Source organism: Acanthaster planci, linkage group LG01, assembly GCF_054643075.1.
Source record: "Acanthaster planci isolate LZ-2023a linkage group LG01, COTS_SCS, whole genome shotgun sequence".
Taxonomy (NCBI): domain Eukaryota; kingdom Metazoa; phylum Echinodermata; class Asteroidea; order Valvatida; family Acanthasteridae; genus Acanthaster; species Acanthaster planci.
Genome location: NC_141777.1, coordinates 9,351,216 through 9,474,250, shown reverse-complemented (window position 1 = coordinate 9,474,250; position 123,035 = coordinate 9,351,216). Strand labels below are relative to the sequence as shown.

General features: G+C 42.6%; 5 protein-coding genes and 1 long non-coding RNA gene across 7 annotated transcripts; 3 read left to right on the top strand and 3 right to left on the bottom strand.

Moving 5' to 3' along the window:
* Nucleotides 1-6,734: 6,734 nt before the first annotated feature.
* Nucleotides 6,735-29,905, bottom strand: LOC110983978 (uncharacterized). The gene is made up of 8 exons (XM_022243733.2): nt 29,334-29,905; nt 21,935-22,176; nt 21,728-21,776; nt 18,141-18,243; nt 16,447-16,622; nt 15,772-15,941; nt 13,532-13,683; nt 6,735-12,625 (listed from the first exon to the last, which is right to left on the bottom strand). The coding sequence occupies exons 1-8, from the start codon at nt 29,644-29,646 to the stop codon at nt 12,505-12,507; spliced, it is 1,326 nt and encodes a 441-aa protein (XP_022099425.2). The 5' UTR covers nt 29,647-29,905; the 3' UTR covers nt 6,735-12,504.
* On the top strand, nt 18,147-21,756 carry LOC110983979 (uncharacterized). Of its 2 annotated transcripts, none has more exons than XR_015424991.1 (3): nt 18,147-18,258; nt 20,156-20,257; nt 20,879-21,756. It is a non-coding gene; the product is annotated as an uncharacterized LOC110983979 (long non-coding RNA). The 2 variants fall into 2 exon arrangements; XR_015424990.1 differs by having other exon boundaries at nt 20,156-20,305; nt 20,879-21,755.
* A 573-nt stretch (nt 29,906-30,478) lies between the features above and the next one.
* Nucleotides 30,479-86,491, top strand: LOC110983966 (autophagy-related protein 2 homolog B-like). The gene is made up of 43 exons (XM_022243713.2): nt 30,479-30,771; nt 42,102-42,279; nt 43,844-44,041; nt 51,334-51,436; nt 52,782-53,214; nt 53,685-53,781; nt 54,912-55,124; nt 55,767-55,895; nt 56,910-57,026; nt 57,606-57,906; nt 58,567-58,759; nt 59,192-59,293; nt 59,747-59,938; nt 61,076-61,179; nt 61,630-61,793; nt 62,844-62,946; nt 63,340-63,502; nt 64,386-64,528; nt 65,398-65,561; nt 65,953-66,107; nt 67,145-67,277; nt 68,458-68,657; nt 69,160-69,240; nt 69,713-69,819; nt 70,248-70,340; nt 70,623-70,693; nt 70,990-71,057; nt 71,536-71,733; nt 72,335-72,470; nt 73,389-73,633; nt 74,115-74,337; nt 74,839-74,887; nt 75,730-75,859; nt 76,334-76,501; nt 77,168-77,269; nt 77,607-77,676; nt 78,026-78,338; nt 78,959-79,028; nt 79,168-79,250; nt 79,439-79,560; nt 79,970-80,124; nt 80,988-81,140; nt 82,131-86,491. The coding sequence occupies exons 1-43, from the start codon at nt 30,604-30,606 to the stop codon at nt 82,362-82,364; spliced, it is 6,624 nt and encodes a 2,207-aa protein (XP_022099405.2). The 5' UTR covers nt 30,479-30,603; the 3' UTR covers nt 82,365-86,491.
* A 699-nt stretch (nt 86,492-87,190) lies between these two features.
* LOC110983954 (uncharacterized) lies at nt 87,191-92,516 on the bottom strand. The gene is made up of 3 exons (XM_022243679.2): nt 91,948-92,516; nt 90,917-91,167; nt 87,191-89,957 (listed from the first exon to the last, which is right to left on the bottom strand). Exons 1-3 carry the CDS (start codon nt 92,393-92,395, stop codon nt 88,479-88,481), a joined length of 2,178 nt encoding a protein of 725 aa, XP_022099371.2. The 5' UTR covers nt 92,396-92,516; the 3' UTR covers nt 87,191-88,478.
* A 7,998-nt stretch (nt 92,517-100,514) lies between these two features.
* Nucleotides 100,515-102,156, bottom strand: LOC110983982 (uncharacterized). Its single transcript, XM_022243735.2, has 3 exons — nt 101,698-102,156; nt 100,880-101,289; nt 100,515-100,694 (listed from the first exon to the last, which is right to left on the bottom strand). Exons 1-3 carry the CDS (start codon nt 101,975-101,977, stop codon nt 100,557-100,559), a joined length of 828 nt encoding a protein of 275 aa, XP_022099427.2. The 5' UTR covers nt 101,978-102,156; the 3' UTR covers nt 100,515-100,556.
* A 3,795-nt stretch (nt 102,157-105,951) lies between these two features.
* On the top strand, nt 105,952-118,174 carry LOC110983989 (lysosome-associated membrane glycoprotein 5-like). Its single transcript, XM_022243746.2, has 7 exons — nt 105,952-106,246; nt 112,077-112,360; nt 113,314-113,487; nt 114,784-114,924; nt 115,398-115,500; nt 115,676-115,867; nt 116,822-118,174. Exons 1-7 carry the CDS (start codon nt 106,093-106,095, stop codon nt 116,986-116,988), a joined length of 1,215 nt encoding a protein of 404 aa, XP_022099438.2. The 5' UTR covers nt 105,952-106,092; the 3' UTR covers nt 116,989-118,174.
* Nucleotides 118,175-123,035: the final 4,861 nt, after the last annotated feature.

Genomic DNA, 123,035 nt, shown 5'->3' with positions numbered 1-123,035 from the left:
CTTAACCAAAATCAGCAAGGCAACCAACCACAAGAAATACATGCTGAAACGAGAGTTTTGTCGCTAGCCTGCTTCTGTCGAGCAGTTCTTTAGTTTCCTTAGCAAATTTCTGTTCTCACCACCAGCTCTATGACATTGTTGCCTGGGAAAAAAAATCATCTTTTCAGCTGTTCTCCAGGTGGTGATAAGAAAAATTTAAAAGCCAAGTGGGGGCATAACATGAGGTTGAGGACACGCTTTAGGACCCCCCCTTCCCCACCCTAATCAAGGTCTAGTGCATTTCTGGAAATATTACAGGTGGATTTGCCCTGTAAAAATACTGCACTAGTTTTTTTTTCTTAAGATATTTTGTACTTAAGATGAAATATTCTAAAATGTACATAAATGCAGCATCCTAAATTCCAAGCTACTCGGCCAGATTTTTGGAAGACTTGGTGGAAGGAAGACTTGGTGGTCTGCTAGGCTACTTGTGTAGGTGTAAGAATGCCATTTTGTGTGTAATTAACATAGGAGAGGCAAAGGTTAAGGGGTTGCAGGTGTGCTGTCATTAAATGATAAATATTCTGGCTGTCATGCACTGCTGGAGCGGTGTTGGCTCATTAGTTCTTGTGCCTGTGTTCATTACGCATGACGAAGGACTATTTAATTTATATTGAGCTTTGCAGATCGGGGGATGTACGCACATTTACATGTATGTACAGGCAAATACTCGTTTGAGAATGTTAGTGAGGATTTCTCAAGGAAATCTCAATTTCTTCCTTGAACACTCTGGGGAAAATAAACCTTGACCATGTAAGACCAAAATTTTGTCAACCTTCAGCAAAAAGATTCTATGTTCCTTATCAATTTATACTTGCAGTAATGCAAGTTCATAAAGCGCCCATACCCACAAGCACATGTAATTGATGGCCAAGGCCCTATACTGATATTACCCCTGCTCACCAAGCCCATAAACAGATGGCAGCGTGATTATTTGTTATTAATGCTGCATTCAGTGTGTTAGTTTAATGTCAGTCGTTTTACCTGCCAAATGGCATTAAAATAATGAATGTCATAAAGTTAGAAAATTTGTCCTATTACAATGAAAGAATTTTTTCTTTTGTTGTTAGGGATACTACACAACTCAGTCTGGAATGCAACTCGATACCTTACCAGTCTACAGCTACTGGTACCATATTAAAGTGCAATACCAAATTTCCTAAATTGGCTTCTGCTTATTTCTGTTTTGGCTCCCTTTTTTTGTACAAATGGACTGTTTAGCTGGAAGGAATTGAAACGACATGTGCTTATGAGATGAAGTTGGTGAACATGATGCTTTGCCCACAGACATCCTCTCTTCTGAGGGGGAAGTCCCGCTGGCCTTTCCGCAGTATGTCTAAAAATATCCACGTGGGCGAGTGCCCAGAAATTCTCTTGGAAATCAATTTGGGCCACGAGCATGCTTTTTCCCATCTTTCCTGTGACAGACGGGCAATGGTCGTGAAGGCCCATTATTTATCAACTCAAAATATTGAAGAAAACACATTTCTTGCACTAACAAATGAGTGTACAACTGAACGGCTTCATTCCAAAATAAGATATACACCAGTAAAGTATTGAGCAATTTTTTCTACAATTATTGAAGAACAAAGAGTTTACTAGGTCTCCCTGAATGTTCTTTTTCACTGTTCTGATTCATTGAGTTGTTTTTTTTTTGCTGAGTACTCTCCCGAAGCGCACAAATGGCAGGAGTACGCCCCACGGATCAGCGAGAGTATACTCCCCGTTATGCAGGAGTATACTCCTGACCCGAGAGTAATGCGCGCGCATCCTCACTCTGAAACTGGCTTGAGGCAACCAGGAAAAGGTGAAAATCAATAAAAGACCAAAATGGCACTTATCTCATTTTGGAAATAAACTCTTCAAATTTATCTTGACTCATGTACGATTCTAAATGCCACCTGAATTTTTTGTCTTTATTGTTCTTGCCTGACATTTTTATGTTATGTTGTGATGGGTTGTGAAAGCTTGTACATAGAGAAATCATCTTCTAAACAGTCAAGATTTTTTAGCCGTGTTTTTTTTTTTAACTGCAAGTATATCTCAACAAGTAGTTTCTTTTATATGTATAAGGGTAATTCCAGAAGTTAGGGGTCCAAAAGTGTGACATTTTTGTGTCCCTGTTACATCTGACCTTTGTTAGTTGACATGGAAATATCACCAGACTTGATTGCAAACTATTACTATTTGTTTGGCAGGTAATCTGCATTAATTTACCACTCTTGGAAATTACAAAATGTGTTCTGAACTTACAAAATCATATGTCAGATGTGGCACAGACACACAAAATTGGACCCCTAATTTTGGGAATTACCAATAAATTATTTTCCATTTGTTCAGTATTGTATTTGCACTGCATTGTATTAGTATTTTACCACTCGCTTTAAGGTAGACAGTTCTGTTATGGGGATCCTATAGAGACTATGTCTGACTTCTGCAATATCATAGGCACATGGTCTCTGTACCCTGTTCATGTGTTGTCCCACTTGTCCTTCCGAGTTCCTTGAGGGTCTCTACTAAACATCCCAAAGCAGACAACGTATGTTGCCAGACATATTTGACAATGAGCTGGCAAAACACTGACTTGGGTCAATTTTGTTCAAACTTTGACATCACATCTCATAAATGGCGCGGCTTCTAACATCAGTCCAAAGCGGTGTTCAAAACAGGCTTCTAGAGCTACAATTTACATGTACATGGTGTGTTTTTTGTCAGTGAGTCCCTGCACATTTCCAATGGGAAAAGACCTACAGTAGACTTAGGGTAGCTCTAGTCAACCAATTCACTTGCAGCACAAACGTGAAGCATCAAATTAACTTGATGGTTAATGAAGTACGAGCACTTTTTAAATGTGAATTTATTACTAATTTGCCCATTGAAAGTACATCTTTTATCAGGTAATCTTCCTGATATTCGTGTACTGATCTAAGGGCTCATCATTTTGTGCATATACATGTAGAATAGTTGATCCACAACCCTATGTTGGGGGCGGGGGAAAGTTTCGGAGGGGGGGCCACAGAATTTAAGAAAATGATCTTCTTGGCCTTTCTGAGGGGTGAGGCTAAGTTTGAGGGCATTTTTCTTTGGGAGGAAGAGCGACATGGAATGCAGTCCCCATAATTGCTCTCTTATCATCTTTCAGAAACAACAAGTTTTTTGTCCCGCTTGGAGGGGCCGTGGAACCTGCTAGTCTTTTTCCTCACCTCATCTGCTAATGAGCATGTACAAACTTGGATATACCAAGTTAAAATGAAGTCTGCAGTGCAATTCATAAACTCAGGGCTTTGTGGGGGGGGGGACACTGGGAAAGAGGTGACAAATTTGGGGGCATTCAGGTAAATCATAAATATATGTATATGGGGAATCACCACCACCTCTGGGGGCCTTGGTTCGAATCCGGCTCGGTCCACATGTGGATTTGGTTTTCAGTCCTTACCTGAGTTCATGGTTTTCTCCAAAACCTCTATCCTGGGTTTTCCTCCTACCTCTAAAACTGAACAATTCTTTTTTCCCACTTATCATCCTATAATTGGTGCTAAATGTGCTGTTGGATGATCAGAAATAAATAATTAAATTTGAATAAATAAAATATAATGTTTACCGTCTTTAAATTCACCCAACTATAAAGTTTCCAACTTAAGTGTATCTTAGCACAAAAGAAAATGTTTCAAATATATTTTTTTCAAATTTTGAAAATGAACTACTTCTACAATAGTATATCCTTGTTGTTACTGGCAGACCCACATTCTGTTCCTCATACAGAAAGGATATGTACATGCACATGTAACTACCTTTGCTTAAAATAGTATTTGGAATGATACTTGCTGGCTTTTTAATGTGGAATTGTGACTGAATGATTCAATTTTATAGAAGTACATGTATCTTAGTCCTTCAGTCTTTCCTAGGTCGGTCATCTTCTTTCACCATCAAGAGTGCAGCAGCTCTTTTCAAACAAAATTTGAGACTTATATTTTTGACTGGAGAAAAGAAATATTCCTGTTATGTAGGTAGTTCAATGGATTTGATCATATGATCGGGGGAAAACAATGAATGACAAATCATGGTGCAGAATGCCACAATATTGAAACTGAATTTGGAGTGGAAAATCTGCTTTTTGTGATCATAACTGTAAGGATTCATTCCCAAATGCAGGGGTCAGTTTTTGCAACCTGTAAACAAAAGGAACAGTATTTGCTGTAAATGTCAGTGATAATGCAGTTTCTGTAGAACTGTGGTGCCATAATTGTGTAAATATCATAAGTTGAATTGTGATTGCCAGCCAAACAAATGTGAATGCTACCTGTACATGAACATTCTATGGACAAAATAAACTGCACCATGCCTAGGCCTACTGCACAAATTAATGTTGTTGTGGTGTCATTGTACGTGTACATGAGTGGAGTTGTCTGCGAGTTGTTTGGTCAAACTTTTCCCGTGATACCGACGTGGTCCGGGCCCAATTTCACGGCACTGCTTATTGCAGAATTCTTTGTTTACGAGGCATTGTTAGCATAGAATCAGTTTCCAGGGCTCTATAAGCGAGGATTCTATGCTTAAAAGGCTAGCGCAGACATTCTGCATCTAAGGGCCGACTTGACGCTTACAAAGGAGAAAAATGGCGATTGGTCACCGTCACTGTTTTCAAGAAGGAAGACCATGCATACTCCGCCACCGGCAAAATCCTCTTGAAATATTTTCACCAAAACAAGTTTGGGCCAGATAGAGATTTCAACCGCAAAATGTAATCCCTCTTAATTTTGTTCGAAATTAAACGGGCCTCAATAGTTTGTTGCTCTTCGCTGCAAGAGGTTGAGAGAGCAATGTCCACTGCACTAGTAAACAACGAATACTTTCTCTTCGGTTTTGCACTTTCAGCCTCCATTATTCCGCGCAACAGATGGCAAACACTTTTTTCAGCAGACAATTGCAAAACACACATGCACATTGACAAATATTTCACGCTCACTGCTGCAAACATTTTTCTTGGCAGGGAAATAGGATGGCATAAGCAAAGAATGTCTTGCTAGTGTAAGCGGCACTGCGATACTGGGCCCTGGTCTTTTGAAGTCATAGTTTTAAAAGATTAATGTCAGTGTCAGGTCAGTTGTGGTAGTCTAGAGTTTTACCATGACAGAGGTTTGGGATCTGATATGACTTTTGAGAATGTTCCTGTGTATTTCTGAAACCACATATTGAAGAGTTAAGCCGTAATGTTAAAAACCATACCCCATTTTCCAAAGCCTGCCATAGGCTGTTTGAAATGGGCATACACATGTATGTACATGTATCTGTTGTCAACATGTCCCCATGTACATGTATTTGCAACCGGAAATAGACTTTCGACCAAACTTTTTAATGACAATAGGATGTAGGAAATAAGTTCCCAGGAAATGGGATTTAAAACATTTCACTGATAGAAGTCACCACTCACATTGAAAAGAGCACACTGAACTCCTCCTCTTGACAGATCACTGCATTTGACATCCTGACAACCATTGGTGAGAATGGGACATTACATGTACGTGACTGAAGAGCTTTCAAAGTGACAGGCTCCATTGTGCCAGATTTGTTTGGAAGCCTGCAGCTGATCTGGAAAGTTATTCTGGCAACTGGCAATTCACTCCATCAGGGTGAGGCACGTAGTCCTGGTTGCTGTCAAGTCCGTGAAGCAAAACTCGGTGTTGTTACATTCAAAAGAAATGACAAGAACGAGCTATAAATTGCAAGGTACTTCTGTGAACACCAAAGAAGTAAAACACGAAAAGAAAAAGCTCGACTTGAGGCCCATCATTTTGATTGGAGAAACTCGGGTCACAGTTGAGGGATGTTAAGACCTGAAGTGTCTGATGATCTCAGGCTCTGTTTCTCTTCTTGGCACCATACAAGTGTGTTCAATTTCTCCTGTGCTCCCAAGCTTTCAGAGAAACGTATCCGAGCCCAGTTTCATCTCTGACAGTTTTTGGTAGGCCTCCTCTGGATTTTCCTCTCAACATTGTCCCTCTAGATGAGAAGATGGTATGGGGGTTTTCCAACTGCGCTACTTCTAAGAAGCACCTGCATCACCTTTGTGAAGTGGCCCATCCGTGTTGACAAGATGATTGGGTCATGTCAAACTTACAGAGTCTCAGTAAATAAGACGGTGACAATGACTTTGTGTCCGAAAACGACCCTACCAGGATTAGACATCTCCCGCCACAACTATCACTGGCATTTACATAACAGGTTTTGCCCTTACCCAACGTATACATTGATGAACACTGTATGCTCAGTGCTTGTCCGAGAGCTTGCGAAAAAATTCACACGCTTACTCGGGTGGGACTCGAACCCACGACTTCCTGCTTCCTAGTGCAGACGTCTTAACTACTCGACCACCGAGCTTGCCGGGGTCGGCTGGCCAGTGCTTCACCTGACTCGGACTGGCCAGCCGACCCTGGCAAGCTCGGTGGTCGAGTAGTTAAGACGTCTGCACTAGTAAGCAGGAGGTCGTGGGTTCGAGTCCCACCCGAGTAAGCGTGTGAATTTTTTTGCAAGCTCTCGGACAAGCACTGAGCATACAGTGTTTATCAATATATATGTTGGGTAAGGGCAAAACCCGTTACATAAATTAACATCTCCCCAACGCAAAAATACATCTTGAAATATCACTGGCATGTCCGATCACAACATAAATTCCATCTACTCAACCAGACTCTGCATAAAATATAGCAAACTTTATTTCATCACCAGTGCAGTACACATCCACATCATGGCGAGTATTACCTGGTGCCTAGACAATACATTTGACATGTCATACAAAATATTAAAATTCTCAAGCCTCTGCAATGAAGTTACATTCAGGAATGCTTATCAAACCACTCTTAATTTTACTCGATAACTCTTGATGTTATTTCCTGTTCACAAATACAAAACTGAAAACTTATACTCCAGTCTTCAAAGGACTTTAATTCAAATCTCCCGTCAGTCAAATCATTTGTGTGCCTTCTAACTTGTCCCGACTTCAACCTTCTAGTTTTCTTTCTTTCATATTTGGGCTCATATGGCAGGCTGGGATATTCCCACTTACAACTATTTTCCCCTATTCCATCAAAAACAATTTTCTGTCAGTTTGTTACATTTTAGCCAAACCTCCTTACAAAGTGTGAAAGTGTCTGGCTAGAGATTTGCTTTGTTCAAATCACTCTTTTAAAGTTACATTTCTGTTTTAAAACATGTAAAGACGGGCACTCACCATATTTGATACATGTAAAACACCTGTTTGTGTAAGTATTTCACCACTTCATTATACAACTTGATACAATAGATCAGTAATCCTGAAAGATATTTATTGCAGCAACGTATATGTACATTGTACCTCTGTTGCTGTTCAGAAATCAAAAAGTTATAAGAAATATTTCATGTTTACAAAAATACATATTTGTCAACAACACAGTATTACATATTTCATACTCTATAATATAAATATGTGGTATAACTCCAATGAAACACAATGTGTTTTTGGACTCCTGGCATATTTTCTTTTTTTTCCAGAGTTCTATTAGAATGCATTCATATTGGTACCCATTCTTTTAGAGATGCAGTAATTATTGGAGGGATTACTACACAACTAAAATCAGAAGACCGTAATCAGTGAACCAGTTTGGTTTTCCAACAATTCATGTACCAAATTAATGTTGCTGTAATTCATATTTGATAATCAGTAGATAAGTGAGATTGAACCATAAGGGCAGTATGCCAACTTCCACATGTAATGAGGATAATCAAGCTTGTGAACTGTATTGTGACCCGCTCTTTGAAAATGAGTCATAAGTCGCCAGATCTGCTTTTGAGTTTTCATTTGTATTTGAAAGAGCAAATTGAGTTTTTTGTTTTGATGTATCACTCAGTTTGGCATCCTGATGAAAGTGGATACTCCATGGTGAGAAATGCTGTGGGTTCCTATTGATTTACACTGCAAAACTATTCTAAAGGACTTTTTACTCCAAAGTGGCTCTGGCAACTTGTGACTCATTTTCATAGAGTGGGTCACAATTGTGATTTTTTGTAATCCCAACTGGCTTAGCCTTGTTGAAATACCAACAGCTTACAGCTGTGGTCAAAATTGTACTTCCGCCAGGACTGACAGCATTTAAAAACAAATTCCTTGCCTTATTTTGGGTAACTTGTGGGTAACGTTTTGGGAACTGATCAATCTGCTCATTTTATTCAGTTATTAAAAGGTACTGATTAAAGTAGAAGTTCTTACCAAGTTGCAGAAAAAGAACATTTAAAAGAAGTGTAATGGGAAAGTCACCGAAGTGGAAATTTATTACATTTTCTGTCCAAGACAACCGGTGTACTAAAACATGAAAACAAAGCATTGTCTCCATTAGGAACCAAATTCCGGTGTCACGGTGGATGTGTGAAGTTTGAAGTATTGTATTGGTACTAAACTGGTACCTACATGTAGGTACATGTGTGGGTTATACACTGTCCTCACTTTGAGAACATGTGTTCATTGAGAAGTTCCGAGCACATTATTACTGAGTATGCAATATGCATTCAATTCAACCCTTATGCCACTCGGGGTATCTATGAACCATCTACTGGTGGTTCAAGAACTTGTGCGGCATGTACAGATTAAAAAAGTGTAAATGTTGCAAGTTACAGATGTAAAATCCGTTTACGAGTTACCACAAGCATTTCACTGCAACCCAAAATTTTGAAATTGCGACCCAGAATGGAAATTAACATTTGCCGTCCGGTTCTACTTTGAAAGCAGAACCGAAGTCTGTCACACAACTTAATCTGCACTTAACACCAGAAGCACCATGCTTTTGCTTAAATGTAAAATGTTTTGACAGTTCATGAGGATTTCATTCAACATTATCCAAATGGCATGTACCAGTAACTTCCCATCCATGGCACAGGACCAGGTGTCTTTGACTTCAAACATGCCCTGATTTCGGGGTGATGATCTGCCTTGGCCTTGTTTTTTTTTTCATGTGCCCCAGGTCGTGACCTTAGGGCAAAATGAGGCCAATCCAAGGTTTCCGCCATTTCCGTATTTCATTCCTGCAAACAGAGCTTCAAGGCTACTAAAACTATCAAACTTTGGCACCCCGGCAGTAAGATCGAGATCATAGTGATTTCCAAGTAGTTTGTTCCACCGTGACTACAAACTGCCCACAACAAAATTGCTGATATTGTTTGTTTACGAATACTTGGATCGAGCACGTTGTCATGTGACTTTCCAAGTGGGTGGACCTCTACAATTCCCTCGCACCTTTCAATGAAGAAGTCCCTTTCAAGATTACAAACTCTCATGATATTCTGAACATGAAACAACACACTTTTGAAATTTTCCAAGATTAAAAAAAATTGCGGCCTCAGGTTACTCCCATGGTTCTTGATCTTTGAACTGTTACTTGGTCTTGATCTTTCAATTTCTGGAAGGCATGTGGGTTACATCTTTGAAAGATATATCTTTTGATTAATGAAAGCAAAATGTTTCCGAAAGTTTTGGGGTTGTTTGGAAGGAGGCAGATGGCGCATCACTGTGCTGAGGTTTGTATCCAAAAGTGTTTGCCTGTGTGAGGGGGGGAACGTTTAATGGCCTTCGAGCATTCACAGATTTGTAATTCTGCCCAAGTTCCATGGGTATGACCATGGCCCTGGATAAGAGGAAAAACCCGTAGGTGTAATTAAAATCATTCAGTCTGCATTTTGTTGTCACTTTCAGGCATCTCCTACTGCAATCAAGGTCATTACCATTCCACACAAAGTCAATCGCTTATCAGTCATGAGTCATCCAACTTCCAACCAAAGAACAGACTTTACAAAGTAGTCTGCCACGAAGCCAAATCCTTTTCATCTTTCAGCCCCCTGTTCAGCCCCATGTTAAACCTGACTGGATTACTACTTAGTCTAGTCAGGACATCAAAGTGCTTGTTGCCAGAACTACCGCCCTGGCCCAGTAAAGAGGTAATGTCTACACAGCATTTACGACAAAGCCCTGCATAGTTTATCTCCGCACACCGGGAATGCTTTAAGGCCGTACAGATCATAAAGCTTTCCTGTTACAATTCTGGCATGGTAAATTACTTGGAGAAATGTACGCTCATTGTCACAAAGATGCTTGTATTTGGGTATCAGTCTTTAATACAGGATGAGACTTCTACTTGCTTGCCTTGTCTATAGCAAATATATGTACTACCAACTTGTTCACCCAACCGTAACAACACATCACGATAGCAGCATGCATGAATTCATCAAATGTCTGCCAGATATGATGCTCAGGGTTCATTAATTTTTCGTAATAATGGTTAGGTTGTGCTTAACTACCCCTCTGAAAGAAGGGACTTAAGTACATGTAATCCCAAATTCCAAGAACAGCATAACTAATGCAGGATATTATATGAACTAGCAATGCACTTTCCAATAACAAAATTACTCATTATTATGCCCGTGGTATATGGGCTACGACCGAACAAGAGAGAGTGTCGTCTTTCATGTAGCAACGTGTCTGTTGGCTATTAAACATACTGAGGCACATATGATGCCATGCAGAACATAGTTACATATACCACACATGATTGCAAGCCAGTCTGACATCTTGTGGCAGAGTTGGAACAAGTCACTTAATTTTGTAACTCGGTTCACTTCAAGGCAGTTGACTAATGTAGAGTCGCCGGTCAAACCAACTCTTCGAGAACTGCAACTCGAGTTGGACTCAAGTCGACTCAATGACTCGAGTTTTGGAGAATATTTGAGATTGTGGAAAATGTTGTAGTGCACCAAATTCAGGGACTTTGTTTATGAATCATTAATAAACTACGTGATGCTTACAGATATTAAGTAAAAGAAGGGTTCATTTTTTTAAAGTTCGTCCAGAGAGTATACTTGAACAATTGCATTAATAAAATTATTAATTTAAGTACTGATTATATCCAAATATACAGATTTGTGTTAAACTGCACACTGTGTAAGGTAGATGTTAGTACTTGAATTCTTAAGTTCTTCAAATATAAGAGTAAAAACATAATTGGATTTAATCAAACCAATAAATCATTACTGCTAAAGCTATATACATCAAGCCTGGAATTTCACCCTCAAAGCATAGCTGCTTTTCCTTTCCTCAAAGTAAACTTGCACTAGAGATATAGAGAATGGCTGATAAATGGTATCAAGGAGTCTCCAAGACTCAAATGCCAAAAATACTGACCCTCTCTTGGTCTCTCAGAAATGCCAGGCTCGATAAAAATTGTAAACAGTTATTACAAATTACCAAAATAGTACAGTTCCTCATTCAAACATTTCTATCTGCAGCATTAAAAAACCTATGAGATTATATTCTGTATAAATATAAAAAACAACCTTTTTTAAGAATCGCATTCTTAGAATTCAAATGTTTAGAAAACAATCACATGAATGAATCCGTTAGCACATTACATGATAACGGCTGCACACAAATGTGTCCATTACCAAGCATTGCAGTTACCAAACTACATAATATTATCCTCTTCAAAATCACGACACCAATCTCAAATATGTTTCAAAACCATCCTTTATGATAACCATTATGACCGAATGGTGAAGCTATGACTATATTTCATTACATGCACGTATGGTTTGTATTGTAATACAGATATGCAAAATTTCATACAACAGATTTTCCAAAACAAACAATTCAAAAATATAATACGCTTCATTTCCATTTCTTTTTTTTTTTTTTTTCGTTTCATTTATTTCTCCTTGCGTTTCTCCTCTTGAATATCCAGCCAGCTGGTTAGGTAAAAATGTTAACAAGCATTTAAGAAAAATATATGTATAAATTCATTCGAAAAATTGGTCCGCCTCGTATGTATATCACAGCAACAAACACTGGAGGAAAAAATCCAAGCAAGGGCAGTAACTGGTCATCACAGCAAAAGTGGAAATACTTTACAACAAACGTCAAATCTGCTACTCAAAAATCTGTCTCAAAGTGCCTGAGTTAAAAAGGTGAATTTTCTGAGAAAAAAGTAGCATTTGTAAAATGCTCCACAGTAATCCTGTTTTTATAGGATACACCGTACAATCTCTTCCAATGAGAATAGCAATATGAATGCGCACATAGATCGCAACAGCACCTGTCTACCTGTTTTTACAGGCATGTTTTGAAATATGTCAACATGTCATCACAAGGAATATTCAGCACTGATATCATGTCATGTCTGAGGTTTTTAATTTCTCTGAATGTCATATTTACTATGCAGTGTCACGCAATATAAATGTTCAAAACCACAACCCAATGAGAGCTTTGCCACATTTTGCCTGCTTTTTTTTTCACCAGTGTAGTCCATAATTTCTTTCAAATGTTAACTTTAATCCTACTTACAAATGTATTTCAAATTATATCACATCACCTCCTCTCTCTGTTGTCAACTTTTTAAAAACCCATATCAAACTAGCCTGATTAGAATTCTGCCTTGTGTCACTGGACTCTCTTCAGTTCACAAGTCCGTTCAGCTTCATGACAGCCAGCATCCCAATTCCTCCCACAAACATGGCGGGAACGGCCACAAAGGAGAAAAGACAGAGGGTTCCCATGCCTGACATGCCGTGACCACTGGAAGAAGAAGCAAACAGAAAAAATAGAGAGAACAAGTCAGTTAGAATTTGTCCGTTTCAAGAATCACTCTACTTTTCATTTTCGGGAAGTGACTGCTGATGGCTATAGATAGCTGGTATCCATGCCAGCATACCAGTCAAGAAGATACAGACCAGCCCGTCACCAGCTTCAGTCAGTAGAGAGGGCAACAGTACCAGCTACGAGGGCAAGAACAATAGATAATTTTGATGCTTACAGTTTTTGCTGGTGGGGGGGGGTAGCTGCTTGCTGGGGAGACCCTTCAAGCATCTTCTCCTCCCCCCCCCCAGCAATAGACCTGATACGGACGGAATGGATATTTGGTTGAGGCAACTGTCTGTCTCCTGGCTATCTTCAGACCAAAAATGGTTTCTTATTTTGGGACTAATTGAAAACCTCGGCGAATTTCAAAACTACCTCGCTGAAGTTTTTCTTTGGTCGGTTGCTTTGGTCAATTTAATCAGTTGCCGGAAATTTTCAAAAAGACCTTTTTTTCACACACATGGAGCATACTGCAACAACTGGCAATGGCAAAAACATGCTTCAGATAACTACACTTCTGCAGCTATCTGACCACACTGAAGACAATTATTCAACTCCAAGAAAACCTGTGAATGCACCCTACCCGTCCTGCCTGTGTAAAAAGGCAGTATTCCTAAAGTCTCTCAGGAATGCCAAACTTGACTTAAAAATTGAACAAGAAAGGTCTATTCATGCACACTCTGGCAATGGTATGCCTGTCAGTCACCCAAAAATCTTGATATTCCTACAGAACATGCAAAGTTTACAAACTAAATGGCCTAGCAAATTGGTCTCTCTGGCACAAAAGGATGGATTCAGGAAAGGATAACTCCAAGTTCTGAGTGGGTAACTGACGCATCTCACCTGGTGCATCCGCCGGCCAGGCGGGAGCCGTACACCATGATGATGCCTCCCAGGAAAGCATGCATTGCGGCCACTCCCTCTGTGCTGCCCAGAGTCCCCGACATGCTGGCCGAAAAGACGGCACCGGCTATGGCCGCGCATCCGTACACAATCTGCAGATGATGACAAGAACTCACCGGTTAAAGGCCAGTGTTGTGTGAAATTGGATGCAATGAAAAATAGATTCACACGGCACAGCACAGGGCAACAAACAACTGGCATTTGCAGGGAGCCCAAACATCAAGACACCGGTGTACATGATTGTCAAGGGGGTAAAGGGGCACTTACCCTACCCTAGAGAGGAATGAAAAATGAAATAGGAGGGAAAAAGAAAGAGAAAAGGCAAGAAAAATGACAACAAGGGTGAAACAGGGATGGAAATCTCCAATTTGTTTGAAAATACCTCAGAAGTGAGCCCTTTCCACTATTAATGGGTTAATGGCTTGTAAGTTTGCTGCTTATAAGTGCTGGGCCTTCTGCTGCAGAATTCTCCCCCCCCCCAAAAAAAAAAAATCCCAACAATGGCCATGCCACTGTTTACTCAATATAAAGTCAATGCAAGATCAAATATTGTGACACCAAGAGTAATATTTGTTGCAGCAAATTTGCAAAGATTTAATGCATTTAACACGAGCAAACTCTGGCAGCTCTGGGACTTCAAATATGTTTTGAATCCATTGGAAGTATGAATAGGCACTTTTCTCATATCTTTGTGTTTACAGGATCTGACAGTAGATAGTGGATGATACTTCCATGCTGATCCGAGCGGAGCACTCTCAAATGTGGCAACCTCTTTTTCATTTTTTTTCCCCTGATGCCTTTTCCAAGTTACCGTACTCAATATAGTACAGTTTGGAAGATCCCATTCAAAAAATCATACGTTCACTGACACAAAGAAGTTTGGAAATACTACAATGGAACACACGGGGAGAAGTCGGTTTACGTCAAATTCGGAAACGCTTTTTCATTGCACTTTCTCATGAACGCGGCCAACATCTAGGCGAGGTTCACTGAACCCCTGTCAATCCAGAGGATAAGCCACACCATTCTCTTCTGTGTTGTGAAGTAGGAACTGAATTGGAAGCTCACTGAGGGGTGAAACCTATTTTTTATGCGACTATGGCTCCAAGAGGAACTTTTTTTAGAAGCTATGGCCCACAATACTTGCTCTTCAATTGTGTTTGCAGGAAGGATTTGGCTGGGGAGAAATTCCAGGACCATTCATCATTCATGTTAGTCTAGTTTGGAAAAGATTTGTTCAGAATACAGTTTGACGTCAGACAAAAACTTATACTGTTATTTTTGAACTTCAAGGAAAGGGGAAGCAAGTCAGTTTGTTTTTAAATAACAGAACAGATTCTGGTGTAAATCACGGGAAACCTGTTATGGAATAGTAGGAAAACATTGCTGTTGACACTACAAGGAATGTTGTTTTACTGTAGTTGTTCTTGTTTTAAAAAATCACAGCCTGATAGGCATGTTAAGAGCTGGTAAAGAGCGTAATGGTTTGTGAGATACGTTGATACAGTGAGTTCTATCTCAGAACTTTACTGTGTTCTTTCCTCGGGTCATGTTGGACCAATATTATACATCCTGGATAATCTATGGTGAAACAACAAGCCTCTCTACAAGTCAGGGTTTCAGCTGAAACAGGCCAGTGTGAGTTGCTCTCCTGATATGATGATGAGCTTGGAGAGGAGGGCATCTCTGTGAAAGGAGGCAACAGTTTGTCAGAGCCAGAATGAGGAATCAAGCTCTCATTTTACATCACAGGTAGCACTTTCATGACTAGTTTCCTTGTGTGCTGTTCATTTCTTCTTTATTACATTTCCACACATTTGTCAGGTATTGTGTGCCGTTAGCTTCAGTTTTTGCCAATGGAACTACCACCAGACCAGTTAAGTTCAAAAAGGTTCAGATGAGTCAACTTTTTTGCCTCCAGTGGGGCTGATGCACCATGGGTAAACACTTGCTTGTTTGTGAGCGAGCTCAGCGAGCTGAACTTGCGTAACCTTGTCATGTTTTTGCTTTGATGTTGGGTTAGCCCAGTATCAGCCCGAGCCCATCCCTTTTCATCTGTGATGGGCTATATGCCCAGAGCCCTGGAAGCTAGCTGGGTTTATATGGAAGGTTTCTCTGGGTAAGTTTCAATATCCCACCATTACATTCTTCCTCAAGCTGGAGAGGTTAGATATCCTTACCGACCACCAGTTGTTAAGGCCAAACTTGGTCCTCAGGAGGTAAGGGGAGATGTTGCGCAGGGTCGCTGACGGAATCAGCTGAGCGGCCATTGTGCAGTAGCTCCCACTGCCCCCCATGGTCTGTCCCATGGCCAGAACTATCGGGATCTGGAGGCAGCCAATCAGAGCCCCTGCCATAGAGATGCAGAATATTTGCATATTTATTCCCGATCTGGTATTGATCAGTAATAGGTAAATCAATTTGTTCTCTGTAAGGTTGCCCTTTGTTGAACACAGCCCAGAAGGCCACGATTCAGAAATCTGACAGACTGCCAGATTTTTCCCCCAGTAATTGTTAGTAATTCATTGTTGGGGAAGTAATATTATGATCACGTGTACAAAGTGCAATTTTGTTTTCCAAAATCTCTAAACAAGACGAGTAAAAGTGAAAGAAAACAAAGGAGTTAATGTAACCATGACAAAAATGTTAAATATAATCTGGTTAAGCTTAGACAAGAACTTTTTTCCTTTTGAATCATGGTTGATCACGCTAGAATGACAGATTTTGTAATGCGTGAAATTGAATTCGAGCTGAATCCAATTTAAGAGTTGAAAACAAGGTTTGTAAAATTCCCAAAGTGATCATTCTTTGAGCAGACTCGTGTTTTTTTTTCCAACATCAGTTTTTGTATCCACCAGAGACTGAAGGCAGCCAGCTCCTCAGCTCCATCAGCGAGGCTTCACTCTCATTCAGTACGGTCAGGTCGGATGTCCAAGGCACCACCACCTCCAGGAGGTATACAGATGCAGCCATAGCAACGCCCAATGGGAGAGCCACTTTCCAGAAGGGTATGCCCACAATCTCGTCAATTCTACAAAAAGCGAAAGACATCTCTGCTGTAGGTTCCTCAGAAGTTTTGCAGGGAAGCCATCCAGAGAGGTTTCTGGTTACATACTTCTCTGAGCAAGGCTTAACATTTGCAGTGAACTCAAAAAGTGTGAAAAGACATTACTCAAGGATTTAATAGGTCTCAGCCCAACACAATGAAGGATTTTGGTGTATCAATATTAAGCAATATCAGAGGCAGGAAGCTGTAACATCAAGTTTTTTGTATTTGCAACTGTGTATAATATCTCATTGAGCTTTGGTTTTAGTTACAGGGTATATTTGCAACATTGGGTAAAAGATGTCACTTCTAAAATGCTAAGATTTTTGTCTCTGGAATATGGAATATGCCAAAGGAATGATAACATCTCATCTCACCTCAACTGAAAAGATCAGAAATCACTTTGTTTCAAGCTCAATGAAGCTGGAATATTTCAACAATATTCTAGAAAGATTTGAAAGGCACATTTGGAGCCCAGTCTTGTGAACAAGACGTTGATCAAGCAGGATCAATTGACTTGCTTTTTAAAAGGAGAGTTGAGGGTCACCATTTTTTTCCAATATTAAAGTAATTTAAGTAAACATTTGTTCCATTCACCAAATGCAAAGGTTCACCAAATGTAGCCAATGACCATCAACTGCAGTTTTTCTGGCTACTAAAATATTACATGTGAACCTCCTTGACATTTTCCGTCATCATCCTTGCTGTGTAATCTTGTGAAACTAATGACTTGCATTTCTTCAACACTCCCCCCCCCCTTCACTTCGCCGATGTAGAGTGTGTTATTAATGGTGTGAGTTGAAACATATGGAGTGGGACTACTTTGCCAGTGATGCACTTGGGAGTGTGAAAAAAAATGCTTATTTATGAACTGAGCGATGATTCTTTCCACCTCTCTCTGTCAAGTGTACTGGCTGTTGCAAATGACCTGTTTTCAGCACTGTTTTCATTGGATGATTGTTGGGAATGTGTAACTAAGGCCTGGGTTCATCGTGGTCAAGGTAAGCAGGGGGTAAAGATGAACAGTTTTGTAATGAGAGGATTCTAGGTCATTCTGCATAGCTTTAGATGTACTGTAGGGAAACTACTGTACATGATTAATTCACAATGATGTCTTAGAGTGAAAGAAAGTCTCATGAGAAAACATTTTTTTTTGTCAGTGGCCATCTGACGACAAATCTTTGTGCACATCCAGATGCAAATTTGTCAGGGGCATTTTACACCACAATGTGCAAACCAGTACATCACTGTAGTTTGTCTTTAACACTGGAGATCTTGTCACTGCTATGTATTATGTTCCTGCACATATCAAGTGCCATTTACTCTGTAATTTTGAAGAGCCTCAAGAACTTGATTTGGCAATGCATATTAATGGACCATATACCAAAGGTCACAGCACTTGTAATTGGAACTCATCATACTTGAACTAAAGTAAAATTCCCTGAAGTTTTGTGATCGTGAATACAGAAAGCAACTTCATAAACTACAATTGATTTACATTACCGGATTTTCTGCGCTGCGTTCTTAGGCCGTGTCCAATGAGCAACTGTTTGTTCAGTCAATCCATACAGTATGGCTCCCAGGATGCAACCCAAGAACGTGTAGCCTGGAAAAAGAGGCAGTGAGTATTAATGAGTCGGTTGTAAAAATTCACGTGAGTTTAATCGATGGAGCGAATTTGCTTCGATTTGTTTTGTCAGTTGTTTTTTCAGGTCGTCAGTGATAAACAGGTCAACTGACTTGTCAGACAGCCAATTACTTTTCTTGTGTTTTTATTTTTACTGCTCATTTCAATCCTTGCGTCAGGATTCATCACCGACAAAACATTCATTTTGTGGTTTATCTGTCTCAGGGAATTGCATCGTGCAAACTGATCAACCACTTTCACTTTGTCTTCTTTTGTCTTTCATATTGTGGTGTCATTTCATTTTTTCATACAATTTTATGGCTCTGTGTTCATTCTACACAAGGGCCATCGGCAAGTTTTGGCCAGTTGGAATGATCTCGGTAGAGCTTGACATGAATCACTGACTTGTCCATAGTGGCTTTATGAGTTGTTTATGATTTATGATCTTGTCAGCTCCTTTTTTCAGTCTTTGAAATGAATTTAGTTCATTGGCTGAATATTGCATGTACAGTCGGGACAAAAAGTTTACATACACCTGGTAGAACATAAACAGTTTTCCTCAAATTTCACAACTTCACTCATTCCTACCAACTTTCCTTTTCATGAAGATAGACAAGATGGGTCTCTGCTTAATGTACATGGTGTATGCATCAAATAGAAACACCCAGAGACATGTAAATGATTCACATTTATATTTACACAAAAAATCTGAATGGCACTTATTCCAACCCTAATATTTCGTGCCACTTGCTGTATTTTTGTCACATCTCATAGTCGCAATGGACCACTCTCTGAAGTATTTTTGAACAACAATAAGGGGACAGATGTAAATTTTCACAAACATGATTTTTCAGAAATATTAATATTTTGAACCATAATAAATGTCTCTGAGTATTTTCATTTGAAATACATACTGTGAACATTAAGTTGAGATAAAATTTGTCTCACCTCGTAAAGACACAGTGGGCAAAACTGTTTCAAACAGTGAAAAAAATAAGGAAAACTGTTTGTCCACAAAGTGTATGTCAACTTTTTGCCCCACCTGTATGTACATAATTAGACAGTTGCAGTCATCAAGCTACTTTTCACATGCATAATCTGTTCTTTCTTCGCACTTCAGTTGTTTGGCATGCATTCTGTAAGCAGTGGGCCCACATAATATTTGTCCAATCTCCCCACAGGCTAACAATCATCTGGACAAGCTTCATATCCCCATTATTGGTTGGATGGCCTTCGCCCTTGTGGTCTGCATACCCAAAAGAGGAGTGGGCAGAAGGAGTAAAAAAAGAAAAGCTCACTGAACTTGACAAAGGGTGTCCCCCCCACAGATGCAGAATGATAAATGACTATTTAGTTGTGGAGGGGGGGCTTTCAGGAGACTATGAGGTGTCTTGTTATGGTAGGGATTGTAATAAGGTATCAGTGATGCCGAGGTAGACATATCTGGGTTTATCTCAAGGGCAGAGTCTGAACTTTCTACTTTAAATTGTCTGGAAACTTGACTCTACTGTTTCTTTAGTTCTCTCTTGGTGTCTGGACTATATATGTGCCTGTTAAGAAGGACTAGTTGTGTTTTCAAATTGTAGAGTTTAAAGATGAACATAGTATTGGGATTTAGTGCATATTGGTATAATGGCATTTTGATCGTCACGTTTGTCTTCTGGGGGCAAGGATGAGATGGGTGCCCTGTTCTTGACATTAGTTTCAATTTACACATGTTAACACATTTGAGCAAAGATTGTCAAGATTTTTTTTCTCAGACCATGAATACTTCAGTTGACAGCAGATCCAAAACTGTCCTTTTCCCTGTTTTCCCACATGCTTCATTAATCCCACACACTGGCAAGACCTTGACGACAAATTTTATGATCTCATTTCATCCTCGTCAAAGGAGAATGCCTAGAAGAACTGTGACACGGGAGAAGTGGGCCTGTTGTCTGCTCAGTTCAACGACAAACCCTCAACCTGATGTGCACTTAGTGGTCATGCTCTGGTTAGTTTCCTGAAGAGTTGGGGACGACTGCGGCATTGTCCAGATTGGGTAATAACTCCCAACCGCAGACTTAATGTGAATGGTTTGTTCTTTGTGAGTGCACACTTGAAACCCGCCAAGCTGAACAGTCATTGTTGCTTGTTGTTCGTCCCAAACCCCCAACAGACAAAAACCGGGGTGAAAAGCATTGTGAGAAAAGTGATTTTTTGTCCTTGGCGACAGATTCTAGGAGCAAAACATTAGGCCTTTTAAGTTTGAAGTTTCACTTTGTCCATTGTCAGGGAGTCTGGTTCTTCCTTACTGCAAATATTACTAGTTTTTTGCAACCCTGAAGAGATCATGTTGTATACCTCCACAGATATAGATGCACTTTATACAGACAGTCAATATGCAGGGAGGGTGGGTGTATCACTGTATAGTGTGTGCTCATTAGAAACATTCATTGTTGCTGAAGTGTAGAGACAATACACCATGTGCTTTTTCTCATTCAAATCAAGTCACTAAATCAATTTTTGTTTGTTTAGATTTCGGGGGAGGGGGGAGGGAACATGTAGGTTGGTAATTAATGTGGACAACCTCTCTATCTCTTTCCTCTTTTTTCTCTCTCTTTCTTTTTTGAAGTTTGGGTTACATCAAGGAAAGGACTAACAATGTGAAATACCGAAGGCTGTTAACAGGTGTGGAAAGAGCTACTTTGAACCCCCAATCCACCCTTGCTGTATCCCAACAATATCATACATGCAAGTTTGTTCACTGACATCTCATCACCCCAGAACAGCTGTTGGTATTGGTTCCTGCAGTGCCCACAGTAAGCCAGGTATAGTTCAGGGCCAAGTGTATTATGGTTGCACTAAAGTGTGAATTTAGCCACCTTCCCCCAAAGGTACAGTTTTTGGGGTTTTTTTCTTGCACAAAAACCTGATTATACCGTGGACCCTTATAGCTCTGCATCTCAATGAGTTTTCCTACTGCACTACCTGGTGTACCATAAATATTACCTTGCAAGTTTGATGTGGTATCTGAAATTTCTGAATTTTATAGCAAGATTTTAAGAATTCATTTTGATTTTTTTTTCAGGCAGAATCCAATGCATAAGATTAAGCCAGTCATGAGAAAAGCATGACGTATAATTATCATGGTCAGTGGAGGATTACAGTGAACGGCAGATAATATTATTGTTTGGTTTGGAGCTGACGTATACTCAAATATGTTGGTTGACTGATTTGTTCATCTGTCAGTTCATATGCATTGCTGTTTTGTTGGTGTGTTTGGTTAGTTGATGAGTGGGGGGATTGGCACCCAATAGTTCATCAGGCAATCGGTTCATTAGTCAGCTCTGGGATCAGTTACACAGGGTGGTCATCTTGTTCTTTGCTCAGTCAGCCATGTAATCAGTCACGTGAGATGCTCAATCGGGCTGTTTGTCAGTTTCTCGGTTAACTAATTTTTTTGCCACTTGCAAGGGCCTACCTGCATTGGAGACTCCTGCGCCTATCTGGACAAGCACAGCTCCGGGACACTATGATGGAAAACAAAAATGATTACTAACAAACTTGATTAGGATTTTTAATTTGTAGTACATGTATATGAGCTATTAGCAAGAGAAACAGAATGTTCATATCAGCTGTGAAGAAAAAGTTACCCTTTTTTGATAAAAAGGTTAAGGATCTAACTTACTGCGCCTCCCAATGTCATCCCAATGCCGAGCAAGGTTCCCCCAACAATCGAAGCGGTCACGCCCTTGGCGCTGAGGCGGCAGATGAAGTTGTCCCGGGCCAGCGCGAACCGCTGGCTGGTGGCCGGCAAGACGGAGAGGGCCGACATTGAGACGAGGACCGCGGCCACAGAGGCCAGGAACATCTTGAGCATCACCATGGAGCTGAAGTCCATCTGGTTACGGATGTGGAGCGGTTCGAACACTGCCAATCAGAGAGGAAAGGAAGGAACCACACAGTAACAGTCAAGGAAGATTTCCGAATCACAGGGGACAAAAATGTATGACGTTAGTTCATTTGAGACGATTCACTAAATCATGGACATGCACCGTGGCAGAACGACTTCATGGACTTCTGAAATTTTGTCTGAAACCTGAAATACCTCAGCCGTGCAAAAATGTGTGGGTTCTATTATTATTGTTGTTCTTGTTTTGTTTAATTTGTCGATTGTCGGTGTCGATCGACTGGGGACAGGTATGCATGCCCCCAACTTTATTCCAGCACTTTAACTTCATTGTACGACACCTATAAAGGCCACTGGCCTTTGCCGACCCACGTATTCAATTTCTTTGATGTGACCGATTTCTATTATTCCTATGGTTAGGGATCCCTTTAAAACGGCCCAAATGCTGACCTGGCCCCACCTTGGAATGGTTTTAGAAATGATGCTCAGACCAGGACTACAAAAAAAAAGTTGATTCAAGTGACCCTTTTAAAAACGGTCATTTCAAAATAGGGCGGCCACTCTTTTCCTTTTTGTCAAAACCGATCTTGTAAAACCTCATGGTTTGATTACAAAAGATGCATCTCATTAGGAATTACAGGAGCTGTGCTGGTCCTGGGAAAGAATCAAATACATCTCCTCAACATTAATGTTGTTTTGTTTTTAAATCGTATCGTGTCAATAAGGTTTGTTGAGAAACGTGCTCAAAATTAGATTGCGTCTAAATTGGAAACAGCCCTTACAGCTCCTGCATTGATAAAAACTCCGGAGCATCCATGAACGCCGAAGTGCGCGATGTTATCAAGACCTAGTCCATGCCAAAACGAAGTAAAATGTCAAAATTTTTCACCATTCCGTAACCACAAAAACGTGACTTTATTGGAATGGTGTCGAACAAGACAATGGGTGACGTAACGTTCCCGCAAGCGCCGTGGTTTCTTTCCAACCCCGGTTAGTCTCCGGTTTCAAATGTTTATCGTTTGTGGCTAGTACTCGCACTACCCTCGTTGGAAACAATCAGAAACTTCCTGAAGACATTGTGGAATCCGTTCTGATTGCTAGTACTTGCCATTTTGGTTTCCAACATCTGGAAAAAGCGTTGTGTTTAGCCATTAACCGCGTTCCACCACCCCTAGGGTTACGTCGTGACTTATAGACTGGCTCTAGCATGCTGTGCTCTGTCACACCCCTTCCCCTCCACCAGCCAGCATGCGGCAATGCTGGGTCGCCATCAGACCAACCTTGTCCTCTCGAGTTGTGGTATGTAAAAAGGTTGGTTAACATCGCTCGCAAACGAACTTTGGCGGAGGTATAACCACGAATGAATATATCTTCGACATGGGCGTCGCCAGGATTTTTGACGGGGGGGCGGGTAAAGCACTCAACAGCAAACTGTCAAACCATTAACGGTTGTAGGGGACCTATTCCGAGGTATATTCAAGAAAATTTGTGATTTTCACCACTTCCTTTTGTTCGTTTCTTTGGCTTCATCCCTCAGCCCCTTATTTTCAAGTTTTGTTCTCCTCCAACGCCTAATTTTGGGATGTAAATGCTTTTTGTGGTTCAATACACAAACTCTAGTTAAAGTCTCTAAGACTCCTCAGTTGTAGGCTAAAGCAGAATGGCGATTGCATATCCACACTCCGAGCTAGCGCCTTCTGATATCTCCGACCAATCCCCCATGACCGCGTCAAATTTTACCTTGGACTTAACATTGGACTGTTGGATTACCGGGTGTTGCCGGCTCCCTCGAGACCACCTGGCGACAAAGCCAACGGGGTCACTTCTCTTTGTATTGAAAACCCCCACGTGTGACAATAGCAGCTGGTGAATTGTTATAGCGGTACCGGTATCGTGTACCGGCAACGGCGCGCTAAGGGCCATATCCTCGCTTACACCTGGCCTTCTATTTATGGCAGATGCCTAATCCCTTGTGGAGATTAATAATGTGCTGCAGGTTGCAGACGGAAAGGAGAAAAGTGCCCACGGTGCTGTGGAGATTGAGCGTCTGATTTCTGTAAGCAAGCGCTGGACTGCTATCTTGCAGGGTTGCTTATTTAAACTTTTTTTGTTCGGTCACTTACGGCACATCGTACATTGTACATTGTACTCGTACTATCCTTCTGTTTGAATACCAGGTAATATTATTGGTCTTGACGTGGTTATCACTGGGGGAAACACTACTATTTTTCAACTTGTTTACTTTCCTCCCAGTCAGTGCACAACAATGCAATTCGCAGTGGGTATTGCAGAAAATAGCTCACGTTGAAGTTTATCAAAGAGTATAATCAATCCATAATAGTTTAATCAAAAGGAGGGATCAACAAAGACGGAGTAAAAAATGCTGTTAAGTGACAGACGCCAAGGTCGAACCTTACTTCGGAGAGCTAAAACTAGCGCGCCGTGTATGCCCGCCGGATGAGGGCATCAAGAACTGTGACGAGGGGCGCGAACGTGACTTTTGGAAGCTTGTGCAAACTTCATTGGATCTTTTGATGTCCGACCAAATATAGCCATGGTGTAACTTGGTACAGTAAATATGGTTAATATATAATCATTATAGTAATAGGGTCCGGTGTTCAAGTTAGCTTAAGGGGGTCTGAAGTAATATGCATGTGTATTACGGGAAATTTTGGGCGGCATTTTGCAGTCGATCAAAGGTCACACGCTGCGGAATTTCCTGCGGATCCGGGCCAGCCTCTTTGTGATGGATTTATTTTGAATAAAATTTAAATAAATATTTTTTTTAAATAATTTTTTAACTAACAGCTTCAGCGAAACAGTGAAATCCGTGTTGTTTGGTGGCATAATCTTGTCAAGTCCATCCTTCAAATATATGGTTTAATTGCACCTTTTGAAGGTCATGATTACGATTATGGGGGGGGGGCCAAAAATGCGCAAAATCTTCATTTTGCAACCATGGAGCTATGGTACAACAGGATGCATACCAACCAAAAATGCATCCTTAAATGGCCTTCGTGCAGGATTTCGGTGGGACATCTTCCTGACTCAATTTGTCCAGTTACAATTATAGGCCATGTACGTCACAACATTTCCTGGAATCATGACGTTTCCGACAACTTCTCTTCTTCGAAAATAATCACTATTATGATTGTTGAATGAATCTGTGAGGGACCCAGTCGAAAAAGGGAAATGTGACATCTCCCAAAGTTTCGTTGAAAAGCTGACTCAGACTTCGAATGGTATTCAGGCCCGAGGTCATTCGAACGCGCGTGCGAGATCTACCCTATCAGTGCGGCCCTACGTGGACCTGCGCGCGTACCATGTTCCCGAATGACCTTGTGTTTTGAAAATAACGAGCAGGCACATTATATTAGGCTGCATCCGAATCTCTTGTCTAGAGCTATTTCTAGGTATTCGCTCCCATGGAAATGCGTGGAGACTGGTAGACAATATAGCCGTAGCTCTGGAAGCCCGTTTTGGACACGGCCTTAGCTTCAGCCGTACTACTTTCGAACGTAATGCCATCTGGCAGATGGCTGAACGCGGGGGAACAAGGCATAGGGCCTAGGTGGAAAAGCATAGGGCCTAGTGGGAGACTGGGAGAAATTTAATTAACAAAAGTGCACCGGAAGCAGCAGGACCTTGGATGGAGAGTTTAAAGCCCATGACAATGTAGATATTAATGGGGGTCAACCTTCGGTTGATCCAAACGTACCGAGCTATTACGCAATCGCTAGTGGCGATGACGACGGGGTCTGATTCTTGCGCAAGTGATACGGTTTGGTTGTTTGGTCTGATCTCTGGCTCTGGCTTCAAGGTATCCGTTTTCTAAGGGAGGACGTTCCCAAGGACAGCTTCTTACAAGGGGCCGACCCCGGATGATGGATCATCGACGCGTTAAGCCCCGCTAAGACTGGACGGGCGACATTGTATGCGGAATCATTTGTGGTCAGGAGTTATGCAGAGATGTTATTGTAATGCGCTTCAACCTCTCTCCAAAATGTTCATTTCAAACAGTTGTCTTATTATTCTCCTTTGTGGGTAGGCCTATCTAATGTATCTTCAAAGAGGAAATGTGTTGAAGATTGATGCAACGTCCGTACAAATTTCTATCATGAATGAACTTTCTCGGTAGCCAGTATACGAAGGCAAAATTCTTTGAGGCAAAATGTCGCGAATTGTCAGATCACTTATTATCAGCAACGTTATGTGTTTGTGGCGGAGGGTTAACATGCTGGGGTATTCACCAAGTAAATCACTACTGCTGCAGCGAACGGTGCTATGATTATCTGTTTCGTTTTGTGACGTCTCACTGCATACCTGCTGCTGTATCCTCGGTCGAATTATGGTCAGCATATGGCCTCCGTTATTCAACCAACAACCAGGGCACCATTTTGCAACTTCCCTCATCCCTGTGGTGTTTATCCCACAATAATGGATCAAGGCATTGGGATTGAAGATTTCGGGGTCATCCATATACAATCAACGTTCGCGGGAGTCTTGCAACAAACGATTTCCAGGTACCCTCACCAATTAAAGTTCCCTGCAATACATCCTTCCAAAAAAAGCAGTGGGCGTAGGTGTGCAACGGTGGAGGCTAATTTTTAGGGGGCTGTTGAGGGGGTCCTGTTTCTAGGATGAATTTCGCCCTCCTCCAAAAATTAATCGTCCAATATTGTGCCCATTTTCAGTGAAAGATTTGAATAGCATTTTTTTTCCTGATAATTCTTCACATTTTAGTAAACCGGTCCAAACTCTTCCCGAATCAAAGATTTACCAAACCAAAAAGTTGCTATTTCAACATCCCCAGAAAAAGCTCAATACTTTATTTTGCTCCTTGTGCCTACTTCTGCTAGTCCTCGTATCTCGTACCTTGAATACTAAAACGAAAGAAGAGCTGCCAGAAATGCGCTCTCCACAGAAATAAACAATGTAACTGTTTTAGTAATCCACAGAAAACAATGGACCAGTTCGGTGTTTCAAAAACCAAAGGCCTTTCGGCTTATGGCTAGGGCTGCGCCGATAGGACAGATTATCGCGCGCGCGCGTAGCTTTTTCCCGAATAGCCTCGGAGTGGGCGTGCGCTGTTTGAATACCGCATTGACTCATCAGGAAGTTATCACTTACGCACAAGAAGCGTTACTATCGACCATTCGTAAGTTTTGACATTGCGAGTTGTATACGCCTGTGAAGATTCCTGCACAGTACAGGAAGATGACGACGATGAGAGAAGAATTTACCAAATTTAAACAGATTCGACTAATTGCGAGAGTTTGCCGGTCACTGCTGCGCAACTGACAAGAGAAAATTAGTCTAGCGGTGTTGACAACATTGCGAAAGGCGATTTTCAGAACTAGTGCTCGGTAGTGGCTTGCTCAGCCTGAAGCTTTCAGGGAACCGGTTTTTCCGTTTCCTTTATTTTCAGGACTCAGCATTTTCACCCTTGTGGTATGTTCGGTTTCGGGCTTGTCAGTGTTGTTCCCAACTTCCGTGCGTTTTCCAACATGTTTTTGTCTTAGGCCAACTCTGCTGAAAACATCCGATGAGTTCTGTGGGGGACTTGAAAAAAAATCCATTGAAAAAAAAAAACTTCCGAAACATTTCAGAGGAAAGAGCGACAAGTAAATAAATAACTGTGACTATTTCTTTCGATGATTTGTTTCCCAGACTATTTGTCCATCCCTGCAAGAACGGTTTTAATGCAGTATTTCTTTTTGGGGGGAGGGACACGCCCACAGACCTACATAATGCTCCAATTAATAATCACTTTTTCTTGTACAAAGATTCTGACGCATCCTTGACGCATCTTAACTTGAGAATTTCGCGGGCAGCTCGCCATCCGAAGTGTCAAAACCGAGGGGCAAAGTGTCAGTTTGCAGCTTCATATATAGACTCAGTACACAACGCACGTCCTCGCACGTGTCGTCACGCACATATGACTATCGCCGAAGACGCAATGCGGTATCCTTGGCACTGCGTTAATTTATTGGTTTTTTTGTAACGAATACCATGGTGTCTATTTTTGGCATATTCGATTCGAAATATTCGATTGAATAATCCCCACTTTCAGTGTCATTAGCGGGATATCACATGGCTGTTAATCTTCAGAATTTAGGAATCGCATCTTCACTCGTTATCGATGATTTTTTTCCCGGAAACTCAACTTTTCAGGTTCAAAACCTCGGCTTCCTTTTTTCTCGGGTAAATCTCCCGCATCACGCAAAAGGACAATGACAAATGATCAATAAAAACGAAGGGAGCGGAAAAGAGCAGCAGAACTCTTTTGTAAGATGGCTCTTCTTCACAAATTTAAGTTTTAAAAAAGGTAAACTTAATTGTCCAAAGCAATTAGTGTGAGCAAAATGAACGATTTTCTTGATTACCCTCTCCAAAACGAGGACGACAGAGTTCATCCTGATCGATTGTCAGAAGAAGAAGGATTGAGGGGGGTCCTTTACGTTTTACCTCATTACAAAATTGAAGTCTGAATTGATAGTCTGTTAACTTAATAATAGAGCGCATATTCGTTGTGAATCGATTTAATTGAATCAGTCATAACGAGGCATCATTTTTTGGGACGAGGGTCTAATTTGGTAACAGTTGCTTTCACTACGTCAGAATGGATTCCATGGAATAAAAGTTGTCACTGTCTGTGATGTTATTCTATGGCAGAGAGACCGTCAAAACTGAGTATGGTAGCAAAATTGCATCCACTGCATTTTCTTGAGAGTACACTACAATTCAACTTTAACCCAACCGCTTCGAAAGCCACTGACGCACTACGAGCCATTGGGAGAAAATGTCACAATAAAGCAATGGAACTTGAAACTTAACATTACCATCGGTCTGCATGACTGTGAACTACGAAGTAGCACATATAAAAGACCTCCACGCAAAGCTTGATTTTAGTGAAGAAAAGCTCACAAAAGGTTTGGATTGAAAGCTCATACATTTTTGGCAGCTGTTTTTAAGGAAAGGAAAAAGAACAGCTGCTGCGTGTGGAACCTCAATATTGAAAACTAAAGGATAGATTTTTTAATGAGACCAGTTATTTAAAAAAAAAAAAACGCGCATTGGAAATTCAGAAGTAAAAAGCCAACTAAGACAAGCAAAATGATCACAGCAGGCAAAAGGCAAAGGAATGTGCAAGAAAAGGCGAAATTTAAGTGCTCACCCCGTCCCTTCTCCATTGACAGCCCGAAGATGACTCCGGCAATGATGCAGGTGGAGATTTGCAGCCAGGGGGTTCCCAATACCGCCCACGCACGGCCCCGCGATGCCGGAGCAGGAGCGTCGACACTGTTCTCGAGACTGGGGTTAGCATGGGGAGCCCCGGCGTGGGTGGCTGCGGGGGTCTCCAAGGAGCAGAACCGTGGTGGGCTGGCTCCGTTGGCAAGCTTGTGTCTTGCCTCGAAGACCGAGTTGGCGTTCTCGTCCGTCTTGGCAAACTTGCGGTTGTGCATCCCGTTGGCAAAAGGGATTGCCATAATGCAATTTGATTAAGAGGTTCAAATAACTGATGATGCACGAAAGAATTTAAGTTCAAAATGTGGCACCGGAGAATGATGAAGAATATTGCTGATGTTGTTGGTTCCTCCTCGGGTGATGCATTGCTGTGATGGGCGCAATCACAGCCGTTTTTATAGCATCCGCATACGGAACCATTACAACAGAGAATTTCCAGAGAAAAAGGCACAAAGCTTGGGTCGAAAAGGGGAAAAAATACCCCAACCTTGAACCGGAATTTTTTCCAGGCACCTCGTATGTATTTAAGGGAGTTTAATTAGACATGCAGAACCGGCACTTTTTTCACCTGGGGCGCCTGAGCCCGGGCATGCGCATTAGAGGTAGCCTGGGCACGTTCCATGACCACCAGAGTGGCAGGATTCAGCCCGTATTTAGTGGCCTTGCGCTCGTTTGAACTTACTTGCGTCCCGAAATGCATACCTTTTGTCAGAGCCCCCCTTTGTAACTTCACGTAACATGCTTTGCAAGAGCAAAGTCCCCCTTTGTTGAAGTGAGTCAGAAGATAGGATTTTCTGAACCCCCATCGTCAGCAGGGGACAAAACGGGCTTGGAGAAACTGAAACTGGGTGATTAAGTATCGTTTCCTGTGTGACGACTTAAATAAATACCCTTAAACCATCCTTATTTGTAAGCGCATCGGAAGTGCTGCATTTTTGGGCGTCTGACTTTGAAATGAGCGCTGCTAAGCGCTCCACAAGGGATGGACGTCCGTGCCTGGCGCCTAGCTTAGCCTTGCGCTGAGTACCAGCTAGCGCCCTCTATTGAATCAATTAAACAAAATTATGACGTCAAATGTTTTGGTTCTGCAATTTCCAAAATGGCTGCCTACGTCGTTTTGTTTCCTTGCCGAGCAAACATCGGGAGTCTTCCAGAAATTGTCGTTGAGTGACTTTGAAACAATTTAACAAGTCCCAAACATGCCTTGGTACTTTCCGTGGCCGGATTACATTAAGAAGAAGGCTTGCAGGTATCTTCTGCAGCACTATGTGGGGAGTTTTCTGGAGGAAAAACTGACACTCGATCAGCTGAGTGTCGACTTATACAGCGGGACAGGCACAGTCAAAGATGTCAAACTTGATGTTTGGGTATGAAGTGTTCCATGTAATACCACTTTTAATCATTACCTGATTCATACTTTACTTTGGTAGCCTACTTGATATTTTAAAAAGAGTCCCATAGGGACGCCAGTAATTATTCCCTACACAAGGCTACAGCATGTACAAGGCCTACAATCAAATAACAATGTCAGTGATGCCATCTAGAAAGCAAGATCATGTTTAGATAACTGACAGGTTCAATTTAGGAGGAAAATACCATTTCATTTACTTAGAAAATACGTAGAATTTTCAGACCAGTCTCAAAAGGATTATGCATGGGACGCCAAGTGACGTCCGCATATGGGGCTCTTTATGGATGCCACTCATTTTTCCCTGCAGTGACTCATGATCCATCTGAAAGCAATGAAGTGTCTTAAAAAGTTAAATTCAGCTGTGAAAATGTTGAGGTATTCATTTAGAGAACACAGTTTGTCAGGGGAAGAATTCCATATACGAAGTTCACTGTAATATCGCGTAATTACTACAAAAGTATCCTTACTTTGATCGCTGAATGAAGACGATTCCAATAGGCATTGAAGAGCTGAACATCATAGGACAGAAATGTGGAGTTTTGGGCACACTTTTGGAGCTACACATGGACCAGGTTTACATCGACAGGCGGCCATCTTTGCTTCTGAAGAACATGGCGAATGCGCACGACGTGTGCGCATGAACCGAATCATTTATTTATATTTAAATATTCTAATTTATACAAATATTCGTGAATAATTACATATTCAGTTTCATAAATATTTAATTTTTTAAATATTCATCTTGACCTCATTGTGACCTCTCCTTAATTCAACTGTAACTTTATATGGAACATATTGACTTCCTCCGGCAACAAGCGCTCGTGTGGCGTGGTCAGTTAGACTGCTGTATTTCTATACCTAACAGTTCTCTTCATTGCAGGTTCGATTCCCCTTTACGACACAATTATTAAAGGTGTATACTAACTGTAATAATCCTTGTACTAATGACAGGAAAACTGTGGAGAAATAAAAGGACGGGATAGTGAAGGAAAAAGGAAACGGTAGAGGATATAGTAGGGGAAAAAAAGGAACGGCAAAAGGACTCACTTTTTTGCCGTTTTATTCTTTTTAAACCTGTCCCCCTAAGTTACTGAACCCCCTTTCACATCTCTATCCCCCAAAAATAAATGTCGCCCCTTTTTAAATCTGTCCTGGAGCAAAAATTTCTCCTAAAAAGTGAACTTCGTATATGGAATTCTTTCCGTTTGTCAGACTAGTCTTGTAGCGTTTGTGTGGAATTTTTCCCTATATTTTGCTGATTGAAATGTTCCTACTTTTTTCAATAAAGCTGGCCATGAAACAGCATTAGTGTTCTCATCTGAACAATACACGCACGCTTTTAAGATTGCTCATCATTCCAGTGCAGTGGGCACGTGTTGTAAGTCTGACACCTCATAAGTGTGACGCCTCAAAATCTGAATTTTTAGACTTATGAGGCGTCTCACTAATGAGGCGTCGGATCTATAGGCTGAAATAAACTAATAAAGAATTGTTGGACTTTTAAGGTGTTGGACTTACGGACTTTTTAAATGCATTTTTCGGACTTATGAGTCGTCGGACCATTTAGTATGAGGCATCGGACTTATGAGCTGACCCCGATGCAGTGATTTTGATGTGAGATATTAATTTCAAAGTGCTGCAAAGTGACATTATAAAGTGGTTGTCATGGCTGTCAGATCAAATTGTAGGGGTTTGCTCCCCCGTAAATTTTTTTCTACCAAAAAAGTCACAATAATATCCTGGATTGTTTTAAATCCAATTCTTAACTTCTTTGTAGGATGTTACATTTTTTTTCTCTAGTCATAGCTCTGGAAGATATATTTTTGAAGGGGAACAGAGTCCAAAATCCTCAAGGTCCAAATCTCATCTTGTGGATGCAAAAATCACATAGTTGGGTTGGAGTCTGTGTCCAGTGTAATTGTTTTTCTGCTTCCCTCCACCGTTGTTCTCACAAGATTTTCAGTAGAAGCCAGTAAGTTTAATGTTGTCATGTCTGGCTGAATCCGCTTGATCATCATGGCTTGAGCTTAGGTTGAAGTTGATTGATGCTCATGCATGTCATAACAGCAGAGCACGTTTCAATGACGCTATCATAAATTTCTGCCTTTAGAAGCAGCTGACAACTTCTGACCAGTCAGCATCCTCTGTCACCATCTGAGCAGAAAATAACTTTATAATGGCTCTGATTGGCTCTGGTACTCTACTTTGCATAAAATTTGCATATATGCGCATGTAAGCATGTATCAGATGTCCATACGGAGCACATGGCAGGAATACTACCGGTGACACTGAGACTTCTCCCTATCAGTGGTAGGGAGATCAGTGCAACAGGCAAACTTGTCATTTTCGTCTGTCACTGTGTAAAAAAGCATCGCAAAAGTGAGTCTCTCATCCACCCTCAAAACTGGAACCCATATCCTACAGATTCTGCTCAGTGATTTTGGAGAGGAAGAGATTGATCTTTCCCCCTATGTGCGCAATGTCTTTTGGACGGTTCAAGTCTTCAGAATCTTTCAATCTTTTGTTACAAATGATCTTCCTTAGAGCAAGTTGAGATCACACTTATCCCAGTGAGTAGCCATTTTGGTTTGATGACACAACATATTGTTTTGTGGTGAGATTTTGTGAGGTCTTGGTCCAGATTGGCATGACTTTATAACTGGAAAAATTTCGTCTTGAAGTTGGTTTACCAACCAGACCTGTTTTTGTTCGTAATTTGTCCTCCAATTCTGAAAGTGCCTTTCAGAGAAATCATACCTTTTTTTGGTTAAAATTTCAAGAGATGAACAAGAAATATGTTGAGTTATTTTGTAAGTTTTGAATGTTTTTACATGTACATGTACACCCAAACTTTGTCATAAAACTGCCAAACTTTGTCCAGTGCCTACTCGGGGCATGCTAAACTGTATTGATGCAGTTGGGCATACCATTTTCCCAACTGTACATGTAGTATCCAGCAGAGTTGAATAGAAAGCGTGTCACTGAATAACATTGGGAGAATTGGGCTGTTGCCAGTTTTTATTTTTTTTTTAGTGTCATGGTTGGGTTGCAATATTATATCACTTCATTTGCACTGTCACTTCCCTTCTCTCTTCGTCATTTTTTCTTGCAGTCTACTGGTATCCTTCCTTTCCTTTACCGGTACTGTGGTTCCTTTTCTCTTATATCTCATTTTTTATATAATATCATGATACTTACTGCTTGCCCATGTTCTTGGTCTTGCCAAGTGTTTCTTTCCGAACACAGCTGGGGCATGCCCTCTTCACTGTGTTGGCCTACCTTAAGTACGTAGTCACTGGAGAAAGTTGGGGTGTTATGCCCACACCAAGGATCATTGGCCGTGGCCCGTGACCAGACTGATTATCTTGTTCCGTCTTCAGACTGTTCGTGGGAAATATCAAACAAGTTATGTAATAAACCAAGAGTCATGTTACTGGACTCACTGTAATCATTGCCGTATCCTGTGTTTAATAGCCATTTTTAATGTGCAAGAAAGTTGGTGATGTTTTAATTCTGCAGGAATGTAAAGAAACAAAAACCTATTGCTAATGGGCGATTCCGTGGAGGAAAGTGAACTACTGATGCATGGAGTTGTAAGGTTCAGTTTAACCAGAGAAGGTGGCATTTTGTACCCAAAATTTTGGGGGCAAATCTGGAAAGGCAGATAAAAGAATCAACACGCATTTCAGCTGAATTAAGAATTAAGAAAATTAATACACGAGAAAATATAGTGTAACAAACTGCCAGCTTCCCTTCCTCAAAAAAAAAAACTTCAACATGAACAGGTAAACATAAGAGAGTACATGGGAAAGATCAGTGTGGCTGCCTGAAAATTCTGTGGTCACTGCAGGGCTGGCAACATCTACAATGAGGACCAGCTCTTTTGACTGAGTGCAATAAACTGGCGTATCAGTCACGCCTCACTGGGGACTTATTGACAGCCATGCAAGGCCGTGAACTTGCCACCATTCATCAAGCCCTTGAAAATAAAAATTCCCCCCAAAAACAAAGGGGCAAGGTTTTCACCCCCACAAAGCATTACAGAGTGTGGGAACGTGACTCTGGCTCCTTGCTTGACAGCCCCTCCTGTTACCCCCCCACCTCCCCAGGGAGGGTAAGAAGAGAGACCTGTGTATTTTTTCCTCTTGTGTTTTTTTGTCATGCGTAGGAGCACCGCACGTTCATCTGCAGTCGTTGAGAACTTGGACTCCTGACCAAAGTTTGTTTCTTGCCATTGGAGAGTAACCGTGATGCGGTACATGTTCTAAGCCATGTGTGTGGCATACCACTCTGTGTAATAGTACATTGATGACATTTTAGTTTTGACCATATGGGCCATTCAACAGTCTAGCCCCTTCGCTACATGCACATAGGATATGGCTCAATCATATGTACACACACATGTACTGTATCAGTTAACATGTATCAAAGCCACTGTATTTTACAGCTACTGTTTTAGACTTGGCTCATCCCAGTTGTTGGGAGCATAAAACGAAAAAACAAATACATTTAGAATGTTAGAATTTTTAATTATTTCACATAGAAATAATAGCTTAAGCCTGTCATGGTCGAGTGGTAGGTGCGTCTATGTTAAAGGTAGTCTGCACTCAGTGTTTTTGATTACCAACCTGTAAAATGCACCTTTGTGCCTCAGTAAAGCATATTTTCAACTTTGCTTTTACTTTTTCAAGGATACTTTAATGCCTTTTTGGTTTTTATACTAATGAGTATTTCCATATTCATGAGCAAAACTGTGATGTCATCTCAGGAAGAATCCGCAATGTAACATTGGTTTGTACACAAAAAGTGCTGCATTTTGTAGATTTTCCTGGATGATGTTTTCTCTGCTTTGCAGATTCTATGTGCATAGCAATAGAAAGGCAATAATCCCTCTCTTAGAAATGTCTTCAGCAATTACCTGTACATTGTGTGGGTTCACAACTTGACCAGAAATACCTATGCACTGAACCATGTCTTCCCTAGGTGACTTCACAGTAACAGCGCCCTCAGTTGTCTGGGAAAACATGGATAATGTTGACTGTTTAAAAGTGTGCCGTCTTCAGTGCATTTAACCAAGTAAGAGTGTGTAAATGAAAGTACAAAGATGCAGAAAAATTGTGTCAAAGAAAAAATTAATTGCAGCTACCGGTACACTTTAAGTAAAAAAGTAGTTGGTGTGGCATGTCAATTTGTACACACCAAAGTTGTGACATTGTACGCCGTGTATAAGTTGTAACATGTACAAGGTTTAGGTTGCATCCGAATCTGTTGTCTAGAGCTAGGTCTAGGTCTTCGCTCCATTGGAAATGCGTGGAAATGTGTAGAAAATAGACCTAGCCATAGCTCTGGAAGCCTGTTTCGGACACGGCCAGAGTTAAAACGGAAAAGCCTGAGAACATAGAGGTACATGTAACTTGCACCTCAATGAACTTGGATGACACCTGCTTTTATACCCTGTACCTGCACCTACATGTACGGGTAGGGCCTAGTTTTATCTGGATGAAACTTTCAATGCAACCAGTATACTTACATGTACATGTACTTAGGGCCCAGTGCCATGATCTTTCAAGAGGGTCGCTTTGTTTGAAACTGTGACACAAGACAGACACCTGTGCATTATAAAAATGTCAGAGGTGAGCCATGAGTAGGATGACCGTAACCTTTCAGTGGGTTGTTGGGCCATCCTTGGCATGATACCTAACCCCCCCTCCCACTGTACATCCTTGGCCTGATATCCCAGTCTGGGGACTTTGCCAAGTGCCAGTGTCCAAGTAAAAGTGACCACAGCCCACCCAAATCCAGTAACTTGAATGAGTCTCAAATCGCCAGATGAGCCTAAATCACTAGGCATGCTAGGTACATGTACCTGCAGCATGAACATTTTCTTCGTCAGGACGCCAAACTAAACGCTGGTAAGTTTGATCTTTCTAATACATACTAAATCAAACATAGACCATTTTGTGTGTCTAATCTCAAGTAAACTTTTTAACTGGCCTCAGTTTTCTTTTAGAGAGAGATTATGTAGCAGATACATGTGCATGTGTGCACATGAAGGTTCCAATATGCGCAGCAGCACACCCTCGTTTGGAAAGATTTGACCTTAACGTCAAGGCAGACAGGATTGTTAAGCATTTAATACATAAGTAAAAAAGACTGTCAAGTCCATTTGAACAATGCTGTATTGGAATATTTTGAGCCTTGCAGTTGATGTCTCTGCCACTTCACTGTCCGCATGCAATTAGGTTTTCACTGTGTACATGTGTAACCACATTAAATCCACCGTTAAGGATCTATTTCCAGACTTGTGGTTGGCTAATTACGCAGGGTTTTCCCCACCGGCATTGCCATGGTGAGTCAGCAATACCCAGTCACATTCTTGCCGGTTTGGACCTAACGATTTCCCCACGCTCTTGTCCAAGTGCACGTAAGGCTAGAACAACCATATTTAAAGGTGTCAACTGTGATTCGTGTTCATAAATTAAACCTCAGACAGCTTACCATTCCCACTGGATGAGACTGAGAGCCCATCACGTGGGTGGTTTTTAAATGGATGGTAAAAACAAAACAAGCAACTGGTTTAAACGCTTTCTTCCTCTTGACCTTATTCCTCCGTGCGGTGTGATTATCATCATGTACATATGTACATCAGGTTTGTTGGCATGGGAATTGCACTGGTTGAAATTTTGCTCTACGCTAGCACGCACTGTGTTCTGAATCACATGATGAAGCAGAATGTGAGATGCACACCACTTTCCACTTTAGGAGATTTTAGTACTGTATGCATGAGGCTTATACCACACATGTACATGTACAGTAGATGAATGAACTGGTCCATACACTGTATGTATGGCCAAGAGGGGTGTTTATTCACAAGACATTAGGTTTAATTGAGAAACAGAATTGTTTGAAAAGTATCGGTGTTTGACTTTGTTTAGACTTTGTTACAAAAACATGTATGGATGGGAATACCAATATTAGTGAGGGGTGTGTATTCACAAGACATTAGGTTTAATTGAGAAACAGAATTGTTTGAAAAGTATCGGTGTTTGACTTTGTTTAGACTTTGTTACAAAAACATGTATGGATGGGAATACCAATATTAGTGAGATTGACTGGTTTTCAATTAGTGCACGTACATGTAGGTTTAAAGCCACTTTGGGGCCTGGTGACAAAAATGAACCTTGCCTCTGAGTCAATCCATTATTGTTGCCCCAAAAACTCCTATCTGGTTTAGTGCATCCCTGGTCCACGGAGCTAATAGTGCATCCCTAGTCCACGGAGCTAATGAGTATTCAGTTTATTTACTTCTTTGTGGCATCATCATCATGGACCTGTGTTATTACTTGCTGCTGTTGACCTTTCTCTGTCGTGGGTCGGTGCCTCCTTCTTACAATTTAATATGCCTGAAAGGCTTTGCCTTAAAACTTGCGTTTCTTCTCTCTAGTGCTGAAATTTGGCTGAAGTCCAGGAAAGCCATGAATATTCAATGACACCATTCCAGGGTTTAGCTCAGCCCAAGGTTGGCAGACCCCTGTGAAAAATTGATCCTGTTTAACCCTCACCCAAGGAGGAACGGTCTGGGCATCTTGAAAGGTTGCCGCTGGTCAATATTTGGATTGATCGATTCAACGAAGAGCTGTGAACTTGCAAAGACGTGGTGTTTCGTGACTCTAATTAATAAGAACCCAAGGCCTCGGGGGTTGTGGTTGGTTGTCAGAAAATGAGCATATCAGAAGAATTCTGCAAAATGTGTACACAAAGTAGTAGCTCACAGTATGTATCTGCACAGGATTGTGAAATGTCGACAACTATAACAAAAATCTTTTGAATCACGAGGGAAATTTCCTGGAGCTTTGAAGTACAGAAATGTGCCGACCGAGGAGGTTTGCTGAGCAGAAAATAAATATCAACTGTCCCAAACAGCCAAAATATTGAGCAGTTTGTACACGTATTTTCCCATGACTGGTCCTCAGCAAGGGCAGATGAGGGAGGGATAACAAGGCCATGTCCCCTCCCCCCATTTTGTTTTAATGAAAAGTAATGAAAAAAAGGCAATTTTTAAAGTTTAATTTCATGCCTAATCCTTCAAAAAAACATGTCAAAACATGTCTAATTGATGTTTGACCCCTCAAAGGCTACAAAAGGTTGCATGGAAAAAATTCCAAAGTTTTCAGCCCCACCCATAAAACAAGTTTACTCCCCCCCCCCAAAAAAATGGGTTCTGGATCCGTCCTTGGTCCTCAAGAGGTTTTGGGGAATTTTGGGGCTTGACTTTTCAAAAGTTGGTGCGCAGTTGTTCTGCTGCTGCATGAAATTTGAACCCTTTTTTAGTCAGTCTTTCTGCTTTTATAGTATATGGGGGGAGGGTACGTGTATACAGGTACATGTACTGTACATGTCTGCCTTAATCTGTGCAGGTAGTGCCATGATTAATTGTCGTCACGTGCCCCTCCAAAAGAGTTCTTGGAGAACAGGCTTGATTCAAAAACATGTTTATAAGTTGCAATGAAACAAAAAATGCCAGCCCCCCGTTGAATTTGTAATTTATTACACAACTGGGGAAAAATGCCTTTTGAAAGGGGGAGCCTTGAGGGGGACCTCAGTGCCTGGATGATTGGGGGGGAAAGAGAGATAAATCCCTCATCATTGCCGAGCTGCGACCTTGCCCTGCATCCACGTTGGTGTCCCTGCCCTGGCTGTGTTGTCACAAGCTAGCCGTTGCCTCCGCGATCTGGGCCAGGGACGATGCGGTTCATCGCTGGTCTGGAGAGGAAGCGAGTTTGTAGGGGAAGGGGGGGGGGACAGAGTGTATGGGTAGGGGAAATTGATGAAAGTTCAAGTTTGCAAATGAGAAGGGATCGATGGAAACAGTTGCCGGATTGTACAGAAGTCACTGACCTAATTGCACACCTGTGGAGGTAGCCCCAAAGTTCTCACCATTGTGCGTGTAGTTCACTAGTTGGCTCGTTTGCGTGTGTAGTGTTTCTTTTTTTAGCTGTTCAGTGGATCGTGAATATGTCAAAGCCTCCGTACGTGGAGAAAAAACTGGAACATGTGTTTATAAATTGGGTCTAGGTCTGGGAGAAAAGTACAAGTCACACGTAGCGTAAAACGTGTGAAAAATGCTGTCTGCAAGATTTGGTGTCATTCATATAGGGAGTCAAAAGTCTTTAACCGCAAAAAGGTTGGGACTCAGTATGGTGCCATTTGCCAGTACAAAAGAAAGTTACGGTGTGGACACTTTGAATACATGTAGTTTGGTTGCATTGGCTGGTTGATATACAGTAGTGCCATGAGCCTACTGGTGCACATGCAGAGTATAATAAATAATCATTATTGTTGATACTACATGTGTAGGTATTATTGGCCAAGTACCAGTCTTTGCTGGTGTTGACAAACAAAATGTTGGAATGATGGGTATTTAAAACGGGTTTTTAGTTGAAAAATTACAAGTACATATGATTTACAAACCAAATTTAATGACTGTGTGCCATTTCATTAATTAATAATTCTGTTTTAAGGAGACTTTTTACTCGGCCAATAGGTACAGGTAGTGTCAGTTTTAACTCGTGCTTCAGTCAAATGTGAACCTGATGTAATAGTTCACATCAGAAAATACTTTTATGGCACACACGAAGTTAGTTTTCTTCTGTTCAGAAGTGGACAGAACAAGGATATTTCTTCACTTGTTTAAAGTGACGTCTTGTGGGTGACAGTATCACTTGGGCACTCAGAGTTGATGCAAAAAGCACACTGAACATGATGACAGAAATATGTGAGGTGTTCTTTTTGCCAAGTGTGTACAAGTCCGCACATGCACACTGCGTGCCACTCAAAGGGTGCATCGTTGCTGTGTGCAAATGCATCATCTCCCATTCGTCTTTGGGACCCACTCCTCTGGCTGTTTATCATTCAAAGTGGCATCGTGTCATTGATCTCATTCACAGGGAGGCCATTTTTGATCGTGTTTCCAGAATCTTTCTTATACACTGTAATCTGTTAAATGGGGGTGGTGCCAGACTATTTTGGGTTCCATGCCTGGTTTAAAATATTTTGATATACCAGTAATTAATCACAAATCGTATATTATTCATTAGCATAAATGATATTAATCTGTTATGAAATTGTATAAATTCCTTTCATTTTTCTTCTCGGGTTCCCAAAATAAAAAAGTTATCTTGCTTTCAATTGTATGTGGTCAACTTGTGACTAAGGCTAATGTGCCCCTCATTAACAACTGGCCTAACTTGTGACATACCCAGTGAGCGGAGGCAAACCCAGTGCAAGAGCACACCTTGTACATGTTTTGCCCAGGGTATTCTGTCATCCACTTGTCCCACCAAGGACCGGGACTTCTTGGCCTTTGTGTCACCCAGAATGCAGCCGTGGATTTTTAAGGATGGCTTTGATTGGCCGTGGTTGTCAGACACAGGAATCAACAATCTCAAGTGGAGATGGCCATGGTGCCTTTTCATGACAGTGGGAGGAGGGGGATTGATGTGTTATTTAACCACTAGGGTCACACGGTTTAAACCCTAGGAAGGTCTTGAGTCAGGCCTCAAAATAGTGAAAGGGCTCTGCATGTAAACGTGTCATTGTGGCCCGAGGAAAAGCAATCTGAGCTTTTTTCCTTGAAATAGGTTCTGTTTTGTTGGCAACGCTTGCTTCATACTTAAAGCTTGTGGCTCAGTGTTGCACCTTGCATCTTGGTGACTTGTTTTTTTTTTTTCTGGGATTATATTGGTGATGTGTGTTATGCAATGGGACAAAGTGAGCCTTAATTTGTTGGCAAGATCTTTGCTATAAAGGAACGCGATGTATGTAATTTTAGTCCCCTCTCAGTCAGTTGCCGGCAGTGTATCTAACCCTCTCACCCCACCAATTCAGCTACTGTTTCAGGCATTTTGTGTTTACTGTTCAAGAGTGTCAATAGATAGGCCACTTTATCCATAAAAGTGTAAAAGAAAAGGGGTAATTATGTTTGAGTGGTCATGGAGACATTTTCAACACTTAAAATATAAAAAATAAAATCACTTGAGCTTTTCTTTTTCACTTGGATAATAATAGTTTAGAATTGCTTATTTCTCTAAGATCCCAGCTTGCATTTTCTATTTGGAGGGAAAAGGAGACTAAGGTTTCCCAGACAGCTGATATGGAAACGGAAGAAACCCAAAGAAGCAAAAGCTGCGACGTGGTTGCTGTGAGCCATCACCAGATATGTTTGGGAGTCAGAACTCTATCCTTGAATCTTCTCGGCTCTGATCTTTTTTTTTTTTTTTTTGTCAGGCCTTGAATGAGCTGCTGGAGAGCGTGGCCGCTCCTGTCGAGATGCGGGACGGCACGGTGGGCAGTATCTCGGTGGAGATTCCCTGGTCAGCTCTCCTGACAGCCAACAGCAAGGTGGAGATCAAGGGACTTAAGCTGACCTTCCAGCCCAAGTACCGGCTCAACACTGAGGCCAGCGGTAAATCCAAACCTCTGTACAGGCCAATATAATGTACTCTGTGTTCCCCCCAAATGGTACATGAGCAAATATTGTCCACCTTCAACATAAAGTGTCAACTGGCAGCATTTTTAAGGGGATAAATATGTGCTTGGCCGTTCTTCAACACACGTTTAAGACTGGCTCGGGAGAATGGATGCAATCACTGTTCTAGTCAGCATTTTAGTCAGAGTGCCAAAAGAAGTCAATATATGATGGATTTCCAGCAATTTTCTTCAAGGGTTTTACTTTAATTTTCCCAAATACTCCCGTCCATTTTCTGGAATATTCCTGGTGCAAATTGTCCAATTGGCGCGATTGGCGAGCCATGTGCACCCAGACTCTTGACCAATCAGAACCAAACTGTCCCGTATCCTGGTGCCAGTGCGTGATTTACACAGTGGGCATTATCCCTTCCCAGCGGGCATTATCAAATGTTTATACATGGTCATGTTGCGCGTTGTTAGGGAGACTGTCTGAAGAACATGTATTTATGAATTATTCATAACTCACATGGTTTTAAAGAGAACACCCACTCAGCTGGACGAGGCTTTGTACTTCATCTTGTTTGCTTTTGGCAATTCAAAGATAGTAAACGCAAGCAATTGCATTTGAGTGTACATGTATGTCACCTTTTGGTTGTATCTCTAGACATAAATGAAAAAGTGCAAAACTAACAGCACTACACACTGGAACGTGTTCAGGAACTGTTTTTAAAGTGGCACCAACTCACTTGTGAGTGGTCATGTTTACTGATAAAAGAAAACATCAAGTTTGTCCTCTTTAAAACCGTGTAAGTTTTAAAAAAATGCGACCAGCGGACATTTTACATTAAAAATAGACATTCACTTGTAGCATTCTTGTGAGGGGGGTACACTGTATCCCCAGATTTGATAAGTGCCCCACTCAACAAAATGAGTTGGAGGTTGCCCGAGCCACTTTTGAGTTCAGGGCCCTTGTGCAGTGTGAATCAGTAGGAACCCTCAACATTGTCATCAAAACAGTGATACATCAAAACAGAGAACCCAGTCTGCTTGCTCTAAGGTAACCATGTACATGTAATGTTCTGAAACCAGTGTTACAAAACCAGACACAAGACCGTGGACAAGACCGTGCACAAGACCATGCACAAGACCAGTCACAAGTAACAGTGTGGACAATGACAAAGGAATGCTTTTGTTGCAGTTCATTTGAATAGCTTGTGGCTTGAATTCAGACTGGTGGTCTTGTGTTGGTCTTGTGCTGGTCTTGTGTGGTCTCGTGGAGGTCTTAAGTGGTCTTGACTACAACACTGTCTGAAACTAAGATTACAAAATTACAAAAAAAAACAAGATTACCTCACAACTTAGAGACTCATTTTTATTGGATTCATTCACTGATGATGAATTTCACACTGCACATATTGGAGGCCTTTGCACTCGAGCATGATCAGCACCAATGGCTGCCTCCAAAACCCAGTCAAGATACCTTTTTTTAGTGGCCCAAGTTCATGGTTTTTGTTAAGGGTAATTTCTATTCAAGCTCTCTCGTGAATTGTACCCCAAAGGGAGTGCCACCAGCAGCATGATGGACTCCATGTGGACCAGCATGAGCATGACCAGCTCTATGCAGCTGGCCCAGGAATGCCTCAAGCGGGACAGCTCCGAGACCGACCCCGATCTGGCCTCTCCCTCCTCTTCCTCGTCTTCTTCCTCTTCCCAGCCATTTGAAGGACCCGAGCTCCTGGCCCAGATGATCGAATCAGGTAAAGATTGGGAGAGGGGATAACAGGTTAGGGGTGGGGTGGGAGGTCCGGGGAATTGGCAGCTGGGGATTGTGATGCATGTATGTGTTTGCCTGCCCGGTAAGAAACAGTTTGGCTCACCTTGTAGAATGGGGGGGGGGGAAGATTGTAATGTTGCGCTCTCCCATTAGCCTGCACCCAATATTTGTCTCTGTCAGGAACACCAGGTTTGTCACGAAGTTCATCACAGGCCCTTTACAAGTCCTAGTTGTAGGTCCTTTCACGAGACCAGTCATTCAACTGTACGTAATCCAGACTGGATGATTTGTGATGGACCTGTGATGGACTTGGCGGGGGCTTGTGGTGGACTTCACTGCAACACTGTAAAAAGCAAAGGCATAATCCTGTGGTTATGGAATATCACTGCATGTGGCAGGTGTGGTGATTTGATGGTGAATCATCCCTTGGCACACAGTGGCTGGTTCTAAGTGTCTGGACAGTGGCCATTTGATGGTAAATCATCCCTTGGCTCACAGTGGCTGGGTCTAATCTCGTTCACTTTCAGTGACCAAATTTTATCAAGATGAATCAAATTGTTGGGGAAGGAAATATTCAAAACGTGACAGGTGACGTTTGTCCTCTTGCCTTCTTCTGTAACATTTCTTCAAGACAATTTGCAATGGAAAATTACTGTGTTCCCTTTGCAGAATAAACTTAAACACGGGGTCCAGCAAACTGAGTCTTCAGGTTATATTTTGGTAGATTAGGGAGAGCAAACTGTGTGCTTTGCTTTTGACATATCACTCAGTGTGGCATCCCGAAGCTGGCCTCGATGGCACTAGCGTGCCAGGCAAACTTACTTATTTTTTTCTAGGCCGCAAGACTTGTCACTAGCCCACTGGAATATTTGAGCAATACTAATTTGGCTTTTATCAATTCCATTATTTTCACTTGTTACGTTGGAATGAATGCTATCAGTTTTAAAACTTAAAAGTGGAGGATTCAAAACTTACTCTCAATAATGAACAACATTTACAATCAAAATTCAAAACATTTTGTTACTCTTGTTTTATTCACCAATAAGACAAGTGACAGTTTCAAACAGGTAAGTGTCACTTTACCAGCCCACCGGGCAGGTTAAAGAATGCATTTCTCTAGCCCGCAACATATTTTTTTTCTAGAATTTGCAGGCCAGTCTAGTTCTGAGCTCAAGGCCAGCTTAGGAGGGTAGGTGTTTTGTGGGTGAAAAGGGTTGAGGGTCTTCGTTTATGTACATTGTACAAGATTCTGTTAAAGGCCCTAACCCAAAAGTGGCTTTGACGACTTCCGACCTATTTTGTTAGATTGGGTCACAAGGTAGCTTGTCATTCATGCACCAGTAGACTCAGGAGAGAAGCTTCATTTTGAAACAGTATTAGGACAAGTAGGCTGCACAGAGCTTGGAGTGGTTTAGTATGGAGCCAGTATCCATCTGCCCATTGGACAGGTGCCCGCATTTCGTTAACCCAACCACCTGTTTCCTTTCAGCCCTTCATTTCAATACCCCTTTTGATAAGAAAAATCTGACTAGATAGGCTGTTATCTCATGCACACAGTCCAATGCACTTTGCCTGGGTACAAGCTCTTGTCTCCAGATCTTTTATGGAGAATCCTTGTCCTAATTGTAATAAAATTCGGTGATAAAGCAGCAATACTTTTATGGACTCATCAATCATTTCTTCACGGGACTATAAAAAAATTGTCACGGGTGAAAAGGTTATCTTTGATGGAGCGTGCTGGCCAGCGAATTCATTTATTGAACTAACTGCGGCATTGTTGGGATTATGACAGAACGTGCCACGTTCAGGGTCTTCCTCTTACAGCCGAGCTGTCTCGTCTTTCTGTGATATCCAGCGAACTTCATGCATTCCGGACAATCAAAACCCTGCATTGTTTGGAGCCTTGAGATGATTAAAGCCCCAAAAGAGTGCAGTCGGTGGCAGTGTTCATGGCCCGTAGCTGTCAGACCGTGACGGGACCTGTTAGGTGCGGAAGGATCTAGAGATTTGGGGGAACACTCTTGACAATGAGGCCAGTGTGGGAAATTCATGAGAAACAAAACAGTCAAGGCTAGGGGGAGGCCCGGTCAGATATTTTGCTTGCGTAGGTCACAGATGGATTTTCGTATTCCTGGAGCTGGCATTTCCTTGTGTCGTGGCAAAAATTGTGGCAGTAGCAATCATGGTCAAGAGATTAGATGGAGGTTGGGTACTAGACCAAACATCATCATAGAGGTTAGCAAGAAAAAACTGAAGGTGTTTAATGGCTTGACTATTGAGTGAATGGATAAACAGTCGCCATAGGTTGCTATTTACTTGCACCTTTGTTGCAGGTAGGGCTGAGTCGATTTGAATAATTGACTATTTGAATATTCAACCTTCATTTCGATCGAAAATCCGAATATTCGGCTGCATTGACCGACAGATTGTTGATGAGCAAACCATATACAAAATCAGTTGCAATAACACACACAATTGTACATTATGATCAATGTAATAGCTTCTCACATCTAGGAGTCTCTCCAGCCATGATTTTGCAAAATTGAAGAGATGAACGAGACTTGTTGCCCTGTTGAAGATTTCTATTCCTTTCAAATTGTTTAATGAATAATTTACTTTTTAAATTGTTGCAAGATTTCTGACGCTTTTCGTTTGAATCTGCTTGAAGCCTCCATAGTTTAATTTTTCTCATTTAAAATAAAAGATAAATGTCCCCTTCCTTTTCATGAATTTTGCTTTCGAATATTCAAATTTGAAAAATAATATTCAAATATTATAATATTCGATAGAACATTTGGTTATTCCGACATTGGGCACAGCCCTAGTTGCAGGTAGCAGTTGATAAAATGTGTTGTTTTGGTGTAAAGTGTGACGTGGAGGAAGGGACAGAAGAAACGAAGATATAAATGAGACTGAAGGATGCCTGACAAATCAAATGAAATGATAACTGCAAGTAAACGGTAGCTGGATTAGAACAAAACAAGAAACAAGGAAGCAGCTCTCTAGTCACGTGGTTAGAGAGGAGGATAACTTGTCTACATATCTCTACTGGAGTGTGACCATGCACTTGTTTCATAATTGAAGTGTAGATGGTCTGTGATGGAGCAGGGATGTGGGGACAGATTTTTGTCTTCACAACTCCAGTCCCAACTTTTCTCACTGAGAAGTTGTCTCCCTGGGTGCAGTGAAGACCAACCCACCGGCATGTCGAATCCAAGTGATGGACTGGCTAGAGTAAAATGTGACAAATGATGGGGGTTAATGGCTGGGATTTTTTTAAAGGGGGGGAAGTTGACGGGTTCAAGAAGATTGCGGTTTGGATCCTTCCTGCTTGGGGATTGAAAGGGTGATTTGATGGGAAGTTTGTGGTTGGTGTTTGTGGTTTGTGGTTGACTGTTAACAAGACCCTGGCCTCGGTGATACCGCACACATATGGGGGGGTGGGGCAAGGGAAGAGGAGACCAAATTTGGATGGACGGAGGGCACAGACAAAGGGGAGTGTGCCCGGTCTGCGTTGTCTCACCATTCTCTGGCTAGTGCCGACCATAGTGGAAGCCATGCACCAACCCAACCCATCTCTGGGTATAAAGAATGAGGGGTCGCGACCTCCCATTAGACACAGAGGAACTCACTGCAGGCGGTCGTGATCTGTCAGAACGGTGCAGGGTGTTTTGTGGGATGGTGTCTGGGTATTGATGTGGGTTAAAGTGATGGACATGATGGCACATTTCACATCTGTGCTCTGCACATACGATTTGTGGTGTACTTAAGCCCATACAAGAATTGATGGCAATCTGAAGGCACCTTGTGGTCAGGGTGTGATAGTGATTGGGGTTCAGAGCAAGGCGTATGGTTGTTCTTCAAAATGTTAAGAGCAGACTAGCTCCTTTTGTGGCTCAAGAAAACTCTGTTCTGCTCCGTTCTTGATAATTTTCATGTCCGTTAAGCATGTGTTAGTCAAACTGTGTGGGAATTCAAATCCCCCAACTTTCCTCAGACAAAAACGAGGATTTGTAATACTGGGGTGTGTTTGTGTTTTCTATTATCAAAGCCTTTCAGAACCATGATTTCATATTTTTGGTAAGATTGAAATACCCTTGGCATTTAGTCCTGGGCTTTGGCAGGATTAAAAAGTTTCAACAGCTGCTCACGTTTTTGACATTAACCTTGTCTCATTCTTTCACTGATTTGAAATGCCTTTGTTGCATTAGATTTTTTTTTATTTTCTGTAGTGTTGGCATAGGATGAAACTTTTCTGACTGGCACAATGGATGAGTCAAAAACTATATTTTTTTTGTGATTAATTCCAAGGTTGTTCTAAAAGCTTACCCCCAGGGAAAACCCCTGGAGCTTTTTCTCTTTTTTGTCTCCTCTCTCTGCCTTTTCTCTTTCTTTCTCCCTTTTTTTCTTTTGGCCACACTCCAAAGAGAAGAATTTCAAGGTCCAGACACTTTCTGTTGGCTGTGTTTATCAACATAACCCCCCAGCACGGGACCAGAAAATGCAAGTGGCAGAATGCAGCCAGCCAACCATGAGATTCCAAGCTCAGTTCATGGCCTTTCAATCAAGTGCAGTGTCACAGTTCTGCCAAGGATTGCTTTGAGTTTTAAAAGGCATCCAGAGGGGAAATAAAAGATAGAAGAGAAAAAAGATTGCATTGATTTTTTTTCTCACCGTGTCACGTTCTCATAGAGAAACGTGACAATTACATGTTTAAATTTGACACGAGTGACTAGATTTTTAAAGCAGCCTAATTTAGCGCACCGCGGGTGGAGGTGGTTTTTTTTTTTCCTTCCTCTTTTGGCTGTTAGAGCTTCAACTAAACTTTGCTGTTCTCAGTGGTTTCCACATCACATCAATTAGATTTGCGTCAGTGACACTGACGGCGGGCTTGTGACGGTTCACAAGCCTCCAGCTATGCCCCAAATGGGGTGGGTGTTAGGGTTAGGGACGTGTCGTTAAGTTGCTGAAAATATTTTGATGTGTGATTGGCCTTGGAGTCAAGGCACTTGGCCCAGTTTCGAAAATCGCACCCTCACAGCCTCCATACATGTACATGCATATAAACTAGTACACAATGTGTGTGTTGAATACATATACACATATCTCAGGACTTACAGCACATGGGCAAATCTTAATGGATGTAAAGTGTCAAGTTCAAGGGATAAAAACTGTTTAGTGAGATGTCTAATTATATTGCTTAGCAAATTAAGCTCAACTTGTGCGGTTTGTTCTCAGGGTCCAATTGATTTGAATAGACTGTATTCACTGGGAAGCCATTTTTAAAATCTTGTTTCCTGAATCTATCGTGTTCAATGTAATCTGTTAAATGGGGTGGTGCCAGACTATTCTGGGTTCCAAACCTCACTTTCATATATTTTTAAATGTGGCTTAAACGATTGTGATTTATCTCAAATTTTTAATTATTCTAAAAAAGGGCATGAATTTGAATAACTATTTTATTTGAAAAATTGCTCATCATGAGGATTTTTGATTTTTGTTGATAAAAAAATCAGATTTGTTTGATTTAAATTGGATTTTTTAATTTTTATAAAAATGTGATACAAGTTGGCTCAAAGGTCTACTCAAAAGCAAGCAAATTAGCTGCATGTATAATAATTTTCTTTTACTTATTTGTTTTGTGACAAAATGAAACAAATTTGGGTTTAAATTAAGAAATTTAAATCAAGTAATTTGATTAAATTCAGAAACCACCATGTCTTAGCCTTGGTGAAATGCATGCGGTATAACACCTACATGTACCAGTACATGTCCCCGCAGAGAAGACTCTTCCTTCACAGACAAGTACATACATACATGCAAATATACTATGCATAAGTTTTAAACCAACCTCCAAGTTTTGACAAAAGTAGAGTTCACAAGAATGTGTTAATAGGGTATTTATACATGCATCAAATGACTCATGAGTGAGAAACATGCCGTGAACAACAGGTGTATACATTTATTTTGCATGCTACATGTACATGTGCACATGTAGGTACAGAATGCTGGTATTTTACCTTGCTCTATGTGCAAAAAGCAGTCTCATTTTGTTAGTGATCCTGCTCCACAGAGCAATGACTTAAGCTTGAATAAACATCACTTTATTAATGGCATGAATTTAGTGGTTTTAGTTGTAACACTATTTGACTAACGTTGTATACATACGTTGTACTTGAAGAGATGTAAATGGTTGATGTACACTGATTTTTTACCATGTTAAATTAACCATGGAGGAAAGACACAGAAGGAGTTTGAACTTCCCTGGCTATAACATCTGGCCAATTACCGCTTTCTGGAATGTCCGGTACGTCCATGGCTAGAGCGTAGTGAATGCTTGCTATGCACCACCTGTTTCACAACCATAAGCCCCCTTTGGTACCCCATGATCATCGCTGCAATTTTTCACTGGTAATCTGCATACTTAAAACGTTGTGCACTGCAGTATAGGAATTTGATTATTCATGCCATCGATGGTGCTTGGTATGATCTGGAAACAATATCAAATTTAACGCTTGTGCAGTTGCTTGTATTAGGCTCTGTGCCTTTAGGTTTCATGTGAAGTCAACACCCTTATCAAATGCTTTTTCTGGAGTTATTTTGGGAATGAATAGCCAAGTTGTTTAAAAGATATTGTGTTTTATTTGATTCATTTTTATTCCGGCATATGTACAAAAAAGGTATTTCATGAGATATCTTGAGCATTCCTTGTCATGAAATAGCGCATTTTGTTTGTTATGAACTTAACTGTCGAATAGTGGTCAACACGTTGCTGGCCAGTCTTAGCCAAATTCGTACAACGAATTTGAAAACTGATGTTTTGGAGAGACAAAATAAAGTTACAAACATTGCGTGGATAATGGAACAGTGTACCAAAGTAAAAAGTCTATCCATGATGGCAAAAGTAGATCTAATGTTGTTAGAGACTTTTCGTTCTCTGTTTCGTGGTCATGGCAATACGTTGTAGTTAATTGCAAACAAAACATGCAAAATATTGCTAGGGTATTACTGGCTAAGCTGCAGGCAGTAATCAGACATTTTTGGAATGTTTACTATTTTTTGTCTGACCAAGCAGCAATGCTCATTGAGCACTTTGAAATCGACACATTTTTGCCTTTTTACCCCCAAAATTAAATATGTTGATTTCAATCAGTGATTAAAAAAAATCATTTTATTTAAATCGCGATTTAAATTGGTGATTTAAATCAGACAACCCTGCTCATCATAAATTTGCTTTTTTTTCCTTCAATTATGGTTTTGTTTTTTTTGTTTCAGTGCTGACCCGTGTGGAGATGACTCTGATTGACACCATCATCAGGCTTGAGCATGTGCCCCAGGGATGCCAGTCGGGAATTGCACTGGAACTCCACATAGAGAGGTCGGAAATTCATACTTAGTTGCATCATTACGAAAAACTGTTATTGGGAAAGAGGGACATAACAGCCATGGTGTTAATGGTGTGTCTTGGCATTAGTTGTGATAAATTAGTGGTAAATTTTCCATGCGGTTTGTAATGGCTGCTGATAAGAACTTCCGGCTATGTCCCAATCAGTTGGTTGCGGCTGGAAATAACATGCATGCTTATGGAAGCCACTGGCCCAGTGGCTGCAGCCACTTCCCATAGATGCTGTGTTACTTGCAGCCGTAGCCAGTTGATTCAGACATACATCGTAGCCTCATCCCTTACTTCCATGGCTGTACTGTGCAGTTTGGGCACGCTCAGTAGCTGGCACTGCTTGGCCTACATATGAGAATCAACAGTGAAGTGTGTAATGCGTGCATGCACTGGCTCAGGCTTATTTGACCAGGGGTATGCATGACCAATTTTCGTTTCGATGCGCACAAGCTTGTGGGTTCTGGATGGATGGCAATCATGTGTTAGTCAAAGAGGTCTCTTTGCCGTTATTGAGGGGATGCTCTGGCAATCTGCCAAAGCATCATAACTGTGGTATATGTATTTGCCTTGGCAATGCTTCTTGTTTAATGTTTCCTTTTAAAATCCTTTGAACAACACTTATCCATACATTTACAGCTAATACATTCATATTACTGCCGAGATGTTGTGCTTTAAAAGAACAGGCCAAAAAATTGGAAACAAATTTGTGACAAAATCTCAGGAAGTTAGCAAAAGATTGTCGGGGTTTTTCTTGGGCCTGTAAAGCAGGGAATAGGGCATTTTGGGCATGGAGTGCACTTTTTGGCCTTTTGGTACAGCAAGCTGCTCACGATATGGTAACTGCCCCAAAGCTTCTTTGATTGTCCGATTCACCTGACAGAAATTTCACCGACTAAATATTGTGGAAAGCGGCTGAGGGCTTGCAGAGTTCAGGGGCAGTCGGTTACAGATTGAAACCCACCTTCCGCCTCTGGAAAAAAATGAGAAGTACATGTAGCTAAATGTATAAATTGCCACTTGCTGCTCAACTACTGTTTGTGTTGCCTTTTTGTACTCGGAGGTCAGAGGCAGGCAGGTACAGTTCGACGGCACCTGCTGCTGCAAATGACTGAAGAAAAGCTTGAAAAATCAGTACTATTTTTTACAGCTCCTTTGAAGTGACTGTACGGTAAGAGTAACTTCAGGATCAGTACTGGTAGCTTCAGAGTTTTGACAATTTAACATTTTTGTCCAGGGATTTTAATCGGTCAGCTGCTGGCCACATTGATAGGATGTATGGTCCTTTAGCACTAAGCATGCCATTGATTGTTTTGATTCATGTGGTTAGGTTACGATTCTTTGATGAGGGGGCACACTCTGGCCCTCAGGACCAGGGCAGTAGTGTGGACGCCTCCCGGGTGCCCCACTTCCAGCCAGCAGCCGTCGCCCACAAGAACTTCCAGATGATGGGAGTAACGGTACACTGTGAGGAGTTTCCCGAGGACCAGCGGCACGCGGTGGTCAGGGCGCCCTCTGTGGACGTGCATCGGCGCGACCCGCCAGATGCGTTCCCCTCGCTGGCCCACTCGCCAGAGATGCCGCCCCAGCACACCCAGATTGACCAGGGTGGGGATGGGGCCGGAGAGGACTTGAGGGTGGGGGGAGGCAGCGGGAGAGGAGGAGGCTTGGAGCTCCTGGGGAGTTGCATCGTGGGAGAATGCGCTGGCAAACAGGAGGTCAAGGTCAGGGTCAAACAACACGAGCACATCGCTGGACCCAAGGTGGGTAATCAAGAACTAGTCAATGTTCAGATGTCCCAGGCTGCATTTGTCACTCATGTTAACTATCGTGTCGAGTATACTATCGTGCACACAAACAGACCGCAGTTAAGTAAGAACGCACGCTCTCTCAAGTAGAATGGTAGTGTACTCTAGTATCACGTAATTATTTTACAATTAATAGATAATGTGTTTTCCCCTTGGGTGATGTGATCTGAGAGTAAAAAGCACACAAGTATTGAGAGTAACATGGGCAAATGCAGCCTAAGGGTCTACAGAATGTGACAGTCAGGTGTATTGTGTGCGCTTTGATGAGCAAGCCGTCTTGTAAGTCTTGAGAACAGTCTCAATTGCGGACCTCAAGATCTGGATCTTGGTTTCAGACTGTTACGTCTCAACTACAACATGAAGGCCCGGACTGCTGTGCTACAGTTAATGTTACCAAGGAGTCCAATCTTGTTCTTATCTTTCAGGCTGAGGTGGAGACTTACCTTGGCTCCATCAATCTCTTCCTGTCACCCAGGCAAGTCCATCTGCTGCTGGAGCTCTTCAGTGGCTTTCTGTCACCCGGTGAGTCATTGGCTAAGGCTGCTTCTCATATATGAGTGTGTTACTCTTAGCCCCAACCAGCTGATTTGAGCTCGGCCTTATCCTTCTTGGCTATCTTCAGCCCATCTTGTGTAGATTATGAGAGATGCCTTCGAACAGAGTTTGCTTTGACGTGGCTCATTGTGGCTTGGTTGAAATTTAAACCCAAAGATGAATGTTGATAAATAGATAAATAAATACCAGGCTTTGACATTAATGGCTGTCTGATTGTGCAGGACAAGTAATTTCGTCTTTCAGGCAAGTAAAAATGAAGGACAAATTGCCCCATGGACAGGTACTTTTTTCTTGAAATAAAAGTGTCTGTTTTTCGTGGCCAAGAATAGCAGTCACCAGATTCACCTTTGATTTGTTTTTTCCCCTACTGACGAAAGCTTGTAAAAAGTGGTAAAACATATACAGCTGTGTGGTGTTTTACAATGATATTTTGCATCGTTACGTACATGTACAAGCTGATGTGTATTAAGCATGCTGTACATTTAGCAGGGCACCTTTCCACACAAGGGAAAATGCATACACAAATAAACTCTAAAATACCCTTGTGTCTGGGTACCAAACCTCATTGATTATTGCACGAGCGGCGCAGTGCAGCTTTGATGGCCAGAAGCTCGAAGACTGTGTTGCATGGGGCTGTGACTTCAACATTAATGAATTTTGCCTGGTACTTGTGTGTGTACTTTTTGAATAAATGACACCAGGCAAAATTGTCAAGTGGTTAAGAAATAGCCGTTGCCCAAACTTGTATGAATAATGCATCGCAGTCCTGAGCACTCTCTGCATAGACGCAATAGTTGGGGGGTGATGTATATTCATGTTGTATTGTGGTAAAAAAGGAACTTGCTGTCCTGGGAAGCAGTGGGCAATTAAACCAAAGTTTGGGCAAGTAAAATCTTACCTTGGGCAAGGAAATTTTCAGTGCTACTCGCCCGATGGACAAATAGTTTAAAAATTTTAATGTTGAGGCCTGCTTTATATTTGTATTAAGGACATATAAGACGGAAGGTAGGTCTTTTGTTCTTTCAGTGGATGCTAATGAATCGTGTTATTATGTGCAGGCTTTAGAATTAAATATCAATACATTTCTCTATCGTCAGCAACGTCAGATGTCACCAGCACCCGCGGCAGTCAACCCAACAAGCCCATGCAGCCGGAAGACTTCCAGCGAATTGAGAGCGAGCTGCAGGAGCAGCTGAGCAGAGACCGGCTACAGCGGCAGGAGGAGAGGCTAAGGCGAGAATCCTGGGGGCTGAAGGAGGATGAGGAGGAGCAGGGATGCGGGGATATGTTTACCATGCAGTCGCTCATGGGTTAGTCTTTTCACCAGCCTCTTGCGATGATAATGTCACGTGATTTTTTTGTCTGACACATGTGACTGAGACATAGACTAAGCATTTCAGTGCTCATTTCTGTTTGAGAAAAGGCCATTTTTCATTTCTCAGCTCCTGCCTCCAGCTTCGTCTTGTGCACCAGACTAGTCTTGACATACTGTTGGGACCAAATCAGAGTGCTGCAAACTTTAGCCACACTTTGCACTACTTTGTGTCAATGTAGAAGAATGGTTGACAGTTTCAACTCTGGCACTAAATTCATGAAACAGAAGCCTGGAGCAGAGGCCACAGATGAGGCCGAGAACTGATCAACTAGAGATCCTTCAGTAATCCAACGCAAACTGTTCAGAAGCAAAGCTGTACAAACTTCAAGTGTACTCCCCAATATGATGCGTAACTGATGAGACTAGTTCCCTACCCGTCATGATTATTTCAACAATAAAATAGAAGGCATCAAAAAGCATCAGAGGGAGAGAAACAGTCCTGACATGCTCGTCAGTCTCTGACTCTGTAGCTGAAATAGTGAAGCCGTTTTCAGACAACGGGAGACCTTGCTGCTATGTTTTGATTCTTACAATCTCAACTGTGACTCTCTCTCTCATGTGCCACCTGTCCCTCTAGATGACGATGACCTGTTCTTCTCCATGACGGGCAGCCTGATGTCCATGTCCCACACTGGCACCTTGGATGACATGGAAACTTCTTTCACTAGCACTGTGAGCAGCAGCTCAACTGACACGTCCAGGACAGGTCAGCGGTCCAGAGCAGGGAAAAAATAGTTAGATCTCCAGAGAGGGACTTTTTTGGCTGGAAAATGTCCAGCAAAGATGCCCTGAAAATGCCAGCTAAGATTACAAAGTAGATCACATATCATAAATTAGCAAGATTTTTAACAAGAAATGAGAAGTAAGTACAGTAACGAACACGACGGGTGCACGCTAAATGTTCGGTACAGCGGTCGTTCGGTATAGCGAAATTAACTGCCGAACGTTTCGTTGCCATGTTGAATAGCGCCCTCTCTTGTCTAACTGAAGTGCACCCTCTTGTGATACTGTGATTTGCTGTTTTCGTGATGTTTTGCCGTTGCATTTACCTTTGAGGTTTATTTTTGTTCTTTCATGAAATCTTGAGTTACAAAATTGATATTTAATTTATCCTAAAAGTCGTGAAGCTACCGCTCAGGATCGATCTCTGCTGCATGCTGTGGTGAATCTCGGTTGATTTACAACTGCATAATGTTTGGTAGGTTTTGTGCACGAAATATTGGGAGCCAAGGACGATGTTTGGTACAGCCGAATGTTCGGTATAGCGGTGTTCGGTATAGCGACGTTCCACTGTAAACTTGAAGCTTGTAGGTATTAAGTCCAAACTCAAAACAGTAATTGAAGAGAGTAGAGTTCTTTGTTTCTGAAAAGTTTCAAGAGGGACAAAGGACAAACACTCCCCCATATGCTTCTACCATCTTTGCTAAGACATTGAATTGGCAATCTATATATGACTGCGCTAACTTCAGTTTGTGTTGGGTCTGTGACCTAGTTGGCATTTCAAGTAGTTGGGAAATGCAAAGCACCTTCATGATGTAAGAACAAATATTCAACAATTCTCTTCCATCTACCGGAAGTTCTCCACAATCGAGATGTTTCGTGATGTCATATTCACGTTGAAGAGGGCCAGGTGTGAACTGAGCAGTAAGCCTTACATTCTGAAGGTAGCTTGCCCTTCGTCAGTTTGACATGGCAACTGCATATTGTTCATCTGTTACAGGCAGTAGCCTCCCCAGAGTGGTTTACGGCAATACCATCTACAGAGGTCCCAGCCTGACATCATTTGGCACTCCAGTACCTAAAACCACCCAGCCAAAGAGATCAAGATCAAAGAAAGGTACGTCGGACCAAGAATGCCTGCTTTTATTCAAGCAGTACTTCTGACTTTTCTACCACTGTAATTCCTTGAACTTCTCGCCTGTAAATTTCATGGGGCAAGAAAGCAAATCACAAAGGTACGTACAAATCCAGTTACAATGTGGACAAGTCTCATAATCAGTGGCAAAGTTAGATTTCAAGTGTTTCATAGTCTTTGGTTCCAGTATTTTAACTCAGATAAAATGCTATGTCAGGATCAATCTCAAATTGAAATGATTGGCAAAAGTTTAGTTTGGAACTGGAGTGAATGCAAGAATAAAATTGGTTTAAGGCCTCTGCACTTTTCTCACGTTTTGTGTGTGAATGTTTTTTACGGTTCTAATTGTCAGTCACCACTGTCACCATATGGAAGATATTGATAGAACCTGACTTCTGTGTTCTAAAGTAGTTGGTTGAAGTTTCAATGACATTTCAAAGGTCTTGCAAGGGTAGAAGTTTTTTATCCTGAAGTAATGAAGTAATTAAAACGTTTAAGATTGGTTAGGCCCCAATCTGTTGGGTTTGATCAGTAACCACCCCGCTGACCCTCTTCCCCTAGGACTAAGAGAGCAACTAGACGACCCCACAGCTGAGCTGACCCGCTACAAGCTTCGCTTCAGCAGCCTGTCCCTCACCGTCCTCCACAACGACCCCGCCCGCACGCCCCTCAACAACACGAGCCCCGCGGGCGGCAGCCGGACCGCCCAGGGGGCGGACAGGGGTAGGGCGAGTGGCCAGGACGCTCTGCAGGAGAGGTCGGAGGACTTCTTCAGGGTCCTGGGCAAGCAGGGGTACGGCAAGAAGGACCAGGGAGAGTGGAAGGAGAGATTTGCCAGAGCCTGCCCGTATGACCATTTGAGGTAAGCTGGCTGTCATCATTTTCTTCGTTGAAGTTCTCATCTGGTGGCAAAAACTGAGGGTCCTGAGCTCACAAGCCCAAGAAAACTCTGGGGGAAAGAGAATGAGAAAGTTTCAGAAGTCAAGAGAACCACAGAAAATGCACGCTGTACATCGGTGAAGCAACATTGTCTACTGTGTACATGTACCTCCTTAAAGTGATGGGTACCAGATTGATCAAAATCAAGTAACACCAGGTATTTAATTTTAACCCTTTAAAGGGAAGGGTTACTTCGATCTTTTCACAGTTTTTTTTGGGGGGGAGGGGTTCCAAGGAGCTATCCATTGATCAATCCTTGTTAAACTCGGGATACATCTTACCAGAAGCAGTAGAAGTGTTTCTGTGAAGTTTTACTTTAATCCAACAGTTTTTGTTGCTGTCGTATATAGTTCACGCTTTCACTTTTGTCAGCTTTCGCATCGAGCACCTCAGTGGGAAAAGCTCTCAATCGTCAGTCCCTTATCGTGGTGTTCAGGACTGTTAAGGTTAAAAGATGCACTGGCATGATTTCAGGAAATCTACATTGGTATATTAATTCTCTTCCCCCCCCCAGCTCTTTCAGGGTTAGAGATTGCAGAGTTCCAAGGGTTAATGGTTTCGTTTGTGAATTCTGGCTGAACAGATTAACAGCAGCCCCTGTGACACTAGACTGTGACCGTAAGAGTGCCCCCAACGTGACTGCCGTGACAGCTGACCTGTCGTTCGGCTTGCTGGAGCTGTACGAATGTCTGTTTGACAGGCCCAGGAACAGCTCCTCAGGGAGTTTTGGCCACGGCCGCTTTGCCGATGACCTGCCGTCTTGCCAACACATTGAGGTAGAGGAGTTCGTTTCAGCGTCCGGGGGGGGGTTCAGCTGAAGCTCACAGGGTTCAGGAGAAGGGAGTTTGGAAAATGCATCTCAGCGCTGTGAATTTTTTTAAAAACTTCCTCAGAAAGATGATTCGGTTTTGACAGTTTGTTGTACTTGTGCAAATGCGGTTGTGCTTCAGGAGTGTCATTGCTTTGTGTCTGAAGATTGCTGTTAATTTAGCCCATCCTTTGTGTGCGACCGTACTTTTTAGGAGTCTCAAAATTTACGTCGGATGCAAACACGGGATTTGCATTTCAGTGTAATTACCAGGTTTATTGGATTATTTTTCCCCGTTGTTTGTGAAGCAGAAAGCAATATGAAAAACATGACAAAAACACTACAGAGTGCTGAGATTAATTTTGATCAGCAAGTGTTCTTTATACACATTGCCCTGCAGGTATTGTCATTCAAAGAAGAAGACAGTGTGGCAAATGAATACGTCGCTGTGAAGCCCTCGCTAGGAATTAGGCTGAAGAGTATACAGAGGTCAAGCAGCCAGGTAAGAATGGCCACAAATTTGTCCGGACTCTTTGGTCAGTGTGCAGTGAGCTGAACATTGGAGGGTTAAAGTTGAAAGTTGCTTTTTGTGGTTAAAAGAATGAGGTTGTAACGATAACACCACTTGAGTCTTTCAGGTGAAGAAGCCTTGTTTCTGAGAGCAGTGGTGATGAAAGTATTTCAGGTAGTTTTGAGCTTCCGGTGTTCGACGTTAGGTGTTGGATGGGATCTAGAGTGGTTTTGACCGTCATCTTTGACTGTCATGTAAGGGTGTTAGCAGGCCAAAAAGATGGAACCTTTGCATGGAATACTGATGTGTAGGCCTTATTTTGCTGACTTTAAAAATTATGTATAAATACATAATATAAGTTTTACTGCAGAGTCAAATAGTTGCATCATAATCCCTGCTGGTAATAAAGAAAATATACATTTTGTCACCTTTGGCCCCTCATAGGGAAGCCAGCGCCGAATCATCCATAAGCCCAAGTCGGAGGTCAGTGTGGACCTTGGCCATCTCTCCTGTGAGTTTGATGTGACCATAGTGGACCGTTTGTACACCCTATTACACCCCCAGTCGGTTGGGCTGGCCAAGGCGTCCGTGGGGAACGGCGCCTACCGTTCTCTGTATGGAGGGGTCGTCAACTTGGTGAGTTGACCGTTCAGATCTTGTTTTTGATGAGAGTGTTGTCGAATCCAGAACAAGTTCTCTTTAATACAAGTGTAGTCACAAGGGTTTTCACAGTCCACTTGAGTAGCTTGTGATTTGACCTTTGAGTAGATGACACTTGTAGTAGTTGTTTTCCGCTCCCTCCCCGTTGAGGGTGTGTATCTCATTTTGGAACACCTTGGTGCGTGTTGTATATGAAGTAGGAAAACTCAGTTGTACAATTCCTGTTTTATTTTGTCAAGAAGGGCTGGTGTAAACTTACCATGTTATTCATGATTAATTATTGAAATTGCTGAAGTCAGTCCAGTGGTGCAGTGGCGTATTTGGAATACTGTACATTGTCAGGATTTGAGTGGATTAACGTACAGGGCCAGAGCCTCTGAAGACTGACCGCTCCTTCATCATATAGCAGCCATGTACATGTACTTTTGTGCTTTTATCGGCCTTGAGTAGAAGCACCCCCTCATTGATTGAAAAGAACCCACATTGGTCAGGATTCTTCATTTGTTGGTAGCAACGCGACCATAACATATGTTTGTCCTAGCCATTCGTGAACCAGAGAAGCTCAGTTCCAACCAAAGAAGCCTCTACTGCTAAGAAAATTGCACCTTCTCTTGGTCCAGCTCGGGGCTCATTTGTCTCAAAAGTCAGGACCATAAAGAATGTCATGAGAACATTGAGCTTGTTCAATCAGGAACATTCACTGTTCCTTGAAGTGCATCTTCCCAAATGGGAACACAGGTCTGTGTTTGCATGATAACTCAGGAGCCCTGTGGTCTTAATGGGAAACAACATATTCCCATCAAGAACACGGTGTTCTGCGAGCTTGCTCTACCCGTGGGCAAAATAAGCAACATTTCTTGGCCCTAGGCTCCTCCATTTTGTAGTTCAAATGGGCATGAGTTACAGCTGAATGGATGTGCTACTTCATTTGTGATGGTGCTGTTTCTGTGTTTTCACACTCAGATGCAAAGATCGTACTTGAAAGTTTGCAACTTTAACAAACACCCCAGAAACTCAATCGGCAGTCAGATAATGTGCACTGTATCATTTGCTCCTGTCGTGTCCTGCAAGATGTTGAACTCCCTGTGCCCTCTTTTGGCCCCTTTTTCCCAGAACAAGCAAGCTGTCTTCAACCAGGCTCTGGAGGACACACCGTCCGGCCTGGATCAATTCCTAGACATACGCGTCTCTTGCCCAGTGGCACATGTGGCATTCAGGTAAGGGGGGGGGGTTGGCCACATCGGCAGGCTTCTTACTGGAGCCGTGGCTTTGTGGCTTTCTCTCACAGGAAGAAGAGCATGCCCGTGTTGTAGAGGGTGCTCACCGATGATTGCAAGTGACCAAATTTTAACCGAATGTGCACAGACAGTGTCTTCCTACAAATGTGGATCCACCAGAACACTAGCACACTATTGAAATGCACCAAAAAGTGTTTTCCAGTAACATTTTCAGGGTGAGGGAAGGGCATTTTCACAGCCCCAAGCATAGTCGTGGTCACATTTGAAGTTGCTCCAATTTGACTTGGCTCGTTTTGTTGACTTCTCAGAATGCACACAAAAAAAGACAGTTATCTTGAGTTCCTGTTTGTGACAAAATGGCAAAATATTGTATTTTGTGCACATTCCATTGCATCTAACGCTGTCGTCCCTCTCTCTCTTTCCTTTCAGATTTCCTATTCCCGATCTGAGGGAACTGAGCGACTGCGTCTGGTGGAAGCGATCCCTGCGGGAGGAGATTCTCCACCTGGAACTCCAGGAGATGGAATTCAGAACGATGCTTGGCGATGGGAAGCCTTACCAAACACTGCTGCTGCAGTGCCGAGAGTTGCAGAGTAAGCCAAGACCCACTTGGTCTTCCAAAGGACAAGCTTTTCGTTAAATCAGAGAATCCTATGCGAAGCTTTCTGTTCCGTCACTGTGCCTGAGTTACTGTCTACTTTCAGTCACGAATCACTGAATAGTCCAGAAAAATAAATCACTTAGTGGTTATTGGAGCTCTCAAAGGAGTATTGAAACTCAAAAAAGTGTCAAACAAAAAACACCACCATTTGTGTGTCTGTGTGCCCCGGCCAGCACTGTGCCGAGGGGACACTTTCTTTGTCGAGGTTGAAATTCCTGAACAGAAATTTGTGTGTGTGGCCCCCATAACACAGGTTGCCTGCCTGTCATACACCTCACTCCTTTCTGCATACATTGCGGCAAGGATGTAGATACTACTTGGGCAAAATTGCAAGGCAGGGGTTAGTTGAAACATGCCATGAATAAGGCCGTATACTCAACTTCGTCTCCGTCTCAGGCTTCATGTAGGAAACCAATCCCCGATTGTGGGCCTGAAGGGTTTAAATTAAATTGAAGTACTGTAATGTTAGGCTCTTTTGCATCTTACTTGATGTTTTGTGGAACTATCAGACTTACTAGTGCGCTTATAACCTCAAAGTCAGGAAGTAAAAAACAGTTGAAGCCCGAGACGGAGCCCAAGTCGAGTATTGGAAAACGGCCCATGCCTTTAACGAGTTAAATTTGAATAAAATCTGGTGCACTGAGTAATATCTGATTGCACATACAAACACCTCTTGATTCGGGGCAAGCGTTTGCACAGGGACCACAATCTCTGGAATGGACTGGTTCCTTTGTGCTGTTCTTATCCATTGAGAACAGTGTATTGATGCAAGGCGCCTCTTATGTAACTATTAAGCAAAAGCTTGCCCCAAATCACGAGGTATAGCAACAGTGTCCTTAGTATGGAGAACTCAAATTGTTATGGTCACGTGAATGGAAAGAACTCAGTGTACCAGATTTATTCAAATTTAACTTGTAAAAGGCTTGTGTCCAAATAATCAAAGAGTTCCTGTGGCGAGTTAATTGCTTGCTTTGACCAACAGGCTCGCTTCAAATTGGCCCACTGGAATCCCCCATTTCCTTCCTTCGCGTCAAGGATGGCAACGGCGACATCAACTCAACAGACAGAGACTTTGACTGGCCAAAGTATGAGTTTGTATTCTTGTGGCAAATTCACTAGAGACTTTGCATTTTACAAAGGAAAGAAGTGACATTGTTGCTTTAAATGTACTCAGTTTCTTACATGCATTTGTCTTGAGTCAGTGAATTAGGCAAAATTTGCCAAATTTGTTCCAAAATATGGAAGAACTTTGGAATAAATCCCTTGACTGTAAATTCCACTATTAAAGAAAAACTTCAATCTTGATTATTAAATTAGGCTTATAAACCTAAGGACAAAAAAATACAAGGCAACAAATTTTAATCTTCTATTCTTCAAACATACAAACAATAAAAAAAGAAACCACCAAAGATACCTTGGGTTTATGGTGTGTGAGGACATTATTCTAAACATCTGAGGACTTCTGTGTCCTGGTCTAGATTGGTGGTGAAGCTGTATCCCGAGAGTGAGAAGTCGGTCTTTGAGGACGTGGGAGACAGGAGTGCATCCCCGCCAGTAAATTCCTGGGAGGGGGCGTGTCACTTTGAGAAGCCGGAGGTGTCACCGTTCTCCTCTAAATGGGTCATGTACGACAGCGAAAAGGTGAGTCAGGTGCCGAACATCATTGTACGTTCAACGTGGATCCAGCCTCATCACAGGAGCGAACTGTTTTACAGTAGTGTGTATGTGTAGAACTCATGTATCCACGACCCAGCCTAGCCGCAGGATGACGGGCGCAATCTGTATCTCCAGCACACAAGTTATAACAGCAAGCACTTGGGGCGTATTCCAAACACCGTCCTTGTGTTGGACGAGCACGAGAACGGGGTTCCGAATGATGAGAATCAACTCGTGAACATTGTTCGTGAACCGGATTCTCACTCCCTACTTACTGGGGAGTGGATGGAAAATGTCAAGAACAACGATGGCAAAAATAGGCACTTACCGCAACTTGACGTGTTGTTGCATGAAATAAAAAACTCTCACAATAAGGAAAATATAACCAAAGGCTTATACCCATGACTGCTGGAGAGAATTGACTGTAACCATTCTATGTGGATATTTTGGATTTTTAATTTATTGTACGATTGTGCCTATCATCTCATCTTTTCATTTCGTGTTAAAATGGCGACTGCTGTCTTGAATTTTAGCACCGCTGCACTCCATTTGCACTTTGATGTTTGTGATAAACAACCCAAGAGCACTGTTTGTGAGTTATGAGAACAGGGTTCAAATACACCCTTGAAGTAAAACAGAAAATGAATTAGTCTAAAACATTGCACAGTGGTGTTGCTTCACTGAAGTGCCCTCACACGGGGGTGCACAGTTGCAATACAATCTGTAGTCTTCTTCTAACATCTATAACGTACTAGCTCAACAATAAAGAACACGTCTGGTTTCCACTCCCAAATTTCTTGTCTCGTCAAAGATTATTTAATGGTGTAGCCACAAAACCTGAATTGGTTTTTGCTTTTTTGTTGCCTAGATGGTGATGCCGGGAGACCAAGAAGAGATGAGAGAATTCAGCGAGAAGGCCATCGGCAGCGCTCGCATCGTCGTCGACCTCGTTGCACCCAGCGTCAATATCTTGCTGCCCAGTAAGGACTTTGTGGAGCTCCTGTACAACAGGTACGGGCGTTTGAATTGTTGGTCAGACTTTGTACAAAAGGAAGGATGGTGGTTGATACATGTATGTGGAGAAGGCATTTCCTCGGGCAAAATCTGTTCCCAGGAAATTTGTTCACGCCCCCTAAAGTTGTGCTGTTGGGTGTTGCCCTTCACCAGCCATTTGAAAACTTTGATGTGTGGATTGATGATCAACTGATTGATCAGATCAGGTCAATCAGATGATGTTCAAACCAAGTTATTGTCATTATTATTATTATTATTATTTATTCGTCCATCACATGAATAAAACATTTCAAAATTGAACAAGATGTACAATAAACAAACCTCCCCCCCCCAAAAAAGTGGTAAGCAGTAGCGGGGACCGGGGATGAAAATCCAAGTACATGACAAGACAAATGGCAGTTATGTGGTCAGGGACTGCACAAGTAAAATGAACTCCTATTACCCGCAAGTATGCAGCCCCGCACATACAATTGACCAGACAGATTAGAGACACAGAAAACAACAGCCTCCCGCCCCCCCAGGTGATCAAAATGACAGCCTAAAAAAAAAAAAAAGGATGGGTTGAATTACGTGTTCATTAAGAAAGCCTACTTGAGGGCTCTAAGGAATCGAGGAAGGGAGGCAAGAACAGCTGAGTCTTTGATAAGTGGCGGTCAAGAATTCCATATTCTAGGGAAACTGCATGTGGGGGAATGAAACGGAGCTTGTGTGCGGGAAGGAAGATGGCGGAACGTGAGCAAATCTGAGTGGCTTGGATTGACTAGGACGTTGTCACTGTCAATTAAAATTGCTCAACGTCATGAAAGCAAAACTACTGCAGATAGTTAAATTATTCTTTAACACTCTTTCCCGCAAATTTTGTCCAGGTTTGGCTATGATGTGCTACTGTGGCAGCCGGCGGCCCCCACCCCACGGGACTGTAATGACGGCTACCCATCGGTGGGGCTGCCCAGGCTAGACCTGGCTGGCCACCTAGCTGGCATGAGCATGCAGGAGCGTTTTACCATGTGTCAGTCCGGCCTGTATGTAGGTAAGTCCCAGTGGTCTTACCTTCAAAAATTTAGATTTGACTTAAATTTGGAGACAGATCTATGTGAGGTTTTACATTACATCTTGTGCAAATGGACTTTATCAAGTGTTCTTTTTCGGGGGATCTGCGCTACTCAATTTGGAATCTCTTCTGTGGACAATGTGAATTTTGTTAACAGGCATGCAAACTATCTGCAGTTAACTTTAAAAGCACAGCTTGTGACTTGAATTAAGACCAGAGGTCATGTGTTGATCTCATAGGGCCTTGTGTTGGTCTTGTTGGGTTTTGCGATGGTCATAAGAGGTCTGGACTGCGACATTGTGGGAAGTGGTCTCACATGACAACCCAAATTGTTCATCCTTTCTGTTTTGGTTGTTCCAATGGTGACCAGACTCGGACTCAGACCCGGAGGAGGACAGCAGTGGGTTCTACACGACGCTCAGGCAGAAGTCCGCTCATCAAGTCCAGAGCGGCAACTCACAGAGTTTCCTGGCCCTCAACCTCACCATCAACCACGGAAAACTCACCATGTGTACTCCATTAAAGGTCAGAGACCCCGGCTGGTCAAACTACCTGAATCGAGTAGCTTGAAAATCTTGGGTTTATTTTGGCGATTACATTTTTCTGGCGATTGCTCTTCAGTGATGTTTAAGTTGCAAATACTCATGCGCTTACTGCATTCAAAGACCTTTTGAGAAACAAAAAACTACCTGGGGGGAAATCAAATGAGGACCATCCGCTTTTTAGTTCATCTGAACCATTTTGATATTTAAAAAAAATTACTAAAGTAGCCCTGGAACTTGCTGGGGCTCTTTGTGGATAGTTTGGGAACAGGGCACCTGATTATCATCTTTGATGACTACCCGGATGCCCCCCAAGTCCTTTGTTGCAATTTTTTTTGGTATTTTGAAACTTTTCAAAGGCTTCCAACCTTCGGTGAAATTGAAAGTCCAAAAAAAGGGGAAATCTTCAGGGAACAGCAGCAGAGGAAGGAAACAAGCCAGGCGACCATTGATCACTTCCTAGAAACTTTTCTCTGGAGGTCTCAAAGTTGGGTGTGGGTGGCCGGACTGACACACTGGAACTAAGTGCTCTGTACAATGTTTGGTTCTTTGGGTTCCTGGTTCCCTTGTACAGGCAGGGTTCTCACAGCCTGGGAAAGTCATGAAAAAAGTCATGGAAATTTGTTTTCATTTTCCAGGCCTGGAAAAGTCATGGAATTTTTAAAACACTGTGTGATTTCTGTCATAAGAAATAAGTACATAAAATGCGTAATTTTATTTGCAACTTTAAAAGTCCGAAGAGGTCCAGAAATTGCAATTATTGGGTCATGGATTTTCACAATTTGGTCGTGGAAAAGTCATGGAATTTAATTGTCATTTAGGTGCAGCAACCCTGCTTAAAATAACAGGGCTAGTCAGCTGGCCGATTCAAATCTCATGTACAAGTATGTACCACGATGAATGACTTCGACATACGTGTAGAATGGTGTGTTTAGTTGATGTTAATTAGTCACCAAACACCAGTCGAGAGCAGCAATTAGGTGCTAAATAGCTGGGGTTACTTCATGCTTGCTCCTTCAGGAGAGCCCCTTCCACGGAGAGACCATGCTGGAGATTGAAGATGGCTCGCTGTTCACAGTGACTGACTACAAGGGATGTGCCAACCTGAGTTACCTGTGCCTACAGGCCAATAGAATTGCCTTATACCATAATGGTGAGGGTTAGCCATGAGATTTCACGCCTGTGGGTCTGTCAAGGTGTCAGTTTTGTCTGTAGAGAGGAAAGGGTGGAATCTTCAATGAAATCCACCAATTGATTATATTGAATTGTTCACCACTTCCTGCTGGGGACTCAGGAATCGGAGACGTATGCTTTATATGCGTGGCCGGGGTCTCCGAACTCGGACAAAGGAAACGGGGCCCTTTAACAAAAGACCGTACTCCGAACAAAAGACCAGGCTGCTGAGAATTATCGATATTTTTCACTCTCAAAAGTGGTGATAGTCCAGCCTTGTTTTGAAACCGTATACCAGGGTTTGGGGCATTGAGAGCGAGCAGATTACCACCGCGGACAAGAGCACTCCACCACCGCAGCGATGAGCCACACAGCACCGCTGCACGCTAATCTGGCCCCTATTGAAAAGAGGTCAGCAGTGCACTGAGCCAGGTTCGTGAACAAAAGAAAGTTACGTAACACTGCACAATCTGGGCTCTTTTTACAAGGCTGCAGGCCTGGCTGAAATACTCGGGCGTCAATGAAGGTCACCTGTCAACTTAGAGTAGTACCTAAAGATTACTTGGTGCAGCTATAAACGACCGTTAAATGAAATGATGAATTTTTGAAGAATTTTGAAAACAGAAAAAATGATAATTATGCCAGCCCAGCATCATCAACATTGATAAATGCCCCAGCAGGAAGTGGTTAAGGCAATGTGTAAATGCAACAGATCTGACAAAATAAGTCCATTATCGCCAGAGTTAATTCAAGGTAAGGGCCTTTAAAGAGAATATTGCACCGTTGAAATAAAAAGGAACCTTCAACATTACCCACCTACTTAAGGCCTTCAGTCTGATTTCAAGTCACAAGCTATTCAAACAAGTTGCAACAGCATTCCTATGTCATTGTTCAACCTATTACCCGTGTCCGGTCTCATGAAAGATCTTCTGTCTGGTCTTGTGACGGTCTCAATTGCAACACTGATTTCCTTTTGGTGGTATGGGCCCATCTTCAGAATAGTCACGTGCTCCTGATATGTTCCCTGACAAGACTTAAATCAGCTTCTGTTTCCAAGTTTTTGAATTGATTCCGATTCTGGTACAGTACCAACCAAGCCTACCTCCCCCCCCTCGTTACACAAGAACAGCCTCTGCATTGTTCCCACCCTCCTCTCTCAGGTCGAGTAGACTCGCCCTTACAGACTGGGCCCCTTCCACATGCCACCTGGGCCCCACCTGATCACCTCCAGTGCTGCATCTACCTGTCGGACGGCGGAGTCCCCAGCAAACTTGGAGGGAGTGTCGGCAATGGGGCCGGCAGTTCCAACATGGTCGCCCTGGCCATGAAAATGTTCTTCAACCCAGAGACCAATATCAAAGTGAGTGGAGTTGCAAAAAAAGTGACCTTGTCTGGTATGCCAACTGCTCATATGTCATCAATATCTGACCGTTTTTTTTCCCGCAAAACTTGCCATGTTCATGCAAACGAAATTGAATTGAAGGTTTGAAAAAACTGAGGACTGTACCATACTTTACAGCACTGTGTTAGCACCAACGTTATATGTAAAGCAGATTTCTTTCATCTTGGTTCATGAAAAATTGAATTAGTTACCTTTATTTCCACAGACCTGTTTACCTTAACTGAGGAAAATAAAATTCTCAATAGATTATTGTCAGAGGCTATTTTTGGTACTGTTTAGAGTAATCAATAAAATTGTTGACAGTTGCTTTAACCAAACTAGATGATTTTGTAATATGTTATTTTTTGTGTATGTTGTTTTGTTTTTCTTTTTTGTTTTGTTTTCTTATTTTTGCTTGTTTGTTGGTTGCCCCCCCTCAATGGAAGCAGTACACTGATTCTGTATGATTTAACCATTGCAGAATATTGAATGTGCCGTTGGTGTCAGAGGGGCTACATTACGACACTACATGTCCAAGCCTGAACATAGCTGGCTAGTCCAGGTAGGGAAGTCCAGGTAGGGAATATATGCAATCACCGTGGCCACGGTGATTGCATATATTCCTAGGGGCAGCTTCAACCACGTGCAAGCGCACCTGCGCACGCTGCATGCTTGATTAGTTTATCTTGAATCGATAGATTACCATCACTATCTACTCATTACCATCACAACACATCGTGGTCCAGCACGATTGTGACAACACAGGAAAAAAGTCTATCGCAACTGCCAGTCATTGGTGGATTGTAACATTATTTCAGCCTTCTGAAACTGCACTTGTCACCAACATTATGGGTGGGGGAGTGACTAATTAGAAGGGGGTGGAAAAATTAACCTCCTCGGCCCTTGTGTATACATTTGCGAATGACACCTGTTCAGTATTTTCATTGCCCAAGTGTTTGATGGAATTCAAGGAGGTTTCAGAAAGTGATGAACTCTGTGTTTTCTTTTTCCTCTGTATTTGATACTTGGCGTAGCTGAGTGATTTCTTTGATGTTGTTGATGAGGAGGTCTTGGGCTACGATATGCCGTCCGTCGTCACCGAGTTCCACGCCCACTTCTGGGGGTGCGGGATTGACTACAGGTAAGCTGGTTCCCGCAACTGGATTGTCGCGACGAAAGATTGCATCTCTTGTTCGGGGGCACCGTGAGTAGCCGGTAATGTGGAGTGCTATGTCCTCACTGTCTGTGGACCGGGTAGCGAGGGTAGTTGTGCGCATTGTGGGTTCAAATCCAGCTTGTTACATTGTAGTCCACTTGCTGTTGGTTGGGACAGTATGAGAAACTGCCTCTCCCCTGTCAGAAATGAAACCGTGAGTACTTTCAAGGGCAGCCATATCTTGCCCAGGGGCGTGAGAATGTTGTCGGAATATTCTAAGTGCTTTGATGTTTTGTCAAAAGACCCGTATTGATACAGTTATTGTTTTTACAAGAGAGTGGGCGTAGGTTTAAATGATTGGAGAATTACAGGTTTGCTCACTAATTTTCATGTTAATGTGATTCCTTTCGTAGACCTCTGAACCTCCCTTTGAGAACCTACGTGATGGCTGAGACCCTAAGCATATCCAGCAACTTGGTCTACGAGGCCAAAGAGTCGCTACTTAGGTAAGGAGCAATTTTTTTCCCTTGATTTGACATCATCCAAAATCTCTAGCCGTGGTGTTCCCAGCTTTAGGTTTCCATTGCGTGGTCACATTAAGTCTTTCCAATATGAATCTGTAATGAAGTAATGTGTAAACCGTAACCAGCACTGAATATAGATTTGGCCTTGCTGCATTCACAGTATGAGGGTTTGGGCTCTGATGGACATGTAGTGTCTGAGGACATAGTGTCTGAGGACATGATCTCAAATATGGACATAATTTCCACTGCCTCTTCCTATCTTAGATTCCTCGTGGATGATGCTGCAGTCTTCCTATCTGATCAGTGCAATGAGCGTTCAGTCGATATTAGAAATAGTAAGTCATGGTCCACCCTCCCTTGATTGTTTGCTGGTTTTAAAAACTTAACATCAAGCTTTCTCAAATGTTGTTCTTAGTTTTGGTACCATGCAAAGCTTCACACGTGTTGTCCAAAAACATACTCATTACTATTAAACGAGGACCTCTCGTTGGCTTTGCCATCGTGGTGTGATTTTCTCAAATATCACCGGCATAAAGCACCAACTGTTCACCCTAGTTTTGTTTGGGAATTTCTTAGCGAGTCATTTTCAGAACTTTTTTTCTGTCATTGTTTTGTTTTGCTGTTTGTGCAGATTACGTCTGTGTCCTGGATCTTGGCATGTTAGAAGTTGCTCTCAGAATGAGCACCGTAAAAGATAAGGTCAGTAGTACAAACAATTTATAAAGAGAGAGATTTCTGTGAGATTGATGCAGGATTTGTCCCATCAATGCAACATACATCTCGGTGAAAAAAATGAACTGATTCAGTTGGTTAATTTTCCAAATGTTTAGAAAAAGGGAAGTGATTCTCAAACAAAGGTAATAGCTTTCTTTTTTCCTCTTTCTGTTTTAATTTCTGAATTTTGGCCCAAAGTCTCCCAACATATTAAAGTCGTGAGTTTGATGAAAATTTGTTGTATCATTCCTGAAGCAAATACTGTTAACGCTATTAGAATGAACTTGTAAAAACGTAATTTACTCAGCTGGATTCTATCTTACGGTGAAAAATTGCCTGTCAAACTTTTGGTGAGATTTATTTGATTAATTCTTTCCGCCATTTATTGTTGTTTACTAAATAATTTCAAGAGTCTTTGAAATTGGATGATTTTTTTTTATTGCTGATCATCTTTCCTTTTCAGAATCCCAAGATTGACCTCAAGGTGTCCAATAACATCGTGCACCTGCGCACCTGTGCAGACTCTTGCACGGCATTAGCCAGACTCATCCTGTATCTTGCCAGCGACGGAGACCACTCCCCACCGCAACACTCTACGGCACAGCAGCAATGGGGCGACCACCAGAAGCTGCCTACAGAACAGACAGATGTGGATGATGAGGTAGGCTGGGTCTGGTTCAGGTCAGTTTGAGTTGTGTCAGGTCGGGTCAGGTCGTGTTCGGGTCGTGGCGTTGGAGTGACCAGCAGAACCAGCCAAAGCAGCAGGCGGACAAGGATGGTGAGGTAGGTTGAGGTTAGGTCAGGTTGAGTCGGGTCAAACTTGTTCAGGCCAGGTTATGGCACTTTGCTGGTGTCACCAACAGAACCAGCCAAAGCAGGAAGGTTTACAAGGATAAGGAGGTAAGCCGGATTTGGGATGTGTTGGCTCAGGTCACTTCAGGTCAGTTTGGGTCAGGTCAGGTCAAGCCAGGTCAGGCCCCGTCACTGCACAGCAAGGGTAGAGGAGGTGATCAGCTGAAAGATCAACAGCAGCAGGTTGACGTGGATGAGGAGGTAGGCTGGGTTGGGTCCTACCAGGTCTAAAAGAACCCTCAGATACAGTAGCTGATTGGAGTAAAGAAATATTGTCTTGTCCTTCCCTGACTGGCAGAAATCACTCTATAAACAAGAACAGCCATAGGGTTTGTCCCTATAATGAAATCAAAAACTTGAGTACTTAAATCGAGACCAGTAGACTAATCAAATCACCTGTTGCACTGCAGGAACCATTTGTGATAAATGGCCAGCCAGTGTCGGACAGTCCGATTGGTCGTGGCAATCACCTGGATCAGATGCAGCAGTTGATGGACGAGGCCATGAGGGACGTGAGATCGGGCATGTCACCACCACCTGGAGAAGGTACGTAACAGAATAGGAGTGACTCGCAGCACATTGCGCTGCCAAGCATTTGCCTCATGGGTGCCATTTTTCAAACTTCACCGTTGATTTTGGTATGCATTGTTTTTTAACGAATCACCTGTCCTTCACATGTATGACTGGAACTGAAGAAATGCATTGCAAAACCTTGTAAATAATAACTATTGTCATGCCCAGAACAGTCACATGACAGGGTGACATAATGGCATCTCACATTCTCCATCAGACCATGACGTCAGCCAGCGTCATTTGATATCATGAATGCACATGCACATGTGCGCACGACCCCCCCTCCCACAGCGTACAGGATGCTGCAGGCACCACAAACTGCTCCGCCAATATTCAAAGATTTCTCTGCTGCCTTTATTTTCCCATAGCAAAAAAGTGAAAAACATCATCAAGACAGAGATGTAACAAAACAATTGCTGCAGAAAAAATTTGAAACTTAAATATTTCTCATAGGCTACCCTAATATCCATCTAGTCCTTGCTATCTAGTACAAACTGAATACATTTTGGCAAAGCTTACAAACATCTAAACTTCTTTCCGCTCGTCTAGTGACATGTGTAAACTGTCCATGCCTCTAGCCCAGTACAAAATAAATACCATTGGCAATGCTTACCCTCAGATCTCCATCTTTCAACAATATTTCTTTACTGACAAATCCTCCGCCGGATGTTTCATGGGTTTCTCTTCATCCCCAAGTCTCCCCTCTGGTGAGATGGACGAGCCGCACCATTTTCTCTTTATACCAGTGAACTTGTGAACCAGTGAATCTCTTATTGTGGCTGTAAGTCAGATTTCAAGTGTAACGGGTGGTGTGCACACATCTTAACGAGCGATCAGACTTCTTGCCTGTTTGTCAGAACCTGGTCAAACTGGGTATTTTTTCACCCTCAGGGTCCCCCATCAACATCGCCTGCACCCTCAAACGAGACGGAGACCTGTTTCTCTTCCCCAATGAGGACCAGGCCAACGAAGAGGATGCAGTGCTGGAGGCCAGCCCGCATCACCACCGCTCGCTAAATGGCCTACCCCAGCCTGTCTCTGGACACTTTGAGATGACTGCCGAGGATGAGGCAGAAGATGGCTTCTTTAACGATGAGGAGTTCTGTGTGCTGGATGACCCGGGCATGGGTGTACTGGTCAGTTGGATGTTTGTTAAATCTCTGTTTAGAGATTTTTTTAAATGTTGAGATTTCTCTTAAGTGCAACTTAAGTTGCAATTAAGTCACTCGTTCGTCAATCACAAGTGAGATCACAAGTTTTAATTAATAACAATTAAGGACTCCTTTCTTCAGACTGTGAATGTCTGCGATGCCTTGTGATAAAAATGATACTTGATGATCTGTGACTGCTTGTGCTGTCTTGTTACGACTTGAGGTCAGATGTGTCTGTGATCACCCATGATGACTTGTTAAAACTTGAGAGTGGATTGTCTGTGAAGTTGATGGCTTCAGACTTGTTGACTCTGTGAATGTCTGTGAAGTGTCGTGTACAACATTCTTACAATCTGCACCCATTTTCATCCTTAACCCCCAGTTAACTACTGTGTATGGTCCACTCATGATACAATTACAGGTTGGCTGTTCTAACCCAATAACTTTCAACTGTTCTTTCTCACAGCGCACTCAAGGTGAGCCGGAGGTCCAGTGCCTGGAAGACACCCCAATAGCCATCCAAGAGGACCACTTTGCACGGCCCCTGGGCCGAGGGGACCAACTCAACGCGCCCGCCCACTTCCCCACGGCCGTCATGAAGTACACCCTGCAGGAGATGACTGTGGTCTGGCACATCTATGGCGGCAACGACTTTGGGCCGGCATCGCCGAGGAAACTCTCCGTGCCTGGTGAGGAGACGGAAACAACGCATGTGCTTATAGAGGACTCTATCATAGGACGGCTTTTCTACCATTTAAAGCAATGTAACCAAACTGAGGCTGGAATGAATAATAGTCTGTTCCCTTTCAATAGTATGTGAATTTGTATTATTATTACCAGTGGGTCTACAGGGAACAAGACAAACATGGCAGCATCGTGATAAAGGTCTATGGAAAGCCACTGGCTGGCGGCTGCAGTCACCTTCCATATGTTTGTGAGCTGTGGCTAGCCGCAGCCTATACTTTTGGATATAGCCGGATGTAGCCATATGTGTATGCAATTTTGTTCTGTTGTGGTATTCAGCTGCAAAATCCACTGGGTCGAGAAGTGGTGACATGGCTTACCACACAGCCAATTCATCAGAGACTCGTAAGCGATGTAACCTACTTGTTGTGCGTGATGTGTATGGCCAATGTGGCAGCGTCTGTGGCAAAATAAGGAGAAAGAACAACCCTCTCATTTTGTTGCAGATGTTCCAAGCTCAAGTCCAGCAAGACCAAGTACTCCAGACAGGTCCAGGTTTGTATCCTGAATCTCTAGGTTTTAAAGTGAAAGTGCTTATACTTTAGATTTGCACGAAGACAAACAGTAACTGCCATGCTTCCTTTGGCATGTTTGACCGCAGAAATGTTCTTAACTCACCAAATGAGAACAGTGTAGATATCAAACAGCTTGTGCATTGCACTTTGACTGGATGTGACTGATCCCACAAAATGAGTCTTAAGGATATGTTCATCATTTTCCATGGGAATACTGCGTTCTCCTTTTCGATATACTGCACAGTTTGTCACCAGTCTGTGAGGATGGTGTGTGATAGAAAACATCAATATTCCTGCTGATTTCCAGATGAAAATATTTTTCTGGGCCTGTAAGTCTTAACTGGCTCAGGCAGTGTTTAATCTTTCCATCCCTTTCATCCGGGAGCTCTCTGAATGTGTGAAAAATGTTAAACTGAGCTGCAATCCAACAAGCCCTGTGTAAAGTGACCATGGCATTGCTCTAGAGTCCTGCATTCGCCCGATTTGAAACCACCCCTTCACCGGCAAAGAAATTGCAGGTTTGTGGGAATCATTCAAGCCAGGTGCCCGATGTAGACTCAAAAGAGTGTACGTTCCAACATGAGAGGATCAGGGTGCCCTGCGCATCCCACACCAATTGCGCATTGAGCTGTGGGGGCCAGTGAGTTCCCACCTAAGGACCATCATTGCTTTGTAAAAGGACGCCCTCTTTCATTCCTGCACGGAGTAGACGTAAAATACTGGTGGTGTCTAATTGGGTTTCTGCAACTTAAAAGAAAAAAGTTCCAATTTCACAGGCATCTTTACTGTATGAGGCTGTATGCAATTACCCTCCGGTTACAGGACCATGCCATCTAACACTAGCAGTCCAGCATCCAGGAAGACCAAAGAACGACAGCAGCAGCTGAGCTGGTACGAGCGAGGGGGACCGGGCAGAGACCATTCCACCTTGATGGAACTACAGATGAACAAGGTGAAGAGACCAATGGACTATTTAGTAAACTTGCTCTTGCTTGGTTTTTTGATTTGAGTATTTGGGGGGGGGTTGTTGGTTTTGAAGTTTTCAATTGGAATCTCCTTGTTACACCATGGCCTTCGATTGCGAGAGATAACTGTTTGAGAAGTGTTTGCTTGAAGTACTGTGAAGGTTCATACATAGTGACCTAGACATAATGTATCATGCATGTGCTTTTGGTGCACAACCTCCATTTCCAAACATTGTTATCAATCTTCACTGGAAAACTTGTCTGCCCGAGGCCACCGCTCGCAGCCAGCAGCTAGATTCGAACCCCTAACTCGCTGATCAGAAGTTGTAAACATGAACCACTACATCACACACCTCCCGATCAAATAAAATTCAGTGGTTTAAAAGCATTGAAACTTTAGGGGTTCATATGCATGAGGTGTTGGTTCACAGATCTCTTTTCTTGGACCCCTTGTGATACAGGTGCGATTTCAGCACTCCCAGTACCCGGACGAGGCCCAGCAGCGATCCCGCCAGATCCTGCTGATCAGCGACATCGAGGTGCGGGATCGGCTGGCCAACTCGCAGATCAACAAGTTCATGTACCTGTACTCGTCGGAGGCCAGGCCCAGGAGAACCCACGCCAACATGGTGAGGCGCTCTGCTTGATCCTAGAAGCCTAGTGATGTAAAAATATCATCTTATGGTAAACTGTACTCACACATTTTTGACCCAACCAACAAAATAAGGGAAAAAAAATCCAGAGTTGCTGTTTTGTTTCAAGCCTTAGAACAAATCCTGCACAATGGGTGTCCGTGTAAGCCCTCCATATTTTTCCATGTTTAATGACTCCATTTGGATGCCAAAACTGAGTGGTGTGTCGTGATCAGAAACGGGGGTGCTCTTTTCTGATACAACGGAAACCTAGTTGCAAAAAAGTTGGTGAAGTTTGTTATCTGGTCACATTCTGATAATTGTCGAGAATGAGGGCTCATCAAGATTAATGAACATATATTATGAAAATAATTTCATCGATATTAAGTGGGTCAGTAACATTTCTGCTGCATTTTCCGAATTTGCTTTTGGGACCACTTGTGTTCTTACCACAAGATTGCTACTTGCATCTTAGTTCATGTGGATGTCTCTTGTTAACACTTGTTCCAGAGTTTTTTTTATTGTTATCTTCCCAAGTCCGCACAAATCTAAAACATTCGGCTTTGTACTGGGAGATCAGCAACCTTTCAAAAACTCAGAAAATACGTAGCTCAGCATGGAAAAGTAATGATGGTAATAGGGATTGGTACATCACCTGTACAGGTGTTGGTGAAAGCTCTACACATCCGTCCAGACCCCAACCTAGCAGCTGAGGAATGCTGCCTACGCATCTCTCTCCAACCGCTCAGGCTGAATGTAGACCAGGTGAGACGGGTATCTGCCGCTAGGATTGAACACATGCACGGTCAAACCATTTGTACATGTCACAGGCCATTTGGGGCCAGCGTAGTACTCTTTTTGGCACCGGCATGATATCGCCTAGGCCTTGTGTCAATTTGGCAGCCCCTGCCTGGTTATGCACGAAGTCTGTAATTTTAGACAATTCGGCACAATGCACACTACAGTTTGTAACAAAGAAATTGAGATAAAAACCTAGAGTTACCTGTGATATCATTTATGACAGAAATTTACCTCACCTAGATAAAAAATTTCATAAAGTGGCTTTTTTTTTCTTATAAATGCTTTAAATTTATTTGCCCAGGATTCCTTGTTTTTCCTCCATGACTTCTTCAACAAAGTGTCCTCAGATGCTGGCAGGGTGCCTATACCAGGTAAGGGAGCATTCTCTCCATCCTTCGGTAGTCCTTATCCTCCGAATCCCTTCAAGATCCAACCAGAGATTTGGGAAGACCTTGAAGCACTGAGAAAAATCATCAACAAAAATGTCTGGATAGTAAAGGTTAATGTATCATGTATAAAACAGTATGCAAAGCTGCCTTGAATTATCATAACCGAAGGCCTGACAATTTGAAATTTCACAATGTATATATTCAAAGTCAGTCAAGTCAAGCTTTTGTATTTCAAGTTATAACATTGTATTTCTGAGATTTTTTCAAATTAGTTAGAGACATATTGTGACAGCTGTGTTAAACTTTCCCTTTTTATGGTAAACTACTTCAGAAACTAAAGAACACCTACATCACTATGCAACAAGTCCCACCAAAGCCCACACCACATCCAAGGCCACGCCCATGGACACGCCCATCTCTAGACCCCAGAGCCTGTCCCCGGCCTCCATTGAGCATTGGCTGGCCGACGGGATGGAAGAAGAGGATGAGGACCTGTACGATGGGCGGGGCTTTGAAGGCAACTCACTGGGCGGGTCAGACCAAACGGATCCTGAACATGAGCCATTGTCAGAGGCCCACAATGCACCCAGCTTGGTAGCCACTGAGACAAACGCACAAGGTGCTGGGGCACCAATCTTCTTTAGGTAAATGGAAGGAAAACTGTCCTATTCGGACACTTTCGGAAGACTTTCACCTCAAAATGTAGCTTTTACAAGTTCCTCTCTCATGCCACGGACATCTGGCAAAAGAAACGCAGTGCACTCACAATGAGCATCCATTGTTATTGCACCGTACTTCTTTTGTTAGATGTTCATAGTGTCACTGACCCAATCGACTCAACACATATCCGCCATTGTTGTGGGCAAAGACTGCAATGCCGTACACAGTATTTAGGCACTACGGGAAGCCTTGAAAGCTTTATAAATGGCAAAGACTATGAGAAACATTTAGAGCCAGCAATGAGGCACAAGTAGTGACCGTTATGCCATTTGATAGCAAATACATAGTTGTTTTAGTTGAAACGTGCAATGTACGGTTGCTAACCAGACGCTTGTTTACTGCAGTGGTGGCCGATCTTGGAGACACCATGTGGTCATGTGATACTTTGACGTCTCCCGATTGGACCGTATTGAAACAGGAGACCCATTTACCACGCTAGGAGACACTTGCTGATCCGTGTTTGCTATTTAGATCTGAAGCCAAACAGAATTCTCTAAACATCGTGGCTCACCACAGTGTCTTCAACTTGTTCTGTCTCTCGTAGGTCATTTGTGTTTTCTCCCGACGTTCCAATTAAGCTGGACTACGAGGGCAAGAGAGTTGACATGGAACAGGTAAGGACTGGTTCAAGTCTAATGTTCTTGAGCAAACTGGTTCTAACCTGTTTTGTGACCTTTAGTGACCTGTATGATGCTCGTTACGCTGCAGTGTGTAAAACTCTCAAATATCTGTTCTTATTTTGTTGTCCCCAAGGGAACATTAATGGGTCTGCTCATGGGCTTAGGCCAGCTCAACCATTCGGAACTAACACTGAAAAGGCTGCACAACAGACATGGGTCAGTAACATTCACATATTATCCAGCGCAATATTCATGTTTTATAATGTTTTACAATCTCTTGGCGATTGGTCTCCAGATGTGTTTATGCTTACACAGAATGCCACGGCCCTGGAAAGGACAAAGACTTGTGTCTTATGTATGGAAGTGTTCTTTACAAGAACCATTTTGGGTTTTTATCGCACTAGGCTCCTCGGTATCGACAAGTTGATACTCTACGCCATCAACGAGTGGGCCAACGACATCAAGAAGACACAGCTGCCTAGTCTGCTTGGAGGCGTGGGGCCAATGCACTCACTGGTCCAGCTGGGTAGGTGGCTGCCGGCTCGTTTCCAAGCAGCCTTGTTCTGCTCGAGATTGATCCAACATGGTTTTAAAAACCGGCACCTTAAAATGTGAACAGGGCTGACACATTGATCAGTGGTCAGTCTCTTGGCTCGTAGCTTGATGAAAGTTGAGTCCTTTGTGTCTCTATTTCCCCCAAAACATCTGGTAGGACCTAAAAGAATTGAACAAAAGAACGTTAAATGAACATGTAATTTATTAACCATCCTGAACAGTCCACAAAGTACAATTCCAGTGCATTTTGTCACACATGGCCGGAGTGGTTCCTTAGTATGCAATCTGAATCATGAGTCAAACTGGATTCCCCACAGTGCAGTTACAAACCGAGAATGATTAAGGCAGATACCTTTTTGTCTTCTGTTTGCAATCCCCAGTGCAAGGCATGGTGGACTTGGTGCGTCTGCCGGTGGAGCAGTACAGGAAGGACGGCCGCTTGATGCGTGGCTTCCAGCGGGGGGCCAGCTCTTTCGGGACGTCCACCGCCATGGCCGCGGTGGAGCTAACCAACCGGATGGTCAGGCTACTCCAGGTGAGGGGCCTCTGAGCAGCAGCTTGTCCAAGCGGTGACCCCAAGGTGCCATACCTGGTGCCTGAAGATGCTCAGAGATGCGATGCTTTTAATGTGAACTGAAAAAAGGAGATGAGAATTTCCATGTTGAAGAGCTTTTGCATGAACTTGCCTTCAGCATGCCAATTATTGTGATTGTGGCCACAAGTACATTTCTCATCTTTGAGGTAGTAACCTTCTTACTCTAGCTGAAAATGTGAGCTGTACCGCCAACGGCAATCAGGTGATACGTAATCTATGCATAGAGCATAGCAGCTGGCATTGGATTGAATTTTGTACCGCCTTGCTGAGCAAATCTTGAGCAAGTTAACACTGCCTAGATTTTTGACAGGCCCCCATCAGAGGCCCTAAGTCAACCCCACCTCAAGACTACTTGTTATGCACTTCACCAGACCGTTCTTATATTGCTTACTGCTTACAGTTGGCAAAAATTAACAAAGAGGTTCACCCTTGGTGACAATTTTTTGCCTTCACCACTTCCTGACGGGTGACCCATTTTTGAGGAGCTGGGTTTAATACACAAAGACGGGGAGCCCGTTTCCGGACAAAAGAGTTTGGCGTTGTAATAAAAGACCATGCTCGGCACAAAAGACTGAGCTGCTGGGTATTACCGACATTCTTTTAAATTTGAGGGACTTTTTGCATTTTGTGAAGTTGCAAGCAACTTGCGATTCCTTGGCCACTTTGATGCGTCTTCCGTCACGTCTCCCAGTTGTGATCACTGGATCAGTAAATATACTTCTCCTGAATGAAGCATGGATCATCTCCAGTCACTTACCTTGATTGACAAAGTCCCTTCCCTTGTTTCTGTACTCCCCTTGCAGGCGGCAGCCGAGACTGCCTATGACATGGTCTCTCCCGGCCCTAGCGTGTCCAGCCGCGCCATCACCTACGGACCGTTCGGCCAGTCAAGGCTGGCGCGCCAACCCGCCGACTTCAGGGAGGGCATGGCCAACGCGTTCAACGTGGTCAGAGAGGTAGGACGAAATCACGACTAGCTTTGCGGGACGAGTTTCGAGTCAGTTTTACTGAAGTCATGTGATTGACTTGTGGAGAACTTTTGATTTGACTTTATGACAGCTATGGAGAAAGAAATGGACAACATTGTACACGTATTTTAGATTTAAGTGTAATTGTGTGTTCTGAACTGAAAATTCTTGTTGGTAGCTTCTTTAATCATGGATGCAACTCAGATGATGATCTGAGACTGATCTGAGATATGAGATGATCATCTGATGACTCAGATGATCTTCAGATCAGCTGATTATCTTGTATTTTTTACTTCTCAAGTATGACATTGCATCTTGAAAATACTGCACAAAGTCTTGTGAAATGTTGAATTTCATCGTTTTTGTTTTCTTCTTGGTTTAATTTTTTGAGGTAGGTCTCGAATTATATCCAGGGTTTAGATGGGTCATGAAGAATGGTTGTTGTTGAGTTGTTTTAGTCAAGTTCTGCCAAATCTATTTCTTTCACCAAGTTGCTAAACTTGTCTTTTCCGTCCAAGTGTAAGAAGTACTCAGCTCAAATTTGTAGGAAATTTGGCATTTGATATGCCACTGTTAATAGAGTTTTTAATTGTGTACTCGAAACACTCATGACAGAAGTCCACTAATCATGCATGTTCGACGGTATACTGAATGTTCTGTGTTTATGTGACACGGTTTGGTTTTAAATGTTTAGGCTGTGTCTCACAGTTCTCCCTTCTCTTTAGAACCATCCCGATGCAGTGGCGTAACTTCATTGTGGCATGCCCCCCCCATGGGTTTCACTTCCCTAGTCCCGCCCCCTTTGAAATCATAAAATGAACACAACCCTGTGTACAAACCGCTTTCTATTGGCTTTCGTTTCCCCTGTGAAAAAAATGTGTCGGAGCGTGGGTACCCCTCCCAAAAATTTCACCCCGGTTATGCCACTGCCCTCTCTCTTATTGATTGATCTGACTGATTCCTTTGTCAATCGAACAGGGCCTGGAGGACGCGGCCCTGGCTATGGTGCAAGCAGCCCGGGAGGAGCACCAGCACAAGGGCATGTCTGGGGCGGTGGGCGGCATCCTGCGGCAGATCCCGCCCACCGTCATCAAGCCCCTCATCCTGGCCTCCGAGGCCACCTCCAGCGTGCTGGGCGGCGTGCGCAACCAGATGCGGCCTGACGCCCGCAAGGAGGACTCGGAGAAGTGGCGGTCTGAGAGGAACAAGTGAGGGTGTGGGTGAAGGAGCCCACTGAAGGGGGTGGAGCGAGATGGACACACCACACGCACACACATTTTTAATCGCAGCATCCAGTGTGGACATTCATTTGTTTTCATGTGGTTACGAAAAGTCTGTGAAAATACCTGTTTTCCTTGTAACATGAACACCATTTCCAGCTGGATTTTTGTTGATAATTTCCTGGAGTGTATTCCTCATCCTATTGCTGCAAATACCTCAACCCCAAAATGCCTCTAAACCTCTTTTTCACAGAAGGGGAGATGTGCGAACCTGGGCCAGGAATGAGATTGGTCAGGATTTTTCCTGATTTTAGAGTTTTTCATCGGGAGTTTCTTGAGTTTGAGATTTTTCAAACTGTCTATTTCAAAACCTGGCAAATCTTGGCTCACCATTGAAATATTGTTATGGTATAAAAATTTGTAGAAAACACCAGAAACATGGATTTTGGGCAACTACAAGTGTATACCATAGATCCCACACCCCTGTAGGGCACTTGAAACCTCCAGTGACTGTAATATTTCCTGGATATTTCATTTTCCTCCAATTTCACCCCTGCTTGGCAAGTCCACACAACGTCTTCACTGACTGCGTCGTGTAGACATTTTTTGCTCCCATGTCCCCGCAAGGAATTGGCAGACAGAGTGTGTAGGGAGATACAGGATAGGGATCCGAAAGCTATTAAAAGTAATGGTCAAGCTATAAAAGATGTAACTCAAACGACAGGCTTGCAACAATTCCACTGTCCTACAATACAATCCCTAAGTCTCGTTACATTATGCATCATGCTGTGTATTGCCAATTCAGGTGTACACAGTGTCCGTTGGTTTTTGACACATACATGCATTCACCGCCTTTGTTTGAAAATTAATGTTCAGTGCATGTTACCAAACCAAGTGTTTATTAAACATTGTAAATCTTCTTGACATGTTGGAGTTGATCTTTAACCATGAAAGGACAGGAGAAAGTTGAAAAGGACTACATGAAAAGGACTGTAAACAAGAATAATACCTAGATACACTCATTGGATTGACACGAGGGGGAGCATTTTGTCTGCAAAAAAAATTTAGGCAAAGATAGATGTTGTTACATATAAAACAGTAAGTAAAACTGTAAAGTGATTATTTTCCAAGTAAAATTATACTTGTTTGTTCAATGGAGGGTCTTCAAACGTGCGCTGAGTTTGAGCTGTTAGTGAGGTCCTTGTTAATAGTTGAGTTGGGGACTGATATCACCTCGGATCATGTTGACCAAAATGTTGATGGAGATTGTGCGTCTGGCTTTGAACTACGTTCTAGAATATCTCCCATAAAAAAAAATCTTTTAAAAATACCTCATGCAATTTGACTGTAGATCCTAATTGCATTGTGTACATATAAATTTTGTTTGTGTTTTCTGCTTTTCTTATTTTGTTAAAGACTGCTTTGTTTAAAGACTGACTTCTTTGCCAAATTGAGCTCGTTAACTGATAGTTTTAACTGTGAAATATTGATTGAAGGAGGTGCAATAGCTAGAATAACTGATGGAAGAAACAGGAATGTTGGAGATTTGTAAATAGAAATCAAATGTTCATCTGTACATGGTATCTGACTCGGCAGTAAGAAGTGAAGTGGACTTTTACGAGCAATGGAAAAGAATTACTTGGCTGTGGCCTGAACTTATGCACCAGTCTACGGTAGTGGCCACAGGGTTCCCATAGAGTCGTGTGTAATTCCAAGCCATAGCCAAGTACTTCAGGTGTGGCGTAATACTATACTCATTTTTTTGGGGGGGGGACTAGTGGATAACGTGACTGGTTTTCCATTTTTGCCGGGATGGGAGTGAACCATAATCTTTTAAAGTCCTGATCGGTGTCACGATGCTTGAACTTGACAACAGTGACCGTTCGGGATTGCAGGAAAACCCAAAGTCCTTGAGCCAGGTGCAGTGATTTTTGCGGCATCACCATGACTGTGATTGAAGCAGACGTTTGCCATGTGATTAACAAATACCCAGCAGCACACAAGATATCTACCGCAGAAACATTTTGGTGGTTTTAAGTACTGAACTTTTTCTCTGTCTCAGGTTCCATCCTCTGAAATCAATCCCCAAATCAAAATCAAATCAAACAGAAATACTTCAGTAGTTGACGCTGTCACGCATAATTTAATGCTGCAATGCCACTATCTGACTCATTGAGCTTTTTGTTGAATCACAGAGGTAGGAAAAGACAGGGGGTAACAAACCAGGCAAAGCCTGAGACGGAGATGGAAGCTGAGTGTTGGAAAACCCCCAGTGTGCTGTTTGCTGTCAAGTACGTGAACAGGTGTTGTATGTCTTTCCATTTTGTAAAGCCGACTTGTGTTATCAATCCTGTCAGTGTCTTTAATGCTCAAAAGTATTTAAGCAATGCAAGTTTAATGTGCCATTATCCACCAAACATTTGCAAACATGTATATCTGAGCACTCCCTTTTTATTGTACTCATGCTTGTATAATCTTTTTTACAGCGTAATCGTTTATTTAATGATAATTATTTAGTCAGAAGTGAGAATATGATTTCTGTGTAATTGTACATATACAGAATAGTTGGCTCAAGATGTATATTGCCAAATTATTTGTTGAAATGATGAGTAGTGTTATGGTCAAAGCCAGATGAGTGTTCTTTACAGTCAACTCTCGTTACAAGAAGGTTGCCGGGACCAGGTGAATAACCTTGTTATATTCAGGACCTTGTTATGAAGGGATTGAACAAACGATGGAAAACAGAAGAACTCCACAGATTGGGGACCCTCAGAAGACGTGGCTCTGGAAGTTGTTACAACAGTGCTCTTTATATTGAGAGATGGCTAAATATTACATCAAATAACAAAAGCAGTTCCATCCTGTTCCATTTTTCTGCTGCGTAAACATCAGCCAGTCCAATACGAGGTCAGCTTTTGGAGTGGCAAATCCAGCAAGGGGGCGGGGAACAAGATGTACTACACACAGTGACGTGTTGCCCCCCCCCTTTTTTTCATCTTTAAGAATCGAAATCAATAAGGCTTCAGAAATGGTTTTGTTACCTTTCTTTGGAATGGATTTTATACAGATGAAACAAATCGGAACAATTGTTTTCCGACAAAAATCTCCATTTGCCCCCAAGGGCACAAAATTTGGGTATGCCAGTAATTTGGAGTCGGAGATAAAATGCTTGAAACCGGTAGTGGATGATGATCTCAAGGCAATTACGATGGGACGTAGCTAAAGTGCAAAAAAGAAGGCCCAGTTGTTTTAAAGTCCAATAAGTTCCAAATATTGACCATGGTAAGGACCCTGAAGAGTTGACCAGAGTCCAGAATCAAGTCTTGGCTTGGACGAAAGGTACAGTTCAGTTTGGACTCTTTCTGGGTAGGGACTGCCTTGGACTCAGGTCTACGTCTTGCAAGTACATTATGTCCTTTAGCCATGGGTGGACTAGTGTATGTATATGTGATCTCAAAAACCTAACACTAACAAGTGTGCATTCACTTATACAGTACATTTAATACCAAATGGTAACGATTTGCCTGAAAGTACATCCAAAGTTAACTTTATTGATATCAGTTTAATTTTTTTTTTAATGAAGTATTTTGAGAGAGGTCAAGGAGTGAGAGTGACATTGTATTCTCATCAAGCATTGTATCAAGTGCAAAATCCAGTATGTACTCGGTGACAAACCTTCCTGTGGTGGACTTCCGCGTAGTTTAAAGGGCTGGATGCATATAATGTACTAGGATGGGATTGAAGTCGGGAAACACTTCGTTCACATGTACCTGTTGTCTCAGTCTCTGAAAGAGACTGGCTGCCCTGTCCTAAGCACTGCACCTTTCCCTCACCTTTTCCATGCATCCTTCCTCAACAGTCATTTTCTTGTATCGACAAAGTTTAACAACCCGAAACGTTTTTGGCAGGCATATTGTTGAGTGTAGACTATTTCATCAGCTTTTGTATCGGTTGCAAAAAAAACATATTTGCATTTTGTTTTTCCTTAACTTTAGGGCAATTTCTTTGTCGGAATTCTATCGTCGTCACACTATATTGAGCCATGACTAAGCTGTATTGTATTATATCCCAAATGGAACCAAGGTGACTATTAAAAGAAAAACTCAGTTTTACCCTGCAGACCTTGAGAAAGGAGTACATTTATTGGCAGATGAGATTTGAGAGTTGGTGTGACCTTTTCCTCTTTCAAAAACTTTGTTTCATCGCCCACATGAAATACCATGGGCACAAAGTGGACGTATTCTGGTCACAATATCAAGATTCCTACAGCCTGTAGTCTTTTTGTGCATGTCTGATGGTGGGCAATTGTTTTTAGATGTTAAAATCTGCACTTAGAAGGGGAATGCATCCCATGTCTTTGCCGGCAGAGTTCAATATGTAGGCCATTTCCTTCTCTTGCGGGGATTACCCAAGGGGTGTCAAGATTGTGGCCCCCTCCCCTCACACACTTTTTGACCATTTGATCATCCTATTTTTGTGGAAAGAACCCCGAAACAATCGAAAATGTGAGTTGTCTTTTTACACTCCAAGAGTTGGCATGTATTAAAAAGACTACAATATAGGGAACTAACGACACATTCTGGTTATTCCCATTCCCCCTCACATGTAAGCATAGATTTACACCACTGGAAATTGGCTAGTTGGTTGCAAATTAAGAATTGGCCTTCTAATCTTTCCCCAATGGAAATAAAAAATTGATACATGTACCTGCAAGTTGGCAAACAATGAAATACATAGAATGAGGACAAGTCTACTGTTATGATTTAGCACAAATTTGAAGGCGATTCAATAAAGGAAGCAATTTTTTTCTAAGCTCGTCATTTTATTTTCATTTTCACCAACTTGAGGCTTTTTCCTCGAACTGAAAAAAAATTTAACAATGTCCACGTAATAGAGTACGTTTCTCAAGAATTGTCCAACACAGTGCTTTGATTTTTTTCAAACTCTGCCATTATCTGCCTATCTCAAAAGATTTCAATCTGTAAAAATCACAATTTGTCACTGATAAACTAATGAAACGTTCCAACAAAAACAACACCAAGACATCATCTAATTCAGAAGTATATTCTTAGACCATACTCCCTTTTCTGCTCTGTAATGGCTTAACTAAAAATAAAATACCTTTCTTTTTCACTTTTTTATTATGTAACATTATCACATAGTAGTTTACTTAGAAAAAGAAAAACAATTAGAAAAGAAAACAAAACAATTAAGAATCACAAAGTCTGGTCATATGCATCCCACGAATAATTGGCAGCATTTTGCCAAGTTTCGGACACCCAGATACATGTACCAAACTTTGCCTTGTTCAGCATTCACTGTTCATGAAAACCTACTACATGTATTGAGTTTATAGATCACACAGAAGTGGAAACAATATCATAGTTCCAACATTGTCAACAAATGCTCAAAGTACCCCTTTTAATTATTGGTGGTTGTCAGTGTCGTACTGGCCCTGTCCACGCCAATCACAAATCTTAATACGCATGCAGTTGCCATAGGATCCTTTTGCAGTAACTGCATTCGTAAAATGGAGTCACATGATTTCTTTTCTATACAATCACGATTGAATCATGATTCCAAAAGTGCATGATTCATAGTGAACAAAAAAGTGCAACTTTGGCAGTACATGTACTCAGACTGCATTTCAACAAACATGCAAAGGAATATTCAAACTCGGTTGCAGGCGTATGCATGTCATGTACACGTTATAACCAAAAACCAAAAATTTGCTACTTTACAGAATGGGCTACCCGTAAATCCTCTGCATAGAGGTGTTTTCCTGTTTTGTTTGTTTTTATAGAGTACATGTATTTATGGCACAAAATGTGGCGTATTGCAGGCAGACTTACATCTAGGAATTCAAACCAAAAATACACAAAATACCCACAGGGCATATAGTTTTTAACGCTGTTGCACTTTGCAATGGCATACAGGTGAAGTGAACAATCAGTAAGAAATCAGCTGACTTTATAACAAAAGTTGCGTGCCTGGTTTCACAAAATTTGTCTTGTTAAAGAGATTTCCCTCAGACCTTAAACACTGCTAAACTGGAGTCTGGGATGAATTTTGTGAGCGATTTAGATGGTGCCAAGTACCAGTGTGCTTAATCGATCTCGGCATCGAGGTCTATGTAGAGAGTGGTACAGGATCCAAAGCTGCAGGCTGATTCCGGTGAGCACGGTGATACCGATGGCTCATCGGCTGAAGATGCCAGTGGCTGGTTGCATGCATGGACCAGATTGACTGGAGTAGGCTGCTTGGGCATGACAAGCTGGCCTGGGGGTGGGGGGTCACCGGAAGAGGTAGGGACCATGCCTGGGGTGACGGGCTGTGCTGCCGGGTTGGAAGAACATTTGTCTGTGGGCATCTTGTCAGTTAGTGCCCCTTGAGAGACAGATTTATTTTTCAGGGGAGTGAAGGTATACTCATTGGCTGGTGGACAGGGAGAACTTTCCTTCATGGAAGTTGAAGAGTCGGAGTCACTCTGGTTGGAGGTCCTGGACTGAGCGATGGAGAAGCTTGGATGGTTTATCTGAAGTTGATGATGTGAGCCTGAATAGTAGCACAGGGTTGGGTCTACTGTTGGATATCCACTACTGAATCCATTCTTGGGAACTGCTTTGGGTTCTGGATACCCCTGGCTGTTTGGCAGGCCCCGGATATTGTATGATGGAGGTTCTTGTTGGGGGAAAGCACCAGGGAATTCACTCTGAAGAGTGGGGTTTGGGGATGGGATCTGGTGAGTGTCCTGGGGGTGGGGAGAACACTGTGGATGCATCCAGTCTGAATCGGTACCCTGCTGTAGGGGAGTGTGGTATTGGTACGGTACGCTGGACTGGCTCTGCGTCATGCAGGGTGTGGCTGGCTGATGATACCGGTTAGGTTGAGGTGAGATGGGGTGTGGTTGGTACTGGGACAGCATGGCACTCGGTGGTAGCGGGTAATGAGAGGCAGCCAGGGGTGATGCCATTGGATGCTGCTGGTTGGAACCAGCTGAAGGCTGGGGTGGTTTTGGATAGATTATTCGCAGGTTGGGCAATGGTGTTGGGACGTCTCCAGGGTGCTTCTGAGGGAAGTGCTGGTAACCTCTTGTTGACGGGTTGTCATTGGAAGAATTACAAAATTCAAGGGGTCTTGTCTCAGTGAAGCCCCATGGAGAGGTTGTGACCCATCTGCTTGGTAGAGCATCTGCTTGTTGTGTCCTCAAGTACTGGTCTGACAAGAGGGTCGTTCGGTCAGGAAACCACCCGCCTGCTAGCTGGGAATGATCTTGCCAGCCATAATTCGCCACCCCTTGCTGGTTTGGTTGAAAGCCCAGCTGAGGCCCAGAGAGTTGACCAGCTTGCTGACAGGACTCACCCTGGGATGGAGGAAAAACCAGCATGTACTCTGGCGATGACTGGGCTGTAGCAGACTCACTGTGCCAAGGGCTGCCTCTGTTGCTCCCTGGCCCCAAGTCTGGGAGTGACTTGACGGGGGACAGCGCTCCAAAAGACGCCTCCAAGGATTGACGCTGTCTTCTCTGCTTGGAGATTTTCCCAAGACGTCTCCTGTAGCGGACTCTTCGGTTTTGGAACCAGGTCTATCGGCAAATAAAAAAAGGAAATGGCCCATTTGATGGATGTTTGGAAGAAAACTTTAGCCGTGAGTTGCTGTGTATATTTGTCCACAACCAAACTTTCTATTGTTTGAGTATACATGTATGTAGATCTTCAGACATTTATATCAGCCAGGTGGAAAAAAATGAAATTAAACTGAAACTAACCTAAATATTATAAAATCAACTTGAGATTAGTGCAGAACAGTGTTGGGAAAAAATGAAACAGTGGAACGAACTCTTTGCAATATCACTGCACAGACAGAGAGGGTAGGTGTGAATCCAACCCCCCATGAGATCCCCCAATAAAAGAGGGGAAAATAACAAAATAATGAAAGCAAGTGCAAAAATACTACAGTAAACAATGTAAGTCATGTGTAATGTTTCACCATTGTTTCCACTTGCCCACAAAAATAAATCCCCGGCCTGACCCCCCCCTTGAAATATTTCTAGATCTTCCCCTGAAGGGTCAATCTATTAAAAGTTTTTCCTGCCTGATGGGAATTTTACTTTTATTTTGTTCAACACTCCAACACTGCCTCCTTTTGAAGAATTCATAAACCCTAAAATACAAAATGTTGGCATAATAATAAAGAATTACAACACTTGTTACAAGATCGATTCTCCTGTAACACAAGTAATCCACACTAGTGCGCCTCTAGCAGTTTGCATGGCATTGGCCAATCATGATGCACCAAATCTGTTGACCCAATGTGCATTTGAAAAGGGTTAACAGATTTTGCATGTTGTGATTGGCCAACGCGTTGTAAACTATTGGGGGCACACTATTGTGAATCACCTGCATTAATGTCATTCATTCAGTCATTCACCTTGAATGAAGATTTTCAACCGATTCAAAAGACGGAAAAAATTCAGGAGGAGAATCTGAAAAGTGACTGATATATTTTCAAACCCCAGAAGTCAAGGGATGTTGCATTTAATACCTGAATTGTTTTGACTGGTAGCCGGCTGACATACGACAACTGTGTGCGAAGCACGGAGCTGGGGTAGTGGCTGGTGGCAAAGGTCATCTCTAGCAGTTCCAGCTGTTCATTGGTGAAAATCGTCTTGGGCTGGCGCTTGTTGCCAAGGAAAACCTTCTTGACGGGGGGCAGAGGTGGGGTTGAATGCAGAATCTGGCACTGGTAAGGCTGCTGAGGTGTCTCCGGCACAGTGCTTGGGTAAGGATGGTTATCTATATGAAAATAAAAATTGTAACTGTAACTAATTTGTATTCATAAAAACTTGTGCATTTATTCATTTACTGCTTTGAGTATATGATTTGTCAAATTTTGCCAACAATTGGACAAGTGTAATGACATCTAATTCCTATCCCAAAATGGCATAAGCCTTAACCTGATTAATTTTTGTTTCAACTTTTAGTACCATCTGAAAGACGGGTGCAGTTCTACGGGGGGCTGGCACCCTCCCCCCCCAAAAAAAATGACTGAGCAGAAGCTAAAGTTAAAGGTGAACGTCATGTTCAAAGGGTCCAGCCTCCCCAAATTGGCTCAAAGAAACCTGCTGAAACCTTTGCAAAAACCTGAAATAACCGTTATCAATAATAAAGAACAATGTTTCATTTATCTGCTCTCTAAAATAATGCAAAAGCTCCAAAATTTCTTGGGCTTTAAACCGAACTGCATTATTTATTTTGAAAATATCTACATCAAAATCCATTTCATTATTGGGAACTCTGAAAGCTGGAAGAAATTAAAAGATCATGCACTTTTCTTTTGCATTTAATTTAAAGAGGTACATGGGTTGTGCAGTAAATTAATGAAACTTCTCCACTGATGTAGAGATGGAGACCGATTCTCAAGGTTGGATCTAGAGGGGCCAGCGAGGCTCGTGTCCCTCCAACCCCCCCCGAAAAAAGAACATTGAACAAATTTTAAAATGACAGAAAACCGCTTAATAAAAAAAATTAGAAAAGCAACAAAAATGTAAAATATTAGCTATGGGCATTGCTTACCCTTCTGGGAATACTGTGATGGGATCTGTGTGTAGGCAGCTTGCCGTTGAAAAGCCAGGGCGTCCCACCGCATCGCGGCCGGCAGCAGGGTGGGTGTGAACGGCGCTCTCGCCTCCACCGGTGAGAGGGGCTCCTGCCTGGCGAGTGCCTGTACCTCGGAGCCGTACTGCTGAAGGCTAGGCACGGGAAGAGAGCAAGAGCTCCCCGAGTAGGGTCCCCTAGGGGGTGTAGCGGCATTCCTACCCATCTCCCCACCGTTGTCTTCGCCGGTTAGCCCGCTCACCTGAGCCAGTAGCCTGTCGTCGCTCATCAGGTCAAAGAGTAGGCTCTGCGCCTCGTCTGAGTCCAGGAGAGACCTCAGGGAATCTGCGGCAGGTGTCTCTTCGCGAGACACGTGTTCTGTATCATCAACGATCAAAGAGGCGGTATCTTGCTGGGTCTTACTCATGTTTCATAATAAAACTTAGTCCCCGGGTTGAGATCAATCCATTCCCGTGGGAAGTCGAAATAAGAGGAACTTCAGCCGTTTTCCAGAAGTACACTTTTTCCTCATTCCACCGTGGGAAGAATTCCTCAGAGCCCACAAACTCTATTTCCGATTAAGTTGCGCCTGCGTGCTCGGCACAGTCCGTTGAATTTGGGCTGTTTATTGGTCACCAGTTATCGGGTTCTTTGACGTCATGCAGCAAGACTTTCTGTGATCAAGCGCGTCTTAAGGTCTTACAACTTTCTGAAGTTTTTTTTTTCTATAAAACGATTGTTGGGATGTCCTCTGGTTTTACAATTTTATAAGGGATAGGACCGCCCTGGAATGATTCTGCTAAAATCGTGTTGTGTCGCCGTTGGAGGTACCTTGGAACTTCATAATTTTCTTTTTAGTCTAATGGGCGGGTCTTGCCGCTTGCTCCCACACTTTAAAATCGTTTCGCCAGTGTTGAATGTGTACAATGAAAAAAAAGCAAAAGAACAAAATAACAGGCCAATCTGCCACAGGACAGCATATTTCGCATTGTTATTTTTAACACAACAGAATACTGGAAAGCTGGATATATTTGTATTTTTTTTAGCGTAAGTTAATTACCAACGACGTCTTCGTGTTTGATACCTAGAAAAAGGTTTACGATTCGTGTTCGGAAGATGCAAATTAAGTTTCTAAGCAGCTGCTTGAGACAACTGATGGGGGCGCCATTTATAATTTGATGAGTGACCATTAGGGGTTTTTGTCATGTTGAAAGAAACGGCGTTGCCAAAAAAGGCTTGGTGTTCATCTACAGATTGGTAAAGCGTTTTATGCATATGCAGGCATATGCGTTTCCAGGATTTTTCGGGGGGGGGAGCACACAACAGCAAACATATACCGATGAATGGTTGCAGGGGTTAATCCTGAGATATTTTCAAGGAAAATGATGATTTTCATCCCCTTGCATCCTTTTCACCTACATTTCAATTCTGTCCTTCCCCTCGATTTGCTTGACTCGAAGTTTGACATGGAGGGGCTTTAGACGCACTCTTCTTTGTTTCCTATGTCCCTGGTTCTTACTTCCTATTGGTTATTATGTTGAGAACAAAATGCGCTGTGTTGCCGGGGCTGAAGGCGGAGGGGGTGTGGTGGTGGGACCTCCGATCCCTGTGATATCAACCGCGGGCTCACATCACTCACACCGATGGGTGCGTCGATGCGGTAGCTTCACTCCCCGGTATCATCTTAAAAGGATCTTTTGTTACGCGCCGCCGGGGTTGGTGGAAGTGGGGTTGCGTGAATACCATGCGCTGCTCAAAGGGGTGTGGGGGTAGGTCTTTTCAGGAAGAATACTGAATGCATTTAATGATGCTACATGTATTAGACAACCACATGGAAACCATTATCAACCAAGTAGGCAAGTCTACATTATTCGACATAAGTCCTAAAACTCAATCCTAGGAAACTGATTTTATTTTTTAATTGTGAAATGTACTCCTAAACACCCGTGCTTCATACAAATGCAAACCCATTCGGTCAAAGCGTCGCGTTGTTGCGCTCAAATATATTCACGCAACTAGCAAATGCACATTTTGCCCAATTTATTGCACCTTGCATCGAAGGTTATTGATATTTATGGAGCGGAGAAGGAATTCTCGCTAGGGACTGAATCCTCTTTATGAGACTTCAGATAATTACAGTCATGCGGTGTCCCTAGAGTTTCAAAACTCTGACTTTAAACTTAAGCTTAAGTTTTAGGGTTTGTAGGCCCATGCGTTTTGAAATTTGTACGAAAAGATCACGGACATGTGTCTGATAACCAAGTTGTGTGTACCCCATCGAAATAGACCGGCATAATTAACGCAGTTAGCTGCGCAATAATGGGGAAATCAGGGAAATGCGTGAGACACGTCTAGCCCCCTCCATTGTAGACAATCTTTCATCTCTCCTGGACCTTCTTTCGGATAATTTTCATCGCGGGTTTTGCCTTCTTTTGGATACTCAACTTGAGTGAAATTAAAAAAAATCTTTAGCAATTGTAATAAACCCACTTTCTTCGCGCCAACCGTTCACTCCCACTCCCATCTTGATTGTACTTATTGCACAATAATGCACTCGGAGAAAGCCAAGAGACGCGCCCCTTCTGTGACTCTGGGTCTTTGTGAGCTCCTGTGCCGGCGAATTAACTGCAAAACGCCGTCCGCGCCACTTTTTGAGGGGCCGACCTAACTGATGGCACCTCTGGAGACCTCAGAAAATCACACCTCACGCTCGCCCCTTGCCAACCAAACCTGTTCTTTGTCCTTATCAAGACTTTTTTTCTCATTTAACGATGGTAACCTCATCGGATATCGAAGATTAATTTCCTCCTTGGGGACGCTGGGTTAATCACGCTATCTATACAGCGTTTCATTCGTAGAACTTAATTTGTAAATCCCCATTTTCATAAACACCAGCTTCGATAAGCGGACATCAAGCAGATGTTGCGAAGAGAAATTAATTCGACGTTTATTTGAACTTTTACCCCATATCGTGCTCTGGTCTTGGCGATACAGACACGGAGGAGCCAGGACCCAAACAGTATCCGGGGGAACGGCCGTTGACTGGCTCGGCAGTGGCCTGGGTCGGACAATACCGAGGCAAGGTGAAGTACGCCAACACCAGCCCCCCCCCAAAAAAAATCCCAGAGACGTGGCTGAGATAGAGGGAGCTAAAAAGGGCTACAGTCACTTGTCCATGAAAAACAATGGCCATCCTACTACCAGAAATTTCTTGGATTCTTTTTGATGTTTTTGCTTTATTCAATTTTTACGTCAATCCTAGTACATCATGCTCACCCTTTGCGTGATACATTTCATACTGGACGGCTAATGTGGATTTGAGGCCACATTTCATAATTCTACCATTTGAAGGAATACACTCAAAACCTCTATTGCCTAAAAATATAAACCTTAGCTTTGTGTAGTTAATTTGGTACAATAAAATGTTTCGACCTAGTCTTCAACAAAACAAAACAGGTAAAATGACTTCAGAGAGCTGTAGAAACTGTCAGGCCGCGTCATCAACATTCAGTGACAGACGGTGTTTAAACTCTCGATTACATCAGATAGCACCAGCAATCAACCCGCAATTATTCAATACACAGGAACCAGACACTATCGGGCATTACGGTAAGTGATAGGGGATTATCCGCTGATGTGTTTTCAATGTGTTGACACGATGAATCAATGTTGCTCGAGTATCCCCACACCTGTGCCAGGCGAACAGCAGCGCGTAAGTTACTAACATAGACACTGTGGAATGGGACAGAGCAAAAAGAAAAAAATAGAATTGCTCCAGAAATATTTACATTTATTTTCAACTGGTACATGTCAGATCGTGGGCACCTATTGTTAGTTTTGTGGGTGTGAAAAACTGGGGGGGGGGTAATGTTATAAGTGGTGCAGGCAAAAATCCGCCTGGCCTTCTATTTGATACTAGAAAATGGATGAAACTAAACCAGTTCCAAGATAACTCAAGAACCACTCCACTTATACCCCACTCTGCCATCTTTCATTTTGTCGGTCATGGGTCAAGGATGGATGCAGGGGGAAACGGTGCCCCATGGCAGCCCTCCGCCCCCCCAAAAAAGAACCAAGAAATTTATGAAGAAAGTAAAAAAATGCCTGTTTTGAAAAAGGCACAGTTTTGGTCGGTTTTATTTGTCTTCCTTCAAACAAGTATAAAAAGCCCCAAGTGTAGCCTCACTGCTCAGAAAGGCTGAACAAGTTTATATGAAAAATTGCAAATCTTTCCCCTCCCCCCCACAAAAAATCGGTTTATATAGATCTTCCCTTGTCACGGGTCAATCACGCATTGTAGTACTCGTACTATTGTTGCACTAAGAAGACAAGTCTGTCCACCAATTAGGGCCTAACAATGCGTGGCTCACCTGGAACTCCACGGTAGAGCGAGGTGCGAATTGGAAATCGTAACCCTCTGTGCCGCGCTCAGGAGTGGACCGCCGAATGCCGCCCTTTGTGTGCCGACAAATTCAAGCTGATGTGGGTCATTATGAAGCAAGATATGAGATTGAGAGCCCCCCTGCTTTGTGTTGGTCATTTTTTTCACCAGAATCTGAGGAATTCTTTTCTGGTATCTCGAACGATGTGTTAGATAACAATAGTCTAGAGTGTGTATAGCGATTGGACATGTCGGGGGGGGGTACCCCTCGGTCTTGGTCTCATTCCAGGCTGGATATAATCTGGGTTGGCTGCTAAGCTCTCTTTGCAGTCTTCTCTTTAGCTTTGAAAATTTGAAACCCAAAAAAGCTGTTAAGAAGGTCTGTGATGTTTACAAAGAAAGAATGGGTTGTGGTACAATCATCAGTGGCCAGCCGAGGTTGAGCCAGGGCCAGGGGTACCTTGCACCCGCTAAATCACGTGACCTATAGTGGGTATCATCCCCATGGCAAAGTGTGTTTGGAGTGTATGTTATTTACAAACAATAAAGCCAATTTTTAGTAAAGCATGCGCCACATTATTAGTCTGAGTACGGCACCCACCAATAGCTTTATTTTTGGTAAATGATACTTAAGAAACCCTTTGCTTTTGGTGGACACCATGTTTGTTGATATTTAATACCCACTATAGGTCACGTGACTTAGCGGGCGCAATCAGTCTATTGTATTATGCACTTAAAAAATATAAGGAATGCCTTTTTCGAGATCTTTAATCAAATGAAAGATTTTAAAGATTTATAAAGATTAGAGAATCTTTATAAAATGGTTTACATTGAAACCTTCGTTGGAGAATGATATTCACAAAACACAGACACAAGATGCTTGAAGTTCAAACCCGTTTTATGATAATCCGTATAGCCAGCCCGAAGCCACAACGAAATGGCCAGTTCCTTGAAATTGTGATCTTTGTACAATCATGTAATCTACGTTTTGTGCTCTTGATTAAAAAGGGGAGTTCCAAAGTCAAAGTTTGGGGGTCAAAAGTTTCCCAGTTTCATTGTGTAAGCTTTGAAGCCCTTTCTGGTGAACCACCGCGAGGCTACATTTGAGGCTGTCTTCACGCTTTGCGAAGGGAAGAAAGTGAAAAAGTCCCCAAACATCGCTTTTTTGGGTGAGGGGTATTTTAAAAAAAATGTCTGGGCTGAGTAGAGGCCTCTTGCACCCTTAACAATTAACAGATTTGGCCCCAGGAAGTCTGTGAAGAGGGACATCGTTAATCGAGTCTGCGGTGCCGCAAAACCTAATAGAACATCTAGTAGTAAACAGTAGCGCCATTTCACACCGGATAAGGCAGATAGTAAACTAATAATAATGTACATGTACCAATCAACGGGACAGACTATGTTTGTTGTTAGGCATCAATAAAGGATTATCGTTTACTAACAAGTTGACTCGTCTACTGAAAGCTTGCTGTAATACCCTGCACCTCAGACAAAGTCAGAGTGGGGATTTCGAGGAAATGACAGTTTTGTTAAAGTGAGAATTTAACGTTGGCTACAACTTACAAGTTAGCAGTAAATTGAAAACTTAAAGAGTATTTTTTTTCAAATTTAAAAGCTTTGAGACTAAATAATATATGTACACGTGCAGAGACGGTGGCACTTTACTCGGTAAAGCTGTAAAAACAGAAGTGCCTTTTTAAAATTATGTAAGACAGACGCCATACTAATATGGAACCCAAACTGTCAAGGATCCAATTTCATTCGCTGAAAAAACGTAGATATGTGTATTATCCTTTGCTAGAAATGCTACAGTCATTTGGAATGGGCCGCAGTGGCGTATCCAACGCCAACACCATGAAAAAAAGGATGTTGGGACTGTGAGTAAGGGTTTTGATATTTTTTTCTCCCCCAACATCATGTTGAATGAGCCTGAAGCAGCATTCGATTTTGCGTCCCCCCAATCCAAAAGCATACGCCGCTGATGGGCCGTGCGTGGTAATGCAGGGGGTCGGGGTATGCAGTCTTGAGGACTGCCCAAACATTTGCTGGTACGGAGACTGCAACTCAACGCCGAAGCGGAACCTGGGAGAGTGCATGAAAGCCGTCAGTCCTCACATTCACGGATCTGAACACGCTAGCAATCGAGCACACCTGTGCGCGAAGCCACAGTTTACATGTACATGTTTGTTTTCGGTGCTCCTTTGAGAAAATATGTGCGACCCCCAACCCCTGGGGCCCCATTACAAGTTCACCCTTGTTACACCAAGTTTATAGCCTGGGGATACAGATAGCTGGCTGCCTAAATGCAAGGGCCACATGCTAATTAAAAAAATATGGGTGGGTGTGCCTTTTTTACTGGAGAATCATTCAAAACATAAGTTTTGGGAAAGCACATAATGATGCTTTCGGGGGAAATCCTCTTTCTTAATACATGTAGTTTTGAATTACCTGTCGCCCCCAAGAATTTAGGAGGATGTGTTTGCTTGTTTTTGGCTTTTTTTTTGAGGGGTGGGGGAGGGGACAGAAAATACACAGTGAATGTCGGCAGTTGAAATCAAAACTGTTGGAAAGCGCTCTTGGGCCACTTCAGAAGATTTAGCCCCAGGAAGTCTGTGAATGAGTCGCGCGAATTAAGTCTGAAATGCCGCAAACTTAATGAAACATCGAGTGGTAAACAGTAGCGCCCGTTTCAGATAAGGCAGACAGTAAACTAATATACTTGCCATCGAGCCAGACTGTTCAAATTTGTAGCGAAAAGTGATTACTAGCGAATTACTGTTTACTGGCAAGTTGGTTTGTCTTTTAAAACCTTGTTGTAATAGCCACGAACCAAACAAGATCAGAATTTCATGGCAACAAATTTTACCATAAAGTGGGAAATTATAAGCTAAATTTTGACAGCAAATCGGAGCCTTTAAAATTGTAGAAATTTACTTCGTGATTAAATGTATTACATGTCAGGTGACAGACAGATATACTCCTGTCAACTTAAGACAAACACTAAACTATTCAGAAAATTGAGGATTGTCAAGAAGCCAACTCTATTTGTTATAATGAGTGGAAAATTGGGATTGTTCTTTGCTATCCAGTTGACGTTGAAAGATAGAAGAGGCAGTCGGGAAAAATTCAAATGCAGAGTCTCCAACTCGGTAAGCATCTCGTCACAGTTGATATAGTCATGGAAACACGAAAATTATGAGGCATGCGTGGTGTGGTGGTACGTGTGCTACATTACACTGGGGGCGCTATTCATCCTGTGGAATGTGTATGTGCATCTTTATTAAACTGAAAAGGCTACATGTCTTTATAGATGTGATATAGACCTTATTCACGGGGCCGGCTATATTGTTTTTGAAAGCGAGGTTTACTCTTAACTTTTGGTTGTTGAGAGTACAAATTGAAAGCAATAAAATGAAACTTCATGACAAATTCGCTTCAAGATCAAAATTGCCTCAACGTGAATAGGGTATGTTTGGCTAATTTCTCAGGTAATGAGTAAAAATGACAGGGAAACTATGGGGGGGGGGGTTCCACTTAGTGCTTCACTAGAACCGTCTACACATCGGATGTACAAGTATCATGCACTTTCGAGGCCTTGGGGCGTTGCTCCCTCCCCCACGCGCGCTACTGGATCCTACAAGAGTTCTTTCCAACAAATTGAAGTCCAGTACACGTTTCAACATTTTTTCGTGTGCATGTGCGTGTTTGACCCCATTCCATGACCATGGATGCAATTGTGAAATTTATATCCTATTTTTATGAATTCCTGAATTTAAGATGAACTTGAAAACCCCGCAGTGAAAGCAGTTTGAAGAGCTTCAGGCAGTTTCATTTGCTTCAGTCTAATTCCGCTATAAATGTTATGCTTATGATATCCCATCCACATATTACAATGTAAACACACACGACACGTGAAAGAAATGCTACGGAGAGCAACTAAGTTAATGTACATGTACTACATTTTTTTTAATATTAAACCATTGGAATTCCATGTTTGAAATTTGCAAATTACAATAAATCACAATTCAATCAAGGCTAGCATAAAATATTTTCAATTACGAAAAGAAAAAATCGGCTATTTACAAATGTGCCCATGACGGCAAAGCAACATTATAGAATGGAACTTTTAGAATGAATGCCTGCCGGAAAGCCTGATATGGAGTCAAAACCGGGAATTTGTATTGATAAAAAAGTCAACTGGAACCATTTAGTGCCTGGTGCAATAACTGTGGTTGGTGATCTTCAGCGTATGTCCCGCCCTGACTCTGTGCGAAGCTGGCTCGGTGAAATGGAAGCCGTACTTGGCCTGGTGGAAGTTGATCCTTCGCTGTTCGGCAAACCACCACTGCAAAAAAGGGAGGAAAAACAAAAAATCATAAGTACGTGTTTTAAATCTTGGTCCTAGACGCAGAGGAGGAAACAAGAACCAGGGCAGAACATAGAGAGGGAAGCAAGAGAATTGGGAAATGAGAGAGCGAAATAAGGAAAGAGGAGAAAAACAAAGAAAAGGTAACAACTACATGTACTTACCGTAACTGTTGATACAGGCAGGTGTGTCATCTGGGCCAACTCCCGCAGCTGAGCACGGCTCGGAAAATTGCTGTGTCTGGAGACAGAGTCCCGGAGAATCTCCCTCTGCCAAGCCGCCACGGCCACCGGATGGCTGTTTCTGGAGCCTTGCAGACGGGAGAGGGTCACAGGAACCTCCCTGGCTTGAGATGCCAAGAGCCTCTCTATCTGGACCGGGGAGGTAGCCACCATCAGCTCGGGCTGCGAACCAGACCTGCTGCTGCTGGCGGACGGTGATGGGGAGTAGTCGATCTCCAGCTGGGTGGATGGGCCCTGGTCCCGTGATGTCGCGGGGGAGCTGGCCAAGGGCTCGGTGCCGGTGGTAGGAACTGACAGACCGTCAAGGAGGTCGCTTGCGGGCTTGTTGTTACCTGAATAAAAACAAGGAAAGAAATATTTGTAGAAATAATGTGAGAATGAGACAAAAGAATCCATGGAGTCGCGGGTCAGGCCTAATCACTCCGTCGCTACTCAATGGATTTAAATGAGAACGACCCCAATGCCCCTGAAAAACAAAAAATGCTGCTTAAGAAATGTTCAGCACAAAGGTTTGAATTACATCAACAAGATCGGTGGAGTACAAAATTCCAATTTCTCTTAAAAACATTTTCCAAGGTTTGAGGAAAGTAAATCTTAGAATTGTACCTGTAATCGAATCGCTGTTACGAAAATACCTCGGGCACGGAGCTTAATTATTATTTCATCGAAACGCCTGGAAGACTGTTCAAATCGTTATGACATTATACATATGTGAAAGATTCGAATGAGCCCAAACTTACCGAACTCAAAACTGCTGTCTTGGTTCAACATCAGCTGCTCCTGCGCGAAGAGAGCGTGGGTAAAGTCGTCTCCTGCGATGCTGTCAGCCTCAAAGCTGTCGTCACGTCCCGGGGACTTAGTACCGTCACTGCCCAGGTCGTGCGGCATCTCTGGGAAGTAACCACCGTAGACACTCAGCCCCTCAGAAGACAACGAGGACAACTCCTCTTCGTAAGACTGGCGGCTGAACCAGACCAGCTCGGGAGATAGGTTCAGAGCAGCGGCGATCTTGAAATCCATGTCTCGGTAAAAGCACTCGGTGACTGGATTAATAACAGTATGAAACGGAGACGCGATTTAGGCAAATGTTATGATGGAAGCTTTCTGTAGCAGGTGAGATCTTGATCGAATGAAGCAACGGATCTAATCAGCTGTCTTTTATCTCCTGCCTCAGGGTGAGCCCTTGACTTCGTCTTCAAGCCCCACCCAACAGCACAACCCAAACGCAACTCCAGATGATGCGGTAAAGGTACTGCGCCACCCATAAAGTGCCGGCACCTCAAAGGTAACGAGCTGTCAAAGAAATCGCAGCCGCCCGGCTCCATAGGCGCGACAAAGTATTCACTGAAGTGTGCCGCGGTGAGTTGAAGGACTCCACGCTTTGCCATTAATTATAGCCACTTGAGGGCGCAGCTTAAGACTCCATTGACGAAACCGTCGGACAATAGGAAGCCAAGAGCAAGCAATCAGTGCACAGGTAAACGCCATACTGGACATTTGTTAACAACCAATTTGGGAACAATGGATAATCGCGGTATCAATCACTGATTGTATGCGGCTACTCGAATGACAACAATTTCTCCTCTTTAAGTCTTGTGTGCTCTCTACCAGTAATTCCAAGGAATAAATTTCCCCCTTCAGAATATCACCGAAGAATATTCCTCTTTTGACAAAATGTACCACACTTTCTACTGCACTCCGTCTCTGTACTCGTGCGAATATTAATAAATCCAAATTAAGAACATGGAAATGATTGAGTTTCCTACTTAACAATGATTTTTTGTGTCTCATTGAAGATAGTACCCCGTCGTTTTGCAAAGCCACTCTGTCCAACAAAACATCATCCGTTTACTCAACTTGCTTCAGTAAATTTTGGTGAGCAATCTAAATGTGCAGCCCTATCCTGTCAAAAGACGAAAAAGGAGAGATCTGATTGGCCCAAAAACCCAATGTGACGACGGTTATTGGAACTCTGTTTTAGTTTAATTCTCAGCGGATAATGCTCATGTGCTCTTAGTTGTTAGCGAGTCTTAAACCGAAGCTGGAATAAGTACAATACGTACAAATGTTTATCACCTGCAGTGTGCGGGATTTAATGACTGAAACGAAGGCTTTGCGTGTTATTGAGCATACCTCATGCTACCAGGTGCTTGTTTCTACTGATATAACTATTCAGGAAGACAAACTGAAGATTGAACACAATTCAAGCCAACGAGCGTACCGTGAAGGACAGGATATTAAGTCTTTTTCCCTCATAAAACAGGCCCGGGGAGGAAATTGCACCCACACGTTCTTATTTACACGTTTACCGCGTTGAGAATACGCGTGCATTTCATAGTCGTTTGTGAACCAGCAAAGTGCAGTTCCTACAAAAGGAGCCTGCGTTGCTAGGGAAAGTACGACCTCTCTTGCACTTGGCAAAGCAGTTTGCTGTTAATAAGACCCCTCACATATTGCCTCCTCTTTGTATGCGTGGCCAAAGTTGGGAAAAGTATCACCCTTGATTGGTGCGCAACAGCAGTTTACTTATAAGGTATTTGCCCTATTTTCATCGTGCATTTAGGAGCACATTAGTGCTGCTTGGTACGTGAGATTCTGTAACAAGTGATCCACTTATTCCGTTACTTTTATATGGACGGCTGTATCGCTCGGCCATGGCTCAAATATGCACTACAGTGATGTTGGGATAGAAGTCGTGATAGCCAGTTATCGTCGGATTTTCTTACCTGAAGAAGCCACTGGGGGCGGGCTTTCTTACCCGCAAATTCTTCAACCTTGCAACTGCCCTTTGACCCAACCAAGTACGACGCGTTAATACGTCAACCGCGGAAATGAAAAAAATATATTAAACGAGCATGTCCTCCATGGAACAAATAAGGAAAATTATATGTGTTTACACGTCATCTGACGTCAAGTCGATAAAATCTGGCACACTCCACCGTGCGCTCCAGATATTTACTACCGGGTGCTAATCAACCAGCTGTAACCAGCGCATGCGCCTATCGGAGGTGGTTGCAATCACCAGCCAGTAGCTTCCATGACTGTAGAATACAGCCATTGAACTGTAAATAGAGAGAGCAGGGTCAACTTCACACTTTGGAACCAATATGGCCGGTCATTTGGTGTTAAGTGTAGCATGCAGCTATTGTGTGCCAATTGTCCATGTAAACCGACGCAAATTCACCATTTTGGTTCCAACAATTGAGACACTCATGTCGCAACTCTTTCTACATACAGTTTTGGCCGTTAAGATGCCGGAGCGCCCTCGGATGGCCATAGTAGAAGGGTATTTATATGACAAACCCGTGTCCTCTTGTGAGTTAAATCTATTGTGCTGGCGGCATGCATAGATCGTACATGCATTTGCTTTGTCGTACATGTACATGTAGATGTTTTTCACACGTTACACAATGGGCCTGTTTGATCTGCGCGGATCTGGATTGGGATCAGTGACGCAATGTTGGTTCAATGACACCAGAACCAACGTAATGGAAAGACGAACCAACATTGGGATCACTGATCCAGATTCGTGTGAAACAAACTGGCCCAAGTTTGACTCCTTCCGTGATTTTTTTCTCTATATTTTCTGTTTTTGATTGCCACTTCTGCGAAAACTTCCCAACGCTGTCATTTTAAAACTAACAGACATGCGCATACTACCTTTTAATTAAAACGTGCAGACATCTTGACATTGCTTCATAATTTAAAATCTGGTCAGTCTGGGCGAGGTGCATTACTAACTCAACGACTCCAATATTAAAGTAGGCCTATTGAATTTGTTCGGATGTGCTAGTGTCTCCATGATACACGGTTGGAGTTAATATAATACTTGTCTCTTAATCTTTCTATTGAACAATGCAGGTGATTACAAAAATAAAATTGAGTGCAGTTCTGTATAGACGTTTTTAAAGGAACAGATTTCAGTCATTTGATAGAATGTTGACGCTATCACGACATATATCCATATTCAATACGACATGCCATTTTTTGTAAATTAGGTGCCGATACTTTAATTGACGTTGCCGTCATTGACTACAGGGCGGATCCAGGAACAGAGTGTTTGGGCGCTATTTTTTTTTTGGGGGGGTCGGAATTTCTTAATGTAATCTTTCATGGCTTTTCTTTAGTGTCTAAGGCTAACTTGGGGGCTTTTTACACCCTTGGGAAAGAAGGAAATTGACTGACATTGACCCTATAGTAGCGTTTCTGCCATTATGGTCAATGCAGCGACCGAACGATGGGCAATCGGTCACCGACGAACGCTATCCTCCATGGCGCACTGATTAATTCGAATGCATGTCGCTATCCCGCGAGGCACCCGTCTTTCAAGTGTGGCCCCTTCATTACGATTCAACAGGCCCGCCAAATCCAACACTTCACAGGCCATCCGGTCCAATCATGGACTGGCGGAGGAGTTACCGTCGTTTGAAGGACCTTTCTCGTATCGCTCCCTGTACTGACACAGCTCGTGGGTTCGGGCCATTAAAGGCTGCCGTCATGCCACTGACAGTGACCTCATCATTAATTGAATGAACCATTTATCTGAACTGCAAAATTACCGTGGCGATAAGTAAAGCCCACACTCGAGGATAATCCTCTTTCTTTCCTCCCTCAGCCTCTGCGCAATTTTCAAAAATAGATGAACAGACAAAATAGAGAAAGTAAATGAATGTAAAATAATAAACAATGAATAATATTAGCAAATAACATGGCGTATTTTTGCTCTTGTTGGCAAGAAAGAACAATCCATCAAAATACGAAAGGTACTCGACTCGGGGTTAATAAATGACCAAAGGAAGTGTTTCATTTTTGCTCCACCGACCGTTATGTATGAGCCGTGTATGCATATCCTGGCGGCGCAATAGAGGCGCAATGGCTCTCATCGATCACCGCACAAGAAGATGGTAGAGACGGGCCGTCGACGCGCCCCGCTCGGTGGCCAGACTCCGTCAATGAAACAACGCCGTCTTGGCATTCCTCATTGATTGCATCACGTGACCTCCTGCATCATCGATCGCCTCCTCCGCACATCATTGCGACGACAACAACGGGTGTATAGACTTCCTCCTTGGTTGTCCATTTGCCTGTGTGTGTAACGCGTGCGCTAGTAACTGGGGAGAGCAGGGGGATATCATATGCTTTGCATCTCATTGAGTGCTGCAGTTTCGCCGCTGCTTCTGGAAAAAAAAGGGGGAAACAAGATGGCCTCGCACGGACGGACGAAAGAAACAGCGAGGAATATGGCGATGACCACAGTACTCTCCCTGCTCGTCTTATGGTTGTGCACAGGTAAGACGCCCATCTCTGAACCAGTCAGTTTTGGCTGATTTGTCGCAAATGGTATTCAGATTGTGTGAATCTTCACACGCAAGTGGGCATGACGAATAAAGTCAACCGACGCGTGCTGTTTAAATGGATGGTTGACTCGAACTCATGGTTCGTTATATTTTGAAAGCGATTACATGTTTATATTTGTTCTTGTTCAAGACTGCAGTAAAAATTTGTGTCGATAAAATACCAGTTGATGTTGGGAGTGTTGAACTAATATGTTTTGGAGTTGACCTACGATTAATATTTGATTTTGTTCCACAACACATTAATATTCAATCGTTTCATGACGATTAAACAACGACGTGGATCAAGTTTGTTTTAAAATGTAGGAATTTCTGTTTTCCACAATTGATTCAAATAGTATTGAGAAAAAACAGGACTCTGTAGCGTCGATTTGCCGTGTGCGTGATTAACATACTCGTCCGAGGCAATCAAATATGAAGTGATTTAATTATGAGCCAGATATGAGAGCCAAGCACTCGTTGTCGCTATTGGAATGGAGTTCATGGCCAAAGGCATGGTCGGCCGAAACATTACGTGTCATTAAATAATAAAAATAATAATAACATAACAGGTTTTATATAGCGCTTTTAACTAAGACCAAAGCGCTTTCCATTATTTCATGTTCGAGTCTGCCTATATGTAGTCAGAGTGAGTGAGAGTGAAAGCTTTTGACTGCGGTTTCTTTGTACGACTGCGCAGGTTTTTTTTCAGTTGTACACCATTTTGAGATTTTCAGACATTCAATTCCGGAAGAAGTCTAAACAGGGAACCTTGGCTTCCACGTGAAAGAGAAAAGTAGCATCAATTTTGCTCCTGTAACTGATTTCATTTTCAGCCGGTCACTGTTCATTTTAAAAACAAATTCAATATTTGATCAGTGTCATTTCAGAAAGTGGAGGCCTGTATAACATTACCCCAGTTGTTACTAAAAACTGAAGAATATGTCAAGGAATATAAGCAGTTACATGTCATATAATATTAAAAAAATGAGAAAACATTTTTCTGGTTTCTTCCAACCCCCCAGCCTTATTTCTTCCTCATCCTTCATGTTGCCATTTTAAATTTTTACTTTAATTTAAGCACAGCGGTTGATCATTTTCATAGATTTCTTACACCTTTGCCCTACTGTTTTGCACCCACTTGTACCGGAAATTATTTGAATTTAAATAAGAATCAATAGACCTCCGTGGATATTGTCAAAATATTGCATCCGCCTTTCGAGCAGCCTAGGTCGCAAATGCGCCACTGAGAACAGTGTGCGTGTATGTTTAGAATGAGAATTACACAAGTTTTGACGTCACGTCGTGTTCGTCCAATTTAGACGTGTTTCTGCGGGAGAATAAATTGACTCCAGTCAGCGTTGTTCGCACCTGCCTCGGCAGAGTGTTGCAATTATGAATGGTCGTTGTATGAAGACATCGCGAGAATCAAATTTGCAAGGCTCTCTCGATGTTTTCCACTAATGCAGTTTCTACACCATTTCTTTTTTATTTCCGTTTTCCGTTCGTTTGTTCTTTGTTAGAAAGAGTCTGCCGAGTGCACTGGAATTGAATTAAAGAGCCCCCTTTTTCCTTTGAACTGGAAAAGATTAGTTGATTTAATGGAAGTTTCTTTACTTGGCTTGATGATATGATATCATTAATATGATTCACGAGTTGCAATGTTAATCACAAATCATGATAAATAGGTTGCACGCGGTACCATTTTAACCACGTATTCTGCTGTCAGTGAAGTAAAGCTCATTCAACTGTAAATGACGTCATCACATCACGTCTGCGCAGAGTACATGTCCACGTAACGCCACTCTTAACACACGGAAGTACCTCTCACACATGGCCGAGTGGTTAACCTGCCTTTTGAAAAATCTATAGGTGTTTGGGGTTCAAATCGCAGTGTATTCATTTTGATTTTTCAGTGAACGGTCTGGGTTGCTCTGTTATAAAGCAAAACATTTTCCATCACAAAATAGCAATACTACCTAAGCCGACCGGGTGAGCTCTCCTGCTGGTAGGCCTCCCGTCCGCGAAGCAGTTGAACGCCTTAGTACAGGTTGGAGACGTATAGCGGACTCGGCGGCAGGGGCTTCTTAGGGGCTTGTCTCGTTTCCTCCCTTGCATGGTCGCTCGACCATTTGGGGGTAAAATGGATGGGCAGGGAGGAAGTGTGGTGGGCCGGAAACCCCAATTGATCCTTTTCTCCAGGATCCACTTTCTGTTTACTTGATGCACAAGACTCCACCGAGAAATGGGGACATCAAAGGTTCACGGGATACAGCATATTTTGAAACAATTAAAATGTACTGCTATCATAGAACCTGTGTGAAATTTCCGAGCACAAGTGTAATTTTTGCACCACAGGTATATGCATGTACAAATGGGTGTACCTGTATGTGGGACTGTTGTGCTTTGTCATCATGAGTCACAGTTCTACTCGGTTTGAGACTTCAAAGTACAGACTTAAAGAAGCAATACCAGACGTTGTCATACCAAAAGAACACAAAAATACTAATGCAATAAGAAACTTTCTCAATCAAGACTAATTTCTGACAACAAAATTGGCATCATCTTTATAACACTGACGGTACGTTAGTTTCAGGATAGTCACGCACACTACTCGATATTCAATCGTATAAATCATTCTCCCGTGTCGTACGCTGATAATCAGCATGGCGCTTGATACGACCACGACCAACACTGCACACAACGAACTGCAAATGATGATATTGTTTTCATATTTGACCTCCCAGGTGAAGCAAATAAGTCTATTGCTAATTAACCCGTCATCCTTTGCAGACGACCCTTACTTCTGAATGCCTTGTACAAACATAAAACCATTATAGGGATGAACCGAATTAATGGGGCGATCAGCCGGATTTAATAAGCAGGAAATGATAATTTCTAATAGGGCGTGTTATCCTCAAAATCTCAAGGATCCAACTGTTTAGAGCTTTGAATATTTCTTATGCAAAGGTTCTACCCAGCCGAGCGACCGTATTTATGGAGGGGTTACATACGTGCAGTAGCGTAAAGAGTAGGGGAGGAAAGCCACCCCTAAGACGAGGGAAGGCTTAGTGAAGGAAATTAAAACTAACAGAAAAAAGTGAAACCATTATTTAAAATTTAAATTCAAGTCCACAACGGAAATGGTTTTGAAGCGGAAAACACTGATAATTACAAATGCAGTTTTTCAAATGCAGGCATTTTAACTTCCCTTTTTAGAATTTTCACACCCACGTCCAAAAAAAGCCCATGGAGTGTTTTTAAAACAAACAGGAAAGGTCAACAAATAGTGAGCAAATGCAAAAGAGGACTTCTTTCGTAAAATTTGTATTTCCTACGTAGATCAGTCTGCCAAAATGTCAGCTCCTTTCTGAAGGCTTGGAACAATGTCAGAGTTCACGTCGGTCACTGACATTGCCAGATTAACGACTGTCTCGCTGACGACAATGTGTTGGCCCACGAGCGCCGCAAGGGGGTGGGGAAGTGGGAAAATATAAAAAGGAATAAGGAGGAGGAAAAAGGGAAAGAAAATAAGAACAACAACGGATTTTATAGAGCGCTTTTAACTACGATCAAAGCGCTTTATATTATAGAAGAGGAAGGGGTATGAAATTCGCCAGTGTCCTCGAAAAGGCTTCGGAATCGCCACCCCTCCTGTTTCTGTTAATTGGTTCAATCTGCTACTGTTGAGTGCTTTTCCTCCTTTTGGAAAGACATACGTTCCTTCCTAGCCATCTACATTTGTAGGCCCTGTGAAGTTTCATCGCTGCACTGTAAACTCTGGGCATGTTTAGTGACAGCACTGATGATGTGAGAAAGCATGCACGGTTACGAAAGAGTTTTTGAGGACAGCGCAACTGCAGTAAAAGGGCATGAGTTTGCTGTGGTACGCTCCAAAAAGGCAGGAATTTTGTTCACGTGCCTTTTGGCCCTCGGCAAACAAAAGGCATAAGCGTGCGATAAAGCTGCGATGTGTACATGGGTGTATAACCAATGGCCGTAGATGTTTCCTCAGCGATGACCGTTGCTTCTCAATGTGACGCAAATCAAGCCATTGCACGTCGAGTTCCTTTTGAATGAGAGTCATCACATTTGTCTTGAGGAGGCACATTCGTCTTGCCTGCTGACAGGCGACAGCCCTTGAGCGCATCAGGCCGACGTTAGCTCAGCTGGCCGACGAAGACCGCCAATTTATTGGTGGCTTGTCTCCAATTCGTCTGCGAGCTGTCTCTATCATTTGAAATGATGCAGTTCGAAAATGTGTCAGTTACATTTTTTTTCTTTCATCCTGTGTGATAGAAAGGCTCCGTTGAGTCGGGACCCAGCGGGTGCAATCACAAATTTCTCTCTCTTTTTTTTTAACCAATCCTGTTCACATAGGCCTAGTCAAAGGGGACCGGACAGTTTCTGTGAGTAGGCATGCTACGTTTTGAGACATTGGATCAGAGAGTTTAATCTGATTGCATTTTTCATTAATCGCTGAATTATGTATCCGGAAACTTGAACGAACGTTGCGTGCTTCAAGGAATATTGGCACTCTTCTGCATAATGCTCAATTTACATACAAGCCACCAATTCTTTCGCACATGCAGTCCATTCTGTCTTGTGAATTCGCAAGGATGCCATACGTACCGTCAGTCTTGCTACACGGCCACACGCGTTAACTGTTGTGGAAATGAAACATTAATATCATATTAAACACGCCTGCCGCAGGTCTACAAGTGCTGTATTAAGACAACGCCAGGGGCGTATCCGGGGAGGGGACACATTGCCCCTCGGAGACATGTTGCCTTTTTAATTGAAAGCGCTTAAACTTTAGGAACGGTATACCACTGCCTTTCTTGGGACGGTAATTATGAACGAACATTTTTAATCGCTATTTTGCCACTGACATGAATCCCGGTTACTCTGCTGGTTTAAAACTGCGTTCAATCTCCTGTCAAGGCTTTATTATGCTGGTAAAGATTGCCACTGCCAGAATTGTATCGACATTCGACAAAAACGAAACCTCTGGAAACCATCTAAATTTGCCGCTCATAAGATGGAAACATTTTCCAGTGAACCTTTTGCAACGGTTGATTCCCCTTATAGATTGTACTGTTTCCTCGTGTAAACGGGTCGATTATTTACCATTCTAATCAATGTCACTCGAAGAAAGACTAGTTGGACCAGTACTTGACCGAGGGGTACAGTTATATTGCATAGCCTTTTTAATAGTTATGTGAACAGGGGACCAGTGACATGAAACTAATTCAGCCCACAAACAAGGCGAAAGATGCAACAAATGACATTTCTCAAAATGGTTCGACCAGTGCCGCAAATTTGCCCCAAAATTTGGGATGGGGGACACGGAATTGTGGGGGATGGCTTGCCTGGCCATGGAAAAAGAAAGTGGGGAGGGTAATGTGGACACCATATGACACTATATAGGGGGGATGTTCATGATACAGATGTACAACGGTAACATGTACATGTATTACATTCCTGTAGAATCTTACATCAGAATGGTATATCTATGCTTAAAATTTGTTTCTTCGAATGTTGAGTGCTATTGAATATATTTTGGTTGTTGGAAAAAGTGTGTGTTGTGTGTACGGGGGGGGTAATTGGATAGCCCATCCCCCTGGTCCAAAAATGGGGGGACATGTACCCCACCCCCTGGATTTTACGTCCATGGGTTCAACTAAGGCGTTCAAGTGGCATCGTCTTGTGCTCACGCATTTGGTAGAAAGCAACGAAAGAAGCAAGGGCCTCCTGACTTTTTCCATGTCCTTCCTCATTCCCAGGGTTATGTGTCTGCGAGGACGAGATGTCTCACCTACCACCGGCACAGCAGTCAGCAGCGGACGCCTGGGCGACCGACCAATCGCCGGACACCGGTGGGAGTCTGCCGTCCCAGGTGGATGAGGACGGAGAGTGGGGGAGCAAGTTGACAGAGGAGGAGGTTCCAGGCACCGTGGAACCAGACCAAGTGGAAAGCGAGGCTGTGAATGACCAGAGCGAGGCCCCACAGGAGGAGGAGGAGGGAGGGATAGGCCCCACAACAGAAATGCCATTGGTAGAAACAGAGGTAGGCATAATGGACAAATCTAGGCTCGTGATCACATGGGCCTTTCATTTGCTATACGTCACAGGTGTAGTTTCTGGCAACCAGTAGTTGGGAAACTCTAGCTGGGTCTTGAATACAGTCCTCTCTCCAATAGTTGTAATCCACAATGTGTAAAAAAAATCACGCAAATATTAAAACTATATAAATCCTTTTTCACTGATTACTAAAATGGAAATGTCTGTCACTTTAGCTAGTCGCTAACCAAGGGTGACTCTTTTTCAAAGGTTGGCTGTTCATACAAAACGACTGGCGTTACAATGTTTATAAACAAACGAAATGTCTAAGGATGCACTTGAGTGGGGTAGTTTCAGAAGGATGCATGATGTCATTTCCACAGTCCTCATTAGATGGAAGTTTGAACCATAATCTGGGTCAAAGTGCACCTTTGTTTGTGCTTGACGTGTGCGCACTTCATTGGCCTGTTTGTTTCCCGCGGATCCAGGTTGCGACCCGTGATCCATCGTTGGTTCACTGACACTGAATGGATGGAGCGAACCAACGTCGGAATCACTAATCGAGATCCGGTTGGAACAAACAAACAGGCTCAATGAAGGTGCCTTGATTGATTAGCCGCTTTCCTGTTCATTTTTCTTGATAGATTCCATCTCATTTTCTTTTTGACAGTTGTCATTTTATCAATAAATTCCAATCATTTACACAATTCGGGGGAAATAATGCGTATATCTTATCAGTAAAGGAGTCTACATGAAGCAGTTTTGATAAATCTACATTATATTAGGAAACTCTCATTCCCGCAAACAAAATGCGAAAGTAGTATATGCAATTGGTTGACTCGAATTTGATGTAGTTAAGATCCAAATTCCTTCTGTTTTCTCAGGTTTTGAAATCTGAAATGTACGGGCAAGGAGAAGCTAAAAATCGACTGTTTTTGCCTTATTTGCTTTTGCTCATAGATTGCCAAGGTGAATTCCGCTCCGACGCCAGAACCAGAGGAGCCGACTGAACAGTCACCACAGGAAGTGGGCGACTTCGTCGTCTACTACAATGGCGACGATACCGTCTGCTTGAGGGCATGCTTCGCAGCGGTGTTAAAAGTAGATTACACTGGCGAAGATGAAGACGGGGAGGTAATGTGTCTCACGGCAAACGGGGTCCATGGCCCCCGAAAGAAATGGAACCAAAATTTGATGGAGAAAATATTGAGAGAAAGTTTCTTTCGGTGTCTATTTCATTTCCCTTTTTTTCATAAGCGTAAAAAGCCCCCAATTAATGTAGCCTCAACCCTCAGAGAGGCCACAACAAATTACATGGAAAAAAAATCCAGATTTGTTTTATCCATCCAGTATACAAGTTTACACACCCCTCCCCAAATTAGGTCCTGGATCTGCTCTTACTGTGTCAATCAAGTATGAGAAATTAACTTCAAGATGGAGGCAATGGTTCTAATGTCTGACGTCATCAACGCTATATACCACCTCAGTAGTCTATCGTGCTTTGTAAAAATAGGATCTGATATGCAAATAATACGCTGGAATGAGGATGGAAAACACACAAAAAAGCATCAAGATTTGCGCAACTTATTTCAGCCGCTTAAAGTGCTTTGATATTTATCTTCCTCGATCTTTCAAATGTTTAAATAGTTATGTCGCCTTTTGTGGCACAAATGCACAGAAAAACCATCTTATCTTATGTTCTATTTACAGAATATTCTCGGAATGTAAAACAGCATTGTTTCTTTACTAATGTTTTGTTTTACTGCTAATTGTATTTGGTCGAGTTGACCCAATCTCTCTCCTGAAAACCACCGTAAATGTCCGCGCAAGTTCTTTTCAGTCCGAGAGTAAAATTCCTATTTGCCTGGATATATCGGGAAGCTGCTTGGCACAGACATGATATGCAGGGCACCGGGAGGTGCAGACAATCCCCATTCTCGGAGGCTGGAATCTGTGAAACCCGTAACAAATATACATTTACGGTCATGAACTGTGTTGGACTACCACTGAAATTATGAAAATAAGTGCTATTGTATGGTAATGAATATAACCAATATGATAGCCCTCAGTAAAGGACATGAAATAACGCGGACTACTTGACTTTGCAGGCAGTAGGCCAGAGGCTATAAAAATCAAATATAATTGTCTTATACTCCAAAGGACACCCCCCAGCAAGGGAAGAGCCAGTACATCAAACCTATCCCCCTTGCTGGATTCATGCATAGAGCAAGCAACTGTAGGCCCATACATCTAGCAATATCAAGCATTCTGCACGTACATGGAGTATATATGGCCTACGGCTTTGAATGAACTTTCTCGACATTTTCACTAAATCGGAGATTGGATTATATACAAACTTCTCACTTTATGCATGAACCGTGGCTTCATGATTCTGAGAGAATTTTTTTCATGCATGAATTGTTCATGAAGATGGTGAACCAGACGGCTGAGATAAGAGTCCCCGAGAAAGCGGATGTGGGTGGATTCTGCAATCGCGGTCCCGACGAACAGTCAACCCTCCAGCTAGAGTGGGATGAGGGCATGTATGACTTGAAAATCACCTTCCAGAAGGTAATTTTTGTCACTTTTTTTTCAGTTTCTCTACACTTTCAAATTGGTATCTATTTTGGTCTGGTTTTCTCCTCCATTAATCCCTGTAGCTCCGTTCGTTCCTGTTCGTTCGCAAGAATGTCTTTCCTCTATGTGCCGACTTTTATTTGCAGAATGTTCATTTGCATTAATTGTACACAGTAAAAAAAAAACGATTACCGTAACTTGACGGCACATTACCTAGGCAGCCATGGGTACCAACGATTTCCCGCGTAAAATGTACGGCAAGTCAAAGGGCAAGCTAATGGTTTCCGATACAAATGTGTTAGTTTACCCTGTAAATATGTAGTCACGATGATCGTCCATTTTATGGGATATTGCCGGTAATTTCTGCAAATTTACTTGAAATCTTTACAGTTTTGGAGAAATTCCATAAAATTTACCGGCCAACTAATACAAATGACTTAATGGTTTCTTCGTTTACTTGAAATCAGAAAAACTCCACCGTCAAGGGTGATCCTAACTTCTGGGAAGCTCGTAAAATCCAGTTTACCTTCGACACCCGAGACGGCTATTACTTCGACAATGCTGTTGATGGTGAGTGGTAGAATATGACAACGTATGGGAAGGTACATTCAACTGTTGAAACGTTCCACAGGTGGATTTGTAAACTGCCGTTTGGAAAAGGTTGATGCCACATTCCAATTGATCCCTGTGGTGAAGGTTGTGGTTCGTTGTTTCAGCCAATCAATGTCATGTGACTTACTCGCAGCTGGCGTAAGGACAGTCCGCACCAGCCCGGGGGCAACGTTCTTTGCCACTCCACAGGGCAACTCACGCATCTGCGATGCTGAGGATGACATCACCATGCTGTCCTCCACCAACACGACAGAGAGGGTCACCTTGAAAATTAGTCAGTTACAGCTGCAGCCTTACGGGATGCGAAACGGCACATTCGGTGAAGGTAAGGTTTAAAAATGTCCTCAAGGGAGCGGTTGATAAAGTAGTCTCAGCTGGATCTGGTCAGCAGTCGAATGTATTTCTATTGCAAACTTTACCGCTGCTTACTGTTCCAGTACTGTTGTCCTAAAAGCTTAATGTTCACAGAGTTGAGAAAGTAGGAAGTCTCACAAGGCATCCTTACTTTTATTCATTAACCACCCACGAATGTCCGTGTGCTCCAGCTTAACCAGTCTAAGATTTGGCAGTAATGTGGTACTCGAAATGTAGACCTACTCGACCGCGACACTGTTGGTCACTAAAATACCTTAATAATGTTTGAAAAAGTAAGCTTTTATTGAAGATTCAAATGAAGCCATTATACAGTCGTGATTCAACTCGTCGGAAATAACAATTGTCAACTTCTCTCTAGCATGGCCTCAATAACTTGATATTTTGTTTGATACATAGTAAATGTATGTTTTCAGGTTCATTGCCGACAATTCGTTTAATTTCCCCAAAGTCAAACTGTTACCCCTTCAAATCCCTGTAGAACTGAAATGTCCGAATGACATATCTTTGTCCTGTATTTTTCCGGTGCAAGGTTTCGTGAAATCTTCAAGTTGAGGGTCGAGCAACTCACAGACCACTTGCATTTCTCAATGAATTAACTTTTTAAAGCAGTGGACGTGTGGTGGACCGTCCGTTTTGCCTGTTGTTAAACAAATTAGCCAGGGACACCGTGCTGCAACGAGGGTGACCCATGCCTGGCGGTTTCAAAACTCAATTTCTTAAATGTGTTCTTACCAAAAGTTGGAGTCTTTGATTCACATGTAAAAACCGTAGTTGGGTCTTAATATTTTAAGCAGGCCCTTTGATTTGTTGCTTTGATAATCGTATCGTGAGTCTATGTTTAACCACTGGTATTTACCCGTTATCTGCAGTCTACACGTCATTCAAAACTTTGTCTTGTTTGTAGGCGTCGATTGTGGCGAGGATCTTCTCGAGAACCCTAACAGCAACGTAGCCTCCGTCGCAGTCGGAGCTACCCTTGCCTGCCTGATTCTGGTCGTCCTCATTATCTACGCGGTAGGCCGTAAGATGGGCGCCATCAACGACCGGTCCGGGTACAAATCAGTAGAGTAACTATCACTGGGTGTGCTTGTGTCTTACATTTTGTTCAGGCTGCTTATGTTCGGTTCAGTTGGTAATAAGGCTCTGAGCATGAAACTGGGGATATTTTGTGTGAGCTTAAAGTTTCGGAAACGTATTGTGACCACTGCACCGATTCCCTGTGAAGCACTGTTCGGTTTAAAATGGAGGCGCGCAATTTAGTCAAGCACAACCGCCAAGCTGTTCCAACTTACATTATACATGTACTTTGGTGCAGACATTTTGTTTCATTCCATGCTAGGAGAACCCGTGTTCGTGTCTGCTAGAGTTTTTTTCGATTGAATGAGTAGAGAATATCTATCTTGCAAAAGTGGTGGGCCTACCCTGACGTCCTCTGTGCTGTTATTTACGACCAGATCACGAACCTTGAATTACTGACCTTGAATATCGTCCCAGTCTGGTCTCCTATGCAGACTTTTGAGAAAAGTGCCGCTATAAGAAATATTATATCTAACATTAGGATGATTATTGTAAGGAAATACACTCGGCAATTAAATGTCTCTGCTTAGTCATTCTGCTGAGCCAAAAAATGGCGTGGGTAAAAGTGTGATCTTTTTTTTCAAGTTATACTTGTGCGACAATATCTTAGCTTTAGGCAACATTTCTTATTTCTGTTTACTCAAAAAAAAGTTTACTTTGCGCAAACTTTTAAGTTAGCGCATTGTATTTCGACTAAGAATGAAAGAAACGTTGGTTCGTGTGTGAAAATGTTAGGCCAGTATAGCCTCCTCACCTGCCCTTGTAACAGGGAATATACTGTCGTGTTAATACACCAAACATATGTGCAATAACTGTTAGTATTATGTATATGTACTCTACTGTAACATATAGAGATTAATCATTTTATTGTATTTATTGATAACCTCGTTCCCTAGTGTGTGAAAATATTGATGTACGTAGTTTTTATAGACCTCCAAATGCTCGAAACTCTGTGACTACAAATTTAATTTGAATTAAAAATTACTGATTTTGGTGCATCTTTTGTTTTCAAAATGTTTCATTCTATACAGACAAAGGTACAACTGTGTTATGTACATGTATATTCAAACGAAAGAGTGTCTGACTGTCGCTGAAAATGTTTCTGTTTGGATAAACGTTCTAGCTCCCTCTAGTCACAGCAAGAGCAATAAATACACAGCGATATCGTGAATATGTACAATTATAGTGTATGATGAGTGTGTCATTGTCATATTAAAGCGTAACTTTGAAGTGTTCGCTGAAAAAAAAAGGAACCGAGCTGAGTTCGATCATCGACGAATTGTCACCTGCTGGCTGATTCAGTCTGGCAACCTATGCATACAACTAATTCTGGGTACCCTGGAAAATCAACCAGTGGCTGATACATGGCTGCTGATCCAACATGGCCCTTAGAGAGAACCGAACGCTTGGTGGCAGCACACTGCCATCCGGTGACCAATCGAACAAGCGCGCTGGTGTTTTCGCAAAAGATCCAGAAGAAAACACAGTACATTGCTATACTGCGTCAATGATTAACTAAATAAGCTTTCAAAGATATAACAAATTAGTTGCTGGATATTTTGTTCGGTCGAGTCTTACAACAACCATTGTCATTCGTCTGGTTACCTGGCTTGGATGTCTGAACTTCTAAAGACTGCTTACAGCAGCTGTTCCCTGCCAAATCTGTACCTGGTGAGTCCTTTAATCAAACGATGAACACGTTTAAAGTTTTGTTTGGTATCAGAATCAAAGATCGTGGTTTCTAGTCTTGATGTTACCAAGCCACCAGAGTGGCATTGGAAATCTGGTCATCTGCTTCGAAAAATGTTTCACATGAGTACATTCTTTATAAATCACCAGCAACTTCCTTCTAGCCAACAGGTGGTAGGGTGGACCTTTGCTCGGTGTTTCTCAGAGATACGGAGATTAGGCATACAGCGGTATTTATCTCGGTTTCCACCCGCCTGGCTCTAGGCCAACATCCCTGTCGGGTTTCATGCAGTCCCTTTCCTGATTTCAGGGTTTCCCCCAAAATCAATGCTAAGATCCTCGTGGTTTTCTCTGGGCTTCCTTATTACACGTGTAGGCGAATTTTTTGACAAATCTTGACCAGTGGCGTTGAAATAAACTGGGATTAAAAATGATTGAAACAGCACATTTTGTTTCCTTCGCCTTCGAGAGTATGCAAGTTTTGAGCAGGGGCGCAGGAGGGTACAGACCTCGTGCGTGGGCGTGGCCTCCCTCTCCGCCATTCACCACCACCGTTGTTTTCAAAAAATGAAGAACTGAACTGTAAGACTGTCATAAATGTAAAACGCCCATCTATTGGCCCCGTTGTAACTGGCCCTTCAGCACGAAGGAGCGCAGACCGTACCGTCCCCACAGTGGCACATAGATGAAATTGTTACAGCGCCCTCTATTTGAAACTCCATCATTCCCGATGCGAGCGGTTGTTCCCACCTGACAAAAACAGTAAAGGTTCCAACAAAGGCGGGATTGTTCGATTCCATTATTGGTGCTGCTCTTGCTGTGTTGGCTTGCTGTTCTTGGGGAGTTGGTCTTACGCTACTGTTGCTGCAGTTGATGCTATTCCCGCTGTCTCTCCGATTCTTTTTTTTTCTTTCTTTCTTGTTAGTGGTTGTTTCAGTTATTTGCTGTTCCTGTTGTTTTCGTTGTTACGTATGGCGAGGGACTCGTCGTCCGTGTTAATTGTCCCTGAAGCTGCTTCCCAGTATCATGGACATCGCCAAAATTTTTTTCCGGGGGGGAGGACTCACCAGCAGCAAACTGATAAACCATTAACAGTTGAAGAGGATGAATTTCGAGTTATTTTCAAGCAAATTGTTATTTTTTACTCCCTTTGCTCATTTTTCGTTGTTCTCCCTGCTTTCTGTTCCTCATAATTCCTTTATATATGTATTTTTTTTTCGGCTGACAAGTACCCACGTGCGAACCCTGCGACACTCATGAATAGAATCTGAGGAAAATGGGGGGGGGGTGTTTTCGGCTATACACAAGAATGGCAAAAAATAATGGTCAGCCTTCAAGTTTACCTGCATTGTGGAATTCCGCCGTTAACTCAGCCTTGCTAATCAGGCAACCTTGGGTGCGGCAGTATCAACACAGCCTGGTTCCAGCGCCAAGCTTGCCGAGCCATTAGTCGTGCATTGAAGCGTTAACAGGCCAACTACCAAGTCAGGGCTGACGGCATCGACGGAGGACGAATTTTGAATTATTTCCCGAGGGACCTACACTGATGGATCAGTGACGCATGCAAAGAAGCAAAAAACATTTAATAATTATCACGTTATTATCATATCATTCTAATGATTACAGAGCGGATGTCCTTCGAAGGTCATGTTGTCATGGTGATATAGCAAAGCGTCTGTTGCATGGGGCATTGAAAATTTCATAAACGTGGCCAGAATTAACGAACCAACTCGGAAAGCCACATAGCCCTATGGTGAAGCAAACAAGCGATTTTTTAATGTTAATTTGTCTAAAGAGACTATAAAGATGACTCACGTCAGACATCAATTAACTTCACTTGCAATAAACAGACTGTCTGCAGGCTGAAGTCTAACATACCCTGTAACAAACCGAGAAACACATATGAAACAGTTAGTTCATGCTGTGCATTTCGTAAATATACAATTTTCCTTAAGCATGGAGGGTGTATCGTACATGTCTGTTCTAAATGATGAAAAGTTCACCAACATAATACAAATTCACATTTGCAAGACACTCCTCGATTTTTTTTCCGGAATAGCTCAGTGTTTGTTTATTTCGGAGGATCCCATGGGAATCTTATTAAAATGCTACATTTTTGCAATCTCATCACGGAAGACTGATAGATGTAGTTTTTGGCTTTATGGTAAAATGGTTGAGAGAAAAGGACAACCTACCTCCTAGAGTGGGGAAAATTCCCCTGTGCTTCTCCTCACTGAATAAAAAACCCAAAGAACAAGATGATTTAAAAATGTCAGAGTCAAGTGATCTTTTTAACCAGTTGCGCACTAGCTGCTTCAACACATTCCAGGAAACGTGTTCAAGCATCCATACCGTATTTCAGCTTCTAGCATCGCCACCACCCCTGTCCATGGGCTTCTCCAGGATTTTTTTCCCGGGAGGGGGGACACTTATCAACTATAACTGATAAACTGTTAGAGTTTAGCTGCAGTGAATTTTTTCTGAGACACAATTTTTTTCTTTTCAACTTTGTATTCTTCTTCAATCTATGAAAATCTTTCCTATTTGGTTAAATGCATTGAAAAGTGCCATTCTTAAAACAATACAGGCGTTTCACAATAGTGCGTCTCCGGGAGTTTGCAACGCATTGGCCAATCACAATGTGCAAAATCTCTCGACCCAATTGTCGACCCATTTGGAAAGGGTCGACAGATTTCGCGCGTTGTGATTGGCCAACGCGTTGCAAACTCTTGGAGGTGCACCATTAAGAATCGCCTGTATTGAAATTATCCATGAGTTCTTGGACAACTGAGGGTGCTGTTGTTGATAAGTCATCAAGGGAAGACACAGTTTTGATGAATATGACATATAGCATAAAAATAAAAAAGCAGTAAAATACCCTTTGAAAGGTGAAAAATAAGTTAACCGAAAAGCGCAGGTGCACTTTGAAAGTTTGAATTAAAACAAATCAATTGCAGCTTCCCTTTAACAATGGGAGGGGTCAATTTTATTTTTTTTCGCAGAATGGGGGAAAAAATCATCATTTCTGATGACAAGAATCCTAAACAGAATTTTGCCGGTGAATGTAGGCCTGCTTGAAACGTCGCATTTGGGCTGTGCTATTGATAGATGACATAACATATACATATATATATATATATGCGCATTTTCACCTACTGGTTTTTACGGTATCTTTGTCTGTAGTGAATAATTTCTGACCTCTTTTATGTTGAAAAGAAAAAACTGAATCGTTATCAAAGTAATCAAAGACGTAATTTTTTAAATTGCTTTGTTTTCTCTTAATTTCGTTTCTCTTGTTTTAGTTTGTTTTGCATAAACAGTGTGGAACATGAACCGTTGGTAAAGTTTATCGGACCGATAGGTGTGTCTGTAAAACCGTTTTCAGACATAGGGGCCTACTAGAGCTTTTTCATGTCTCGGCAAACGTGCATCATATTGGAGCGCAAGGCAAAGGAACTTACAGTTCACATTAACGAGCACACATACAACGACAGGTTAATTTTAAAGGGGCAACTGCAAAGTGCATAAACGTAATAAATAATGTATGTTCCCGTCGGATGCGGAGACTAGCGCTAAGCTTGTTCATACCAATCGCTAGGGAACACGTATTGGCCACGCGATGCGCTGAACGTGACTTTGTGATGAATCTGTCTTATCTGTCTCTTCACTCTATTTAGAACACGTGACAACGGTAATTTTTATGCGCAGCACGCAGGAAATACTGTACTTGCTTTTAGTGACATTTTCAAAAGTCCTGGGTCGGCACCTTGGACAAAATGTTATAGAAACGTTGCATTGCATCCTACTTTGTGCGAACGGTATTTCCACCTTGAATTTCACTGTAATATCTGCGCCCCCCCCAGGCGAAATTTGGCAGATTCGCTTTCTTGCGCAATAGACCTTCCTCATCGAACGCAGTGTCTTAACCAGAACAAGCTGTTCTTTTTTCTCTGCCGAGAAAGGTTTTAACAAAAAAATTGCAGCCAACACTGGCTTTAGACCTTCAGCACGGTACAAACATCGCAGTCTCATTGCCAGGATGGCAAACGAGGCGTCCTTGCACTCATTAATCGTCAGCTAACGACATCAGCCCCATCAATATCTTCCCCCGCGTGAGGTAGGTTATACCAATCAAAGCAGCCTGCAATGCTTGATACTATAATAAAAACCCTTTCAAGTCTCCTAGAGATAGTGATGCGCCGTTAATTTCTGGTGAGTGGAAAATTGGCACAAGCTACCAAGGTTGTATTGCAGACTTGATCGCTCTAATTTGATTTTTACTCAGGACATGAAAGGGCTCAAGGATCCAGTGAGTTTTGGGTGGGCTTCTCCATTCAGTTTAGTCGGCAGAT

Coding starts and splice junctions, on each gene's coding strand:
- LOC110983966 (XM_022243713.2), top strand. CDS start 30,604: ATGCCTTGGTACTTTCCGTGGCCGGATTACATTAAGAAGAAGGCTTGC. Junction 70,341..70,622: donor GCCAAAGAGTCGCTACTTAG/GTAAGGAGCAAT, acceptor TTCCTATCTTAG/ATTCCTCGTGGATGATGCTG. Junction 71,058..71,535: donor TGAGCACCGTAAAAGATAAG/GTCAGTAGTACA, acceptor TTTCCTTTTCAG/AATCCCAAGATTGACCTCAA.
- LOC110983982 (XM_022243735.2), bottom strand. CDS start 101,977: ATGGATTTCAAGATCGCCGCTGCTCTGAACCTATCTCCCGAGCTGGTC. Junction 101,290..101,697: donor AGACAGCAGTTTTGAGTTCG/GTAAGTTTGGGC, acceptor GTTTTTATTCAG/GTAACAACAAGCCCGCAAGC. Junction 100,695..100,879: donor TGCCTGTATCAACAGTTACG/GTAAGTACATGT, acceptor CCTTTTTTGCAG/TGGTGGTTTGCCGAACAGCG.
- LOC110983978 (XM_022243733.2), bottom strand. CDS start 29,646: ATGGCAATCCCTTTTGCCAACGGGATGCACAACCGCAAGTTTGCCAAG. Junction 18,244..21,727: donor CGCAGGAGTCTCCAATGCAG/GTAGGCCCTTGC, acceptor CTCTTTTTCCAG/GCTACACGTTCTTGGGTTGC. Junction 12,626..13,531: donor CTGGCCGGCGGATGCACCAG/GTGAGATGCGTC, acceptor TTCTTCTTCCAG/TGGTCACGGCATGTCAGGCA.
- LOC110983989 (XM_022243746.2), top strand. CDS start 106,093: ATGCTTTGCATCTCATTGAGTGCTGCAGTTTCGCCGCTGCTTCTGGAA. Junction 106,247..112,076: donor CGTCTTATGGTTGTGCACAG/GTAAGACGCCCA, acceptor CCTCATTCCCAG/GGTTATGTGTCTGCGAGGAC. Junction 115,868..116,821: donor AAACGGCACATTCGGTGAAG/GTAAGGTTTAAA, acceptor TCTTGTTTGTAG/GCGTCGATTGTGGCGAGGAT.
- LOC110983954 (XM_022243679.2), bottom strand. CDS start 92,395: ATGAGTAAGACCCAGCAAGATACCGCCTCTTTGATCGTTGATGATACA. Junction 91,168..91,947: donor ATCACAGTATTCCCAGAAGG/GTAAGCAATGCC, acceptor ATTTTCATATAG/ATAACCATCCTTACCCAAGC. Junction 89,958..90,916: donor TACCAGTCAAAACAATTCAG/GTATTAAATGCA, acceptor ATTTGCCGATAG/ACCTGGTTCCAAAACCGAAG.